Source organism: Heloderma suspectum, chromosome 2 (assembly GCF_057233095.1).
Source record: "Heloderma suspectum isolate Gila_16-S chromosome 2, 16-S_ref, whole genome shotgun sequence".
Taxonomy (NCBI): domain Eukaryota; kingdom Metazoa; phylum Chordata; class Lepidosauria; order Squamata; family Helodermatidae; genus Heloderma; species Heloderma suspectum.
In genome coordinates, this window is record NC_139459.1 from 85,918,794 (window position 1) to 86,034,511 (window position 115,718).

Consider the following 115,718-nt stretch of genomic DNA (forward strand, 5'->3'; position numbering starts at 1 on the left):
AGATCGCCCTCTCCCCCGCTATTTGCAGCGGGAGGGAAGCGCCCATTGGTGTTAATGGAGAAGCGAAAAAAAATTGGCTTCAGATAGTTCCTTGAAAGTTTAGAGTAAAAAAAAAAAAAAAGCGTTTGGACAGTATGGACTGCACACACTTTCTTGGGGGAAAGAAAGCCCCATCCAACACTATGGGGCTTGTTGTTGTTCAGTCGTGTCCGACTCTTCATGACCCCATGGACCATACCACGCCAGGCCTTCCTGTCCTGGGGCTTACTTCCGAGTAATACCCAGGTGCATAGGATGACGTTGTCAGGGGCCACCTAGGCAAAAGCCCCATTCACGTCCCAGGGCTTTGGGCTTCCCTCAGTCCCGCAAGGACTGCGGAGGACGGGGCACCAGAAAGGAGAGCCACGCCTTGCTTATCCCCGCCCCGTCCGCCCACGCGCCCGCTCGGGAGAGCCCCGGCGTGAAGCGGGCTCGGGCCCGTCTGCTGGGCTCTCGCGCTCGGAGCGGGGCGGCCGCCGGAGATCCGATCCGACTTCGCGCGCTGGGGAATCACGTGCCCTTCCTCCCGGGCGCGCTGCGGGCCGGACCCGTGCCGCCCGCCGCTCGCGAGGGGTCACGTGGCGCCTCGCTCGGAAAGGAGGGGGGGCGCTTGGCTTGGCGCGCGCCTGTAAACAGGCAGCATGGCGGCCGCGGCGGAGGTGGCTTTCGGCCTCCTTCAGCGTCGAGGGGGTTTGGCTGCGGCCGCCGCCACGGTCTCTAGCGGCTGCTCCCCCTCTTCTTCCTCCTCCTCCTCCTCCTCCCTGGGCCGCTTGGGCCTGAGGGGTTTAGCGCACGGGCGCAGCTCGGCCCTGCCCTCTTCCGCGAGAGGCTACAGTTCTGAGGCGAAAGGAGGCGAGGAAGAGCTGCGGGTCCGGTACTTGGACGACGAGCATAAAGGTAACGGCGACGGCCCCAGAGTGGGGAGGGCCTCATTCACCCCCCGGCGGGCACGTGCCCTGCTACGGAGCCCCCTCCCGAGGAGGGTTGTCCGCTCCCCTCCGCCCGGCCCGTCACGTCACGGGGAGACGCGTGGCCGCATCGCGCTGCTTCCCCGCGTTTGCCGGCTGCGGAGACTCCTCGGCGTGACGCGCCCGGTCTCTGTCAAATTAGCTGGCGATTTCCGAAGGAATGGTGACGTTGCGCAGCAGCCCTTTAAACCCCCGCGGGGCGGGTTCGTTGCCTTGTCTCCATTGCGCATGCGCAGCTCCCTCAATGTCAAGGAGTCCCAGTGCATGTTGAATGCTGATGGTCAGTTCCGCGGGGCTCTCCCTTACTCCCCCCTCGTCTAAGAGAGTGATGTTGGATATGTTCAGGATGTTGGATATATTTGAAAGTTGAAAGTACTGTCTCTCATTAGATAACATTAGAACCTCGTTTTGCTTTTTGCCTATTTCAGATCATCATTGTTCTAGACTATGAGAATACAATGGTAGACCCTATTTCAGACATTAAGGGTGCAATCCTTTTAAAAAGTTTTACAGCTCCCAGCATACCCCAGCCAACCATGCTGGCTAGGGAATGTGGGGAGTTGTAGGGCTTCTTTTCATTCTAAACATGCATAAGATTGAGCCCTAAGGCTGTAGACTTGTACACCCTTGACTGGGAGTAAGGCATTATGAACTCTGTGGAGTTTGGTTAGGCTTGTGTTTAAAAGCACGGCGGTATTGCTTATATTTAAAAACTTGATCTGGCATCCCCCAATACGAATATGTGTGTGAGAATCTTTGCCCTGACAACCTAGGAATTCTGATAGATTTCGTTTGGTTCACATTTTGAAGAAAACTGACTTCATCTGTGCTTCCCAGGCTAATGTGTGGATCGGAATGCAATTATCATTTGGATTCAGATCTCTGAATTTTGGAATGCAGTTTTTGGCTCAAAAATGTAGCAAAATATATACTAAATTAATAGTGCATATTTTAGGATAAAATACATTTAGAAATGTGTACTTTGGGAGAAAATACATTTAGAAATATGTATTGTGTGAGAAAATATGGTTTAAAATCCATACTTAAATACAAATTTACATGTGGGTTTTTTTTTAATTGGAGTTCAATGCGGAAATGAGATGGAATAGATTTATGAATGAACATGTGCAAAACTGACACAGACCAGTAATAAACTGATCTGTGCATTCCTATCCATAGCCAGTGTGGTAGATTGGGACCAGGGAGATCTGGGTTCAAATTCCTGACCAGTCATGAAACTCACTGTGAGACTTTAAGGGTGCAACCCTATGGGGATAGTCGGCCGCCTCCTAATTTGGAGGCTGCCAGCTATCCAACGCAGGGTGGGCAGAGCACGAGGGGGGATCTTCTCCTTTGAATTCCGGCTGCCCTGCATTTGTGGCTAGACAGCCGATTATGGCTGTCTAGCTGGGATGCATCAGAGCGGGGCAGCAGGCCGGATGGTGCATAGGAAGCATTGTAACGATGCCTCTGTGGACTCCTCCCCACCCCGCGGAATGCCCCCTTTTTATCTGCTCGATGCTGCGTTTATGAGCATCGAGATGGGGATGCACTGTGCTACCTTTGAGGGGGCGGGGAGGGAGGTTTCATGGAACCAAAAAATCCTATGGCCATCTAGACGCTGTCTAGCAACCATAGGATTGCTCCTTCCGACTATGACCTTTCTCACAGGGCATCAAAAGGATATTCAACTGTGAATGCTGCCTTGAACTCCTTGAAAGAAGAGGAGAATGTTTAATAATAATTTAAGGCTGTGAGGTTCACGATTCTTTAGTGATATTACTCCAGCTCACCACAACATGATTTTCGTTTCCTCCATATGGCATAATGTACTCTCTTGCTTCATTTACTTTTGCTACTGTTATTGTTCTAGACATCAGATTGAGGAAGTCCAGGGTTCTGGGCTTATACCATAGTTAAAAGTCCTGTGACTTAGCTTCCTTCTTTTCCTTAAGGACCAGACTACACCTTATGTGAGAGGTCTGTTCTGTGATTGGATTGTTGAGGGGAATTGGATTGGAGTGCCAGCAAATTATTCCTTTCCCCGCTGCTTTTAGCTACAGGGAGGAACTCATATATTACATTTCATTTCATTTATTACATTTCTATACCGCCCAATAACCAAAACAATCTGGGTAGTTTAGAAATATTAAAACCTTAAAAATACAGTATTGTACATAATATAAAAACTGTTTACATACAAACATATAAACAGACAGAACACCCCCCCCCCCAACAATTTTAACAACAATAAGAAATCCAGGACCTGAATTAAAAATCTGATCACAGGCCACCAAACACCTGATAGTAGAGGAAGGTCTTAACCTGGCTGAAAAGATAACAATGTTGGCATCAGGTGAGTCTCACTGGGGAGATCATTCCATAATGGGGGGGGGGGGCACCACTGGGAAGACACTGTTCCTTGTTTGTTCCTTGTTGCCACCTTCCGAGCCTCCCTTGGAGGAGGCACCCAGAGAAAGGCCTTGGATGATGAGCATAGTATGCAGGTAGGTTTGTGCTGGGAGAGGTGCTTTGTTACGTACTATGGTCCAAAGTTGTGTAAGGCTTTATAGGTCAAAAGTAGTACCTTGAATTGGGCTCGGAAACATACAGGCAGACAGTGCAGTTGGGCCAGAATCAGTATGTTCGAACCTGCTTGTCCCTGTTAACAATCTGGCCACCTCATTTTGCACAAGCTGCAGCTTCTGAACTGTCTTCAAAGGCAATCCCACATAAATTGCTTTGCAGTAATCTAATTTGGAGGTTACCAGAGCATAGACTGAAATGAGATTATCCTTGTCCAGATAGGTATGTAACTGGGCCACCAACTGAAGTTGGTAGAAGCCACTTCATGCCACTGAGGCCAGCTGAGCCTCAAGTGACAAAGATGGCTCTAGGAGAACCCCCATGTTACAAACCTGCTCCTTCAGGGGGTGTGCAACCCCATCCAGAACAAGTTGAGCACCCCAACAGGCACACTCCTGGTTGAATTGTTGGTTGCTTCAGATTAAAACTGGAACTTTGATTTCTCTTCTGTGAGACATTTATTCTGTACTAAAAAAAAAAAAGTGACATAAAAGGGAAAATGGCAGTATGCATATATAAGTAACCCCACCCCATCAAAGTGACAACACACAAAGTAGTGAAGTTTAATTTTTTTCCTTAGGAAACCACACTAGAGTTGGTGGGAAGATTTCAGTGAATTTTTATATTGCTGAATAGATTTATTATGCATTTTTAGATTCATAGCACCCTCTCTGTAGTATGCTTGTGTGTGTATCAAAGGCTTTTAATTCAAAAAAGCCACAGAAATGGGTGGGGAAGAGGAGAGAAAGGTTTACTCACCTATCCAGTTCACCCAAGGAGTTCTCTCACAAGCTAAACTAAGTTTCCATCTCTCCTGTCAAGTATGTCAGGGGTCTTTTATTAGACAAGTTGTTTGACATTAAAATACTTCTATATTTAAAAATAATGTGGACAAATGTTTTACATAGGGCCAGTATGTAGCAGTTTAATGTTGGTTTGACATTACTAACTCTAAAATTATATACCAAGTGACTTTGTCATAGAGTTTTCCAAATCATCAAAAAGAGTCATTGGTGTATAAGAGATATATATTTTAAATATTTTTATGAACTAATTTGCAGTTATTGCATATTCTAACTTCATTTAGTCTGGTAACAATGTGTTTACTTACTAGCTCACCCATCTTGAGAGGGTGCACTGGTAGGGGCTGGCCAGGACTGGAGAGGCCATAGGATTTCTCATATCCTGGCCTCTCCCCTCCCCCCAGAACTCCCCCTTTTTTTTCCCTCCAAGGGAGTGCATTTGCAATTTTGGGAAGCAGCCAGCACGGTTCTTCCTGTGGCAGCTGCGAAGGGGCAGAGGATGGGGATCCGAACTCAGGAGTCCCCCTCCCAAGATCATAGCAGTTACAGCCTCAGGAGGGGAACTCTGAACATTCCTATGTGCGCTGGGACACTCTCCCAGGGAACATACAATTGCTCTCTCTACCTTCTTCCATAGAGGACTGATTTCTTGTTATTTTTCCCTCCTGTTTATAGGAATTGTTGTACTTGGAATAAACAGAGCACATGCAAAAAATGCACTTAATAAAAATCTTGTAAAAATGGTAAGTGGATGAATCTTTAACCTTCTATTAATGTGAAATACTGAAAATAAGTGTTGATAATTTGCAAACTTTTCTCTATAGATATCAAAGGTTACGGAAGCATTGAAAACTGACAAAAAAGTACGGACTGTTATATTCCGAAGTGAAGTTCCTGGGGTATTTTGTGCTGGTATGCAACTTTAACTTTTACTATGCATTTGGAAATCCATACTTTATCAAACTCAATAGAAATTGCTAAGAATCCAAAACTTATTTCAGCAAATATAGGTAACTTCTATAGTTAAGAAACTTCTGCTGGTACCCTTAGAAAAAATAAACTGCTATACTATGCAGACACATAGTACAGAGCAACATACCTGAACAACAAATACACGTATGTGTATTGTGTGTGTGTTTAATTTCTAAAATTTGTCACATAGCCAAGAGTAAGTTTGGCAGCATGTTCCGAGAGGATTTATGACTTGGTCTGCAATGCTTCTAATCTAAGCTAATAACTCTCTTTATTGGCAATATCAAATATTCTACATCTTCTTTTCTGCTGTCAAGTTAAGATGAGTAGGAGATGGAAGGCCTGAAAATTTAGTAGTCATCTGTCTGCTGTGATGTTGCTGAACAAGTCTGGAAGCTGTCGTTTGCACAGTGTTTAGCACAGACTACCCTTGTGGCCCTCATTGCTTGAGTGCACAAAGAATATAAAAGAGTTATACTCTGCCATTTATGTGGCAGAGGAATTATAAATAGCCACTTGCAGGATTACTCTGAAGTAGATCCCTTTGTGGGGAGCATCCAATAATGTTTGTGTGTGAGTGGTTGCTTATCAGTTTCATGGGATCTTTTATCTGGGATCATGCAGCATCCATTCTGTTCCTTTCTCAGTAGGGCTGTTGAGCAAGATCGTGTAGCGTTTTTTGGCGAAGAGGGGTGGATATATCAAGTATTAGGATACAGTTCTTTCACTTTACAGCCAATGAAAATCCTCCAATCACAGGACAAGCTCAGTTTTAGACCATAGTAGAGGACTAAATTTGAGCTAGTTAATTGAAGGCTAATCTAGCCCAAACTGAAGTAATGATGACTGACAATATAAGAAGCAGACTGTTTCTCACTGCTTGGGTTAAGGGGGCATATGGAGTAGATTTGCTATGGTATGAGCGGGTAGTTTATTCTATTTTAGTTTTAATTTGTTTTTTAAAATATTAGCCATCCCAAGCTCCTGATGTGGGTATGATGCATTATTGAAAATCTATAAAAGCCACTTTTTATTCAAGCTCTGACACATGGCTTCAGTTTTATTACAGGTTTTTTCACTTGTTAAACATTCTTTTTATGTTCTCTTGGCAAAAGAAAAGCATACTTAGTACATCACTACATTTTTGTCATCTTTGGTTTTTAATATACGTCTTAGCTATTTCTGTAATATGAGTGGGATGATTATATGAAATGTTTGAGTCACATTTAATTATGCATACACGTGCATTTGGTCTACAAAGCACAACACTTTCCCCCCTTTATGTAGACAAGTGGTTTGTTTTTAGACTAGGTAAAAGACTTAAGTTGCTGGCTTTAAATTTTAGTGGGTTTTTTTCCTCTTCACATTCATTGTAGATACAGAAGTCTGTAACAGCTGTTATGGAGTCCTCTTCCTGAGGGAAAGCTTAAACATGAAATCTGAAACAAAAACTGTTTCTGCAGCTTTGACACACACAATCTCATAAATTCTTTAGGAAGTCCTTGCTATTTCTCATTTATATTTAAAACAAATTATTTTGTTCACAAGTGTACTCTTTCACACTAACCCTCTACTGGGAATATATGGCCATGTTTATGCCATAGAGATTCAGTGGTTGTTTTTACAAATATCTCAAATTAACATATCTTTTCTAGGTGAACAGCTGCACCCACTTGGTAACCAGCTTGGCTTATTTACTGATGACACTTTCCCCCTCCCCCTGACTTGCCCTTCTAAAAACACAAATGTGAACTGCTCTGTCTGGATGTTATTTTTAAATCTTCCTCTTCCTCCTTAGGTAGTATGTTAGTTTTGAGTTCTTGGCATAGGCCAACCAAAACATTGGTGTCAATGGCAAGGAGTAAAATAGGGAAGAGGAAAGAGTTTGACTTCTGATTACTGTACTTGCTGAGTGGCACTTTGTAAAACAGTATCAGTTCCACAATGTAAGCTTTCATCCCATATAATGATCATTGTGTTGAGGAAGCACTGAAAAGCTTGTTATTTGCTTAGGCCTTCCCCATATGATTTACCCTCTACCCCTTTTTCTTGGTCCAGTGCCGACAACATTCCTGATCTCCTTGGTTGCAAACTCTGGTTTGAAGCTAATCATGGTTAGTGTTAACATCAGTGCAGGTGTAACGCTGCACTATGATTACCTACAAAAAGGGAAGGGTGGAGTGAATTTGTGAGGGTGAAGTGGGAGGAGGAAGGAATGCATGAAACAGGATGCTCTCAATATCCTAACCATGTTTAGGGGATTTGGGTTATTATGTATGCACTAGGCCTTTTGTATTTTAGGTCTCTTAGATTGTCCCATTAATCTCTCTGTAAGGTGTCTAGTATGTTTTAACTGCTTGGCAGATTATTTGTATCAATATTTATTTACATAATATGCATGATTTTGAAAAAGAAGTTAGTTAGGAACTTCTTGCCAGGGGCTAATCACACACTAACATTTTTGGTGCTAACACTTAGGTTGCTTTTCCTGAAAGTATGAATGATACCATTATGGTTTATCTGAGCAGATACTACTATAAAATTTGTATATGAATATAACCAGAAAATGTCATTTGCAGGTGCTGACCTTAAAGAAAGAGCCAAAATGCACTCAAGTGAAGTAAGCTCTTTTGTCTCAAAAGCAAGAACAACAATTAATGAAATGGGTAAGTGAAAATCCCATTGATCATAAGCAAAACGGTATTATTAATAGTTGACCTCAAACCTTGGACCAAGCAAAAATATCAGCAGACATATTTAACATTTATAGATATTTGGTTTTCAAAAGGGAAATAACAATTAGGACATTTGTAAAGAACAAGTAATTTAATTCAGTAATATGCCCAATTCTTTGAGAGCGTGTGTTTATAGAATAACTGATTATACATATGCATTAGGGAATGTGAGTGGGTTTTTTGTTCTGTTTTCTTCTCCCATTGTAGGACTGATCCAGGGTTCAGTGCTCTTTTGCTAGTTCTCTCTTCCAAAAGCAGGAACTTTAAAAGACGGTTTGGTGGAATCTGTGGGACCTGGGAGAATGTAGCATTGGATGCTTGCTTCAAAATAGGATAGCGCTGGGCCCAGTGCTCTTCAACATTTATATTAATGACTTGGAGGAGGTGCAGGGAATGCTGATCAGATTTGCAGATGACACAAAATTGGGCGGGATAGCTAATACTTTGGAAGACAGAAACAAAATTCAAAGTGATCTTGGTAGACTGGAATGCTGGGCAGAAAACAGAATGACATTTAGTAGGGATAAATGCCAAGTTCTGCACCTAGGAAAAAGAAACCAAATGCACAGTCACAAGGTGGGGGATGCGTGGCTCAACAGCACCACAAGCGAAAAGGATCTTGGAATTGTTGTTGATCACAAGCTGAATATGAGCCAACAATGTGATGTGGCTGCAAAAAAGGCAAATGCTGTTTTGCGCTGCATTAATAGAAGCATAGCTTCCAAATCCCGGGAAGTACTAGTTCCCCTCTACTCAGCACTCGTTAAGTCTCATCTGGAGTACTGTGTCCAGTTCTGGGCACCACACTTTAAGAAGGATGCAGACAAACTGGAGAGGGTTCAGAGGAGGGCAACAAAGATGATCAGGGGACTGGAAACAAAGCCTTATGAGGAGAGACTGAAAGAACTGGGCATGTTTAGCCTTGAGAAGAGAAGACTGAGGGGAGGTATGATAGTGCTCTTCAAGTACTTGAAAGTTGTCACAGAGAGGAAGGCCAGGATCTCTTCTCGATCATCCCAGAGTGCAGGACACGGAATCATGGGCTCAAGTGACAGGAAGCCAGATTCCGGCTGAACATCAGGAAAAACTTCCTGACTATTAGAGCCATACGACAACGGAACCAATGACCTAGGGAGGTGGTGGGCTCTCCCACACTGGAGGCATTAAGATGAGGTTGGACAGCCATCTGTCAGGGATGCTCTGACTTGGATTCCTGTATTGAGCAGGGGGTTGGACTCGATGGCCTTGTAGGCCCCTTCCAACCCTACTATTCTATTATTCTATAGGATGTTGAAGTCCTTCTACCTCTGTCACTGTATGCTCCACATCTATCATCCACCACTGTCCTTTGCACTTTCTGTGACTTTGGTGCCAAGTGAGCAGAAAACAAAAAAAGTCTTAAACTGTTTTTCATTCATCATAAGTCTCTTGCCCCTGCACCTATCCTTCTGAAATTTTGTGGTTTAGCTGGCTCAGGTTGACTCAGCCTTCCATCCTTCCGAGGTCGGTAAAATGAGTATCCAGCTTGCTGGGGGAAAGGTAGTCACGACTGGGGAAGGCAATGGGAAACACCCCACTATAGTCTGCCATGAAAATGCCAACGTAAGCAGGCGTCCCTCTAGGGGTCAGTAATGACCCGGTGCTTGCACAGGAGAAACCTTTCCTTTCTTTACCAGGGCTGCCCTTTGCTGTATGTAATTTTTATTTTATTATGTAACAATTCCGCACAGAATTGTAGGAAGATAAACGGATCTTTTTTGGAATGACCTAAACTGTAAGGGCTGCTCCTCTACAAACCTCCCTATACCTATGGATCAGAAACTTGGCAGGCTTGATCCCCTCAGAAAGGGGCAACTGTCCCTGCAACTTCTTTCCAGTTCTACCAAGAAATAAAAAAATTGTCGACAGTTCTCTTAAAAAAAAAAAAAAAATCAAAGTACAACAGCCCCTGTACTTATTTTTCTGAAATTTGGCAGGTGTAATCCCCTTAGAAGGGATTACTATGCTTTCAGTTTTCATCCAGTTAAGGTGTTGTCCAGGTTTGGACAATCACGGGGGTAAACGAAGCCATCATCATTCCCCACTGCCCGCCCCTGCGTGTATCCTTTGTTTGTATAATTACCTGCGCTTGTTTGTATAATTACCTGTGGTTGGGATGTTGTCCAAATGCGGCATGGTGGGGATAGCTTCATACCCACCCTACAACCCACAACTTGTAGTAGGGGTTGTAGGGTGGGTATGAAGCCACCCCTGCTGCGCCACACCCTGGGTTCAGACAACATGCCAACCTGCGTTGCAGCGTGGGTAATCATGCAAATGAGGTGTGTGTGGCAGGGAAAGAAGTCACAATGGTCTCTTTTATGTCCGTCATTATCCGAACACTCCTAAAGAGAAAAATGGTTTAACCATTTGTTTATTTCCAATATAAATCAGTGGCAGATATGAAGATTTGGATTTCTTAATTGAGATTTGGACCCGAGTTGAAGTGTGTGGACTCCAATTTGGTCTGAGCCAAATCGGGCTGTTTTCCAAATCTTGTGGCTGGTGCATACCCCTTTGTCTGAGTACACATGTATAGGATTAACTAGCCACAATGGGTTGTTATGTCATCCTGACAGTTCTAGAAAAAAACCTGAGAAGGTGGCTGAATGGGGCGGATTGAATGGGGTCCCATGGGGGTGGGGGTGTAAATACTGCTGGTACCAGCACCCCACTTGCTCTGTCCCATTCTTCCATGGGAACATTTAAAAAAAAAAAAACACTATCGGGAATATTTGGCAATTTTTTAGATTGAACATATACACAAATTTAATGGTTGGGAAGTAAATGGAGGGGAAGTTGGTACACCTGCAATAACAAAGCAGTTAATGCAGGTGTGCAAATTTCTGTTCCATTTTCTTCCCAGCCATTAGATTTATGCAACATTCCCTTCCATTTACTTCCCAGCCTTAAATGTGTGCACATTTCTGCATTTTTTTCACTGCTGTCAATGGAATCACAGTGACTGCAGCAGTAAGTGCTCCGAAAAGGAGCTGCAAAAAGTGGGGTGAGCCAATATCTCCCCTTTCTGGAGTAGCTAGAGACTTGGGGAAATGTTGAAAAAGTGGAGGGTACTAATAAGTGTCAGTTCAACACTTAAAAGTGACAGGATCACATTGCCAAGGGGAAGATGCTGTCGTCCCCACCCCCCCTTCTTGGTGCACCTACTTTTGCCACTTTTCCCCCCTTTTTGGTGTTTTTCAATTGACAACTGGGCATTTGGTCCCTGGTAATTCTGTGCAAATTAGCTTATATGCAGTCTCATGGTGTCAATTTCCTTGTATGTTGCCTACTCCTCCAGGCCACCTTTGACAGCTGAAATGCAAGGAAATTGACCAGGCAAGACTACTTTCTCCTTAAAAAATAGCCACATGAACACACTTAAGACTGATAAAAAAAAAAGTTACGAACACAATTGCACCATTTTCTGGGACCGAAAAAAGAAAAAAAGGCAACCCGAATTCTGCATTTTTGAGGCTCCGGAGAAAACAAAACCTGGCCGTGAACAAAAAGGGGTAGCAATCGGAGCGAGGTGGGTTCTACTGCAAAGGACACTGGGATACCAGCTCGAGGACTGAGGGGGAAGGAGTGGGAGAATGAGTGACGGTGAGCCCGATTGTCTGTCAGATGCACCATGTGTTTTGTGAACAATCCACACTGCGTAGCTTATTCACAGCGTGGCTTAGCGTGATGTGCGAATACAGCCACTGAGTTTAGAAATCAGTGTTAGTTTTAGTAGTTTATTTGTATTTTATTTATTAAATTTCTTAATCGCCCGTCTGGCCGGTCGGTCACCTGGCCACTCTGGGCAATGTACAACAGTACAATTTAAAACAGTAAAATTACACATTAAAACATCATTTAAAAATACCCTAACCCACCCCAAATGCCTGCCTGAACAACCAAGTTTTCAGTGCGTGGCAGAAGCTCATTAAAGAGGGGGCATGGTGGAGTTCCCTAAGGAGGGAGTTCCACAGAGTGGGGACCAACTACCACAGAGAAGGCCCTCTCCCGCATCCTCACCAGCCTAGCTGTCCTGGCTGATGGGACAGAGAAAAGGCCATCTGAGGCTGGTTTTGTTGAGCGGCCTGTCTGGTGTTGCTGGAGGCGCTCCTTGAGATAGGCTGGGCTGGAACTGTATAGGGTTTTAAAGGTCAAAACCAACACCTTGAATTTGGCCTAGAAAACAACTGGCAGCCAGTGCAACTCCTTCAGCACCAGAGTGGTATAATCATGCCAGCAGCTGCTTTTAATCAGGCAAGCTGCCACATTCTGCACCAGCTGCAGTTCTGAACTGTCTTCAAGGGTACTCCCATGTAGAGCACATTACAGTAGTCTAGACAAGAGGAGACCAGGGCATGTACTACCGATGGGAGCAGATGGTTGGGAAGGTAGGGGCACAGCTACCGCCTCAGATGGAGTTGGTACAGCACTGTCCGGCTCACAGCTGACGCCTGAGCCCCCATGGACAGCTGGGAGTCCAAAATGACCCCCAGGCTACAGACCTGGTCTTTCAAGGGTAGCCGTACCCCATTCAACACCAGGTCATCATCCCCCAATCTCCTCTTGTCTCACACCAAAAGTACCTCGGTCTTGTCAGGGTTCAGCTTATTCCTCCCCATCAGCCACTCACCGTCTCCAGACATTTGGACAGGGATTCTACAGCCAACCCTGGTGAAGATTTGAACGAGAGGTAGAGCTGTGTGTCATCCACATATTGATGACACCGCACCCCAAACCTCCTGATGATAGCCCCCAGCGGCTTCACATAGATGTTAAATAGCATCAGGGAGAGGATGGAACCCTGTGGCACCCCAAAAGTGAGTGGCCACGGGTCTGAACCCACCTCTTCTGGTGCTACCCTCTGGTACCTGCCGGAGAGGAAGGACCGGAACCACCATAATACAATATCTCCAATGCCCAACCTCTCCAGGCGGTCCAGGAGGATACCGTGGTCAACAGTATCAAAAGCCTCTGAGACGTCAAGGAGAACAAGGAAGAAGCATTCACTCCTATCCAAAGCCCTCCTGGTATCATCCACCAAGGCCGTTTCTGTCCCATGCCCAAGCCTGAAGCCCAATTGAAATGGGTCTAGATAATTGGCTTCTTCCAAGTGTGCCTTCAACTGCATCGCCACCACCCACTCAATGATCTTGCCCCAAAATGGCAGATTTGAGACTGGGCAAAAGTTGTTCGAAACTTGGGGATCCAAGGAGGGCTTCTTTAAGAGCGGTCTTACCACTGCCTCCTTGAGGGCTGATGACATCACTCTCTCCACAAGGAAGGCATTCACTACTGCCCTGGTCCCCTCACCCAGTCTCTCTCTGCAGCTCATATTGAGACAAGATGGGCAAGGATCAAATAAGCGGGTGGTTGGTGTTACAGATGAAAGCACCTTGTCCACTTCATCAGAAGAAAGAGGCTGGAACTGATCCCACAAAACTGGTTTACCACAGGCTGCCTCTCGCTTGTTAACTGCATCCACTGCACATGGAATAACACTCCTGATCCAATCAGTTTTATCCACAAAGTGCCTTGCCAAGCCCTCACAGGAGGGCTTAGAATGCTGCAGTGGTTCTGAAGCAACTGGACCAACCAGGCTTCGAACCACTTGGAACAGCCTCCTGGGACAGCACTCTGCGGATGCGATAAGAGGCACCATAGTATTCCTTTTTTGCTGCCTTCATCGCCATGTGATAGGCTGAAGATATAGCTCTAGCCCATGTCCAGTCGTCTTTGGAGCGAGACTTCTGCCACCGGTGCTTTAGCTGTCTCACCTCCTATTTCAGAGCTGGTAACCGCGGATTAAACCATGGCGCAGTTTGAACCCTGTTCAGGGGGAGAGGGCATTTCAGAGCCACCTGATCTAATGCTCCAGTGATTGTGGCATTCCAGCCATCCACCAGGGTCTTGACCGAGTGGCTATCTGCATGCCCCAGAGAATCCCCAAGCACATTCAGGAATCCATTCGGATCCATAAGATGCCTGGGGCGGACCATTTTAATAGGTCCTCCACTCCTGTGGAGGGGTTGTGGAACCGAGAAATCCAACATCACGAGATAGTGATCTGACCATGACAAGGGGGTGGTGGATATACCCCCAACTTCCAGATCACTCACCGCTTTTCCAGAAACAAACACAAGGTCTAGTGCATGACCAGGTACATGGGTGGGCCCAGTTGCAATAGGGTACAGCTCCCAGGAAGCCATGGTCTCCATGAAGTCCCGAGGTGCCCCTGTGAGGATGGCCTCTGAATGTACATTGAAGTGCCCCAACACCAATAAGTTAGGTAACTGCACACGCACATCAGAGACCACCTCAAGCACCTCAGCCAGGGAGTCAGTCATGCAGAGGGGTGGGCAGGACATGAGCAGAATCCCCAGACTGCCCTTTGGACCCAACCTCCAGTACATGCACTCAGCAACCTTGGTCTCCCAGCGAGGGGGTCTGGTGAAAACCAAGGTCTCCTGGTAGATAACAGCCACTCCCCTTCCCCGATCCCCAGCCCTCAGCTGCTATGCATATGGAAATCTGGCTGGGCACATGGCCGCAAGAGTTGGAACAGCGGCCTCAGCCAGCCAGGTCTCTGTAAAGATGCCAGGTCTGCACCCTCATCCCGGATCATGTCAAGGATGACATGTTTTCTAGGTAACAGACCTGGCATTGCAGAGCAGCAGACGAAGGCCAGAAGGTGGAGTCACGCCTCCCTCAGCCATCCTTTGACTCTGGACAGGCCCAGAACAGGGGACAGATATTACACATCTCTCCCTTGTTCCCCTTACCTGGCATGGCCTGCGTCTAGGGCCCCGCCAGCACCTGCCACCCAGCCTCTATATTCTGGCCCCCAACACTTCCCCCACTGCCTCCGTCAGGGGCACAAATGCCCCCTTGCTTCCACCTAGCAGGCAGGCTACCTACCCCTAAAAACACAACAACCCACCACCACCAGTTAAACAAAAATCAACAAAACACATCCCCTTTACCGATACTGGCTCTCCCAAGCCACCTCAGCCAGCCAGCTTATATAGTCCTTCCAGGAAGGAACAGGGAGAGGTAGTCAGCAGCAGCTGGCTCAGTATCTGGGGGCCTGGTCCTGCAGGGAATGGCAGTCTGCCAGGCAGAAGTCCACAGGGAGGGTGGTGGTGGTGGCAGCTGCAAGCAACAGCAGCAGCAGGCACTCCCTTTACCCTGGATACTGGCTCTCCCAGGCTACCTCAGCCAGCCCAAATAGTCCTTCCAAGAAGTGACAGGTGGAGGTAGCCTGCAGCAGCTGGCTCAGTACCTGGGGGCCTGGTCCTGCAGGGAATGGCAGTCTGCCAGGCAGAAGCCACAGGGAGAGTGGTGGCGGCAGCAGCAGGCACTCTTCCCTGGATGGTGGCTCTCCTATAGTTACTGGCTCCTACAGATACTGGCTCAAACTAGTGTTTGATCCAGATAGCATGTTTTTAAAATCCAGGTTGGTAGCCATGTTAGGTTGTTGAGCAAAAGCCACAGAGTCCTGGAATAGCTTAAAGACCAGTAAATGCTTCCATGGGCTAGAGAACTTTGTCAGATGCTTAGAGAAATAAGAAGAGATATTTCATGGATAGGGTATCTTTATAGGAATGGAATTGCATTTTTTCTGTTCTTTAAATGGAACATACTTTTAGATCAGTTTTAAAATGTATAATTCTATGGTCTCCCTCTTTTTTCAAAGAATAAAGCAGCCTCTGAATGTATTAGCTTGGTACTGTGATCAAATTACCTTGCAAGATGATTATTCTTGATGTAGATTAGAGTCTTTGTTTCATGCCTTAGTTTAATGCTTTTTGCCACCTGGTAAAGATTAGAACACTATATATCGCAAAACAGAAGAGGATTTAATCTCAGGGTTTAAAGGTTTTATGTTATATTAAATAATCTATCCAAAAATTACAAAGTCATAATATGGAAATTTAATGGTTTATGTACAAGCCTTTGATGTTTCTTGTCTTATGAATAAACCAGACCCTAAAACCTATTTCAAAAGGTACACTTAATAAAACAATCATAAATGAATTATTAAACGCTAGCTTTTTATTTTTAAAGCCTATGTTAAGACTGTACAGTTATCAGTTAAATTTTAAACATGTTTTAGAACTCCCTTCAGTACTTCCTAACCTGAAATAAAGCAATTGCTTTAGTGTACTCTAAAATTAATATTCACAGTGTACCCTAATATTCATCAATGTTAGAGTACACTAATATTGGGACAACTATTGCCCCGAATCTCTTGCACTTCTGTGATAAAGCTTTTTTTGGGTTGAGTCAGTTTTGATCTTTGTATTGGGGCAACAAAATTAAATAAAATAGAAACTCCATATTCACAGGTGGTATTTATCTGAATACCCGATGTTAGTGTCAAAGAACAGAGGAGATCTGTTACCTTCATATCCTGTTTGTGAGCTTCCCAGAGTTGCCTAGTTGGTTGCAGTTGCCAACAGGATGCCGGACTAGATGGGCCCTGTTCTGATACTTAGAACTCCTATTGGATTATTTTATTTTATTTATATGTTTTTTTTGCACCTTTCTACATAATGTACTCAAGGTGGCCCACAGTAAAACAGCTACTACAACATAATAACAAAGGAACAATAAAATAGAAAAAAGCAGTTAAAATTAAAGATGTACAGATTCCCCACCATCCCTTCCGGTGGGGAATCCGCCTGGGTAGGGGGATGTGATCCGTTCCTCCCCCCGCTGGAATCCTCCAGGGTGGCTCTGCTCTGAGAGGATTATGCTGAGCTGCCCGACTTGAGGGCCGCTTACCTGACCTGTTCGCCTCCACGCCGATCGCCATGTAGCTTTAAAAAATGGTGATCGGCAGGATGTGCCCATAGACTTATATGCAAAATGGAGCCATGAATCTTGCGTATAAGTCTATGGACACATTTTTTAAAAATGGCAGACGGCTCCGGTTAAGCAAGCAGCCGAGAGCCATTCCACATGGAATCCTCCTGGACCGGAGGTAAGTGGGGCCGTCCCGCTGCAGATTCTGGAGGCTGGATTCCAAAGAATCTGGCCTCATTTGAATCTGCGGCGGATTTCTCTAACATCCCTAGTTAAAACATCAGTGAGACCCATTAGTAGAACGCTGTCTGGAATAAAATGGTTTACACTGCCTGTCAAGAGGCAGACATTGAGGATGCCAAGTATCTCCCTGTCTCCCTAGACAAGCTGTTCCACAGTCTGGGTGCCACAACGGAGAAGTCTGTATCCCATGTGCCCACTCACTATACTTCAGACAAGACAGGAACATTTGAGGAGGACCTCTGTAGTGGAATGAGCATGTTCATATGGAAGATGGTGATTCCAAAGTTTCTCTGGGTTCTGGCCATTTAGAATTCTAAAGGGCAAAGCTAGCACTTTGACATGAGCTTGGAAACAAATTGATAACTGGTGCAGTTGGTGAAGGATTGGAGTGATATACTTCAATCTCCTGGCCCTTGGCAGAACTCTGGAGGCCACATTCTGGACCAATCGAAATTTCCAGCCTGTCTTCAGTGGCAGCCCAATGTAGAACACATAACAGTAATCTAACCTGGAGGACATGAATGACAAACGACACATTTTGAAGATAAGGGCAAAGCCGGTGTACCAGATGGAGTTGGTAAATGTGCATTCTTAATGGCTACATAGATATGCAGATTAACTGCAACAAAAGTGAGCAGCTAGTGTTACTGTCCAAACTTAAATTAAGTATTTTAAAATTATGTGATAGTTATCAAATAAAAATGTTTGATCCTAAGGAAGTGGAGGTTGTTGGATTACAAAACAAAGCAGAAAACTGTGTTGTACAAACATGTTCAGTTTGAACGACTGAACAACAAAATGTCTAAAACAATCACATCTAGATCTTGCATGAAACAGGGCCAGGTGTTCAGAGTCTGATTTAATAAAACATTTTAGTGGAAATAAACTATGGAAGCTTAATCGAGTCCATCATGGGCACAGTGGCCATGCATGGAGGGATCACCATAGGACATAACAGATTCCTGTCTCAGCCAGCTGTGCAAGCATCATACCAGGCCATTATTGGAAATGGAAGGCTTGTGCGTATGTCTCCCATATTTCCATCCAAGTAGGGATGGCGGAGAATTTCTCCCCGAAACTTCGGGGGGCCGAGCGCCAACGTGTTCGGCCCCCCGAACAAGTTTCGGGGAGAAATCCTCCGCACCCCCCCCGCACCCCGCACCCCCCCCCCGGGACGGGACTTACCTTCGCCGAATGTCCCTACGTGATGAATGTAAATCATCACGTAGCCTATCACGGGTGACTTAAAAAAAAAAAAAGCGCGTACGGATAATGGCGGCCCCCATAGGGAGCCGCCATTCCCGTTCCTTATTTGGTCGCTGTAGTCTACGTAAAGATTTACATAGACTACGGCGAAAATAAGGGCAACACTATTTGCGTTGCCCTTATTTTCGCCGTAGTCTACGTAAACATTTACGTAGACTACAGCGACTAAATAAGGAACGCGAATGGCGGCTCCCTATGGGGGCCGCCATTAGCGTACGCGCTTTTTTTTTTTTAAGTCACCCGTGATAGGCTACGTGACGATTAACGTAGCCTATCACGGCTGACTTTGCAGATCTAGCCGTGATAGGCTACGTTAATCGTCACGTAGCCTATCACGGGGGCGTTAAAAAAAAAAAATGGAGTTCGCGGCCGGGCGAGGCGGGAAGCCTCCTCCCCGGCCTGAATTTCGGCCGGGCGAGGCGGGAAGCCTCCCCCCCGGCCTGAACTTCGCGGGGGGAGCAGCGAAGCGCCTCCCCCCCACCGCGAACAAGCTTCGACGAAAGGTAAGTGCCTTTCGTCCACCCCTACATCCAAGTGACTCCTTCTGCTTAGTCAAGGAACCAGAGCTTGGAGTTTGCATTCTTTGAACAGAGGGCTGAATGGGAATATAGTAGATGCACATAGGCCTCCTGCTGCCCATAATAACTAGGCATGCTTAGTATCCATGAATGCATACCAAGTGGGAGGAGGGTTTCCATTATTCCTTATTATGAGAATCCATGTGTGTGTGGACATACTGTGATCATCGTGAACTGGATCAAGTCACAGATATTCTGTAAGTGTCATCTAGTTTGTGACTCCTGCAAGCAAATTCCACTATTGGTTTTGAAACACTTCAGTGTGGATTAGCTCAACAGCCTGAAAGTACTGACTTTTCCAGGCAGTGTACAGTGAAGTTTACAAATTGTATCCACAAGCTGTAATGAACTAACTGTTTAATTTGGATTTCAGAATTGATTTTAGCGTGTGAAGAATTGATTTTCAAGTCATATGTACTGTAACCAGTACCACTTTTTCCAGGAAGATGTTTCAAATGTTGCTATATGATAACATTGTTTATCATGTCAAAATCCATTGAGAAATCCAATAAAGTCAACTAGTTATATTTCCCTTGTTTATCAAGATTTGATGCTCAATCCTAATAATGTTTGTTTAGGACTGAATTCAATAGGACTTTCTAGTAAGAGTGCTTAGGATTTTGTTTTTAGAATATCTGATAAAAACGATATAATATGTTTGTGTCAACCAGAGCACCCTGGAGCTGAGCTGTAGCTACATTTTGTTTACCTTTCTCATATTTTTGTTTATTTATTACATTTTTATGTGTAATAAATATATAATAGTCCAAGAGCCCATGTCAAAAATACAAAAGGTTTGACTATCTGGACATCTACAAATGTTATAGCATCTCCAAAACTGTCAGTCCTACGAGCAACTGCTGGGATGTTTCCCTATCCACATTCTCCACACCATGCATACTTTTGAAGACCTGTATCATGTCTCCCCTTACCCTCTTTTTCTCCAAGCTAAACAATCCCACCTGTTGTAATCTCTCATAGGGGAGGTGCTCCAGCCCCTCATCATTTTAGTTGCCCTTTTCTGCACTTTTTCCAGCTTTATAATATTTTTTTTTAGGTGTGATGACCAGAACTGTAGAACTATTCTAAGTGTGGTCGCACCACAGATTTGCATAAGGGCAGTATGATATCGGCAGTTTTATTCTCAATTCCTTTTCTAATTATGCCTATCATGGAGTTTGCCTTTTTTACAACAGCCGCACACTGGGTTGACATTTTCATCGAGCAGTCCACCAGAACCCCAAGATGTTTTTCTTGCTCAGTCACCGCTAGCTCAGATCCCATCAGGTTATACTTGAAATTGGGATTTTTTGCCCCAATGTGCATCACTTTACACTTGCTTACATTGAACTGCATTTGCCATTTAGATGCCCATTCTCCCAGTTTGGAGAGGTCCTTTTGGAGCTCTTCACAGTGCCTTTTTGTTTCAACCACCCTAAATAATTTGGTGTCATCTGCAAACTTGGCCACTTCACTGCTCACTGCTAATTCCAGATCATTTATGAACAGGTTGAAATGCATTTTTCTTAATACAGGTCCCTGTGGGACCCCACTATTTACTTCCCCCTATTGGGAGAATAAGAGGACCTGTCCTCTTATTCCATGACTGTTAAGTTTGCTCAGGAGTCTTTGGTGAGGGACTTTGTCAAAAGCCTTTTGGAAGTCCAAGTAAACAATGTCTACTGGATCACCCCTATCTACATGTTTATTGACACTCTCCAATAACTCTTAAAGGTTAGTGAGACAGGACTTATCTTTGTGGAAGCCATGTTGATTCTTTTTCAGCAGAGCTTGTCCTTCTATACGCTGACTAATTTTATCTTTAATAATGCTTTCAACCGATTTACCCAGAACAGATGTTAAGCTAACTTGCCTGTAATTTCCCAGATCCCCCCGGATCCCTTTTTGAAAAATGGTGTTACACTGGCCATCTTCCAGTCCTCTGGTATAGAGGCTGATCTTAGGGACATGTTGCATATCTTGGTCAGAAGATCAGCAGTTTCATATTTGAGTTATTTGAGAACTCTATGATGGATACCATCTGGGCCTGGTGATTTATTTGCTTTCAATTTATCAATAAGGTTGAGAACTTCATCTTTTGCCTCAGTTCCTCAGACTCCCTTCCTGAAAACATCAGTTCAGGCACAGGTATCTGTCCTATATCTTCTGCAGTGAAGACAGATGAAAATAATTCATTCAGCTTCTCTGCAATCTCCTTGTCATCCTTCATACTCCTTTAACTCCATTGTCATCCAGTGGCCCAGCTGCTTCCCTAGTTAGTTTTCTGCTTCTGGTATATTTAAAGAATTCTTTATTGTTGGCCTTGATGTTGTTAGTAATATGCTCTTCGAAATGCTTTTTTGCATCTCTTATTGTCTGCTTGCATCGCGTTTGTGCAAGCTTGTGCTGCCTTTTGTTTTCCTCACTTGGGCAAGACTTCCTTTTCTGAAGGAAGCTCTCTTTTCTCTAATAGCTCCCTTAACACTTCCTGTTAATCATGCCAGCGACCTCTTGGACTTAGTGCTCCCTTTCCTAACCTGTGGTATACATTTTAGCTGGGCTTCTATTATTGTGGTTTGGAGGAATCTCCAAGCATTTTGAAGGGATTTAATCTGCTTGACTCTCCCTTTTAGCTTCCTTTTCACCAGTTCCCTCATTTTAGAGAAGTTTCCTCTTTTGAAGTCAAATGTGACTGTGTTGGACTTCCTGGGCAATTTTCCACTGAAATATATATTAAATTTGATAGCGCTGTGGTCATTGTTTCCAATTGGTTCAACAACATTTACATCTCATACTAGGTCCTGGGTGACACCACTTAGGATTAAATCTAAAGTTGCCTCCCCTCTGGCCAGTTTCATAACCAACTGGTCTATGGCACAATCATTTAGGACATCGAGAAATGTAACCTCTTTGTCGTGACTGGAACATGCATTTATCCAGTCAATGTGGGGGTAATTGAAGTTGCCCATTATTATAACACTTCCTTGTTTGGAGGCCTCCCTGATTTTGTTTTCCATCACAAAGTCACTCTGAGTATTATTATTTCCCAAGTGTCATTTTTGTATCAGTGGGGGGACGGACAGCACTGAGAAAGGAGGTAGCAGTAGCAGGAGGAGTGGCCGTGTTTTTCCCCGCTCTTTCCAGGCAACTCTGTAGGCATTTGGGACAAGTCATTCACAAGCCATCATGCCAAGTTCACACATCACCACAAGCCATGCTGATCAACCCAACAACAAGTCATGGGTTCTTAGGGTGGCTTCTGTATGATTAACAAGCCAAACTGAAGAAACCACACCAGGTTCAGATGTCACAACGAACCATTCCGAAGCAAACAAGGCTGATAACCCACCGTGGCATACTGTTTTGTACCAAACCTTGGTCTGATACAGCACGGCTCTTAATATTATGTTCTTAAAAGCCCTCAATAGCAAAAAGGAAAATAGACCTCTCTCAGCATCTGGTTTGGAACTGCAACTATACAGGAATAGACCAAGTCTATTGGTCTCTGATGTGCATGTACAGTCCCCTAACTTATTGGTGTTGGGGCACTTCAACGTACATTCGGAGGCCATCCTCACAGGAGCATCTTGGGACTTCATGGAGACCATGGCCTCCTGGGAGCTGCACCATATTCTAACTGGGCCCACCCATGTAGCCGGTCATGCACTAGACCTTGTGTTTGTTTCTGGAGAAGCGGTGAGTGATCTGGAAGTTGGGGGTATATCCACCACCCCCTTGTCATGGTCAGATCACTATCTGGTGACGTTGGACTTCTCAGTTCCACAACCCCTCCGCAGGGGTGGAGGACCCATTAAAATGGTCCGCCCCAGGTGTCTTATGGATCCAAATGGATTCCTGAACACGCTTGGGGATTCTCTGGGGCATGCCAACGGCCACTCGGTCGAGACCCTGGTGGGTGGCTGGAATGCCGCAATCATTGGGGCATTAGATCAGGTGGCTCCGAAACGCCCTCTCCCCCTGAACAGGGCTCGGGCTGCACCATGGTTCAATCCACAGTTACGAGCTCTGAAACAGGAGATGAGACAGCTAGAGCACCGGTGGCGGAAGTCTCGCTCCAAAGACGACCATACACGGGCTAGAGCTGTATCTTCAGCCTATCACGTGGCGGTGAAGGCAGCAAAAAAGGAATATTATGCTGCCTCTATCGCGTCTGCAGAGTGCTGTCCCAGGAGGCTGTTCCAAGTGGTCCGGAGCCTGGTCGGTCCTGTGGCTCCGGAACCACTGGAGCATTCTAAGGCCTCCTGTGAGGCCTTGGCAAGGCACTTTGCAGATAAAATTGATCAGATTAGGTGTGTTACTGTGCACGCTGTGGATACAGTTAGTGAGCAAGAGGCAACCTGTGGCAAACCGGTTTTGTGGGATCAGTTCCAGCTTCTTCCTCCTGATGAAGTGGACAAGGTGCTTTCATCTGTACGGCCGACCACCTGCTTACTTGATCCTTGCCCATCTTGGCTTATTGTGGGCTGCAGAGAGAGACTGGGTGAGGGGATCAGGGCGGTGGTGAACGCCTCCCTTGAGGAGGGAGTGATACCATCAGCCCTCAAGGAAGCAGTGATAAGACCGCTCTTAAAGAAGCCCTCCTTGGATCCTCAAGTTCTGAACAACTTTCGCCCAGTCTCAAATCTGCCATTTTTGGGCAAGGTGATTGAGCGGGTGGTGGTGGTGCAGTTGAAGGCACACTTGGAAGAAACTGATTATCTAGACCCATTTCAGTCGGGCTTCAGGCTTGGGCATGGGACAGAAACGGCCTTGGTCGCCTTGGTAGATGATATGAGGAGGGCTCTGGATAGGGCTGAATGCTCCTTCCTTGTTCTTCTCGACCTCTCAGCGGCTTTTGATACCGTTGACCACGGTATCCTCCTGGACCACCTGGAGGGGTTGGGCATTGGAGACACCATATTGCGGTGGTTCCGGTCCTTCCTCTCCGGCAGGTACCAGAGGGTAGCACTGGGAGAGGAGGTTTCGGACCCGTGGCCACTTACTTGTGGGGTGCCACAGGGTTCCATCCTCTCCCCGATGCTATTTAACATCTATGTGAAGCGGCTGGGGGCTATCATCAGGAGGTTTGGGGTGCAGTGTCATCAATATGCGGATGACACGCAGCTCTACCTCTCATTCAAATCTTCACCAAGGTTGGCCGTAGAATCCCTATCCAAACGTCTGGAGACGGTGAGTGGCTGGATGGGGAGGAATAAGCTGAAGCTGAACCCTGACGAGACCGAGGTACTTTTGGTGGGAGACAAGAGGAGGCTGGGGGATGTTGACCTGGTGTTGAATGGGGTGCGGCTATCCTTGAAAGACCAGGTCCGCAGCCTGTGGGTCATTTTGGACTCCCAGCTGTCCATGGAGGCTCAGGTGTCAGCTGTGAGCCAGACAGCGCTGTATCAACTCCATCTGATACGGCGGCTGCGCCCCTTCCTTCCCGACCATCTGCTCCCATCGGTAGTACATGCCCTGGTCTCCTCTCATTTAGACTACTGTAATGCGCTCTACGTGGGGTTACCCTTGAAGACGGTTCGGAAACTGCAGCTTGTACAGAACGCGGCGGCTCACCTGATTAAAGGCAGCCGCCGGCGAGATCACATCACTCCAGTGCTGAAGGAGTTGCACTGGTTAACAGTTGTTTTCCGGGCCAAATTCAAGGTTTTGGTTTTGACCTTTAAAACCCTATATGGTTCCAGCCCAGCTTATCTCAAGGAGTGCCTCCAGCAGCACCAGACAGGGCACTTAACAAGATCAGCCTCGGATGGCCTTCTCTCTGTCCCATCAGCCAGGACAGCTATACTGGTGGGGATGAGGGAGAGGGCCTTTTCTGTGGTGGCCCCCACTCTGTTGAACTCCCTCCCTAGGGAACGCCGTCATGCCCCCTCTTTAATGAGCTTCCGTTGTGCATTAAAAACGTGGTTGTTCAGGCAGGCATTTGGGGTGGGTTAGCGTATTTTAGAAAATGTTTTTATTGTAGAATTTTATTGTTTTAAACTGTTTTATTGTATATTGTACATCGCCCAGAGTGGCTGGGTGACCAGCCAGATGGGCGATTAATAAATTTAATAATAAACAAATAAATAAATAAATAAGTCACTTCCAGGTGGCGTGCGCCTAGCACTACTAATCAAAAGACATTGTGCAGCTATTCTGTCTTTTGTCTTTAATGGATTTATTGTGGAAAGAAAAGGTGGAAGAAGTGGTGGGAAAACACTGGATAGTTACAAATGGAAGATGACAACATCTGGAACTCCCTGTAAAACTCCATGAATGATGCAGGGTGATTTACAATAAAAGCCTTGTCTGGAAGCACTCCAAAACTATCAAGGAGTAGATTTGTACCACTTGATGATGGGAAAAGATATGTAATACTGGATAATTATGAAGATTTCATTGTGCTTGACACTATGTGGATGATGTCACTGACACTGAAGAAAGAGGGAGGTCCAATGTGGACAAGGGTTGAATACCAACGTTTTGGTAGATAAGGCTCCCCAACAGAAAATGAGATTTTTCTCACAAATTAACAAGTACCCAACATCGCTACAGCTTGTGGCAGAAACAATTAAAAGACCCCACAAAATAGCTAAGGAGTGCCAGCAGAGGCACATTATTGTGACATATGATTTGGCTATTGTGAAATTGTATGTATAATAAATGCAGACAAAAGTCCTAAGTTTGACAAGTTAAACTTTTATATTCTATTTTATCATGGCATATTTTGGGGGGTTTAATTGCTGTGAACCACCCAGAGAGCTTCGGCTGTTGGGTAGTACAGAAATGCAATAAATAAGTAAATAAAGTTCCTAATGCTTGATGGATTTCACATCTGCCTGGCATATATTAAAACTGGATAGGACAGTTAGTCCATCAATAAAAGTCCCTGAATAAGACAGAAGAGCCAACATTAGCTGCTGTGACCAGCAGTATGTAATTCCTGCAGTGGAAATTAGATGACCTTATGATTTCATTGTAGCACTAAAGAATTGTAACTTCAAAGAGGCTCTGGTGTTGTTTCTAGCAAAAGCATGGAAGTCTGATAATTACATAATTCTATGTTCTAAGATATTGCATGGAACCTTAAAAGAAAAGAGTTATGTTTTCCATATTGCAGATTGTAGTATGCAATGCAACAAAGAGCTGCTTCGAATGTACCCATGAACAGGCAGATTCCCAGCTGATTTACTGCTTTGCAAAGTCATGTACCTCACCAAGTAACATTGTCCTACACCACAGTGACATAGATGGGTTTATCATTCTTTTCAGAAACATTTCACACTTAAATGTTGAAGTACATGTTTAGATGGAAATAGGCCTGCAGCAAAAGGAGAATTTGAGGTACACAGGTTTTAGAATGCTAGCAGACTCATTGGAATCATCAGTGTGCAAATCCTTATCTGGATTTCATTGCTTCACTGGATGTGACTACACAGCAGCCTTTTCAAGGAAGGGTATGATTCTAGGAAGAAATGAGAAGTTCATAAACTGCCTTTTCTTCTTTTTGGGCTGGACTATGAAGGGGGAATAGAGAGTTTATACTGGGCTTTTCTGGGGGTTGCACATTAATTTTTTCAGTATTTTTGTAACTTAAATAAATAAATGCAAAGTATTCTTGTAGGAAAACTAATACTTTGCTTTGACTTTATTGCTAAAATATTCATGTTTCAGAACTGATGTACATAGTTGCAGTTAAGTATATTGGAAATTGTTATGACCCTGTATGTATTTAATAGTCTGATTTGGGGTTGGTCCCACATAAAGCTGTCAGATTGGATATTTTAAGATACAGGAAGGTGGTCCCCTTTTGGAGGAGTCAGAAAGGGGGTATGTCCCAACAAAGTCATTCAGAGTGGATAATCTGGGATTTTTGTTGGCTATTCCCCAACAGATACTGCTTGTTTCATCCATGTACCTTATGTCATAATCATTGGCCCCAAAAAGGGATTTTGAGGGGCTACCACCCCCGAAACACCCCAGCAGTTGTGCATAAGACTGGCAATTTTGGAGGGGCCACAACTTTTGTAAGATATCCAAAAAGTCAAACCTTTTGTATCTTGCAAGGTAAGTATTTCAACACAGGCTCTTGGACTACAATGGGAAGGTGAGAGACAGGATGAAAGTTAGAGGGATCACCTACATTCAGTGTGGATTTCTTCAGGAGAAGTTTTCTAATGATCGTTTTCTTGACAGAAGATGGCAATTTTCTTTCTTTCAAGGATCCATTTTCTTCAGCAATGCTGGTTTTCATCCATACATCACATCTCTGGATTGTAGCTTTAGTGTTGAATAGATGTTGAAAGTGAGCTGTTAGATTTGGTATGCCTTTCAAGAATTTTAATTTGTATGAATATGTCATTCATCTACTATTCTTCTGCCATTCATAAGTGATAGAAATTCTTGAGTACTTCAAATCCAAATACTTTCTAGCAATCATAATTGTTTGGTGCTTTCTGCTTTTTGTGTATGGATATTTTACTTCATACCTAATCTTTGTTGATGTACTGGCTAAACACCACTTTAATATAAAAATAAGCATTTGTATTGAGCTGGAAGCTATGGATTGTAGGCACTGTGACTGAGGAAAAACATCAAAGCCTTCTATTTTTAGTATTACTGTTTTAATTCTAAAATTAAAATTGCATTTTTTGCAGTACAGGTAAACCAAGTCTAATTTCCTGCTTTTGTATTCTAACTTGAGGTTTTTAATACTTATGCAGGCCCATGTGTATGTTAAAAGTACTTGGCTAAAACAGAACATTAATATTTTGTTCTGTTTATAAAATCCAGTAGGAACATATTGCTTATCTGAAACTGGAAAAATAATTATTTAGATCAGGCCCTCAGTTAATATAAACAAGTCAAAGGACTATTCAACTCAGATGCAGTATGTATTATTGCATGAATATAGAGCTTTCTACTCCGGTTGGGTCCAACTGTTTGTGCCATAGATAATTTTTAAAAGACTAGTGATATGTGGGTTTTCTGAAAAATTCTGGGATCCGATTTAACATGTTTGATTTACATTTAGTAAACAAAATGAAGAAAGTACACCAGGTCTATATAAATATCTCAGTTCTTTTCAGTAACCAATAATAGATGAACTGAAAAACCTGATTAAGAAAAAAAGTTCACACTTTTGGGTGCAGTCCAGTGGGTTGCGCCCTCATTAAATGGAAGCCTCTGAACACAGAAGCTTCTGTGTATCCAATGCCCTGCCAGGCCAACAGGACAGGAAGAACAATGTAGGCAATTTATGCCACTCCATGTTCCTGCTCTTTTTTGTCTTTTTCTTTTCTCTAGATAGGCCTCTCTGTCCATCTAAAGGAGGCAATCTGATGGGGCTGGGACTGGGACTGGGACTGGAGAGGCCATAGGAAACATAATACCCTGGTCTCTCCTCTTCCTGCCCACCGGAACACTGCCCTTTCTGACCTTTCCGAGGTCCTCCAAGACTGCTTTTACGACTCTGGAAAGCAGCTGGCGTGGTTCTTTCTGTAGAAGCTGCAAGGATTGGATTCTGGAGTCCCCCTTCTGAGGTCTTAGCAGTGTCTACAGTTTTGGAGGGGGGACTCTGAAGAATCATATGATCCCTGGGATGCTTTCCTCGGACTATAGAATTGCTCTCCCCATTATAATCCTATGCACAGTTACCTGGGAGTTAAGTCTATTAAACTATTTGGGATGGAATTCAAATAGGTATACATAGGATTGGGCTACTAATGTGTTTTAAATGTTATATTCAAAGCTTTACTTGGAATACTTGAAAATATTCCAATTCGACTGCAAATACTTCTCTTACGTTTCTTAAATTTTAAGGAATGAAATTAAGGCACTGAAAACTGTAACATACTAACTTTAGCGTGCCTACAGAGCTGTACATGCGATATATGCTACCAAGGCATAGTCAACTGAAAAAAGTTAATTACAGCTTTAAAACTTCCATAGAGAGAATCTGCATCCATTCACTATATTGCATCCATTCACTATATTGCTAATTCTGTTTATAAAATAATGTGTTTTTTGAAGTGGAAAATTTTCTGTCCCTCATTACTGAAAGACTATTCTGTGGGAGTTGAAACTGCAAATAAATCCTTCTAAGCTCCTAAACTGACCTGGTTCGCATGTCACAATAAGCCACAGTGGGTTATTACTCTTGTTCGTTTCAGAGTGACTTACTGTGACATCTGAACCTGGCACGGTTTCAGCAGAAGCCACCCTGAGAACCCATGGGTGGTTGTTGGGTTGCTCAGGGTAGCTTGTTTTCAGGATGGCTTGTCATGATGTGCAAACCTGGCATGATGGCTTGTGAGTGACTTGTCCAAAGTGGCTACAGAGTCACCTGGCAAGAGTGGAAAAACATGGCCACTCCTTGCCATGTCAGTATTGCCTCTTCCTCCTCCCTCGTCAGGGCTGTCACCCCTCCACTGAAACGCATTTGCAACCTCTTTTCCCCAGTGCTTTGGAATTATGCAGATGGGATCAATTTGTTTTTCCCCCCTGTCATTCTCAAGAGTGCACGATCTCCTGTCTCCTAGTTTCTTTTGTCTTATCAGCAGGACATACCCGTATCCCCTTGTAACTGTTGAAATCCCACTCATCAGTTTCATCCTTTCACTGTATTATGTCTTGAACTGACACTTATTAGTTTCCTCTCCCCACTTCAGTGCTTCCCTTGACCCTGAACTCTGATGAGATGGAGCTATTGGGGTGGGCAGGTGTAATTACTGCTAGAGTATGGGTGTATTTGCTGTGGGAGTATGGGTGTATTTACTGAACAAATAAGTTCACTTTTAAAAAATACTTTTCTGTTTGCAATTGCGAACGTGCTTTTGCAAGCCTAATTTTCATGGAGTCATTTGCATAGGGAATTTTTTGGTAAAAAATCACATTCAGAATTTTCTGGAGAACCTACATCAGTGCCTCTCCATTTAAGAAGCAAGACCAAGTTCTTGTGTAGCTAAATAGTAAAGGAAACTACTCGTTTCAGTTCAAAGTTACGGCTTTTTCTGTAAGTATACAATCAATAGTAGATGACTTTACCAACTTTGATTTTTAAAGATTACTGTTAGTAAACTGTACCTCTTTCCATACCTCCAGGTCTCTTGGTCATGTAGTCACTCCCACTTGGCAGGTCTAAAAGAATTACTTGCTCACCATCATATACATAGACCCAGAAACTGCTCCCTAGTCACAGCTGCTTTCACTTTTATGGTGAAAAGTAAACAGTTAAATGAAAACTGCTAGGTCTGAATTTCAAAATCATCGTGCCATTTAGTTTTTCATTGCCATTAGTATCCCAAATATCTTTTTGGTCAGAGTTTAGATTGCATTGAGAAAAAAAGCAGGCAGTGTAATTTGCCTACAGAAAACAGTAATTTCAGGGAATCAGCTTTGTGTTAGAAAAAAATGCCTTGAGGGCTAAATGAAATATACTATACAAATGATTCCAGTATCTTTGTGGTGCTAATTGTTGTTTTCCTTTTCAGCTAATCTTCCAGTACCAACTATCGCGGCAATCGATGGCATTGCATTAGGTGGTGGCCTAGAATTGGCTTTAGCCTGTGACATAAGAGTGGCAGGTAATGTGTAGTCTTGTTTTTACAGTTATAGCACAAGAAAACTTGTCCAATTCTTGCTTAGGAAAGTGATTTTATTTTTGAATAGTGGATTTTAATGTAATTTTTAATGTAGATTTCTGTGTAGTTTTTAACATACATCTGAGGTAATGACAATGTGCAACCTTTGCAGTTTTTTTATTGACATGATACTTTTTGGTGAGCATCTGGAACAGATAAATATAATTCAAACTAAGCAGTTTATAACTTTTGTCATTGTATGTTCAGGTACTGACATTTAAGTCAGTGCATAAGGGGAGTGCCTAAGTTACTGACTAAAAGCCTAGGCAGTTGCCCACCAGACTTGCCAGAAGTTAAGTGGTTGAAAAGCCACTGGCTGGGTTCACACATGACAACCCACACTCAAGGTTGAGCGTGGGTTGAGTGTGGGCTGTTGTTGAAACATGGGTTGTGTTGTGTGAGCCCTGCCATGCTAACAAACTATGGTTTGTTAACTACAAACTACTCATAAAGAGAACCCATGGCTTGTTCTTGGGTTGTGAACTGTGGGTTGTTTGTGGTTAACAAACCATGGTTTGTTAGAGTGGCTGGGCTCACACAACACAACAACCCACTTTTCAACATCCAACAGTTCAGTGACAGTCCACACTCAACCTTGAGTGTGGGTTGTCGTGTTGTGTGAACCCAGTCACTGAGTGTTCTTGGTAATGCCCACAGATTCCTGAGAGGAGAAAAAATGAGGCAAATAGTCAGCACCAACCTTGCCATCTGTTCCTGTTTCAACAGCTGAGACTGGTCCCTTTCCCTAACAGAGAACCACTCCACCTCCATGTTTTGCAACTACTGATATCTTCTGCTCCTTCATCCCCTTGTAGCAGTATATTTAGATACCATATATACTATTTTAATCAAATTTTATTGGAAGGAAGGGGAATAATACTTTTAAATAAAAATACATTCAGTGTTCTGGGGTGAAGAGAATTTAAGAAAAATGTGTGTATTTTGAGAGAGATGCATTTGAAAAGGAGAATTATAGGGGAAAAGAAACTTTAGTGGGAAAGAAATGTATATATATTACTTTTTAAAGTTTTTTGCCCTTGTTATGTTTTCTCAAATCTTTTATAAGTACTTGGACTGTAAGGCCTTGGGTAAAAGTTAGTGATACATGGATCTTGTATGAAATTGAAATTTCTAAGCCTGCAGAATAGGGCAGACTATAAATTAAGGCTAACAGTGTTCTTGTCAATGCAGTTTTTTTGCTCTCTGCCTCTGTAAGGAGTTATCTGCTTGAAGAGATTGTTTTATAACAAGAGTGGGCAACTTGTAGCTCTCCAAATGTTTTCGCCTACAACTCCCATCAGCCCAATCCAGCCTAGCAAATGGTGAGGGATCGTGAGAGCTGTAGGCCAAAACATCTAGAGGGCATCAAGTTGCCCATTCCTGTTTTATAACCTCTGACCCTGATTGTTTGAGACTATTCAAGAATAATATAGTTACTAGAATTGCAGCTTTACTTCACTCTTCCCCCAAGTAGGACAGAGTATGTGCATCTATCCCATTATATTTTTTACAATATTTTAATATTTATTTTAGGGGTCTTGAAAAACCTGCGCTGGTTTCCAGTTGCTTTCTGGGTTCAATTCAAGATGCTGTTTTTAACCTTTAAAGCTATAAACAGCTTAAGACCTGGCTGTCTGAGGGACTGCCTGTATTGTTATGCACCTGCCCAGGTATTAAGATCTGCAAGACAGGCCCTTTTGAGGGCGTCTACAGAGAACCATTTAGCAGGCGTGGATTAAAAGGCTTTTTCCTGTATCACTCTCTGGAACAGGCCAGGGTTTCTTTATTTTGCACTGCAGAATGGATAAGGAAAAAAGCAGGAGTTTGCTGTTTTTTATCTTCCTGAAACTGCTGCAGGAGTGAAAGGACCCCATCTCTTTCCCCAGAGAGCTTTGGCTATTGGCTGTATAGAAATGTAATAAATGAATAAAGTCCTCTAGCACTAACACAGGACTTGGAAGAGAGGTGAAATCTTGTCTTCATGTATTTTCTTATGCAAATAAATCTCAGTATAAGAAAAAAAAAAAAACCCATCTCTCTTCCAAGTCCTCTGATTGCTAGAGGGAGCAGAAAATACTTTTCTAACTTTGGAGAAGGACAAAATAAGCAGGATAAATTCTTGCTGTTTCTATCCCAAGCTTTCTACAAATTGGAAAAATATTTTCCTCTTCCTTGAGCCCTGTAGCAAGCATGGAGGGCTAGAGAAAGGTGGGGTCTTGCAGAAAGCTTTGGAGGGGGAGCAAAGCAGCAGGCATTTCTCCAAACCTTTGTACAAGATCCCACCTCATCCTCAAGTTTTCCAGTAAGCACAGAGGGCTGGAGGGAGAGGCACATCTTGCCTCACTTTCTCATAGGCTTGTATAAGAAACAGAAACAGTGGGAGAAATCATTGCTGTTTCTTTTTTTTTTTTTTAATCTAAATGGCTGCTCTAAGGATACCTTGTCATAGACTGCCATGAGTCTTTCTCATCAGGGGCCAAGGGCTGCTTGCCCCTGTCAAGAAGCCAAGTGGCATTGTTGATGCCTGTTTTTGGTTCACCTATCATGCATCTCTACCTAGTAGGTGGCCATATTGTATAGGCTGATGTCCACACATACCATTTTCTCTTAGATGTATCACAAGAGTATTGAAGGCTCTGAAATGTCATGTCTTGTCCTTTGAGCAAGGGAGAAGCTGCTGCCTACTGCATGCTACATAGGCTGTACCATTCTACACTAGCTTGTTCTGACAAACTGACTTAATTAAGTCATCCGGACATAACTTCTCTTTGCTTTCTTTAACCAGTGGTTTATGCTGTACCCCCTAGATCAAAAGTGAAGTTGCTCTCCATCCTGAAGAAATGAGGGCGCAATAAAATATTTAGGATTAATTTTCCTGGCCTCTTTCACCCTGTATGTCTAGGGCTCCAACTAGACAACACCATGTGATGGTCTAGCTTTATTTTTCAGTTTAGAAATAGAAGTTGTGAGGGACTGACCCTTCTCTTTCATGCCATTTTGTCACTGAAAGTGGCAAACAGCAGTTTCTGGAGTGGGGATTTTGGCATGAAAATGTCACAGAGGGAATGACCAACCCTCTTCCCCATTGGCTGCTCTTTCTAAAACACCAAGCCCAGGTGAGACGATCATATGGCAAATGTTATTGTCCTGATCTAAAGGAAAGAGTTCACAGGAGGAGTGGATGAAGAGCTTCTCTGCTGAAGAGCATCAACATCTTGAACACTTCATTGTTTGTTTATGTAAGAAGCACTGGTTGGACTGCTCCAATGTGATATAACTATTTCTTTTCAGCTGGGAAGTACTACATTGACAAATGGACAAATAGTGAAGAGTCAGTAGAAAGTAAGGAGTTCAAGATCTGGTAGCCTTGTAGGTACATAGAAGCCAACATTCCAGGGTTCAAGTCTTAGAGTGTAACTCTGTACACACTTACTGGTTCGGTAGTACTTAGGCTTCAATCCTATATACACTTACCTGGGAGTGAGCCCCACTGAAGTTAATAGGACTTGCATCTTCAGTAGACATATATACTACTGTGTTGTTAGTAATGGAATTATAAAAGAAAAAGTAGGTCCCTTTAATGAAATTGAGAAGTTCTACTGCCTGACTCCTCCAATTTAAGCCAAATCATGTTCCTCCAAAGGCTTCTAAAAGTAGTGGGTTAAGGGGCTCTTTGGTCTTCCTCCGGTAATTTGGGCAACTGGGACTTACTTCTGAGTAGACATGCTTAGGATTGCACTCTTTCTGTGTTAAGCTATTCAAGAAGCCCAGATGAATGAGCAGAGTGAATGACCTACTGTGGAGAATTCCTTGAATTTTTCAAAATATTTTGAATGCTAACAAAGGTTGAGGGAGCCCGAAGAAAAGATCTTTCTGTTGTAGGATGTTGCTAGCCTAAGATCCTCTGGCATCAAATTTGAGATTAAACAAAAGAAGGCAATTCATCAAGGCGAAAAATCTGGCAAAACAAATGAACTTAAAATATCACTTAAAATATCCTGCCACATTTTGCATTGTTTCTGAAGGTGAGATGAAGAAGTTCCTAAATCATGAAAGGGTGGAGGCGTGGCTAAATGCAAAAACACGTGAGATTTCTCTTCCAGCCCCATGAACTGGAATCTACAAACATGTTTGGTTAATTGGCTATGTTTAGTCTGAATGATTCAGGCTAGGCCACAGATAATTGTTTATACATATATCTGTCTGCATTTTTCTCTTTCTTTTTTTTAAAAAAATCCTTTCTCTTTAAAATGGATATGACATACTGTACTTAAAAATACTGTTTGAGGGTGTATAGAAATGTGCACACTCATACTACTAATTGTTGTAAGGTTGTTTTAGGCTTTATTATTATATAACATAAAATTTATTAGTGATTTGTTACTATTATTATTTATCCTTTTTAATCTTCCTTTTTTAAATTATTATTATCATTATTATAAGACTGGTTAGTAAGATTTTTGGCTGGTTAAATTGTTAAGCTTTACTATTATATGTTAATTGAAGGGCAATATATGATTACTGGAAATGAATTGTAGGCCTGCTTCCTTGCTATAAGACTGATGACATGATATGATTATCTATGCTGTATTGAACTGTAATATTGCCAATGTTATAGGTATAATTTTTAAGTAGAATGGGATTTGAAGCCCATGTGTATTGGACTTTAAATTCAATCCTTAATAATTTTTTTATTTTCTTCTTTTTGTTATTGCTGTGTCCTCCTAAGAATATTGTATTGTTGGGAAACTGTAGCTACCGATTAGGTTGTTGGTACTGGTTATTTCATTTATAAAGACAAAAATAAAATAAAAAGTATTTTAAAAAAATTGAGATTAAACATAAATATCAGCTTTGTATCTGGAAATGTATGTATTGGATTGTCAGAAGCTTGCAGTCGGCAGCTAAACCACCTCTCTTTCAAACCAGCACATCTAAAGAATATGCTTCCTAATCTCCCCCCACCCTCCAAAATCAGTTTTCCCCCATGGTAACAAACTCCCTTTCTGAAAATGTATATTTGTTTTTAATCTCAAGTGACTATAGTGACTGTTTTATACACAGATGCCCATTTTGTATGGGACAACTGCATGCACACGTTCACGTAACATGAGCATGTGCATATGTATTCTGCATTTCATGCCAATTTTAGCTTCTCACTTTGTACAGGAATGGACCCATAAATATGTTAAATTTGACAATATACACATTTTTTTACATCCATGGTAGTCCTGTGTAAAAACTGGAGGGCAATGTTACCTGTTGATAGGATGTATTTGTATTTTGCTTTTGGACTTGCCTCCATAAATAAATGCCTTTTTAAATTTCTTTTGTTTTTATCTTAAAACAGGTTCAGTGTGTTGGCAGATTATTTTACATGTTCCTGTTTATTTTGTTAAAGCAACACAGAACTAACATCTTTTTTTATTTTCTTTTTTTAGCCACTTCTGCAAAAATGGGTCTAGTTGAAACAAAGTTAGCAATCATTCCTGGTGCAGGTATGACATTTTCTCATAGTAATATAGTAGCTCCCATTAGTACTTCTGATTTTGATTGTTGACATATTAAATCCCTCTGCTCAGGTACGTTTGACCATCAGTCAGACAGTTTTGAGTGTCTGCACCAGGTGTTGGGTACCCGAGACATGACTGAGATTCTGTTGTTGTACTGTTGTCCCTGCTGCTAAACAATCTCCCTGATAGAAGTAGTCTCTGAGGTGGTGTTGAGGATCCCAAGGCTTTTGTCTTTGGGGAGACTTTAACATTCACGCCAGGGCTGCCTTTTCTGGTGCAGTTGGAAGTTCATGGCAACCATGGGCCTGTCTCAAATTATTTCTGGCCCAATGCATTTGGAGGGCATACTTTGCATCTGATCTTATGTTTGGAGGTAAGGGTAAATTATCTGTGGGTACAGGAGCCAGTGATGACTGTGTTGTCATGGACATGATAACCTGATTCTGTTTGATCTTATGACCACTTGAAGCCCCAACCTATTGGGATGGTCTGCCCCAGAGACTGATGGAACTACATGTTCTGGGGTCTGCAGGAGAATTTCTTGTAGCAGTCCTGCTGTAGCTTTGAACTGTCTTTGGGATAGGCAGATGACCCAGGCTATCAGTATGATTGCTCCTGAATGCCTTGATCCAGCCATAAAGCCATATCAGGTTCCTGGTACTCTAGAGAGCTGTGGACAATTAAATGTCTGGACCAATGACTAGAGCACAGTTGGTGAAAGACGCTTGAGTAGTACAACTAAACATGATGAGAAGCCATTATAGGGTTTACTCTTTGACAGAGATGGCAGCAAAGAAATCTTACTTCTCTGTCTCCACTGCATCTGCAGAGTGCTAGCCAGCAGAGCTTTTTTGAGTGGTGTGGAATCTTTTGCATACAGGCTCTGGGAGCTAACTGACAGAATCTTTGAAGGGACACTGGGACTAGTTTGTGTTGCATTTTGCAGATAAAATCGCTTGCAGATAAAATCTGTACTGGCTTGGAAGCTGTAGTTTTGACAGAGTTGAAGAGAAATGCAGTCAGTATACTGCTTGGTCAAGTTGTTTTGGATGTGTTGGGAGCCAAGGAGCATCCATTACGGTTCTGCAGGGCAGAGGGAGATACGGAGTGGGGAGACAGTCACGCTCTAAGGGCAGAGTGTATAACAATAGAGTGCTGACTCTCCCTAAATTGTCCCACAACTCAAATAACATGGATGGCCCTGGCAATAGACCCCTGGATTGAAACTGCTGCCAGATCAGTGAATGGTAAAACAACTGCTATCCAGAACTTGATCCTGGATGAGCACACCGACCTGGCCTGTATTACAGAGACCTGGTTGGATGAAGTTGGGGGGTTAATCTCTCTCAGCTCTGCCCTCCGGGGTTTTCTGTCCATCAGCAGGCAAGACCTGGGGGGTGGGGAGGTGGAGTGGCAGTGGTCTATCGGGATTCGATCCCCCTAACCAGGTGCCCTATCCCACAGTTTGCTGGGTTTGAGTGTATGTATTTGAAAGTAGGTGCTAGTTTGGACCGAATAGGGATTCTGTTGGTATACCACCTACCCCACTGCTCAACGGTCTCCCTTCCTGAGCTACCCTGGTAGTCTCAGGGTTGGTGTTGGAGACTCCTCGGCTTGTTGTGCTGGGGGATTTCAACATCCATTGCCCTGTTGGGTGTGGCTCAGGACTTCATGTCCGCCATGACAACCATGTGTCTGTCCCAAGAGGTATCTGGCCCCACCCATGTTGCTGGGCACACTCTGGACCTCATTTTCCATGCTGGATGGGGTGATAGTGATCTGAGAGTGGAGATACTCTCTATAATTCCGTTGCCATGGACAGATCACTAGCTGGTGGGATTTAGACTTGCTGGCACTTGGAACCTCTGCAGGGGTAGAGGGCCGATTAAGATGGTCCACCCCAGGAGGCTGATGGATCCGAATGGTTTTCTGACAGCTCTGGGGGATTTTCCTGTTGCTTTGGCAGGTGATTCTGTCAAAGCCCTGGCCGATCTCTGGAATGGAGAAATGACCAGGGCCGTGGCACAATCGCTCCTGAGTGTCCTCTCTCACGAAGTGTAGCCACACCAGTGCCCTGGTTTTCTAGGTTGCTGGTGGCAATTAAACAAGTGAGAGGACGACTAGAGCGACATTGGCAGAAAACTTGGAGTGAATCTGATCGAACACGGGCTAGAGCCTATTTGACGGCCTACTCTTTTGCAATACAGGCAGCAATTTTTTTTTTCTGCCACTGTTGCATCTGCAAAGAGCCGTCCAGCGAAGCTGTTTCGAGTGGTCAGGGGTCTTTTATTCACTAGCCCACAAGAGGAGAATTTAAACCTCTCGACAGCCCGCTGTGAACAATTTGCTCAGCACTTTGCAAAGAAAATCGCTCGGATCCACTCTGACTTGGATGCTATAGTTGATACAGACCCAGTGGATGTAACTTTGGCCCCTGCTTGTCCAGTGTTGTTGGATACTTTTCAATTTGTACAGTCTGAGGATGTGGACAGGATCCTGGGAGAGGTGAGAGCCACCACGAGATCCTTGCCCTTCCTGGCTCATAAAAGCAGCCAGAGGTGGACTGGCTAAGTGGATAAGTAGAGTGGTTAATGCCTCCCTTAGGAGGCAGTGGTGAGACCTCTGTTAAAAAAAGCTCTCCCTGAACCCTACCATGTTGGATAATTATTGGCCAGTCTCCAATATTCAATTTTTGGGCAAGATATTGGAGTGCGTGGTGGCCTCCTAACTCCAGGGATTCCTGGATGAGACAGATTATCTAGACCCATTTCAATGTGGCTTCAGACCCGGTTATGGGACAGAAACAGCTTTGGTCGCCTACGCCAGGAACTAGACAGGGGAGTGTGTCCCTGTTGGTTCTCCTGGACCTCTCAGCAGCTTTCGATACCATTGACCATGGTATCCTTCTGGGCCACCTCGCTGGAATGGGACTTGGAGGCACTGTTTTACAGTGGCTCCATTCCTTCTTGGAGGGGCAGACCCAGAAGGTGGTGCTGGGGGACTTCTGTTCGACACCCTGGCCATTGGCCAGTGGAGTTCCTCAGGGTTCTGTTTTGTCCCCCATACTATTTAACATATACATGAAACCACTGGGAGAGGTTGTGCGGAGTTTTGGGGTTTGGTGTCACCAGTATGCTGATGACACCCAACTCTACTTTTCCTTTCCATCTAATTCCAAGGAAGTTGTTGTGGTGCTAAACCAGTGTCTGTCGGCAGTAATGGGCTGGATGAGGGCAAACAAATTGAAGCTTAATCCAGACAAGACAGAGGTGCTCCTGGTCAGTCGGAAGGTAGATCAGGGAGTAGGGATTCAGCTTGTGCTGGATGGGGTTACACTCCCCCTGAAGACACAGGTTAGCAGCTTGGGTGTACTTCTGGATTCAGCCCTGAGCCTAGATGCCCAGATTTCAGTGGTGGCCAGGAGTGCATTTGCACAGTTAAAGCTAGTGTGCCAGCTGCACCCATTCCTTGAGATGTCTGACTTGGCCGCAGTAACACATGCCTTAGTTACATCCTGTTTGGATTACTATAATGCACTCTATGTGGGGCTGCCTGTTTGGAAACTTCAGCTGGTTCAAAGAGCTGCTGCCAGACTGTTGACTGTGGCTGGCTACAGGGAACATACAACTCCCTTATTAAAACAGCTTCACTGGTTCCCAGTCTGTGTCCAGGCACAATTCAAAGTGCTGGTCATGACCTATAAAGACCTATAAAGCCCAGCTCAAGTCCAGGTTATCTGAAAGAGGATATTCTCCCCTATGAGCCTGCTCATGCCCCAAGATCTTCAGGGGAGGCCCTTCTCGTGATCCTGCCAACATCACAGGCTTTCCTGGTGGGAACTGAGGAGAGGGCCTTCTTGGTGGCTGCCCTAAGGCTCTGGAACAAACTTCCCAGGGAGACGAGAGTGGCACCCTCCTTGGTTTTTTTCCACAGGCAGGCAAAAACTTTTTTGTTCCAGCAGGCCTTTGGGGATAGATAGTCTGGACCTGTGAGAATATGATGGATTTATACTATTGTTTATATTGTTGTGGTCTTTTAAAATTCAGATATTTTATACAATTTTAATATTACTGATGATTTAATTATATTTTTAACTTTTGTATATTTCTATTTATATGTTTTAACTGTAAAATAATGTTGTAAAACAGCCTTGAGTCCCAGTATTGGCAAAAAGGCAGGATATAATAATAATAATAAGTAGTAGTAGTAGTTTCAGTTGGTGCAAACTGAGGATGAGGACAACCTGCCTGGATGTTTCAGAGCTATCAGCTGTACTCTGGACCCTTGTCCTTCCTGGCTGTTAAAAGCTGCTAGAGTCAGGCTTACTGCCTGGGACTCTGAAGTAATTAACGCTTATTTGAGGGAGGGAGTTGTACCTACTGCTCTTAAAAGGGCAGTGGGGAGACCCCTGCTGAAAAATTCAAATTTGAGCCTTATTGTCCTCAACAGCTATCGCCCTATGTCAAATGTTCCATTCCTAAGCAAGGGCATGGAGAGGGCGGTGTTTCAAATCCAGGCAGTCCTGGATGATTCTGATTATTTGGACTGATTCTAATCTATCTTTTGGTCTGGTTATGGGGCAACAACAGACTTGGTAACCCTGGTAGATTACTTGTGGTGGGGAGTTGATGGGAGGACCCTGTTCTCCTAGATCTCTTAGAGGCTTTGGATACCTTTTGACCATGATATCCTTCTGGGTTGCATGGCTGGATTGGGAGGCATGATGATATGGAGGCTCTGGTCCTTTTGGGTGGGATGTACTGAGGGACTTCTATTCCACCTCATGGACTTTGGGTGTCACCTGGTTCTATCTTTTCCCCTATGCTGTTTAATACGTACATGAATCCATTGTGGGAAGTAATACCAAAGTTTGGGCTAAAGCAGGGATGGGCAACTGGGTGTGTGTGTGTCTGGGGGCCATTTTCGCATCTCATGGGCTGCACTCTGTGGGGTGCCTGCAAAAAAAAAAAATCATTGGCTTGCCACCAAAATATGGCAACAAACTGCTATGGAGAGCTACAAGGATCAAATATTCTGTTTTGAAGCTAAATTTGACCCCTTTAGTGCTCCGTAGCACTAACATTGGTAATTCTACCCCTGGGTGCAGCAAGGGGTCACATGTTGCCCACCCCTGGACTAAGGTGTCATTAGTGTGTGGATGACACACAGCTCTACCTTTCATTTCCATCTACTGATCTAAGTGAGGATGTGTAACTTCTGATCAGGCTATTTGGAGACAGTTTTCAGATGGATAAGGGTGAATAAGCTGTAGTTTAAACTGGACAAGATGGAGATGTATGGGTTGGGGGAACCAACAAACCTGTATAGAGGTGCTCAACTGGTTCTGGATGGGTTTGCATTCCCTCTGAAGAACAAAGTTCACACCTTGAGGATGCTCCTGGACTCATTCTGTGTGGAAGTGCAGGTGGTAGTGGTTGCTAGGAGTGCCTTTTATCAACTTAGGCTGATACACCAACTGGAACCCCATTTTGTGTTGACAAACTTTCCCTCAGTTACCCATGCCCTCATCACATCCTGGTTGGACTACTGAATAAGGGTCAGAAGTTTCAGCTAGTTCAAAATGTAGCTGCAGTGATGGACCTGACGGACTCCCGATGGCATCTTATTCCAGAGGTGGGGGGCCACTGTGGAAAAGGCCCTCTCATGTGTGGACACCCACCTAACTGCTCTCATAGGTGGCCAGATGAGAAAGGCCTTTGTTGCTGATCTTAAAGTATGGGCAGGCTGATATGGGTGAAGTCAGTTCTTCAAGTAATTTGGTCCCAAATCATTTAAAGCTTTAAAGGTCAAAACCTGGACTTTAAATTGGGCTTGGAAACACACCAGTAACCGGTGCAGCTGGCGCAGTATAGGCATCATGTGATTGCATCACCTTGCCTCACGCTATGCACCTGGTCTTTTTGAGGGTGGGGGATGCAACCCCATCTAAGACCAGTCATAAACCTCCATGCAGAGTACTTGGTTTCCAAACCCACGGTACCGCCATCTTGTCTGGATTACATTTCAGCTTGTTTACCCTCATCCAGCCCAAAATGGCCTCTAGAAACTGGTTCACAAGTTCAACAGCCCTCTTGGGATGGGTAGATGGAAACAAGAGGTAGAGCTGAGTATCATCCACATACTGATGACACTCTGATCCGAACCTCCTGATGACTTCTCCTAGCGGTTTCATGTAGATGTTAAAAAGCATGGGGGGGGCAGAACAAAAGTCCCCCAGAACCACCTTCTGAGACCGCTCTACCAGGAAGGACCAGAACCACTTTAAAGCTGTGCCTCCCTAGTCCAGTCCAGATAAACAAACTGGGAGAATACCATAGTTGATGGTATCAAAAGCCATTGAGAGGTTGTATTCCCCCGATTCATTCCCCAGCATATGTCATCTACCAGGGCGACCAAGGCTACTTCTGTCCCATAAACAGGTCAAAATGCTACTGGGAAGGAACAGAGGATAAGTTCAACTAGCCTCAGATGTGATGACGCAGCTAGCTCAAAGCCGAAAGGACGGCTAGCAGTCGATGGTGCTGGTGGTGAACGACGAATCCGATGTTCTAAAGATCAACACACCATCGGAACCTGGAATGTAAGATCTATGAGCCAGGGCAAATTGGATGTGGTTACTGGGGAGATGTCAAGATTAAGTATAGACATTTTGGGTGTCAGTGAACTGAAATGGACTGGAATGGGCCACTTCACATCAAATGACCACCAGATCTACCACTGTGGACAAGAGGACCACAGAAGAAATGGAGTAGCCTTCATAATTAATTAAATGGAGTAGCCTTCATAATTTATAATTAATAATAAAGTGGCTAAAGCAGTGCTTGGATACAATCCAAAAAATGACAGAATTATCTCAATTCAAATTCAGGGCAAGCCATTTAACATCACAGTGATCCAAATATACGCCCCAACCACAGATGCTGAAGAAGCAGAAATAGATCAGTTCTATGAGGATCTGCAGCACCTACTGGACAATACGCCAAAAAGAGATGTTATTTTCATTACAGGAGACTGGAATGCTAAGGTGGGTAGTCAAACGACACCTGGAATTACAGGCAAGCATGGTCTGGGAGAACAAAATGAAGCAGGACATAGGCTGATAGAATTTTGCCAAGACAACTCACTGTGCATAACAAACACTCTCTTCCAACAACCTAAGAGACGACTTTATACATGGACTTCACCAGACGGTCGACACCGAAATCAGATTGACTACATCCTTTGTAGCTAAAGGTGGCGGACATCTATGCAGTTGGTAAAAACAAGACCTGGAGCTGATTGTAGTTCAGATCACGAACTTCTTATTGCACAATTTAGAATCAGACTAAAGAGAATAGGGAAGACCCACAGATCAGTTAGATATGAGCTCACTAATATTCCTAATGAATATGCAGTGGAGGTGAAGAATGGATTTAAGGGACTAGATTTAGTAGATAGGGTCCCGGAAGAACTATGGACAGAAGTTCGCAACATTGTTCAGGAGGCGGCAACAAAAAACGTCCCAAAGAAAAAGAAAATGAAGAAGGCAAGATGGCTGTCTGCTGAGACACTGGAAGCAGCCCAAGACAGAAGGAAAGCAAAAGGCAACAGTGCTAGGGGGAGATATGCCCACTTAAATGCAAAATTCCAGAGGTTTGCCAGAAGAGATAAGGAATTATTTTTAAACAAGCAATGCGCGGAAGCGGAAGAAGATAATAGAATAGGAAGGACAAGAGACCTCTTCCAGAAAATTAGAAACATGGGAGGTAAATTCCAGGCAAAAATGGGTGTGATCAAAAACAAAGATGGCAAGGACCTAACAGAAGCAGAAGAGATCAAGAAAAGGTGGCGAGAATATACGGAAGATCTGTATAGGAAGGATAATAATATCAGGGATAGATTTGATGGTGTGGTCAGTGAGCTAGAGCTAGACATCCTGAAGAGTGAGGTTGAATGGGCCTTAAGAAGCATTGCTAATAACAAGGCAGCAGGAGATGATGGTATCCCAGCTGAACTGTTTAAAATCTTGCAAGAGGATGCTGTCAAGGTGATGCATGCCATATGCCAGCAAATTTGGAAAACACAAGAATGGCCAACAGATTGGAAAAAATCAACCTATATCCCCATACCAAAAAAGGGAAGCACCAAAGAATGTTCAAACTATCGAACAGTGGCACTTATTTCACATGCCAGTAAGGTAATGCTCAAGATCTTGTAAGGTAGACTCCAGCAATTCATGGAACGAGAATTGCCAGATGTACGAGCTGGGTTTCGAAAAGGCAGAGGAACTGGAGACCAAATTGCCAATATCCGCTGGATAATGGAGAAAGCCAGGGAGTTTCAGAAAAACATCTATTTTTGTTTTATTGACTATTCTAAAGCCTTTGATTGTGTGGATCATAACAAACTGTGGCAAGTTCTTGGTGGTATGGGGATACCAAGTCATCTTTTCTGCCTCCTGAGGAATCTGTATAACGACCAAGTAGCAACAGTAAGAACAGACCACGGAAGAACGGACTGGTTTAAGATTGGGAAAGGAGTACGGCAGGGTTGTATACTCTCACCCTACCTATTCAACCTGTACGCAGAACACATCATGCGACATGCTGGGCTTGATGAATCCAAGGCTGGAGTTAAAATCGCTGGAAGAAACATTAACAATCTCAGATATGCAGATGATACCATTTTGATGGCTGAAAGCGAGGAGAAGCTGAGGAACCTTCTGACGAAGGTGAAAGAAGAAAGTGCAAAAGCTGGGTTGCAGTTAAACCTCAAAAAAACCAAGGTTATGGCAACCAGCTTGATTGAGAACTGGCAAATAGAGGGAGAAAACGTGGAGGCAGTGACAGACTTTGTCTTTCTAGGCGCAAAGATTACTGCAGATGCTGACTGCAGCCACGAAATCAGAAGACGTTTACTTCTTGGGAGGACAGCAATGACAAATCTTGATAAAATAGTGAAGAGCAGAGACATCACACTGACAACAAAGGTCCGCATAGTTCAAGCAATGATCTTCCCCGTAGTAACCTATGGCTGCGGGAGCTGGACCATAAGGAAGGCTGAGTGAAGGAAGATAGATGCTTCTGAACTGTGGTGCTGGAGGAAAATTCTGAGAGTGCCTTAGACTGCAAGAAGATCAAACCAGTCCATACTCCAGGAAATAAAGCCAGACTGCTCATTTGAGGGAATGATCTTAAAGGCAAAACTGAAGTACTTTGGCCACATAATGAGAAGACAGGATACCCTGGAGAAGATGCTGACGCTAGGGAAAGTGGAAGGCCAAAGGAAGAGGGGCCGACCAAGGGCAAGATGGATGGATGATATTCTGGAGGTGACGGACTCGACCTTGGGGGAGCTGGGGGTGGCGACGGCCGACAGGAAGCTCTGGCGTGGGCTGGTCCATGAAGTCACGAAGAGTCGGAAGCGACTGACCAAATAAATAACAACAACAACAAACAGCATCAGAAACACAGGACTCTATAGAACAAAACCCAAAACTATCAAGAATGCACATTTACTGTCAAGAATGCTCAATGGTAACTCTATTCATGTGTTAGGAAACCGAGCATAAATACCTATCAGTAAAATATACTTTAGATCAATAATTTTAATAAGGAATGAAATAAATAACTATGTTGAGAATCTTACAGAGAGGATTAAAGAACATTTTTCACCATGGGTTTATTATTTCTAGACATTTAACATCTCTAGAGTTTCTATAAAAGTGTTGTTATCACATAGTTTTTAGAAATATTTTGGGGGTAGTAAAGGTTGGTTAACAATATATAAATACTTTGTCTTAAATTCTAAAAGAAAATATTTCATAATCCAGTTCAATTTTTCAGAAAAAAAAATTCTGAAAGATCCTTAGAAACAAAACATTTTTTTCCGATTTTTACGGTATTTTTCTGAGCCTTCACAGGTCTAGACAATGATCGAAAGAACCAGTAGTAGGCCTCAGTCCTCCAAGCAGTTTGTTCACATCCTCAGGTTGCACAAGTCAAAAGGTTTTGATAACATGACTAGATGGTGCACTAGCCGCATCCATCTCAGACTCTGTCAAAACGATGGCATCCAAGTTGGCACTAATACAAGTGACTTTATCTGCAAAATGTCTAGCAAATTGTTTACAGTGGGCCTTTGAGGGTTCGAGTTGTTGTGTTCTAGAGTCTACACCCAAGAGGCTTTTAACCACCCAAAAGAGTTTTGCTAGACGACACTGAGCAGATGCAATGGTGGTGGAGATGCAATGGTGCTGCCATCATGCCACGGAATAAGATCTCAAAGGGATTCTTACCCATGTTCATCGTATTCGTTACAAGTCTTCCACCATTTATTTATTTATTACATTTCTATACCACCCAATCTGGGCAGATCACAAAAACTAAAACCACAAAATACAGCATAAAACACAATATAAAATATAAGAGCTTAAAACGACAGTATAAAAGTACAGCCAGAATAATACCTAGTAGCAATGCAGAGATTTAAATACAATAGTAGCTTTAAAACAACAGAGCTAAAAGACTAAAATGCTAAAATGCCTGGGAAAATAAAAAGGTCTTCATTTACATATTAATTGTTGATGCAGTCATTTCTTTGTCCTCAGCTCCTTGGAATACCAAGGAGATGACATGATTCTATAACTAGATCGAGGACTTTTGAGAGTGATCATATTGATAGGCCAGAGCATCTCCTCATTCAATGCACTGACGAGGACCTCAGCAGGACTGCTGGCTAAGCCTGTAGGGAATCCCCAAGACACCTTAGAAATCTATCCATACTCATTCATCTCCCTTGAGACCACAAGCCTTGGGGTTAGCTCAAAACTGACTGACTGTTGGATGGGGTATCTGACCAGGGCGATGGAATCCCTATACACCAAGGCTACCTGCCTCGCCAATCGAGCTTGGTACTGCACATGAAACCCTGGTGGACACATTTGGAAGAGTGTATCCACTCCCCCTTCATCCACGCTGATCGCAACATGGCAGGAAGGTGCGATGGGCAAATGGTCATCATGCCCCGCTGGGCAAGAGCATCAGGGATTTCTGCCGCTCTTGCCAAGTAGTTCTCTAGCCAATGCGCTCTACCCATGGTGGAGTGCCAGATGACATGATAACCCACAGTGGGTTAAATAACCTTTACTGCAGACCGTGGGTTAAAGAGTTGTTTATTTCAGCAAAATGAGCCATCATGGATTTAAAAGTGCTTGACAGACAGCACAATAATGGGCTTATTTAACCGATCATGGGTTATCTTGTTGTTCGAACCTAGTCTGTCTCTTGCATATCTCTCATTTCGGTGCCAAGTTAAAACATGGCTTTTCACCCTTCGAGGGCTAATTGAATTCTGTAAAGTTGCATGCTGTTTTAACTGTTTTATTGTTTTAGATTTTCTAATTCATATTAGCTTGTTTAATGGTTTAATATGCTTTTAGCTGTTTACATTATGTATTGTTTTATACAGTTTAAATTGGTTTTATCTGCACTCCGCCCTGGGATCTTAATGATATAGGACGGGATACAAATGTTATAAATAAATAACCAACCAACCAACCAACCAACCAACGGTCTCCATGTTTGCATGACTCGGCCCCTGAGCGAGGGTCTCCTATGCAATCTGGTGCCTGCGGGTTACATAACCATTGCTGAAAAGTAAATGTGTTAGGCTAATTGACTTACTTGGAAATTTCATGTGTTTGTCAGTATTGTCTATCCATTTGTGACTTCTGGTCTGAGCATGTAGATATGGAGAGTGGGAAATTGGGACTAATGGAAGTGTCTACCCATGGCAGAGATTCCCCACTCTTAGCTGAAAATTAGCAAAGATCTGAACAGTGTCCCACTGCTGTACAAGACCCTTCCCCTGTGGCAAGGGTGGGTGTGTACGTTGGCTGTTGCTGCCAGGGTAGAGTCCTAGCAGTAGAGAGCAATTTGCAAATGCAGCCCTTGGTTGCTAAGATTTGAAGTTTGGATAGTCTGCTACTGGTTTCCCTTCAGTCCAGCAAAACCCCTGCCATTGGTTCAAGGATGAAGGGGAAAATTAGCTTGTTCACCTCCCTTGCCCTTTAGTACCAAGACAGTTGCAGTAACTACAGCACCTTGGACTTTGGGGAGAATACTCGAATTGCCCTAGCCCCTGTAATAGTTTGGGGGTTGAAAGAAAGGGATGACCAAGTTTATTCTATAACTTTTTTACTGTTTGTTTCATGTGAGCCAGGTCATCATTTCCTTGGGGTCCCCACACCCACTGACTGAGGAACTTGCAGGGGTAGGTAGAAGGTGTGGGGAAGGAACTATTGGGTAGGTAGGAGGAGGGAAAAGACGTTGTCTTCTCTGTCTGCTCCATCTTGCCCTCCCTGCAGGTTTCTTGTAGGCCCCACTTTTAAAATTCTTATATGGAATGGAATAGTTTTCCTATATCATTTAGTCACTCCTGGTGCTGATGAATATGGTGATGTATATTTTTTATATTACCATTATTATTTTTAGATTGTAAGCCTATGGACATGCACCACCTTTTTTGCTGCTGATAAGCTGCTCCGGGAGCCTTTTTTGGCTGAGGATCAAGATAAAAATACTTCAAGTAAATCAATAAATCAGCCTTCTTCATTTATTGAAATTAATATTTTGAAGCTTGGTTAACATGGATAGTGGCAAACATGGCTAGTGTTGTTGCAGATGTAGTGCCAAGTCATACTTAAGGCAAACAAGGGAATGGAGGGGGCTGTTTGTGCCAGGAACAAAGGGAAGGAGCATGTGCTCCTGTGGTTGGCTTCTGAATTGCAAATCACAGTTTGCAGGGAGCAGGCATTATATCTTCTCTGGACCTCAGTAATGAGCACACTGTAGTTGCCTGTGTATTTCAGAAATCCTTCAAAGTCTTTTGTTTGTTGGATATCTTGTACAAACAATGGGAACTGTTGAAAAGTACAGAAACATTTTCTTCACTCCTCACCCCACTACTACCAAAGTTTGTGGTGCTCACCTTCATTAATAAGGTTGATGAAGTGTTTGAACTCTTAATTTTGCATTTTCAAATAACAACAAAAATCTATATTATCAATTCAGTGTTTACATTTTTAATATGCAACATTACAATAACTATAGTCGACATGGTCCAGAATCAGTTGCCCTCTTAAGATTAATATGAAGGCTTCATTTTGCAACCAAAATATTTCTCAGCATTGCCAGTATGTCGAAAACATGGTTTTATTTGCTTTTATAATTTTTGATAATGTTTGTTTTCTGTTTCCTTTTTAAATAAATAGCCTCAGGATAAATTGTTAATCGTGTACAAACCAGATGTTTGAACAGCCGCTCTTGTTTCCAAGTAATTAAACCAAGTATGTAGAGTGTTAATGGAAATAGGTGGATTAGTTCTGCTTCTGTAAATTAGGGTAAGTTGTGGTTTATACATGATTCCTGCTTTTTCTTCTTAAGCAAAAATAAGACAATTCAAATGAATTTCTCTGTAAGTGACTTGATAAATTTTTCTACCAGCAGAGGTAGAGTACAGAAATATTATACTACAAGCCTGTTCAAATTACTGTTGTATATTACGCATCTAAGCTAATGCGTAATGCTGGACTCTTCATGGACTAGGGTAACTTTATGCTGAAGTTGTAAACGCTTTGGATATTTTAATAGAAAAATGGTATATAATTATTTTAAATAAATAGATGATCTAGAAAAGCTATTAGATTTAGTTTGCACTTTAAAAGGCAGCTGCAAATCTGTTCATCGGGGCAAGTGGTCCTGGCCCTCTGGCAGAAGGAAACCTAGCAGCATACATCTCCTTCCCCAGACTCAGTTGCTTCTGGTTTACTTCACTGCTCACCTTAAGCACTTTTCTAAGCACTCCTTTCAGTGGGGCTTTCTTCTGGTATTGGGGTCTCAGTTGGGATAAAAGAACCTGGGGAAAAGGGCTGTGGGGAAGTATGTCACAGCGAGGGTTCTTGCTTTCTATATGATTGTGGCAGATTTGATTTTAAAAATGTATCTGCTGCCCTTGCTTTAGTTTGGCCTTAATTTTTTGGTTAAATTGCTTAATTTTTCTCCCTACCCCTTCCTCCAATATGACTACAATGCATATGGAATTTTTCCAAAATATCTGCATCTCCTACAGGATTTCCCTCATTTCTATTGCATGGTTTTGATTCTTGCTGATTGAAGTGCATTGGCTTTCTATAGTCTGTTCCTCCCCTAACATATCCTGAGCATAACATATAAAACCTCTAAATCAAGGGTGGACAACTTTGGGAGGTCCAGGGGCCATTCTCCCCTGCTCCCCTGGGTGGCTAGCTGTCCACGGGGTGACCTTAAAAATGTAAGGGTTTTTTTTAATTAAGAAAAAACATGGTGTCCATAGCTGCTGTGAAATGCCAAAAAGATCAAATTTAGCTTACTTGAAAACAAGCTAAATTTGACTCTTTTGGCACTCTGTATTAGCTATGGATGCCATTTCCTCCCCCCACAATAATTTTAAAATTGCCCCAAATTCAGCAGAATGGTGGGGGGCTGCATATTGGCCACCCCTGCTCTAACAGGAGACGTGAAGCCTCAAACTGCTATTCAGAAGTAACTGATATGTTTAAGTTGTTGTTGTTGTTCAGTCGTTCAGTCGTGTCCGACTCTTCGTGACCCCATGGACCATAGCACGCCAGGCCTTCCTGTCCTGCGCTCTCTCCCGGAGCGTGCTCAAGTTCATATTCATTGCATCCGTGATGCTATCTAGCCATCTCATCCTCTGCCGTCCCCTTCTCCTTTTGCCTTCAGTCTTTCCCAGCATCAGGGTCTTTTCCAGGGAGTTTTCTCTTCGCATTAGGTGGCCAAAATATTGGAGCTTCAGCTTCATTATCTGTCCTTCCAATGAGCACTCAGGGTTGATTTCCTTTAGGATGGACTGATTTGACCTCCTTGCAGTCCAGGGGACTCGTAAGAGTCTTCTCCATCACCACAGTTCGAAAGCATCGATTCTTCGGCGCTCAGCCTTCCTTATAGTCCAGCTCTCACAGCCATACATTACTACTGGGAAAACCATAGCTTTGATTAGACGGACCTTTGTCGGCAAGGTGATGTCTCTGCTTCTTACTATGCTGTCTAGGTTTGCCATAGCTTTCCTCCCAAGGAGCAAGCGTCTTTTAATTTCATGGCTACAGTCACCGTCTGCGGTGATCTTGGAGCCCAAGAAAGTAAAATCTGTCACTGCTTCCATTTCTTCCTCTTCTATATGCCAGGAAGTGATGGGGCCAGATGCCATGATCTTCGTTTTTTTAATGTTGAGTTTCAAACCAGCTTTTGCACTCTCCTCTTTCACCCTCAACAAGAGGCTCTTTAGATCCTCTTCGCTTTCTGCCATTAGAGTGGTATCGTCTGCATATCGGAGGTTGTTGATAATTCTCCCAGCAATCTTAATTCCGACCTGTGATTCATCCAACCCGGCATTTCTCATGATGTACTCTGCATATAAGTTAAATAAGCAGGGTGACAATATGCAGCCTTGTCGTACTCCTTTCCCAATTTTGAACCAATCGGTTGTTCCATGTCTGGTTCTGACTGTTGCTTCTTGACCCTCGTACAGGTTTCTCAGGAGACAGGTAAGGTGGTCTGGTACTCCCATCACTTTCAGAATTTGCCACAGTTTGTTGTGATCCACACAATCAAAGGCTTTAGCGTAGTCAATGAAGCAGAAATAGACGTTTTTCTGGAATTCTCTTGCTTTCTCCATGATGCAGCGAATGTTGGCGATTTGATCTCTAGTTCCTCTGCCTCTTCGAAACCCAGCTTGTACTTCCGATAGTTCTCGGTTCGCATACTGCTGAAGCCTAGGATTTTGAGCATCACCTTGCTGGCATGTGAAATGAGCGCAATGGTGCGGTAGTTTGAACACTCTTTGGCGTTGCCCTTCTTTGGAATTGGAATGTAAACTGACCTTTTCCAGTCTTGTGGCCACTGTTGAGTGTTCCAGATTTGTTGGCATATTGAATGCAGCACTTTAACAGCATCATCTTTTAGGATTTTAAATAGCTCGGCTGGAATACTGTCATCTCCGCTAGCTTTGTTGTTACTAATGCTTCCTAAGGCCCACTTGACTTCACTCTCTAGGATGTCCGGCTCAAGTTCAGTGAGCGCACTATCATGGCTATCAGGGACATTCAGATCTTTCCTGTATAGTTCTTCTGTGTATTCTTGCCACCTCTTCTTAATCTCATCTGCTTCTGTTAGGTCCCTGCCTTCTTTGTCCTTTATCATGCCCGTCTTTGCACAAAACGTTCCCTTGAGATCTCCAATTTTCTTGAAGAGATCTCTAGTCTTTCCCATTCTGTTGTTTTCCTCGATTTCTTTGCATTGTTCATTTAAGAAGGCCTTCTTGTCTCTCCTTGATATTCTCTGGAACTCTGCATTCAGTTGGGTATATCTTCCCCTTTCTCCCTTGCTTTTCGCCTCCCTTCTTTCGTGAGCTACTTGTAAAGCCTCATCAGACAGCCACTTGGCTTTCTTGCATTTCTTTTTCTTTGGGATGGATTTCGTTGCTGCCTCCTGAACAATGTTACAGACCTCCGTCCATAGTTCCTCAGGCACTCTGTCTATCATGTCTAATCCCTGAAATCTATTCCTCACCTCCACTGTGTATTCATCAGGGATATGATTTAGGTCATACCTGAACGGTTTAGTGGTTTTCCCGACGTTCTTCAATTTAAGCCGAAATTTTGCAAGAAGCAGCTCATGATCTGAGCCACAGTCAGCTCCAGGTCTTGTTTTTACTGACTGTATGGAGCTTCTCCATCTTTGGCTGCAAAGGACATAATCAATCTGATTTCGATATTGACCATCTGGTGACGTCCATGTGTAGAGTCGCCTCTTGTGCTGTTGGAAAAGAGTGTTTGCTATGATCAGCATGTTCTCTTGGCAAAACTCTATTAGCTTTTGTCCTGCTTCATTTTGTACACCAAGGCCATGCCTGCCTGTTATCCCGGTGATTTCTTGACTTCCTACTTTAGCATTCCAATCCCCTATGATGAAGAGGACATCTTTTTTTGGTGTTAGTTCTAGAAGGTGTTGTAGGTCTTCATAGAACCGATCAACCTCAGCTTCTTCGGCCTCAGTGGTTGGGGCATAGACTTGAATTACTGTGATGTTGAATGGTTTGCCTTGGATTCGTACTGAGATCATTCTATCATTTTTAAGATTGTACCCCAGTACTGCTTTTCCCACCCTTTTGTTGACTATGAGTGCTACTCCATTTCTTCTAAGGGATTCTTGCCCACAATAGTAGATATGATGGTCACCTGAATTAAATTCGCCCATGCCTGTCCATTTTAGTTCGCTGATTCCCAAGATGTCGATGTTCAATCTTGCCATGTCATGTTTGACCACCTCCAGCTTACCTTGATTCATTGATCTGACATTCCAGGTTCCTAAACAATATTGTTCTTTACAGCATTGGATTTTCTTTTCACCACCAGACACATCCACAGCTGAGTGTCCTTTCGGGTTTGGCCCAGCCGCTTCACTCTTTCTGGCGCTACTTGGAAATACCCTCTGCTCTTCCCCAGTAGCATATTGGACACCTTCCGACCTGAGGGGCTCATCTTCCGGCGTCATCTCTTTTAGCCTTGTGATACGTTCCATGGGGTTTTCTTGGCAAGAATACTGGAGTGGGTTGCCATTTCCTTCTCCAGTTGACCACATTTTGTCAGAACTCTCTGCCATGACCTGTCCGTCTTGGGTGGCCCTGCACAGCATAGCTTATGGCTTCACTGAGTTACGCAAGCCCCTTCGCCACAACAAGGCAGTAATCCATGAAGGGGGTGTTTAAGTAGTCCAATCCATTTGATGACAGCCTTCCTGAGTTGGAAAAAATCTTCATATATCTTATGCTAGTATATCAGTTAAAACAACTTACTCAAAATGTTTTTTATAGAATATCGAGACAGTGGCTTGGATCCTAAGATAAACTAACCTATGGAAGTTCATAGAAGGAAAGTTTCCACATCCCCCCCCCTCCGCAGCCACTCGTGTCCCTTGAAAAGCCTCTCTGGAGAGTTTGGTGTACTTTTGAACAATGTGGGATTCACTTTGCCGGGGGGGAGGGGGGCTGCTGGGGGATGGGAAAACCATCCAGAATTATGATAAGGTAAGGCTTGGATCCTGGGATAAGTTAACTTATGTTCATGAAAGGAAAGTGTCATGGTGGACACTGAGCCCATAGAATCCCAGAGTAGTTCTGATTCAGAGGAAGAGCAGTCGCTCCTGGGAGAGGAGCGCGCCCCTTTTTCCCAGGGCCCGCAGCTGACAGAGATTCCTCCCACCAACATTCCTAGATTAGAAAGCAGTCCAGGGAGTGACCCAGCACCGATAGCAGACTGGTTAGATGCACAGCGCAGATGCAGAGAGCGGCGCCAAATGGAGAGCGCGGAAAGGAGGCGTAGCGCCCGGTTGGCGCTCAAAGAACGGTTGCGCCCAGAGGATCCAAGGGAAAAGGGGAGGGATTCTCCCTAGTCCGTATATTCAGGGGTCTGCCAGTAATTGCCTTTCAAACGGGGACCAACTGTTCCAACTTAGGGCATAGGGATGCTGCTGCTCAGATCTACTTGCTACCTGTAGAGTTGTAATTTGTAAAAGAAGAATAAAGCTTTGAAAAGAATCCCTGTGTCTGCATCTGGACTTGGCTACTGGATTAGACTGAGAGAGCCCTCCAAGGAGCCCTTGACAGCTTGGTCCCCTTTCCTCTTTTTTTTTCTCTCCTCTCTCCCTCTTTTCTCCTACTGCCTTATGGAGGGTGCCGGGAACCCAACGGTGCAAGCTCTGGCGCAAGAGAACCAGATGCTCCGTGATCAGATGGCTCAACTGACGGCTGCTGTGCAGAATCTACAGGCAACGTTTCAACCCCCCACACCTCCGATTCCCCCACGCCGCAAGTGGCCGGTGGCGTTGCCAGAGAAGTTTTCTGGTGAGAGAGGACTTTTTCAGATTTTCAGGGCCCAGTCAGAGCTGTACATGCATCTTAGACCTGAGGATTTCCAGACGGAACAGGTTCGTGTGGGTTTTGTTATTAACCTGCTGTCGGGCATGGCCGCTAAATGGACTTCGGGAATTCTTCTCGCTAATGACCCCCTGCTCGGGGACTATCAAGGTTTCATGACAGCCATGGCATGTTTTTTCGATGACCCCCTGCGCATGCAGACGGCTTCTCGGGAGATTCGCCGCCTCCGGCAGGGCAAGGACTCAGTTTCCAGTTACGCTACAACCTTTCGCTTGTTGATGCAGGATTTACAGTGGAATGATGCCACGCTAGTGGCTCAGTTTTTGGATGGTTTGAACGACAAGATCTTAGATGAGTTGGCGTGCACGCCCAGCCCGCCTACTTTGGAGGACCTCATCCAGACCTGCCTTCAGATAGATAGTTGGCTGGAGGGGTGCCGGCAGACCCGGCGGGGCGCCAGGGGCCGGGATTTCCCTCCTCCCATTCCCTCTCATTTCCTGCCCCCTCCCCCCCCACTCCGGCGCTGGAGGTGGAGGAGACCCCGATGCAGCTGGGAGCTACCCGAGCCTCACTGCCGCCAGAGGAGCTTGAGCGCCAGCAAGCTGAGCACCGATGTTTTCGTTGTGGAAAGCTGGGACATTTCGCCAAAACCTGCCGAGTTAAATCCACAGCTCTGCTGCCTCCTCCTCCTCTCCTTCCCCTTCCTCCTCCTCCTCCTCGTCCCCAGGCCTGACTAGACTGCCCCCCAAACTTGTTGGGGGCCTCCAGTGTGAGGGTCAGTTCCCCACCGGCTGGGTGCCTTCCCCAACCCCCCCACCCTCCCATCTGCTGTTGCATGTTCACCTCCGCTCCTCCCAGTGGGGTGGGGTGGAGGCCCTAGCTTTAGTGGACTCGGGGGCTATGACCAGTTTCATGGATGAAACGTTTGCACACTTCCACAAGATTCCTACCCTGCCCCTTCCTGCCCCCTTGGCAGTGGAGACCATTGATGGGCGTCCTCTCTCTTTGGGCGCGGTGACCCGTATTACAGTTCCGCTCACTCTGCGCGCCCAGTCCCATGTTGAGCAGATTCAGTTTCACTTAGCCAAGGTTCCCTTATACCCAATCGTGCTGGGTGTTTCCTGGCTCTCTAAGCACAACCCTCAGATTTCTTGGGGGCTTCAGCAAGTGGAGTTTGTGTCTCCCTACTGCCGGGAGCATTGCCTCCCGGAGGAGGTGCCAGTCCCAGCCCAGGCCTTAACCCTTTCCTCCCCCTCCTTGTCTGCTTCTGGCAGTCCTTCAGCTACCGTGATCCTCCCAGAGAAGTATGCAACTTTTCGGGATGTGTTTGACAAGAAGGAGGCTGACCAGCTTCCCCCCCACCGCCCTTTTGACTGTGCCATTAACCTCATTCCGGGGGCGACCGTCCCCGCTGGCTGGCTGTATTCGATGTCGGAGCCGGAACTTCGAGCTCTGTGGGAGTTTTTGGACAAGAATCTCAAACGCGGCTTCATTCGCCCTGCTTCCTCCCCTGCCTGCGCTCCTACCTTCTTTGTGGCCAAACAGTCTCCATCCCTGACAAGTACCCCCTCCCCCTCATACCTGAGATGCTGGTGCACCTGGGGCGAGCCAAGACTTTCACAAAGTTGGACCTGCGTAGCGCATACAATCTCATTCGCATCCGGGAGGGGGATGAGTGGAAGACCTCTTTTGGGACCCGGTACGGAGCGTATGAATACCTAGTAATGCCTTTTGGGCTCGCCTGCGGCCCCCCCCCACACACTTTTTCACGTTTTATGAATGCCATCTTCCGGGACTATTTGGACACTTTCCTCATTGTATATCTCGATAATTTACTTATATTTTCTGAGGGCCCCCATGCCCACCAGTGTCATGGCTCCGCCATCCTCCAGTGCCTCCGTGAGAACCATCTTTATGCCAAGCTGGAGAAATGTGCGTTTGACCTAACCTCTTTGGACTTTCTTGGCTACATTATTTCGCCTGATGGTATCAGGATGGATCCTGCAAAGGTCCAGGCTGTCCTCTCCTGGCAGGCTCCATCCACCAAGAAGGACTTGCAATGTTTTCTGGGTTTTGCTAATTTTTACAGAATGTTCCTGTCCAGTTTTGCTTGGCTGACTTCTCCTCTCACGGACCTCCTTAAGGGCAAGAAATCTCCTTTTCATTAGATGGCATCTGCCCAACAGGCTTTTGAGGAACTTAAGAAGCTTTTCAGTTCTGAGCCGATCCTGTTACATCCCAACCCGAGGAAGCCTTTTGTAGTGCAGACTGATGCCTCTGACTTTGCGGTGGGGGCGGTGCTCTTTCAGCCAGATTGGGAGGGCGGCGGGCTGCAACCCTGTGCCTACCACTCCAGGAAGCTGACCATGTCTGAGAGGAATTATACCATTTGGGAGAAGGAACTGTTGGCCATCAAGTCCACTTTGGAGACCTGGCGTCATCTCCTGGAGGGGGTGCTGCACCCAGTCGAAGTTAGAACTGACCATCGCAACCTCGAACATCTTCAGACAGCCCGTGCTGTCTGAAACCAGCGGCAGATTAGGTGGTCGCTTTTTTTTTCTCGGTTCCACCTTAAGATTTGCCATGCGAAAGCCTCCAACAACCTACAAGCAGATGCTCTTTCTCATAAGCCTGGCCTCCAGCCAGGGAGTGAGGAAAATCCCCCCCCCTCTGATTCTTCCCCCCCAAGGCCTGGCAGCAGCTGCGGTGCCTCGTTCTTGGGAGGAGCTCCTTCTCTCTGCACAGGCTCAGGATGCTTTTGTTCGCACAAAGGTGGAAGAATTGGGGCTAGCCTCTGCCCCCCCCACTCTGCCCCTTCTCTTTGCGAGGTGGCCTGCTTTACCATTCTGGCCAGGTCTATGTGCCTTCTAGACCCCTCTGCGAGAAGGTCCTCCATCAGTGCCACGACTCTCCCCCACAGCTGGGCATTTTGGCGTCGCCAAGACCCTGCATGGAGTGACAAGGGATTTTTGGTGGCCTTGTGTGTGTCGGGACGTCAAGTCCTATGTTGCCTCCTGCCCAACCTGCCAGTGGGCGAAGGCTCTCTCAGGCAAGCCCACAGGCTTGCTTCACCCCCTGCCTACCCCCTCAGGACCTTGGAAACTGCTCTCCCTTGAGTTCATCACTGACTTGCCTCGCTCACACGGTAAGACCACCATTCTGGTGGTGGTGGATTTATTTTCTAAGATGGCCCATTTCATCCCCTGCTCTTGCCCACAGCCAGGGAGACGGCAGAGCTGTTCTTGGCGCATGTTTTCCGCCTCCACGGATGGCCCGAGGGTCTCATTTCGGATAGGGGGGCCCAATTCACTGCCCATTTCTGGAGAAAGCTACTTGCGTTGCTCCATGTGACACTCCGTCTTTCCTCCGCCCACCGTTCGCAGATGGACGGTCAGACCGAGCGCACCAATGCGACTCTGGAGCAATATTTGCGCTGTTATGTCAATTACCAGCAGGATGACTGGTTTTCCTTGCTGCCTCTCGCAGAATTTGCTTATAACAATGCCTGCCATGCTTCCACCCGCCAAACTCAATTTTTTGCCAATTTTGGTTACCATCCCAAGGCTCTCCCATCCACCCTAGCTCCCTCTTCGGTGCCAGCGGCCCATGACTTTTTAGAGGAGTTGCGAGCGGTACACCACCTCTTACGGGACTCCTTCGAGCAAGCCAAGACAGCCTACAAGGCCTCTGCGGACCGGCGGTGCCAGCCGGGTCCGTCTCCGCAACCAGGGGACTGGGTTTGGTTGTCCACCCAATACCTCCCCTTTCACTCGCCCGCAAGGAAGCTTGCGCCTTGCCGCACAGGGCCTTTCCAGATTACGACCCAGATTAACCCTGTTGCGTTTCGCCTGGCTCTCCCCCCCTCCATGAAGATCCATCCTGTTTTTCAGTGCTGGTGGAGGGGGAGGAGGAGTTTGAGGTCGTGGAGATTCTGGACTCCCGCCTTTCTCGTGGCTGCTTGCAATATCTGGTGAACTGGAAGGGGTACGGGCCTGATAAGCGATCCTGGGAACCCGCGGAAAATGTGCATGCTCCGTTGCTGCTGCGGCGCTTCCACCAGCTGTACCCCCACAAACCCAGGGCCCCAGGGGAGGAGCACGAGGGGGGGGCCTCATGGGAGCGGGGATGATGTCAGGGTGGACACTGAGCCCATAGAATCCCAGAGTAGTTCTGATTCTGAGGAAGAGGGGTCGCTCCTGGGAGAGGAGTGCGCTCATCTTTCCCAGGGCCAACAGCTGACCGAGATTCCTCCCACCGGCATTCCTAGCTTAGATAGCAGTCCTGGGAGTGACAGAGTGTGGGAAGCAGACTTATTGGATGCGCGACGCCGACGCAGAGAGTGGCGCCAAATGGAGGGCATGGAAAGGAGGCGCAGTGCCCGGTTGGCACGCAAACAACGGTTGTGCCCAGAGGATCCAAGGGAAAAGGGGAGGGACTCTCCCTAGCCCTTAAGTTCAGGGTCTGCCAATGATTCCCTTTCAAACGGGGACCAACTGTTCCAACTTAGGGCATAGGTACTCTGCTGCTCATATCTAGTTGCTAACAGTAGAGTTGTGAAGTTGTAAAAGAGGAATAAAGCTTTGAAAAGAATCCCTTTGTCTGTGTCTGGACTTGGCTACTGGATTAGACTGAGAGAGCCCTTGACAGAATGGGAGGAAGACACTGACGACTGTCAGTTCAACACTTAAAAGTGAGAGGATTACATTGCCAAATGGGAGATATCCCCCCCCCCCCGCTGCCTTGGTGCACTTACTGTTCTTGCATTCCCCCCACCTTTTTTGGGTACTTCTTGAGTGTGCAAATAGGTTCCTCCTCTCTTGTAGTATTTTTCTGCTGGTCCTTGTCAACCATGCGCAAATTAGCCTATCTGCAGTCTTGCTTTGTCAATTTCCTCGTAGGTTACCTACTCTACTTTGGCACTCCCATTGACAGCTGCAACATACAAGGAAATTGACAAGGCAAGACTACACATAGTGGCCAGGGAAACATGTGCTCTTGTGCACTTGTGAAAGAACAGGGTGGGGGGGAGGGGAGAGAATAAAAAATTACGAATACATTTGCATACTCCTGAAGCACTTTTTTTTTTTAAGGTGGCAAACAAAAAAGGGTAGTGATTGGAGCAGGGAGGAGGCCAGGGCAAGGAGACAAGATGGGTTCTGCCGCAAAGGCATTTGGGATACATGCCAGCGTCAGCTGGAAGGCTGAGGGGGAAGGAGGAGGAAAGCAAACCACGGCAAGCCCCAATCACTTGTTAGTCATACTATGGGTTGTTTGTCTGCTAAACAACAGACCATGGCTTATTCACAGGGTGGCTTAGTGTGACATGTTAAATTGGTGTTTTACTGTGGTAATGGACAGATGATGGCTATCAAACTCTGTCTTAATCCAGACAAGACAGAGGTCCTGTTGCTTGATGATTTCTTGGTCCAGATTAGTGAGATTCAACCTGTTTCGGAGAGGGGTGCTCTTGGATACATTACTGTCATTAGAGGCTACCTCTGTGGCATGGAAAGCCTTTTATCTGCTATCCCAGCTACGACCCTATCTAGAAAAGAATAACTTGGCTGCAGTGATCTATTCTGTTGTAACCTCCCGTTTGGACTGTGGCAGTGCATTGTATGTGGGCCTGACTTTGAAGATGGTCTGGAAACTACAACTAGTGCAAAACATGGCAGTGAGAGTTTTAACCAGGACTATTTATTTATTTAATAAATAAATAAATTTATTTAATAAATACTCGATGGTCTTATAGGCCCCTCCCAACCCTGCTATTCTATTCTATGATTTATTTTACAATGTTTATATACTGCTCCACATCTAAACAGACTACGGAGCAGTAAACAATAAAAGATAAAAGGAGTAAAATACAATATTAAAAGTTTTTTGGAAAAACAGAATATCAATAAAAACGGTGGCTGGTCAGTCAGGGAAGGCTTGTTGAAATAAAAATGTCTTCAGCAGGCACCAGAAACAAAACAGTGTTGGTGCCTGCCTGATATTCAGAGGGAAGGAGTTCCACAGAGAGTGAGCTACCACATACTCCAGGTAGGTTCCAACCGGCCTGTAGGTTCATGCCAAACCACCAGGAGTGCCTAATCTCAGAGACAGGGTAGGTTGGTAAGGGAGAAGGCACTCTTTTAAGTATCCCAATTCCAAATTGTTTAGATGGCTTAAACATACTACACCAGTCTTACCTCACTTGTAGTTTCTCACAGTTAGTTTTCGAGCCTGGTTCAAAGTGCCAGGTTTTATGTTTTACCTATAATGCTCTTCATAGCTTGGGACCTTGGTATCTGATGGAATGGCACCTCCCATATGTGCCTACCGATGTCCTAAGGTCATTTACAGAGACCCTTCTCCAAGTACACCCTCATTCTGAAGCACAGAGGGTGGTTACTAGAGAGGGGCCTTCTTAGTGGTGGCCTCCCAATTAAGGACACTCTCCGCAGGAAAATTTCTTGGCACCAACGTTGTTTTCTTTCCATTACCAGGTTTTTCTTTATTCTTCCAGGACTTTTAAATCTTTGCTATTTTAATCCCTCTTAAATGTTGCTGGTATTAATGTTTAATTTCTTGGCTGATTTTAGCTTTTAATTTTTTTGTAGTCTCAGGTTGGCCTTGTATTTTTATCATGTTTGGCTTTTGTATTTGCTTGTGTATTTTGATCATGTTGATTGTTGTTGTGTTTTTATATCTTTTTATTGTCTTGTTATTTTTAATTGTACAATGTCTAGAGAACTTGCTTTATAGGCATCTTCTAAATATGGATAATAAATAAATAATAAACAGCACTCAAAATCTCAGTTTTGCTCAGCTGTTGAAACCTGAGTGTTTCCCATTGGACTTAGGACTCCAAAGACTGCCTTGCCATTTCCCTAGTGCAAACCATAACTCCCTGCCTCCATCTTCTCTTGCTCTGCTGCTTCCCCCTGCTAGAGGGTAGTATACCCTCCAATTTTTATTTCTGTAAATTTCTATATAACTTCTCTGTTTTAAGCTAAAGCCTTGTCAGTATTATTGAGCTAATTTCCCCCACTGTATCTAGCATCGTACACAGGTCACCATGTGTACACTACACCTCAAGTCAGATTCGATGGGTTATGCACCAGTCGAAGATCTGGAGCATAAGGTTGAGCAATGGGAGAGATCTGGTACCATCCTGCTTGTTCAAATACACAATGACAGTTGTACTGTCTGACGTGATCCAGACCAGTCTGCCTACCAGTTCCAGTTCAAAGGCACAAAGTGTGTTCAGTGCTCTTAACTCCAGAAGGTTGATGTGCTGTGTGGCTTCATTAACAACCCATCGTCCATGGACCATGAGGGACCATGAGGCCTATACAGTGAGCTCTCTATCCCAAGAGCGATGCATCCATAGTCCCAACTCTGGATGGAGAATGCTGAAGGAATGGCATGTTCTGGGTTAGACTGCTTGGCACTGACCACCATCGGAGAGAGTCTTTGACGTCTGGAGGCAGACAGCGTCTGGTTCGCCCAGCACCTGATCGGTATTGAGGTTGCATATGAACCAGTTTTGGAGTAGTCTCATATGCAAACGTGCATAGCAAAGACAACCATAGTCACAGCCATGAAGCCCAGGAGAAGTTGGACTTTGAGCAGCATGGTAAATTTACTCATTTGCAGTTCTGATGCTAGAGGAGTCAGTGCCTTTACCCTGGTTGGGAGTTAAATAACACCCCGATGAATTGGATCTGCTGTGTCGGTACAAGATGTGATTTCTCTGCATTGATGTAGAGTCCAAGCTACTGGAGGAGATTGCAGGTCGCCTCTATCAACCAAAGAAGTTGATCTTTTGTTGACGTTACCGACACCGTCTATGTACGGATAGACCTCTATGCCTTGCAGTTGCAGGTCGGAGCAGACCACTGTCATGCACTTGGTGAATACCCACAGGACAGTAGCAAGACTGAAGGATAGCACCTGGAAATGATAGGCATTGTTACCAATGGCAAAGTGGAAGTAGCTTTGGTGCGATTCCTCTATGGTGATGAGAAAGTAGGTGTCCTTGAGGTTGATAGAGATTAACCAATCTCAGAGAGATTTGAGAAGCAGGATAGACACCAGAGAAACCATGTGGAACTTCCTAGGTGAGATTGAACAGGTTCACCCGTCGAATGTCCATGATTGACCAAAGCCCTCCATCCTACTTGGGTACTGTGAAGTACCTTGAGTAAAACCTGCCCTAAAGTTGAGTTCGAGGGACAGGCTCGATCACCTCTTTCTCGAGAAGGGTCTGAGCTTCATAATGGAGGACCGGGGACAGCATAGTCACCAACACAGTACTGAGAGGAGGGAGGGTATTGAACTCCAGTAGCCCCTCTGGACTATTGCAAGGACCCAGGAGTGGGATGTGATGTTGCGCCACACTAGATGATAAGCAGACGAGCACGCTCCAAAAATGGGCATTTGGGCCACAAGGTGAGGAAGGATGGCAGGAAGTGAGTCAAAGGTGCTGCTTACTTTTGCTGTCGGGTTTCCTACAATAATTGCAGAATCTTGAAGTTGGGAATGGCTTCCCTGACTGACCTTCCTGAGACCGTTGTTGTTGATGCTGTTGTGCTGTAGCTTGCTGATGGGGTTGGTACCGAGTGGCAGACGACTGAAACCAGCACCATTGCCTGGGAAGTTGCTGTGACATAAAACCCATACAACGCGCCATGGAACCAGCCTTCTGTACGGAGTTGAGCACATCATCGGTTTTTGTACTGCACAAGCCTTGCTCATCAAAGAGTAAGTCTTTGATATGGATTCTGGTTTCCTGTGGAAGACCGGATGACCTCAACCAGGCATGGTGATGCAGGACAATGGATCCAACTAGCACCTTTAAGTCACAATCAGCTTGGTGGCACAATGTATTTATTTGCTGTCTGGACAGCTTCAGAGTCTCCGATTGGAAGAGGAGACCTAGCTCCTTCTTGTCATCCAGAAAATGCTCAAGAAGATGGCCCACTTTGTCACATAGCAGTAGCTGGTACCTCAACATTGCTGCCTGGTAATTTGATATGTTTTGAGGCCCATCACTGTGAAGGAATGTAGTCTTCTCTCAAGTAAATCAAGGTGTCTGCCCTCATCAGTTGGAGTAGCAGAGAAAGTTGAGATGCCTCTGCCAACCCTTGCCTGGTGTGAGCTGGAAGAGTATGGTGGAGGAATGAGACTTGTCTCTGTGCCTACCAGGTAGTTAAACTCCAACCACTGGCAGAGAGAGAAAGATGGCAGAGGTGCTTCCTTTTGTCCCTGACTTCATGCTGGGTTTCAGAGATGCAGACCCTACTCCTTTGGGCAGGGGCATGTCATGACCACAAATGTTTGCCTGGCCACCCAGGCCACACAAAATTTGTCAAACTCTTAAGAGAGAGGATAAAACTGACATTCACTTAATGTTGCCTTGTGTGGACAACTAAGTTATTTTGCACAATTAAAAGCATTGCACCTATTACTTTAGTCTCTTATGCTTGCAACCTGTGCTGAAAAAGAAGCCAGTTTAAGCCATCTTGAATGCATTGCCACATGTCCTTGATCACACGTACATGTAAACACGCATCTGTACATATGTATCGACAGACATGGAAATACCAGGATCTTGGGCAGAGGTGTAGTGTACACACGGTGAACTGTGTACGATGCTAGATACAGTGGGGGAAATTAGCTCAATAATACATGTGGCTGGTGTCAACAGTGTCCTGGTCAATCAGCTCAGCCAAACCATGCTGACCTCCTATCAAGTGGGAGTTAGACAGAATGGTTCTGGACAGCCTCTTCCAGCTTTGGGGAATGCCAGAAATCGATCTCTTTGCCACACAGGAGAATGCAGTTTGCACAACATTCTACAGCAGAGTGGGCCAAAGCCCAGGATCTATGGTCCTTTGTTTTTCAGTGGACAAGGGTGTTATTCTACCTGTTCTCCCCCTTTCCACTGATAACGATGGTCCTAGCGAAGATTGCTGTGGATGGCACTGAGTGCATCATCATGACACTGTGATGGCCATGTCAGCCTTGGTTTGCCCCACTACTCAAAATGGCGAAGGGTCGGTACCAATGGCTCCCTTCGTATCCGTCTCTCCTCACAAGAGAGAAAGGCCAAATCTGACACTCAGACCTAACAACTCTCTGCATTAAAGCATGGAATTGATGTTATATAAATGTTTGTTAAAATTGTCAACATTGTGTATGTTTACAAATCACTTAAAATGTTTAAATTAAATACAGTATTCCTATTCTATTAAATAATGTGGAAGTCACAAAACATTTAACAGTTCTCTTCCACTATATCTTGATGGACTGTGTATTCTAAGTAGTTATTTTAAAGATTGGGTGTTACTTCCTTTCTCTGATTATGGTTGACAGGAAGTACACACTTCTTGTATATTATCATTGAAGAACATCCATCAGCATTGTACACTATCAGTTTGTGCTTGATTGAAGCTGATGCCTAGTTGATATGGCTTACTGGTCTATTGGTTCATAATAACTTGAATTGGTTATCTGTTAGGCCAAGTACCAGCTTCTATGTTTCTCTTTGATTTTTGATGAGAGAGCTACTTCATAAAAAGATGAATATATGAATTCATCCAGAGAGGCTTGTTCTGACATAGCAAGTTATATTTTAGTATCTCTTGTAGTGGGCGTGTGTGTGTGTGTGTGTGTGTGTGTGCATGCACATGCACATCATCCAATTCTGTGCTGGGATGTTGTTGTTGGGTAGAGGTGACCTCTTAGAGCTGGATATGTGTGTCTGCACACTGCTGTCTTATACATATGGGGTAGAGGGAAGTACAAAAATGTGGTGAGCACATTCAATTTTAGAGGACAGAGACACAATAAGGGCTGTGTCTCTCCAGTCCATCCCCTGAATAACAAAATACTGGAGCAACCTTCTTGACTTTCATGTGCTACTGCTGAACACCATGTGGATTGAATGAAAAGACCTCCACCATCCAGGATCATCCTGAATGAGTTTCTGATCTAGAATGTATTATCAAGACCTTACTGAATGGGGCTGGGGGGTTAGTCTGTCCCATCTATGCCTGCTGGGTTTTCTTGGTAATACAGCAGCTTAGACCAGGGTGGGCAAGAGGGTAGCAGTAGTCTATAAGAACGCTATCTTCATAGCCAGGTGCCTTGCCCAGTGGCCCTGATTTTTAAAATGTATGTGGTGGGTGTTTGAAACAGAATAGGGACTGTACTGATGTACTGCCCACCCACTGCCTCCCTACCTGAGGTGGCAAAGGTAGTCTCATGTGATTATTTCATCATCATTGTTATCATCATCATCATATTTCTGTTTCTGTAGTTTGTGCATTTCATTCGCCTGTGACCTTGCTGTTTACAATTCTCTCCCTTCCTCAACCATATGTAACCTGTAACATCAAGTTAAGTGGACTCCAGTCCACAAAGCCGTGTGCCATAATAAATTTGGCAGTCTTTTAAGGTGCCACCGGGTTTGCGGGGGGGGGGGGCATGCAGGAGGCTAAAGAGGGGAGAAGAGCAAGGGGATGTCTGGTTGCATGAGTGAAAGGTCGCTCACATGACATTGGATTTAACCCCATGTTTCTATGCCAAATTAAAATGATGGTTCTTACTTCTTAAAACCCTAAATGGTTTGGGACCTGGATATCTGAAGGATTGCCTCCTTCTGCATGTACCTATCCACACACAAAGGTAATCGGAAGAGACCCTTTTGCATATCCCTTTTGCCTTGTGAAGTGTGGAAGGCTAGGATGCATGACTGGGTCTTTTCATCTGCAATGCTCAGACTATGGAATTCTTTACCCCGGGAAATTTGGCTCTCCTCTTTTCTCAGTGTATTGTTTGAACATATTTTTTGTAACCTTGTTTGAGAGTTTACATCTCCTGCTGTTTCTGTTCTTTGGGGGTTGGGGGGGGGGCGGATGTTGCTGCAATCATTTCAGTTTTGCTGTGTTACGTATTTTATATTATTGTAAACCACTTGGAGGACCCTTGTAGTAGAAGATGTGGGTCACAAATAATATTTCACTGGTTTATGGGACAACTTGGTCAAGCTAAACTAATGCAGAATCAGCATTTGCCATTTCTTTCTCCCCCTCCTCCCCCAACTACAGGAGGAACTCAAAGGCTACCTCGTACAATTGGAGTATCTCTAGCAAAAGAACTAATATTTTCTGCACGTGTACTTGATGGTGAAGAAGCAAAATCAATAGGATTGATCAGTCATGTGGTAGAACAAAATGAAGCGGGGGATGCTGCCTATAGAAGAGCTTTAGCCCTGGCAAGAGAATTTTTACCTCAGGTACAATCCAAATGGAGGGTGTTCTTTAACCTTTCTGTTTATTTGTGTTGAATAATGAATGAGTAACTAAGAAAATAATTGGGAAAGCTAAAAAAAAAAAAAAATGATGATCACAAACATTCTGATTAAACAAATGGAAACCAAACCCCATATTACTTACTAGTGGTGCTACTTGGGCACAATCTTATTAATTATTTTTTTCCCGTGTGCTGTCATAGTATCTATGTTTTGAGTCTATATTTTTGTTATAGCTTTTGTAATGTTGAATTAAAGCTAACCCTTTGAGATTCTATCATTATTTAAGCTTAACCCTTCCAAATATGACATTCATGCTTAACACCATTCATTTTTATGTGGCTATCATTAGAGCAGGGTGTGCCTTTTACTGAATCCTCACTATTATTTCTTTGTCTCTAGACTTCCCAATTCAGTTTTCCAAACTAAAATCTACAGATTCTCTGCATGAACAAAAAGTATTGAAAAGTATTGTAGTTGGAGGCCCACATTCTAAACACAAGCAAATTCCATTAACTGATGGGATTTGTGTGCATGTAAATGTGTTTAGGTATGTAGGTTTATATATTCTTAAAATTTTCTTCTATAAATGTTTAATTGTTTATTTGGTTGCTCTCTGATCTAGGTGTGTTGATATATCATTGTGATCTCACACTCATTTGGATAATGTTACAAAAATCACATTACGTATAAACTGAAAAGCATAAGGCTAAGAAAATTTGAATGCCAAAAAGCAAAGATAGGGCAATTCCAATTCTCTCTCTGTGTAGAACATAATAGCAATAATGTTGTGCTGTCAGAGTTCAGATCTGTCAGACCTTTCATGTGGCTTCAGTGAGCACATGTTTATATTCTTTTCAGTGATCATTTTTGTGGATGATAGAAATCCATTTTGTTACCTTCTACTGATGGCTTTGCACCAGACACATCTGATTCATGTATCAAATTATGGTAGTCACTGTTTCACCTCAGTAATACTTTCCCCATGCTGGATACAAAGAAAAGTTCACATTTAATTGATATCTACATTTCCCATTTCCTTATGTTCTTCTTCCTTATATGTTAGAATTATTAGTCTGCCAATGTATTTTGTGGAGGCTGTTAAGAATGACAAACTTGCCCATGCACCCTCCCCGTGTTCTCCTTCAGGCGTGGGGAACCTCAGGCCTGGGGGCCATATCTGGCCAGCCCCCCAGAGTTCTCCAGATGGCAATGCCCCCTTCCCCTGGCCTCACCCCCTTTTCCCCAACCACTGTTAGTGGTTTTCTGGCTTTGGGACAGTTTTTTCTCTGTTCTAAAAGGTTTAAATGCCTCTCCTAAGGCTTAGTTACTGGCAATAAAAGCTTTATGCTGCAATATGCTGGTAGTTTTTGTATCTTGGCCCCACCCCTTTTGCCTTGCCACCTTGCCTTTGGCTCAGCCCGCCACTGGAATGCAGGCCCCGAGAGTTTCTCTTAAATTGAATTCAGCCTTCTGGCTGAAAGAGGTTCCCTACCCCTGCTCTGCTTCAACTGACTACTATCTGTGTATATGTAAATGTGGGTTCAGTGCTATTTTAGGAGTGCGATGGGCCAGGGGGAATGTTGTTTTGTTTGGTGCAGTTGGACTAATACCGCAATCAACTGGTACACTCAGTAAGATTGTGGAATAACCTGGACTTGAACCTGGATCTATCATTAGTTCCTCTAGCTTTTGGCCAGGTGAAGCAAACGGTTACAGCTAACACTCGAATCCAACTAATGCTGCTTCCAAGAAGTAATTTGCAAACATACCTGTGACTTATTTTATGCTCCTTCTTGTCGGATAGCATTTAATGAAACTTTGCTCTGGTTCTATTATACAATATAAAAAGATACGCATTACGAACACAGGAATGAATTGAAAGTGGTAGGAAACTATGAAACATACTCACTTTATTGAAAACTGATCACTCATATGGGGAAAAAGTGGACATATTTTTCCTCATATGGGGAAAATTGTGGTCCACCACTCCCTTAGAGTTCAAGACTTTGATAAATACCAAATTAAAACTAACCTCCTTTATCACTTCAGTACAGCTGTATTGAAAGGAAAGGGGAAATGGTCACATCTGAACAATAGTATTTTCAGTGTCAATTATTGGCAATACTTTACTACAGCGGTTTCAGAGCAAAGATGAAATTGAGTTTAACACTGAAAAATTTAGTCTTTGAAGCAAATATGTGGCAGTTGCAATCATAAGAAAAGATGATGGTGAAAACTGAAACAAACAAACCAAAATAGTGGTACACTTTCTGAATAATAAATAGTTGTAGTTGGGTTACCTGAAAGATTACTTTCTCCCATGGATGCCTACATGGGTGTATAGCAGGTGGCTACTAGACAGAAGGCTTTCCTGGTGATATCATCCCAACTATGGAACTTGCCTCCCCAGAGAGATTTGCCTGGCACTATCTTTATTGTCTTGCTGTTGCTAGGTAAAGACCTTTTATTCACTCAAGCTTTTAAAGCAAGGCCTGTTTTTAAAATGTTGGTGTCTTAATTTATTATTCATGTTTTTATTATTATCTACATTATTAAATGTTTTATTTCTTCCTCTGCCACAAAGATCAACTTTTATGCTGTTTTTTTACTGTTTTGATATTGTATTTTAATATTATATTTTAATATTTTAATATTATACTTTATTCTTTTTAAATTCTGTGAGCCACTTAGGGAACATACGTTATTGGGTGGCCACACAAATATAATAAAACAAAACAAAATGATGCTGTAGCTTAAAAATTGCTGCTCTATGGATAGACAGGAATTTCTGAAAAAATGGTGTTCAGAAGCATTTTGGGCAATAAAAAGTTGGAGCCCATCTTTAACATAATTTGGGCATGCCTGATGTCTAAATATCTTCTATAGCAGTTGTTATTTTCCACTTGTGGAAGAGCTTACATAAGGTTTCTTACAAGCAGAAAATCATTTTTGGATTTAATGTCACTTTTCTCATGTAGAGCTCTAGCGTGAGATATTTTAAAAAGTCCTTCCCACAGCAGAAAACACATTCAGCATGCAGAACTGTTGAATCCAACCCCACATTTTTGAAATCAGCGTGCTAACATTATTTTAAAAATTGAGGCCCCAGCTCTTACCCCCAAATGTGGTATTTTCTCAGACATCTAACTGACTAGTCTGGCTCCTGTCACCTTAATAAATACTATCAGATTTTCAAAGTTATAAAATGAGATGTTAATATTTGAACTTTTAAAATCATAAATCCTGCTTTGTGTGTGGAAACATATCTGTTTTTAATTCTAGGGTCCAGTAGCAATGAGAGTTGCAAAATTGGCCATCAATCAAGGAATGGAAGTAAGAAAACATGTTTGTGCCTGCTATCTGAACTTACCATTTAAGGGGCAAAGTAGATATGAGAACCCCTGATGTGGGTTATGTCTAATTTCTATAAGCAGGGGCTGAGGAAATTATTTAAAGCATAGTAGAGTAAGGCATGTGTGCTGAATCTCTCCTCTGAAATTGCTTCTCCCTAGCCCTTTTCCTCTGGCAGGGTCTAGTCTCAGAGCCCCACTGAAAGTAAACTGGCTGGAAAAGTGTTTTTTGCAGGGTATGGAAAGTTCTGGTATTACTCTGCTGTTCATCTGTGCAGCAATTTAAATCCTGACCTGCACATACTTCATAGGAATTAGGACTCAGTTCTAATATGCAAGTACGTTATCACATCTAGTTTAGTCCTCAGTTTAAAAGAATTAACTTTTTTGCCTATAGCTTCACCTTTCTCACAAAGCAGCATTTATTAAACAAAGTAGGACCTGCTGAGTTTGATGCCCTCGAGTATGATTTCTTTGTACATTCAAGTATCACTGTTTTGTTCATAATATGTTCTTATCAAAGACTTACAGTCACTGGGCAGCATCCTACGCTGCTGCTGTGCCTCCACTAATTGTGTTGCACCAGCAGGACTCACTGCAAGTGCAACAGGAACTAACAGTCCCTGAAACAACCCCCGAAATGAGCGGAAAGGCTTGTGTCCAGATCGGGACAGGTCAGCAGAGCTCTCTTCTGTGAGCTCTGCTGACCTGTCACATTCCAGAAATGAGCATTTCCGGTTGTTTCAGGAACTGCTAGCGGTAAGTCCCACTGATTTAGGATACTGCCCTTTGGTTTGACTAAAGAAACTTAATTATTTATTTTTCCCGGTTGTGCTGAGGAGACTTTTTATATTCTATACATAATTGGAGTGTAGATATGGTGTATTTAGGCTTAGGAATTGAATACTGTCAGGCATATCTCAAATGTTCATTGAGCAATATCCTTTAACCTGCTTCTGGAAGGCAATTAGTCAAAAGCCAGCTTGCTTTGTTTTCTTTGACCCAACATTCTGAAAGTTTGGTACTGATCTGTATTGCCTCATATGAATACATGGGATCTATTTAAAATAAAGAACTTATGAGTACTTCTGTATTCCAGAGTACTTAAGAGATATTGATCAGAAACACATAAATACTCAGCATAATTATTGGTTAGATTTCCTTGAAATGGCTTCCCAAACTGAACTCCCAAACTGTGTTTTTTAAATTCCCCTAGGTTTAAATGGAGACTCTATCCTGATATATGCACCTATTTGTTTTAGAATTTGGCAGAAGGCTTGAACTGCTTTTTAAACTCAGAGAAACATAAGGGTGCACTTTAAATTCCAGCACTCTTTTGCATTTCACTTCACTGTCTCACTTTTATTGCTGTGGTCCCTGTACATAAACACCTAGTACTAGAATAATAGGCTCAGAGTTCCTTTTCAATTCAGTTTATTTTTTATTAAATAGTACCTTATTTGTCACTGCACACAGACATTTATATTTCAATAAATTGGATGCAGCATGTAAAAAAAGAGAGAGAAAGAGATCCTTGAAATTACATAGAATCATAAAGTAGCCAGAATACAGGATGATAAAGTAATCTATGTTTAGGTTCTGCTAAATGTAATTTGAAGACATTAACAAGGTCTTTGTATTGGTGCAATTTCAGCATAATAAATAATGAAGGAATGTTTTTGGTAATGTAATTCTGCAATAATAAAGAAAATCAGATCAGTGCCAAAACTTAGTATGTCCAAAAGCTTAGGATATAAATATGAAATTTGGGCCTGAAATTTTTTGGAAGTACTTCTCAAGTTTGCTTATTATTTTTGCTAAGAATTCATTTTTTATTTGAGCAGTATTTATGATGTTAACATTTTTTTTCACTACATTCCATGTTTTTGTTTCACAGGTGGATCTGCTAACAGGTTTAGCCATTGAAGAAGCATGTTATGCTCAGGTATGTAACTCAAATTATGACAAACAAACCGCCCTCTCGGATCCAAGATGGTTAGTATTCTTCCATCTCTGAACACTTAATCTGTGAGTTGCTATTTCATTGGTATACGCTTAATATCAAACTAGCTTATGCTGTTGATAGTGCACAGTTTGCTAGTGGAGTTCTACAAATATCTCCTTTGAGCATTCTCTATTTTTGTGAGGATGAAGCAGACCTTGTTCATGCACTATGATTCAGTTGTTAGATGATGTATTTTCAATTTAGTGTCTTCATTTTAAAGTGAGCGGGATATATTTTCATGATTTACTAAAGTATTTTATGAATGCTGCTGTGCCTTCATTAGGATCAGCAGCATTGTGGGTGCCCAAAACAATTATGGGTTCCTAATAATGTCTCAGAATTTCTGGGGAACTACAATTCCCAAAGATCTTAGCACCCAGGATGCTGTTGCCATAGTGCCCAATTTCATCACTATCTCCATATATATTTTGGAGGGTAGGGGGAAGGAAAGAGACGTGGGTAGGTGGGAAGGCAGATCTCCAGCCATCTTTTTGTATTGTTGATGGCATCATCGACTTGGAATGGGCCTGTGCTTCAAACATGCCAACTTGTCCCTGTGCCAGTTCCAGCCCAAATTAGCTTACTTTGGACAAGCCCATTTCAAATCAAGGCTGGGAAAGCTCACCCATTAGTAGTCAAGGTGCTGTATGAATGTTTAACTTTGCTGTGAGTGCTAGGTTTAGGAAGCCACAAGTATTTTCCTTCATTGTTCTTCTCAGCACAGAAAGAACATCACAACTGGGTTCGGCGACATGATAACCCACGATGAGTTGAATAAGCCACAATAGCTTATGTAAGCCATCGTGGGTTATTATGTCATCTGTCAGGAATTTTTTAACCCATGACAGCTTATTTAGCCAAAATAACACACTCTAATAACCCACAGTCTGCATTAGGCATTATTTAACCCATTGTGGGTTACCATGTCATCTGGCTCTGGGTTATTTTGGTGGCCTACAAATTTGTGTGGCAAGAGCGGTTCAGATCGCTTCCGCTCTGCTCCTCCCAGGCTTTAGCACTATTGGGAACATGTTAAAGCGACTAAGCCAACAGTGTCCATGGGGGGAAATGCGCAGTTGGGAACAGAGGCGTCAATGCCAGCAACGGCTGTTGGGGGGGGGAATGCACAATTCCACTTTAGCGTTAAAGCGCTATAGCAGTTTAGCGAGAATTGGAACATAAGCGACTCTGCCAGCAATGTCTATGGGGGGGGGGGGAATGCGTAATTGTGTTTTAGAGCTAAAGCACTATAGTATTTTCATGAGATTGGGAACACTTAAAGGTGTCTGTGCCAGCAGTGGCTATGGGGGGAGAGGGGGAATGTGAAATTTTGCTTTAGCACTAAAGCACTATAGCATTTCAGCGAGATTGAGAACACTTAAAGATGTCTGCAAGCAATGGCTATGGGGGGAAATGTGCAATTGAGGGTTTTGCACATGTATCAGGTGCCTCCTAACTAAGGGAGGCTGCCTATGAACTTCTGTCCTAATCCTGCAAACTTCCAAGGGTTTATCTGTGCCACCCCCTTTTTGTTGCACCCCAGATTTTCCTTCCTCTGAATGTAATTGTGCAGGGTTTTGATGGTGCATCGGGTGCCTCACAACTAGGAGAGGCTGTATGTGAAGTTTAGTCCCTATCCTGCAAACCTCCAAGGTGTTATAGCTGACACCCCCTTTTTTGCTGCACTTGGGATTTTCCCTCCTCTGGGGTAATTGTGCAGGGTTTTTGATGGTGCATTGGGTGCCCCCTGACTAGGAGAGGCTGTGTCAAGTTTGGTCCTGATCCTGTAAACCTCCAAGGTGTTATAGCTGCCACCCCCTTTTTGGTGCACCTGGGATTTTCCCTCCTCTGGGGTAATTGCACAGGGTTTTGATGGAGCATGGGGTGCCTCCTGATTAGGAGAGGCTGTGTGTCAAGTTTGGTCCCAATCCTGCAAACTTCCAAGGGTTTATTTGTGCCACCCCCTTTTTGGGGCGCACCGGGATTTTGCGCCTTGTAGCCCCTGCTGTGAGGTAATGAATGTATGAAACAGCACCACTGCTCAGGCGGGAGGACTGCAGTGGGACAGGGGGCGGAGGGATAGGTCAGATTAGGCACAGTAGTTATGCACAGTAGCTTATCAGCCTGGTCATGCGGTAGGGCATTGTGGACTATTTCAAAAATAAGCTACTGTGAGTAGCCTATCAAGCCACCATGGCTTAAAGTGATGTCCAAACGTGCCCCATATCTGAAACTGCCCTCAGTGTGCTAGCCCTTCCGCTGGTTATCAGCAAAACATTGACTACAAGTGATGGATTTACAACAGCTGCAGAGTATTTAATTATCATAGCTCAACTTACAGTTTTCTTAGATTTCTCTATGTATATTATGAATGGAATTTAACAGCTCTAAAGGTTGAAGGTCTCTATGGAGATGTCACTTACTTGTAATGTAGACACTGAAAATGATTTTCTTCATTGTAGACTATTCCAACAAAAGACAGAATTGAAGGCCTTCTTGCTTTTAAAGAAAAAAGACCCCCATGCTACAAGGGAGAATAGAAAAAAATGGATGCCCTTTAAAATACAAATGAAATAAACACACTGCTAGAAGGACTTTTCAGCTGTACTTTTGCCTCAGCACATGGAATATTGCAACCATGAAAGTAAAGTAAATGTAACCACTCATACTTTGATATCTATAATGCACTCAAATGTGTATACAGGCATATGCTTTATGAGAGCTTCTCAGTGTATTTGCAAGGTCACTGAGTTGCATAGCACCTTATTCCATATGTTTGAATTACATACCGTATCAGCTAAAAATATAAATTCCAAATGTAGACGAACTTAAGGTAATCGTTACATGTATAAGTCATGCTGTTGGAAGAAGATACTTTAATTCTGCACAACAAAAACTGTGAAATGTACCTCATCAGGTTGCTAAATTGCTAAATTAATCTGTAAATTGAAAAGATCATGTATATTCTAACTGAATGTATAAATTTACTAATAAAGTTAGCTGAACTGATGAGAGTGAGAGTAATTAAGAGATCATTTGTTCATATGTTCTAAATTCCATAATCAACCTGAAAAGTTTATTACGTTGTGGTATTGCATAATTGTAAAGGGTTCCTTACTATATTGATTGCACTGAAGTTCAACCTCCACCATTAATAAGATTTTAACAATAAAAGGGACACTGGGCAGTATCCTGTGGTGTCATTCCGCTAACATAGTTTACGTTGCACTAGTTTAAGGGACCTCTAGCATAACGCCAGTAGCTTTAGCTTGTATGACAGGATTCCCCTAGAAAATCCATCATGCAAGCTAATGCTATTGCCATTGCTCACAAATCGATTCTTTGTCTTTAAAGTCCACAGAAACTGGCACCATATACATTCTCTCATATGACATGGAAAAGTTTAAAGATGAAAAAAAAACCCACTGCCATTTTTATGTGGCCACCACCATATTGGAAACTGTGCATTTTCCAAAGTAGCTCCACATCTGAAAATAACTGATTGTAAAACTGATATCTACAATACTGCTAAAGGGACCTTCTCATAGTAATTTACCATCTAGCACCCTAACTGTATTTCACTTTGTTTAACCCTTTAAAATTATTGGCCCTTCTGTGATTCTTTTATAAGTTTGAATGTATTTAGAACTTAAGGTTTAACCTTAACTGTTTGTATTGCACTCTACAAAACCTGATGTGGCTTCCAATAATGTCAACAATAAAACAGTAATAATAAGTCACAGCTAATAAACACTTTTATAGTTATAGTACTACAGTAGAGAAATGCCCCCCCTTCATGGATCACTGCCTTGTTGTGGCGAAGGGGCTTGCGTAACTCAGTGAAGCCATAAGCTATGCTGTGCAGGGCCACCCAAGACGGACAGGTCATGGCAGAGAGTTCTGACAAAATGTGGTCCACTGGAGAAGGAAATGGCAACCCACTCCAGTATTCTTGCCAAGAAAACCCCATGGAACATATCACAAGGCTAAAAGATATGATGCCAGAAGATGAGCCCCTCAGGTCGGAAGGTGTCCAATATACTACTGGGGAAGAGCAGAGGGTATTTCCAAGTAGCGCCAGAAAGAGTGAAGCGGCTGGGCCAAAGCTGAAAGGACACTCAGCTGTGGATGTGTCTGGTGGTGAAAAGAAAATCCGATGCTGTAAAGAACAATATTGTTTAGGAACCTGGAATGTCAGATCAATGAATCAAGGTAAGCTGGAGGTGGTCAAACATGAGATGGCAAGATTGAACATCGACATCTTGGGAATCAGTGAACTCAAATGGACAGGCATGGGCGAATTTAATTCAGGTGACCATCAAATCTACTATTGTGGGCAAGAATCCCTTAGAAGAAATGGAGTAGCACTCATCATCAACAAAAGGGTGGGAAAAGCAGTACTGGGGTACAATCTTAAAAATGATAGAATGATCTCAGTACGAATCCAAGGCAAACCATTCAACATCACAGTTATACAAGTCTATGCCCCAACCACTGATGCCGAAGAAGCTGAGGTTGATCAGTTCTATGAAGACCTACAACACCTTCTAGAACTAACACCAAAAAAAGATGTCCTCTTCATCATAGGGGATTGGAATGCTAAAGTAGGAAGTCAAGAAATAACTGGGATAACAGGCAGGCATGGCCTTAGTGTACAAAATGAAGCAGGACAAAAGCTAATAGAGTTTTGACAAGAGAACACGCTGATCATAGCAAACACTCTTTTCCAACAGCACAAGAGATGACTCTACACATGGACATCACCAGATGGTCAATATCGAAATCAGATTGATTATGTCCTTTGCAGCCAAAGATGGAGAAGCTCTATACAGTCAGTAAAAACAAGACCTGGAGCTGACTGTGGCTCAGATCATGAGCTTCTTGTTGCAAAATTTCGGCTTAAATTGAAGAACGTAGGGAAAACCACTAAGCCATTCAGGTATGACCTCAATCATATCCCTTATGAATATACAGTGGAGGTGAGGAATAGATTTCAGGGATTAGACCTGATAGACAGAGTGCCTGAGGAACTATGGACGGAGGTCCGTAACATTGTTCAGGAGGCAGCAATGAAATCCATCCCAAAGAAAAAGAAATGCAAGAAAGCCAAGTGGCTGTCTGATGAGGCTTTACAAGTAGCTGAGGAAAGAAGGGAAGCGAAAAGCAAGGGAGAAAGGGGAAGATATATCCAACTGAATGCAAAGTTCCAGAGAATAGCAAGGAGAGACAAGAAGGCCTTCTTAAATGAACAATGCAAAGAAATCGAGGAAAACAATAGAATGGGAAAGACTAGAGATCTCTTCAAGAAAATTGGAGATCTCAAGGGAACGTTTTGTGCAAAGACAGGCATGATAAAGGACAAAGAAGGCAGGGACCTAACAGATGCAGATGAGATTAAGAAGAGGTGGAAAGAATACACAGAAGAACTCTACAGGAAAGATCTGAATGTCCCTGATAGCCATGAGAGTGCGGTCACTGAACTTGAGCCGGACATCCTAGAGAGTGAAGTCAAGTGGGCCTTAGGAAGCATTACTAACAACAAAGCTAGTGGAGATGACAGTATTCCAGCTGAGCTATTTAAAATCCTAAAAGATGATGCTGTTAAAGTGCTGCATTCAATATGCCAACAAATTTGGAACACTCAACAGTGGCCACAAGACTGGAAAAGGTCAATTTACATTCCAATTCCAAAGAAGGGTAACGCCAAAGAGTGTTCAAACTACCGCACAATTGCGCTCATTTCACATGCCAGCAAGGTTATGCTCAAAATCCTACAAGCTAGGCTTCAGCAGTATGCGAACCGAGAACTACCGGAAGTACAAGCTGGGTTTCGAAGAGGCAGAGGAACTAGAGATCAAATCGCCAACATTCGCTGCATCATGGAGAAAGCAAGAGAATTCCAGAAAAACGTCTATTTCTGCTTCATGGACTACGCTAAAGCCTTAGATTGTGTGGATCACAACAAACTGTGGCAAATTCTTAAAGTGATAGGACTACCAGACCACCTTACCTGTCTCCTGAGAAACCTGTACGAGGGTCAAGAAGCAACAGTCAGAACCAGACATGGAACAACCGAGTGGTTCAAAATTGGGAAAGGAGTACGACAAGGCTGCATATTGTCACCCTGCTTATTTAACTTATATGCAGAGTACATCATGAGAAATGCCGGGTTGGATGAATCACAGGTCGGAATTAAGATTGCTGGGAGAATTATCAACAACCTCCGATATGCAGACGATACCACCCTAATGGCAGAAAGCGAAGAGGATCTAAAGAGCCTCTTGTTGAGGGTGAAAGAGGAGAGTGCAAAAGCTGGTTTGAAACTCAACATTACAAAAACTAAGATCATGGCATCTGGCCCCATCACTTCCTGGCATATAGAAGGGAAAGAAATGGAAGCAGTGACAGATTTTACTTTCTTGGGCTCCAAGATCACCACAGACGGTGACTGTAGCCATGAAATTAAAAGACGCTTGCTCCTTGGGAGGAAAGCTATGGCCAACCTAGACAGCATAGTAAGAAGCAGAGACATCACCTTACCGACAAAGGTCCGTCTAATCAAAGCTATGGTTTTCCCAGTAGTAAAGTATGACTGTGAGAGCTGGACTATAAGGAAGGCTGAGCGCCGAAGAATTGATGCTTTCGAACTGTGGTGCTGGAGAAGACTCTTACGAGTCCCCTGGACTGCAAGGAGGTCAGATCAGTCCATCCTAAAGGAAATCAACCCTGAGTGCTCATTGGAAGGACAGATACTGAAGCTGAAGCTCAAATATTTTGGCCACCTAATGCAAAGAGAAAACTCTCTGGAAAAGACCCTGATGCTGGGAAAGACTGAAGGCAAAAGGAGAAGGGGACGGCAGAGGATGAGATGGCTAGATAGCATCACCGATGCAATGAATATGAACTTGAGCACACTCCGGGAGAGAGCACAGGACAGAAAGGCCTGGCGTGCTATGGTCCATGGGGACACGAAGAGTCTGGCATGACTGAACGACTGAACAACAACAGAGAAATGCTCGCTCAACTGCTACAGGCCTTTTGAAAGAAGCAGGTTTCACATCCTCTCTCAAAGGCTGCAAGAACTGTATCACTTCAGATTTCATTAGGGAAGTTCTTTGTCCATCTTGGATCATGGGGGAACATTGAGCAGGGCCTGCCCACCGTGTTTATGTTATATAACAGCTGAGTTAATATGGGGAGAACTGGTATCTGAGATATATCTATCCCTGGTCAGGGAGGGATTAGAGATTAAGAACTGGCATTGTGAACTGGGTCCAGAAGCTTATTAGCAGCCAGTGCAATGGCTACAATATAGGATGAATATGTTCCTATATTCCTGCATCTGACAGGAGGCAGTCAGTGGCATTATGGATTAACTGAAGTTTCCAATATCATCAAAGACAGCCCAACATAAAGTACATTACTGTAAACAGTTCTGGAGATTACAAAAGTATAAAACATAGCAAAATCTCTCTTCCTCAGCAAGGGGTGTAGCCTCCTTAGGCAGATAAAGGTGATAAAAGGTGTGCCTGACCATCACTAACACTGGCCTATCATGGAAAAAATGGGCACTCATATGCCCCCAACCTGATTAGACAGCAACGTTACCACTCCATCTTCCTGTCTAAACCACTCCCTCCAGAGCATTGGGATTACTTACCAGCTTCTTATCTAGATTCAGGTTTAGCCTTGTTATCCTTGTCTTCTCATCCACAACCTCCAAGCATAGGTTTAAAACTGAGACAGATACTCCTGGTTGCTTAGTTTAAAAAATTGTATTCTGGGTGTAAAAGTATCAATGAAGCCCAACTCTAAAGTCAGATGGTGTCTCATTTTGGGTTTTTTTAAAAGCCCTTTGACTGTTAACTAAAGTTGGATGCTAAGCCTTTGAAGTGAGGCTAATACTCACTGCATGACTCTGCAGACTGTCATTTATTAATACGATGTATTTTAGATTTTTCAAACAACCTTGTTATGTCACATTGTCTGCTGTCACAGCAACATTACATATGGTTACACTCCAGCTGTATGGTAATAAAAGAGCTGATCAATATGAAATCGCAAGAGCTCATTAAAATTAACTTTCATATATTTATATGAAAATTGATTATATATACTGCAGTAGGTTTATCACTTTGTTGGCTAACAAACCTGCTAGCATGATCATTTCATGCATTATAATTATTGAAGGAAAAATGAGAGCAGTTTTGTCTCTAAAAATGTTAAAATGCTATTTTTATCCTGCAAGATGGAAATTTTACTGCACTCCTGCATTCAGTTATGCATGCTCAGGTGCATTGACTTCAGTGGGGCTGAGCATATCTAAGCAATAATATTAATTCTACGTTGAATGCCATGGATTACTTCGTCATAATTGTCAGTTGTAGAATGCAGAAATGCTGACTAAAAACTGAAATCTGCAGGCACTTTCTGAAGTTTTGTGTTATAATGATGACTAATTCTGATATAAGCAAAAATACCCATCTATATCATACTTTTTTCTTGGGAAAAATATCTTATTCTGGTACTGCAAGACCCTTACCTTGGAACTGTTGATTTTATTACAGAATATAAAATATTGCGGTACTTAAACTTAAACTGCTTTCAGCAGAAAGATAATTCAGAAAACTAATATTCTTAAGCTTCCACCTTTTAATCTTTTTGCTTGTCCACATGGGACAGTAGTATCTCATATCTCTTCCTCATTTTTCCTTGATTTTGTGTTGGTTTCACATTCCCTGTAAAAAATGGAAATGATTAGTGATTGCCATAAAAGTCATGTTTATAAACTGTAGCCTGGATAAAGTGATCCTGTTGTGTGAGTGGAAAGCACTTTACTCAGGCAGGGGAATGTTGTGGATTCTCCACTGCTGCCATTTGCAACTACCGCTTCCCCCTCAAACCAATCTGATGGGTTGTCCAGTCCTCTTGGGGAGGGGTCAGACAGTAGGGAAAAACGTTGACCTCCCCGGATGGCTTTCTTCCCTCTTGCTTCATTGCCCTTGGCTCAGGTGTATACCAAGGAGCTGTCTGAGTTCCTCTCAGAGGGAGAAGGTGCTTGGTCATAATTGTATCAATTGTTCTAGTCATCTTTGCATTCTACAAGTTAATATCTCCTGCATTTAAGTGAACGTTCCCTTGATACATAATTTATAATGCATTAAATTATTTCTCTCTAGATCATCTCAAAATACATCAGTGCATGGATTATTAGACACTATAGGTTGCTATATTTCTACAGTGAAACACCTTACTATGGAGGGGAGTGGTGGTCATCCCATTCCTCCACCATGCGAAGCTCAGTGCTGGTCCATGAACCAGACCAAAAGCAGGGCACAGACTGTAAAGTAAATGAAGAGTAGAGAAGCAATCTTGTAATGTCTCCTTTCTCCAGAACCACAATTGTCAAACCATTTACATGAAAACAGGCTTATTACAGTCTAAAATTGCAATCCTATCCCTATTTACTCAGAAGTAAGTCCATTGAGCTCAGTGGGACTTTTGAGTAAGCATGCATAGTGCCAAGATGCAGGTCATAAGCTTTCCCCAAACGTGTGACCTCCAGATGGTTTTGGACTACACTCCCATCAGTTCCAGCCCACATGGCCAATGGTCAGGTATGTTTGGGGTTGTAGTCAAACATATCTGGAGGGCATCAGTTTGGAAAAGGTTGCTATAGGATGGGCATCTGTGACAATGGTAAGTAATACATTTGCAACTTCCACAGTTTTCTTTTAGAAAAAAAATTACTGAAATTACTTCTAACATCTACAAAGAAAATTGCAGTTCCACATTAATTTGTCTTAATGTGTAGTGTAACAAGCAGTGCTACAGATAGTTCAAGACCATAGTCATCGTTCAGTCGTGTCCGACTCTTCGTGACCCCCTGGACCATAGCACGCCAGGCCTTCCTGTCCTCCGCTCTCTCCCGGAGCGTGCTCAAGTTCATATTCATTGCATCGGTGATGCTGTCTAGCCATCTCATCCTCTGCCGTCCCCTTCTCCTTTTGCCTTCAGTCTTTCCCAGCATCAGGGTCTTTTCCAGTGAGTTTTCTCTTCGCATTAGGTGGCCAAAATATTTGAGCTTCAGCTTCAGTATCTGTCCTTCCAATGAGCACTCAGGGTTGATTTCCTTTAGGATTGACTGATTTGACCTCCTTGCAGTCCAGGGGACTCATAAGAGTCTTCTCCAGCACCACAGTTCGAAAGCATCAATTCTTCGGCGCTCAGCCTTCCTTATAGTCCAGCTCTCACAGCCATACATTACTACTGGGAAAACCATAGCTTTGATTAGACGGACCTTTGTCGGCAAGGTGATGTCTCTGCTTTTTACTATGCTGTCTAGGTTTGCCATAGCTTTCCTCCCAAGGAGCAAGCGTCTTTTAATTTCATGGCTACAGTCACCGTCTGTGGTGATCTTGGAGCCCAAGAAAGTAAAATCTGTCACTGCTTCCATTTCTTCCCCTTCTATATGCCAGGAAGTGATGGGGCCAGATGCCATGATCTTAGTTTTTGTAATGTTGAGTTTCAAACCAGCTTTTGCACTCTCCACTTTCATCCTCAACAAGAGGCTCTTGAGATCCTCTTCGCTTTCTGCCATTAGGGTGGTATCGTCTGCATATCGGAGGTTGTTGATAATTCTCCCAGCAATCTTAATTCCGACCTGTGATTCATCCAACCCGGCATTTCTCATGATGTACTCTGCATATAAGTTAAATAAGCAGGGTGACAATATGCAGCCTTGTCGTACTCCTTTCCCAATTTTGAACCACTCGGTTGTTCCATGTCTGGTTCTTACTGTGGCTTCTTGACCCTCGTACAGATTTTTCAGGAGACAGGTAAGGTGGTCTGGTAGTCCCATCAGTTTAAGAATTTGCCACAGTTTGTTGTGATCCACACAATCAAAGGCTTTAGTGTAGTCAATGAAGCAGAAATAGACGTTTTTCTGGAATTCTCTTGCTTTCTCCATGATCCAGCGAATGTTGGCGATTTGATCTCTAGTTCCTCTGCCTCTTCGAAACCCAGCTTGTACTTCCGGTAGTTCTCGGTTCGCATACTGCTGAAGCCTAGCTTGTAGGATTTTGAGCATCACCTTAGTATCAAACGTCAATTTCAGTCCAAGTGTGTCTATGGTCCACTATAGAGTATAACGTTTGGACCTGATGGTCATGCTTGAGATGTATTAAGAAAGGCTTACAGTATAAACAGATTACAGCTGATTTTAAATGAATGCTCACTATAAAAATAGATTGGTCTTGACCTCATTAATCACAATTTCACCACAGCTACTTGAAGCAGGCAGCAAATGCTAACTCCTACTGACTTAAAAAAATGATTTATTTTAAAAGGCTAGGCACTGTTCTTATAGGAAAGACTAGTTTCATCAGTCTGATATATGTGGGGGGGGGAGGGCAACCTGGTACATTTCTGATCTGAAGCTCACTACACTTCAGACATACTTTCCACTGCCATGTTTTTTCAGTATCTACCACACAAGGTTAACTTCGTCCCCACATGCACACATACTAGATGTATATCTGTTCCCTATTTTCAAAACTCAAACTTAATTGTTTCTGCTGTTGGTTCACATTTTGCCCCTTCTTAAATCAATTAACTATCCCTTACTGCAGCCTTCCGCAACCTGATGCCTTTCAGATGTTTTGGACTCCAACTTCTATCAGCCATAGTTAGCATGGCAAATGGTCAGGAATGCTGGGAGTTGTAGTCCAAAATATCTGAAGGGCCCCAGGTTGGAAAAGGCCGTTTTACTGTGTTGCATAGAAACTCCCGAGACAATTGGACTAGTGCACATGGCAAGAGGCTTGCAAACATTACAGTTCTATGTGAAGCATTGCCCCATGAAAGTGGTTTTCACCAGCCTCCACATAGGGACTGTAATATATGAAGGAGTCCTGAAAAAGCTCTTAAGAATTGTCATGATGGATTTGACCAAACTTCCATAGAATCCAAAATTCTATTTGTTGGAGGGGAAAAGTCCTAAGGAGAAGGAGAAACAGACATTGAGGGTGCAATCCTATGCCTGTTTAGACAGAAAAAAGTCCTACAACTCCCAAAATGCCTCAGCCAACATGGCTGGCTGGGGGATTCTGGGAGTTGTAGGACATATTTTTGTCTAAACAGGCATAGGATTGCACTCTTAGACAATGCATGACCTGGCTGTGGGCTGCTAAGGTTTGGAGGTGCCGAGATAATGATAAGCCAGACCCAGGTTTGCTTAAAGGAGCCTTTATTGAGTACTTGCAGCACACAGGCGTACCCAATGGTTGGATCAGACAGCTTCTCTGAACCTAGAGCTATGGAGTAAAATGGGTTTTATACCATACATGTCAGCAGTGAGGCAGCATGACAGCAGCAAGCGTTAATTAGCGTTCATCTGCAACTTTCCCAGCATAGATTAACAGTACTTGTTCAGAAGGAAAACAATCAGAACTTTCCCAGCACAGACACCTGTAACTCCACATAAACATAGCCTCACTTCTCAGGCACATCCTAGGCCCTGATAAGATACTAGCCTTCGTTAGCATGGAATATGCTGAGGCCTCGCTATCGACCTTTGACTCATCTCACATACTCAGAGGCCCACTAGCAAGGAAATTGCACCAATAATGAACCTAACCAAAGCATTATGGATCTCTAGGCCCCTCTAAAACTACAGGTGACTTGGTTACACTTCTGGGGCCATTACAGACCACCACATGTTGATTCAGCCAAATCAATTATGGGGAAAGCACCATGGCTTGGAGAGATTCCCAGTACCCCCCAACAGTTACACAATGGGAGTAATGTGGCTGGTAAAGTATAACTTAAAGGAGTATACCTTACATACCCAACCAATGGTAAGCCAACGTAAAGGCCCCCCAAAAAGAAAAAAGGGGGATATAGAAGGACAAATGGTTCTTAATGTGGGTCACTATCAAGAGAAACATACAATCTGCACTGTAATCATAAGTATATGTCTTACCCATTTCAGCAGGCACTTTTTAGGTAACTCTGCTCAGGTTTTGAAAGAAAAGATTTGATGCCATTTGTGCTACTAGTAAAGAGATGGGAGTACCAGACCACCTTACCTGTCACCTGAGAAACCTGTATGAAGGTCAAGAAGCAACAGTAAGAACCGGACATGGAACAACCAATTGGTTCCAAATTGGGAAAGGAGTACGTCAAGGCTGCATATTGTCGCCCTGCTTATTTAACTTATATGCAGAGTACATCATGAGAAATGCCGGGTTGGATGAATCACAGGTCGGAATTAAGATTGATGGGAGAATTATCAACAACCTCAGATACGCAGACAATACCACCCTAACGGCAGAAAGCGAAGAGGATCTAAAGAGCCTCTTGTTGAGGGTGAAAGAGGAGAGTGCAAAAGCTGGTTTGAAACTCAACATTAAAAAAACGAAGATCATGGCATCTGGCCCCATCACTTCCTGGCATATAGAAGGGGAAGAAATGGAAGCAGTGACAGATTTTATTTTCTTGGGCTCCAAGATCACCGCAGACGGTGACTGTAGCCATGAAATTAAAAGACGCTTGCTCCTTGGGAGGAAAGCTATGGCAAACCTAGACAGCATAGTAAGAAGCAGAGACATCACCTTGCCGACAAAGGTTTGTACAATCAAAGCTATGGTTTTCCCAGTAGCAACGTATGGCTGTGAGAGCTGGACTAGAAGGAAGGCTGAGCACCGAAGAATCGATGCTTTCGAACTGTGGTGCTGGAGAAGACTCTTACGAGTCCCCTGGACTGCAAGGAGGTCAAATCAGTCAATCCTAAAGGAAATCAACCCGGAGTGCTCATTGGAAGGACAGATACTGAAACTGAAGCTGAAATATTTTGGCCACCTAATGTGAAGAGAAAACTCCCTGGAAAAGACCCTGATGCTGGGAAAGATTGAAGGCAAAAGGAGAAGGGGACGGCAGAGGATGAGATGGCTAGATAGCATCACCGATGCAATAAATATGAACTTGAGCACACTTGGGGAGAGAGCGGAGGACAGGAAGGCCTGGCATGCTATGGTCCATGGGGTCACAGAGAGTCGGACACGACTTAATGACTGAACAACAACAACAACGTGCTACTAGTAAATGGTCCTTAAGGGATATCTATTGAAGGTTAAAATATGTGCATATACACACTACTGCACTATTGGTTTTAAGATTGCTTTCGGACGCTTAAAAGACATTGCTTTCTTTGTTCTTGCTAATTAAGCCACGTCTCTATAGATATTTGTACAAAGGTCTGTAGACGTCTTGTGCAGCAAACCCCTTTTTTATTTCTTATAATTATAGCATGCTTGTCTGAAAAATTTCACAAACGTTCTCGGTAATACTGGTAGGAGATTAGGTAAGCATTTCTCACTAACGTTATTGCTCAAGAACTTCAAACGCCATTGTTATGTGCTGAGATTTGATGTGCAATGCATTCCTTTGGCTGTCTTTGTTCCCCTGACCTTTATACTCGTTTGGCTCATCAAGTGATCTTGTAAAAAATACATGTGTTTTCTCTCACACAAATGCCAGGAACCACTTGAACTGCACATTTGATTCCCGCTTTCACAAAAGGCGTTCCTAATGGACAACAGTAACATATCCAAGCCAACTTGGCCACAGTTATGTTTACTATGGCAGAAAGTAAAACTTCAAAGCTCCTTCTTAAGTCTTGAAAAGAAGACAAGTTTGTCTTCCTTCATATCATCAAGCTTAATTATCAGCAATAAGCTACAGTTGGCAAGAAGAGTCTATCACATGGTTCCATTTCTGTCTTGGGAAAGGTCAGCATATGGCACAAACACTTTTTCTGTATTATGTAGCCTTGTACTCTGATCACGAAACACATGTTTTAGAAAGCATTATGCAATGTTATACTCCTGATTAATGACTGCTTGCACAAGAAGTTTTTCATTAGCCTGAATGCTCGTATCCTGGGAATGATTAACTTTGTGACATAACTCTCATCACATAAATATGGAAGATTCAGACTTAACTCTAAACTCATGTTTCAGGAATAACAACACTTTCTACTTGATAGCATACATGATTAACAACTGGTTTCAGCTTCAGAGCTGAAAACAGAGCGACATATTTGCGGAAAAATAAAAGATTATTTTTAGGGGTTAAAATGTCACCCATGATTAATTTTTGGAAATGGTGACAAAAGCATCTCACTCAGGATCTGCCCCCCACCCCCCCTGGAATGATCATACAGTGTTATCAATTTCTTCGAAAAAGTCAGCTTCTCTTTTTCCAGTAACCACATTTGACAGTTGTTTTCTGGTGCTCACTATTTGGTTCATTTTACACCAATCCTGTTTCATCTGCACTGGTTTTCTTTTTGTTTCCAGGCCCAGTTCAAGGTGCTGGTTATAGTATCTATAAACCCCTGGATGGCTTGGGGCTGGGATATTTAAAGGCCCACTTCTATCCATACAAATCTGCCCATCAGTTTGAGTCATCATCAGAAGCCCTGCTCTGTGTTCTGCCGCCAATGGAGGCATGCTTGGCAGTGACACACGACACTGCTTTTTCAGTGGCAGCAACCCTGTTGATGGGTTTTAGGTGGGCTGCCAAGGTAGTTTTATTCCACCTAACTTTTAACGGTTTTTCAATGTCTTGTTAATCATTTTCTTTTCAAGTTGTTTTTAAGTGATTGGGGGTTTTAAAGGACGTTTATTGCTTTTAGAGTTTACTCTATTAAAATACATTCTTATAATTGTAAACTGCCTTGGGGGCCCTTTTGAGAGCTGAAGGGTGATTTATAAATAACAAAATTTAAATTTAAATGGTTCAGATCTATTCACTGTTAATAATGATGTTTTACACTGGGTAAATTAAGGATGGATTTTAGTCAAAACCGAGTAAAAGCTGTGGGTACTTCTGGATAGCGGGTTCCTAGCACTACCAATCAAAAGGCATTGTGCACCGGTTCCTATATTTTCCTCCTCAATGGATTCTTCCTGATAAGAAAAAAGATGGAAGAAGCAGTAGAGAAACACAAGAGGGTTCCACATGGTCCACACAATGTTGTTTTCCATTTGTAACATTCTGTGAACGAGGCAGTGTGATTTGACAATGAAAGCTTTGTCTGGAAGCACCCTGTGTATTAGTGATACACATTACACTAGTTTGGGCTCTTGATAATGCAAGACCCGAGTAAAGTCTTCTGGATACACGGAAGACCAGTCCACATGCACACGGGTATCTGGTTTTAAAATAGAGCCACCTGCTTGTTCTCAATCATAGCCTGAGCAAACTCCCCCCCCCCAACCCTAATCAGAAATAGTAAGTTGACAGAAGTTGTGCTAGAAATCTACTGACACTTGCTGAGGTGTTATATTGGAATCAGTGATATAATTATTTTTCCTTGTAAGCCATGGTACAAAATCAATCAGGTTTCAGAGAAGTTGCTATAATTCCAACTTCCTCTTTATCTTACTGAATAGCTCCTGGCATGATAGCTCCAAGTAGAAATATTGCTGTAACACTATAGTATATTGCTCTTGAAGTTTCATGTGAAGTGTTTCATATTTATACTGTATAGAGAGGATTCTCACATTTCATGTGATACTTTATTCTTAAATAGGGAGATGCCCGTTTGTGTTCACATAAATCTTTGAAAAATACCTTACCTTGTATAGGTTGTAGTGGTTAACACAGTCAACTATTCTATTTAACAGAGGAGGAAGTTGTATGCTGATCAGCTAAGCACTCAGTTGGAAAGGGCATCCTTCCTTCACATTTCTTCAGAATACAGTACTACTTTTGACCTGAAAGCTATCCCAAGTACCAACTAAATATTGTTTGGTCTGAAAAATGGTCTGCTCCAGCAACTCCTGCTAGAGTGAGTAATACTTACTCATGTGAGTTGTCCATGAGACTTCAGTGCAGCTATATGTAAAAATGACAAAGGGCTCGAATAAGAGCTGCAGGATCTGGTATCCCTATTCTGTCAGCAGAGGCAGTTTAGGAATGCAACAGTGTTACCTCACGAGGTCCATTCCAAAGAATAAGCTCAGCCAAAAGCAAATAGAAAGTTAAACATTGACTTTAAGTGTGTTCTTAGAAACTTGGGCAATGCCTCTTCCTACATTCCGGTTCCAGCAAGTAGTAGGAACAGCAAGTGAAAAGGAAAGAGATTTGGTTACCATCATCATCTATCAGTACGCTCCCTTTATAGCTGAGGGTCCTTTTCTTGCCCTGAGCCTACGTGCAGAGCCAGCTAGTATTTCAGCTACGATGACGAAATGTCATGCCTTTCTTCCTGGAATAGTACACAGATAAGAGGCCACTTGTTGTGCTGAGGTTTCAGATGAACTCCACAAAGAGTTTCAAAACACTTGTGTCACAATTCAATCAGGTTTCTTTAGCAACCAATTCATTACAGAAGACTTCCAGATAAAAGAGGGAAGAGATGTGTGTGTGTGTGTGTGTGTGTGTGTGTCTGTCTGTCTGTCTGTCTGCATGCGTGTATTCATTCCCTTTGTGGTTTGGCTGTTTTCAACTCACAGGATATGATTATGGAGCCTTTAACTTTTACATAATCTCACATCACTGTTGTTGCAATGATATGGCAATGCTGTGCCTGCCCATCAAATCCATATTAAAAACAACTGCTCATGTGGTGAAGAAAATGTTATGATTGCCAAACATTGTTGTAAGAAGGTGGATTTTATGATCTGAAGTCCTTCTGACAGAATCTGGAGTGAGCTCATAGAATATCTTGAGGATGGTGCAGGATTTGGTATTGATGTCTTGTTTGTGTAGCTTAAACCTTTTAGATATGTTTCAGCTCTTAGAAAGCTGACCCAAGAAACCAGACTTCTTGATCCATGCCACTCACATTGCATCTTTCTGGAACATCTGCCAGGGGTTGATAGAGCCATAATCACACACTTTAATGAAAGAGCAACTGCTTGAAAGATCCGATAGCAGTACAGGACGGCTTCCTGTTTGGCAAGGAGGTCAAGGTAGGGGAGAGTCTTTACCAACAGTAGGGACCCCTACTCTTGCAGAAAAATATTGATATCAAAATGACACCCTGTTTCCTATGTATGTTTCAAAATGACACCCTCTACACACACACGCGCACACACGGAAAATGTGATACATGCCTGCTGCTCCAATTCTTCTTCCAGGTGGGAGGTGGAGAAGATGAATGGAAGCAAACAGCATCTTGAACTCTCCCAATTCACAAAAAATATTTTTTTTTTTCCAGCAGTGGTAATGGGCCTGTGAAGAAGCGTACCTTCTGAGCCCAGTCCCCCGCTCCAGGGTTTCTTTTAGTGGAGAAGGGAACTTTCCCTTCACTGCTGAAAGGATTTTGGGGGGGGGGGGTTAATTGGCCTTGAGGGATGGGCACATATGTCTTTAGGGTGGCTACTTACTCATTGCCATGGGGATAAAAGAGGACACAAATTTGCATATGCTAATTCATATATAGAGATAGTTTTGAATATAATTAGCATAATTAAAATTGGGGTGGGTCACATGTGCTCCCCTGGCCTTTTTTGAGGCCCACATTTGCCCTGCTGCCATGCGGCAGGGAAATGAAAGCACCTTTTAAAAAGGAAATCTGCAGTTTACCACCAAATTTTGGTGATGCAACAGTGGCAGCAGCAGCAGCAAAAGGGTGCTATTTTAAAGCAAAATAGACCCATTTTGCAGCCACATTGCACCACCAACAGTTTCCTTTTAAAAGGGGCTTGTTTCCCTGCCACCAAATTTTGGCAGTATAGCAGCAGAGAAAGTGGAGACAGGGGTGTGGCCCCCACTAGGGTCTGGGGGAGCCAATGCAGCACCCCAGCCCCTGGGAATGCCCAACGCCTGATTTAAATATTTATTTATTTAGGACTGTATTTCTATACTGCCTTTTTGAGACCAACCAAGGCGGTTTACAAAATGCTGAGACAATAAAAACCATAATCGAAAATACAGGAAAACATTAAATACAACCTTAAAAACCATAACAATGATGTCAAAATCCAAGTTAAAAAGATGTGTCCCTTCCTGCAAATTGAAAGGGAGAGTAGGGACCAGGCACAACTCCAAAGCAAGTGCGTTCCAAAGTTTGGGAGAAAATATAAATACAATGCATCTCACTATAGTGGGGAAAACTGTGACCAGGTGACCAGTGTGACTTGCTCAGTCTGCTGTCCAGGTGCCGTAGATGGGCAAGGTCAAAACCCAGCTCTTCCTTCTGATGGTTCTTTAAACCACACTTGGACCACACAGCCCTTCAAATAGACTCTATTTAATAGATGATGCCTTCAACTTGAGGACTGTTCTGTGACAGCTATTCTGTGACAGCAAATAGCGAACTACCCTTTGCAAAGTAGGACACATGGCTACCCTACATGGCAACCAAGCCCACATCTTCTGTCTCTTGCCCTGTGAACTATTCAAAGGTATTTGTTGGTAATTATAATACTTAGCTCACTAGAACACAATTGGAAGTGGTCCACATACATAATCATGTGTTTCAAAACCCATAAGGATATGTCCATGCCTCTTGAGGGCCTGCCACAGAGCAGCTTCCTTGCAAGGTGGCCAGAAAAATCCATTCTACCAATCACTACTGCACATGCTGTTATGCAGAGGTAATTTGCACTGGCTCTCAGGGACAATATAAGAATGGTGACTTCTAGGGGTTGCCACCTCTTATCTGGCAAGAGTCCTTATGCTTTTAACAACAATGTTATTGTTGTTAACAACGCAGATATTCAGCAGCTGAAGTGTATCCTGTAAGTTCATCTGCATGCCAGCAAAACGTCTCATTGAATTGTTGCTTGTTACATAGCCGTGAAAGGCACAGAAGCCTTGCCGGGGGGTGGGGTGGGATGGCAATCCTCATGACTCGGGTCCTTGTGACTAGGACACGAGCAACTTACTTGTGGAAGTAAGGGCAGGTTTCCATAAAGGTGTTGGCAATTTGGTCCAAAATGTCAGAACCCAGTGTATCAACATTTGCTGATTTGGCTGACTGTCAGTTTTAGAGTGGCCATGTGTCCTCTTTTATGGGAGACAGTCTTCTATTAGAAGGGATGTCCAGCCCAAGTATGGTAAAAAGGTGAGGAACCCTTCAGAAGAAAGAGCTGGACCTTGAAGTTGCCCACCAACAGCGTCTGGACAGCAGACTGAGCAAGGTGCATACGTCACCTGGTCACAGTCTTCTACACTACGTATGGTATTTCTATTTACATTATAATAATTTCTAAATTTGTATCTATACCTATCAATTAGCACATGCACATTTTGCAATTTGTCCATTTTGCCCCATTTTGTCTTCCTTTTGGGGCGAGTCACAAGTGGCCACCACAGTCAGTTCTGTTGCTGCTTTTTAATGTGTGGCTGCAGAATCCAGCTAAGTCAGGATTTGGTCACATACCATGGTGAAGCCTCCTGTTGTCCTATATTCTCTCATAATTTCGGCAAGAAGGCAGTATGGTGATGGGGTCTGCTTCTGGGTGGTTTTTGCTATCCAGTGTTTGCACCATCTATACGTAGTCTTGTAGGACTTCTGGCATAACCTTTTATGGACCGGAGGTGCTTAACTGCGGTCCTAGAGAGAGAGAGCTGTCACTGCTGTTCCATTGTATTTTAAGTATTATGATTTTAAGGATGTTTATATTTTTTTATGTTATGGTTGTTCGGTATTTTGTGTTCCAGAATTGGAAGAAGGGTGGGATATTGAATTAAAATAATGTTTGTCTTTAAGGTGACACAAGACTCTTGTTTGGTTTGTCTGCAATAGACAAGCATGGCTACCTCTCTGGGGATTGTCGCTGTCTCTAACAATGATTTAATAGATCTAGTGTGAAAAATCTAGCCCTGTCTACACAGTCCACATAACTAAGTTGGGACCTAAATACATTTGGCACAAGCCTGCAATATTACATGCATTTAACTCAAACAGCATCATTAGCATCAAGCGACATACCTAGATGTTGTCATTTAAAGGCAGGGAAGAAATAAGATGTACATTCTCTGTGTTATGTCCTTTTGTGTCAAAGAGAAACAGCTATTAATGCACATGAGATGTTTGAACACAGAGTTTTTGTCATCTGATTCTGGACTAGCAAGAAAGACAAGCACATGTTATTTTCAGGGTTTTGTGGCATTTTGTAGACATTGTCTGTCTCTCTCTTAACAGGGGATGTGCCATGGTTTCCAGCTGTTCTTTAATGGTGCAATTCAGCAACATTAAAGCATTCCAGCTGATGTCTGCAGTTGTTTTATTAACACGGTAATTCCCAAGTGGGGAGTTGAAAGTCATGGCCTGCAACAGCTCTGTCAGGGAAAAGATGGAAGGCATCACTCATCAGAATCCTGGCAGGACAGTGTGCAACAGAGAAATAACTTCAAGTATGTCTATTGGAACAAAGAGCGGGGGAATAGGTGGCCTTAAAGGAAAAACAGGATTCAATTGGCAGCACTCTATCCACATTTTGGGAATCCCTGCCTCCTGTGCCTTAACTAAGTGCTGTCTTGTACATATTGTTCAGATTTTAGAGTACTTAATTAAATGTAATACAAAGGAAGATCAAACAAATCTATGCTCTTTGATTTCAACAGAGTGATCATAGAATATTTAAAACAAAAGGCTCAGATTTTTTTTAAAAAAACAAGGCCTTTTTTTTAGTTGTCACAATGGTATACCATTATGGAATAAAATATATTGTGGTGTCTGTACTAGAATTGATCCCATGACTTTGATTCAATTGACAGTCTTGTCAAAGATGCGATACAATGCAATCCTAGACATGTTCACTCAGAAGTAAGTTCCACTGTGTGCAATGGGGATTTTTCCTTGGTATTCCCTAGTAAGGATTGCAGCCTAAACATTTAGAAGCTTGCTGCAGTACTTTTATGCTTAGACACCTGCATCATATCTTTCCTCTTGTCTGTTTGCATGTTCCTGATTCTCTTGCTGTTCTGACAACATGAGCAAAAGCTACATCCTTCCCCCACCCTCAGTCATTTGTGTTGAATGACTCCAATCAACATTGCCACTGTGTTGCTTGCTCCATGTTCCATCAGCCAGAAAAGAGCTTCAGACAAGTGTTGCTATGCTGCAAGTGTGCTATGGCATACATACTGGTATCATCCACCAAAGGCATACAACAGTTCCTAGGATCAGGTCACAGCAGCACAAAGCCCTAGATAGTGCTTTAACACCAACCTGGTGCCAACTCTGACTCTAGTGCATGGATGTTCATGAACTGATGAACTTGCTTTTGACATGGTCCCTCCGGATCTTTTTGGGCACAGCACAACAGCTGGAGAGAGAATGTACCTTTCTGGGCTGGCTTCCCATCCCCTCCTTGCTAGGTATAGGATGCTATGTGCCTCAGTAGTGCAATCCAATGTTTTCACCACTGGATCAACAGCACCAAGATGTCAACCTTCCTGCCTGTCCTCAGCAAAGACCATGTCAGGCTAGGCACACCAAGTCAGAAGGGTTGGTGCCTGACCCCAGAGAAAGGAGAAAGAGACAGTAGAGGTCATGCTGCTAGCAACTGAGGCAGGCAGATGGCTGCAAAGTGGAATGACACTGGTGGCCAAGGCAGAGCATAGTTCATGTCACTCACTGTTTTGGGATATTTGATCATGTTGAAGAGTCTAACAGTGCAATCCTGTACACATCTACTCACAAGTAAGTCCTGGCAAGTTCAGTGGGACTTAGTGTCAGGTAAGCGAGTATAGGATAGCAGCCTAAAGGTCAATGGAAATCTTAAGTACTCCCCCAGAATTAATTTATAATGTAATCCATTCATTCTAAAAGAGAATTGAGTCTTGGATTTCATGGCCAAAGTACCTACATATGATGTAGCTATTTTGAAGATCATTATCACTTGCCTTGACTGAACTTTCAACTTTGCCAGTGGGTAACCAATTCAGCATAATTATAATATGTGTAGTGATTTTGAAAGGATGGGCTATTTGAAGCAAGAAACACATTTTTGAAGAATCACCCATCTTTCTGGAATGCATTATAATAATTCAACAGCATACATTGCTGGCTTTCTAAGAGGGTAAATGAACATCAGAATTGATGCTACTTCCTCCAAATGTCGACCTTTTGCTTTGGGTTGTTTTTTGTTGTTGTTTTGTATGCAAATCGGAATTATTATGTTAACTGTTGATCAGAAGAATGTACAAACTGAACATTAATGAAAAATAAGTGACTACTAAACAAAGTATTACTTCAATATTAATTGATGGTTATCTCATTAAACAGGCACAGTCAGTGGATTCTGTCTACTGGGAGTTGTGCATAACCCCAATTCATTTCCTTAGGGCTTGCATTGCTCATTTCCTACCCTGGAAATCAACAGTAAAGGTTGTGGTGGCAAGAGCTCCTTTTGGGGCCTCTGGCATGGAAGTGTAGGACTGAACATAGGGATGTTGGAGATATCTGCAACAGAACCAAATTAATTCAGATTTTTATGACTCAGGCCCATGGATTCCACAGTGGACTAGCTTTTTCCTTTGGGGGCAGATTCCGCTGACTTGCAGACTGTTTTTCTAACCTGTGGAAATTCTGTGCAAATTTCATCTTAGAAAAATATATAGAAATGTTTTTAAAACCTGGCCAAAATGCCCATTTCCCCCATAGGCTAAAGCATGAAAATATGCATTTGGGGGGAATTTGAGCATTTTGGGGAAATTTGCGCATTTTTACACATGCACATTTGCACCAATTCGGAAACTAAAAAAATCCGATTCCATCAATGGGTGGATGATGGGGCGAAAGGTGCCTGACAATCGGTGAGACACAGACAGAATGGATTTTACACAATCTGTATATCCCTGTCTGAACAGATGGACAACCCTCAGCCCTTAATGATGGTCAGTGCCAAAACTGTTAGGCAGCAGTTCCATTTTCATTAAATCTCAAATCTCTCCATAATGGGCCCCAAACTTTACAGGTTTTTGAACATTAATGTCCTTGCCTTTGATATTTGTATATAATATTTAATATTTAATAATATTTAATATATTAAATATTCAATAGTTAAATAATAGTTAACATCTAAATATTAAATATTTAATAACATTTACTATTTGTATATTTGATATAAGGTCCTGTAAAACATTACAGGTTTTTGAATGTTGATGTCCTTGCCTTTGATATTTTTGGATGACCTCATGTAGGAGAGCAAAGTTAAGTATGTTGCGACTTACTGGAGAGGGAAGATGGAGATCAGCTCATTATTGTTCTCCTATGCATGCAATCCATTCTTCTGAGCATAGTTTTATTAGTAGAAGCAGATGGTAATTTTAAAAAGAAAAAGAAAAAAAGGCCTCATTACTATTTCTGTCTCATTATTTAAAGGAATAAAAATAGTTTGAATTTACCGTGCTCTGCAAAAATACACTGTCAGCACATTTCTTTCTTGAGTTGAAAACAAATCTGTCAGCAATTTCTTTACGTTATAAAAGGCATACATGTGCTTTCTTTCTTTAAATAAAGTTTATAATGAAGTCCGTTTAAAGTGTTAAGTGTCAACAAATTGCCATCTGTCTTGTAAAGGCTCTCTGTCATCCTGATGAGGTCAGCACTCTGGTTAATGTTGAGAAGCAGTGATATGAATTAGACTTCAAAGTTTGAATGGCCTGAAACTGACACTTTGAAGAGAGATGCAACTGACTTCAAGGCCTTTGTATGCAGCTATGCAAACATAAGCGAAATTAATTGTGATTGTATGAAAATCTTTTCAGCCCTGTTTTGGTAAAAGTCTTCAAATATTTTCACACAGGCATGGGCAGTGTTGTAAGAGGCCCACCTTGGCTCGGGCCCCAGATCTTTTTTGAGCTTTGCCGAAGATCTTTAGAGCTGCCCCAATTGCCACCATCTGCCTTAACACAAGCCAGCTTCTTCCCTCTAAACTCAGTAGCCTTATAGTACTAGGAGACCTTAGGAGTCACTCAGTTAGCAGACTAAGAGGGAGTGGTGCCATGAAGGCACCAGCATTTTAAATTAGAGGGGAGACTGCCACATTTCCTTCCACTGTCTGTTCATTATTTTCATTAAGTCAAGAGTCCAAAATTTCTAAAAGCACCACTGTCATCTGGCTTTCTCAGAGTGTGCAATTGCCCAGCCAATTCCTACTGGGCAATTGCAATTGTAGGCAGCGAGACCCTGACAAGAGGAAGTGCAGGTGCATTGGCTGCTTACATATCAAATGGCGTGCCAGAGGCCTTCCCCATCTGTTGTTTCCTCCAAGCTGGTCCAAGCCCATTACCTTGGGGAAGACAGAAGTGGGCTTGTTTGCGAAAAGGGTTTGAATGAGCAGCAATGTCTGAAATTGGGGCAAGGTAATGTGTGAGTGAATGGCTTGCCATGGCTTGCTTGTGCATGTCTCAAGCTCCTTGGCTCTGCAATCATCTTTCTGGAGTGCACCTGCTTTTTGCATGATCCATGTGGCCAGATTCTGGTGGGTATGTGGTCTTCCTGGGCATCAAAGATTTGCACTAGGCTAGAGAAAAGTGAATAGATGTGGGAGGAGGATAGGGGCTATCATTGTGGCAAAATAAGCTTTCATGGACAGGAATCCACTGTACCGAAAGTTATTTTGAAAGATGTTGCTTTTCCTATAACTGGATTAAAATGGTACTTGCTGAAATAAAGGTACAGGACCCCTGATGATCTCTGTTGCATCTGAGCCTTCTGGATCAGCTGGGTTTTTGCCCACATGTGCTTCCCACCCTGCTGCCTCCCTTGAATCTTTCTGCCTGAGTTTTTTTCTGAAATCAAATGTCCTCCTCTGCCCTATCCATACATCACTTTTTACAAATAAGGGTGTCCTTAGGAGACAGGGTCCTTTAAACACACACACACACACACACACACACACACACACACACACTAGGGCCTGAGGCAGTTGCCTCAGACAGATGATTTAGGACATCATGAAAAAGCAGCAAATTATTCATTATTTAATGTATTAATTATTATTGTATTTTCACTGCCAGGGAAAGGGAGAGGTGCGTGTAGGATTTTCTGCCCCAGGGGCCAAAGCAACTTGACTGGCTCTGAGTGCTACTATGCACCTTCACCGGGGGTTGGTGGCTCAGGCAGCAAAATGTCTTGAGGCCAGCCCTGGACATGGCTAGAGAGACCTGTGGGGTGGGGAAAAGTAGCTTAGATGGTACAGGAAATGTTGCAGGGTAGGGAAACAACTGGGGATATAGAAAGACTGTGGATGGGAAAACATGTTCAGGATTACAGCAAACTTGCTGTGTAATCCTAAACATGTTTACTCAGAAATCAGCCATGCTGAGTTCAATGGGATTGACTCCCAGGTAACTGTATGTAGGATTGTAGTCTTACTCCTTAGTGAATGTGCTCAGAGCTGCAACCTGCCTTATCCACCCTGAAGATAGTTCGAATATCTGGATCTAGAGAGAAACCTGAGGATTAATAACTGTGGTAATTTAAAAAACAACCAGCCAAAAACAAAGGTAGCCATGCTGCTCCATAAGAAATAAAAACCCCAAATCTACAGTTCAGCAATACTGTTAATTAGGAATTTTGGTTGGTCCTAATAAAGGTATCCACCTATGCATTTTGGTACTTTAAGAGTCCTGTGATGATGAGGTTGCTAGAAATTTAATATTTAATATTGCAATGTTTGCCTCCTCACCTGTTCCGAGGAACAGGAGCAGCAAAGCAACATCCTCCAGTCGTGAGGTCTCTGTCTGGTGCTGTTGTGCTTGTTGCCAGTGGGGTGGGTGCATGAAGGGTAAATTTTAAGCAAGCACAATTTGGGACATTGCACAGTTCTGTCCTGAAAGCAAGGAAGAGGTTAAGTAGCTTGCCTTCTATACAATTTAAATTAGAGTAATTATGTCTAATTATGCACATATATTTGCATATGTAAATTAATATATGCAAATTTGTGCAATGTTTTTGTCCTGTGGGTCTGAGCTCCGGATCTTTTATGTACCTAGCACCATCCCTGTTTAGCAGTATTTGTTCAATTACTTTAATTTAGCAGATTATCTGTTAGCAGGTTACCTTTTATCTTCACCAACCTGGTGCCCTCCAGATCTTTTGGACTACAATTCCAGAAGAGGGGTGGCAGGAAAAGTGAAAATCCAGAGACAGGGGCAATCCCAGCATTTTACCTCCCATGGCAATTTGGGGTGGTCATATGAAAATCCTTTATGGCCTGTCTTGGTAAAAGTCTTCAAATGTTTTCACAGTATTTGCTCAACGACTTTAATTTAGCAGATTATCTGTTAGCAGAATATCTATTATCTTCCCTAGTAGATACTGGGTACTAGTTCCCCTCTACTGAAGTACTAGTTCCCCTCTACTCAGCACTCGTTAGGCCTCATCTTGAGTACTGTTTCCAGTTCTGGGCACCACACTTTAAGAAAGTTGCAGACAAACTGGAGAGGGTTCAGAGGAGGGCAACAACGATGATCAGGGGACTGGAAACAAAGCCCTATGAGGAGAGACTGAAAGAACTGGGCATGTTTAGCCTCGAGAAGAGAAGACTGAGGGGAGATAGGATAGCGCTCTTCAACTACTTGAAAGGTGTCACAGAGAGGAAGGCCAGGATCTCTTCTCGATCATCCCAGAGTGCAGGACACGGAATCATGGGCTCAAGTTACAGGAAGCTAGATTCCAGCTGAACATCAGGAAAAACATCCTGACTGTTAAAGCAATACGACAATGGAACCAATTACCGGGGGTGGGGGCTCTCCCACACTGGAGGCAATCAAGACGAGGCTGGACACCCATCTGTCGGGGATGCTCTGACTTGGATTCTTGCATTGAGCAGGGGTTGGACTCAATGGTCTTATAGGCCCTTTCCAACCCTACTATTCTATGATTCTATGACACTATGATCCCCAACCTGGTGCCATGTTTTGGACTACAGTTCCCATCAGCTCCAGCAAGCATGGCCAATTATGGGAGTCCAAAACATCTGGAGGGCACCAGGCTGGGGAAGGCTGTATTAGGTGCTTAGAAGGATTTGTTATGTGGAAATGTAAGAATTAGTACTGCAGAACTGCATTGCTGGGCTGCTACAAGGTCTAATCATTTTTCAAAATTTCAAATGTGCCTGCTGCCCCCAAAAGATTGCCTACCCCTTGGTTTAATGCTACAAAGAGCAAAGGGAAGGTCAGACTATTGAGCCATCTGAATCTACATCTGAATCCTGGGGCTGAATATAAGGAAAGGGTAGGTCACAGCCCATTGAGATCGAGGGTCAGGCTTGTCTGAAAGACAGGAATGCAAATGGGTGAGCCATGGAATATCTGGCTGGGACAGATGTAGAAAGAGAGGTGGGGAGGAGAAATTCCAGGGCTTCAACAAGCTACAAAGTCAGGAGAATGAGATAACTCTTGTAATATTTTGCTTCAGGTTCCATAGCCCTAGGGCTGGCATCCTTCTTCCTGCTGCTCTAGATTTTGAACATTCAAACATGTAATCGATACCCTGCATGCCATTTCAGCTGGTAGAGTCTCTCACAAAGACTGCATGCAACCCATAAACTTTGCAATAATTTGAATTGGTTCTGATTTGGACATTCTTAAAGTCCACACTGTTCTCTATTGCGTGTTTGATTGTAATAACCTCGGAGACAAAGTCTGCCATCAAAATAACAGAGGAACATAAATCCTGGGCCCCATCTACATGGAGATGCTTTCAGAGGTGATTCCGTTTAAATCTGGATTTTCATGAATTCAGGTCTGCTCCTCCTGGGGCAAACAGTAGCCAGTAAAACAGTGTATACATTTTTTTTTAAAAGCCCACTTTCATGGGGCAAACAGCACCTGAAACCACATTAGTTTGGACTCTTTGGAGTTGGGAGAGCTGAGTCCCATGAGCAGAACTGAACGTCATTAGTTGCGGGGCAGCAAATGAGCAGAGTCACGCTCCCCGCCCCTCTCCCTGCTCCCGTGAAGTGCAATGGAAGACAGTGAGTTACTTCCAAGTAGACATGCTTAGCCAACGCCTCTCTTTGTGTCCACCCTTTCATGACGCAACTTTCCCTTCCACCTATCAGTGCTGCTCCCCCCAGCCTGCACCAAAGCCAATTGGGGTCACGTAGACTCCCAAACTGCACTGAAGCCACCGTGATGGGAAAATCTGGTGCAAAATGACTTTGTGAAAAAGTGACTTTGGGGGCAGAAAAATCCACCATTGATGTGGCGTGGGGGTAATGTCATCGCCCATGATCACCTGTGAGGTGTAGTAGAACAGGAGTAAATTCTCCATGTGGATGGGGCCCTGCAGTCAAAGGGCCTTATGCCAGACCAAACTGTATACATCGTCCACAGCTATCCATCTAGTACTCAGAAGAGATTAGAGAAGTAAATTGCAGTTCCGATACTTTAAACATCTGCCCTTCATGTCCTAGGGCATCTGCATTGGTGCCTTACACTCGTTAATAATATCTGTTTAATGAGTATTGCATCTGTACAATGCTCAGCCTGGAACTGATGTGCCACTGATTTATCATGCTGAAAATTAGAAGGGCTAATTTTCAATGCTAGAGTTTAGAATGCTTGGAGACACAGAGAGAAAGATTTGCTTTAGTACCAGGAAATCAACCACCTTGACCCTTACGCTGAGCAAGTTCAGCCCTTGAACCTTCCCTTTGCTATTCAAAGAGCAGAGCCTTATTTGGTACAGGACTTACAATGAAAACACAGACACAGGCCTTCACCCAAGATACCTACTCTTGTTAACTGTTTGAAAGTCTTGCTTTCGAAAGCAGCAAATAAATCCTGGAATACTCAGCATCTCTCAGAGAATTAAACATCTAAACAGCTAGCAGTCTGGTTTATGACTTATTTATACCGATTCATTGCTTAAATTGAAACAGGCCCTGTACAGATGGCAGAATGTAGTAATGTTGTAGTACTGTCTCAGCAACTTCATTGCTAGTACTAAAATAAAGGAACAAAAATGTGAAAGAAATGTGCTCTACGCTAGAGTCTTGCTGTTCGCAGATTTATTCTTCTAGTTATTTGGGTCCATCATGGGGAGCAGAGAAGTGAAGTCAAGAGCAACTCACACAGCTGGGTGAAAAAATGGCAACTTTACTAAATACATTGGAGGCAAAAAGAAGGCAGGGACCCAAGCATTGCAGCACCCAGGCCATCTTAACATTGGCCATGGTGCCCTTAGCCATTGTGCCCCATTAAGTGGCAACCAACCTTGTTCCATTGCAAGTCTTAATGGCAGAATCAACCACATTGTCCTGGGTGAGATGTCATGCTACAACTGAAGTCCTGTGTAGAGGCTTTTGTGACATGGCACAGTGGGGTGTCCTCGGAGGAAGGCACAGAAACACACACACACACACACTGCTTTATAGGGATTGATCGTACCCAGTGTGTAAAAGAATGTTTTCTTTCTCTCTTTTTTTCTAACAGCGTTTCTGCATACTCATACAGGGCTTTCTGCCTTCTTGTGTATTATGAGAGCCATCAGGCACATTACATTGCATAACCCTGTTGTGTTGCAAAAGCATTCCCCTGCCAAGATAGTTTGCATTATTTCATAATAAGGAAAAGTGATATTGCAAAACACACTTGTCCTGAAAGGAAAATGCCTTTATGAGTAAGTATAAAGTACTAACAGATACCAGTTTCTAAGAACCAGTTGAGGTTATGATGATCCTCCATAATCTTCCAAGTATATCTTAACTTTTTGTGTCGGTGTTACAAATATAGTGGCAGGTGACATCCATGAATGGATTCTTTAGGTCCAGGCAGCAGGTCCCCTGGTCAGCAATATTCGAAGAGGTGTTTGTCAAAGGAGCTGAATAATATGTAGCTCCATTATAAGTAGATGAATTGCTGTGGAGCAGAATAGTATAGGCAGGAAGGTAACATGAGACTGATGATATAAGAAGCCAGCTTATATGAAACTGAGCCACTGTTTTATCTAGTCTTCTGCTATAAACTCGGAATGGTGTTGGCTCTCCCAGATATTTATTTTATTTTATTTTATTTGTTCCCCACCTTTCCACCAAGATAATGGAGGTCAAGGCAGGTAACCATCATAGGAACTAAAGCATTTAAAATAAAACTTGGTTAAAACAATAATAAAACAAATATATTACAAGCACAGTTAAAGAGCACAACAATAACAGAATAGAAACAGTACCCAACCCAACAGTCCCACTTACACGCCAAAGGCTTGCTTGAATAAAAAGGGCTTTGCCTGCTGGCGGAAGGACAGCAGAGGAGGAACCAACCTAGGTTCCCTCAGTAGGGAGTTCCACAGCCTGGGAGCAGCCACTGAGAAGGCCCTCTCTCATATCACCACCAAACATGCCTCTGAAGGCAGTGGTACTGGGAAAAGGGACTCCCCTGAAGATCTTAAAACCTGGGAAGGCTTCTATGGCAGAAGATAGTCTTTTAGGTCTATCTTGGATAGGAGTCTTTCTCAGTCTTGCTATTAACTTTCCTTTGGCTAGAGATGCCAGGGAAGGTTAGGCATGTAAAGTATATATTCCATCATTGAGCTGTGCCTCTTCTCTGGAGTAAAAAAACAAACAAGCACCATCTCCCAGTCCTTCAGGCACAGATTTCAGGCTGCCTCCAATTGGTAACCACAGTGACATATCACAATAGGATTCTTCTAAGAGGCCACCAAGCAGAATTATGACATTTGATTAGCAACAAGCATTCTGAAAATGAAGGTTACTCTAATTCTGTTTATGTTGCTGACAGGGAGCCAGAATTGGGGCTTGCAATTTATAACTTCAACCTTGTGGCTTGTAAATCAGCATTTCTATTTCAATAAGAAAATGTTGATTTACCGCAAAGAAGTGAACACTCCTTCCCTAAAAATATATTTTATGGATTGTGGCCTGTGGCCTGGGTGTCTAGGCTTTTATTTGTTCTAAATATACGCTATACGGTTTTCTCCTTGTGGTTGTCAATTGAATAAATAACAGACAAGAAGGCACAGGACCAGGATTTATGCCTATGAATTATAGAGAGCAAAGCTGACATCCTCTGAATTATAGGAGAAGAATCCTCTTGAAGAGTTATTCTGATGTGAAGCAAAACAAAACAGGATAGTGAGCCTTACACATTGCATGCACAGATAAAAGAAACTCCTGTGAAACTGGAGCTGTTAATTTGCTGTATAGTTTTTGTTTTCTATATATCTGTTGGCATTTTGAACATATGTCAAACATATCTGTTGACACATGCCAATCCTGCCCCCAATGGCCCTTTGTATGCTGTCTCCATCCCAACTTTCCTGTGTTGAGTGGGAAGATCTGCAAGGGGATCATGAAGGGTTTCCAATAGCAGGAAGGATTCTAAGCTTACTTAGATGAATGCACTTAGAATCTCGTTTCAGTCTTTCTTGCTCAGTGGGAAGGTTGGAGGTGGCGCTGGTACACAGGGGGCAGCATTGGGGCAGGGCAAGCATGCATGCCCTCACTGCCACTCCATGGATCCAGTAAGAACACTTGAATAGGGCTAAGGCAGTTCTCAGAGATGTAACTTTGGTGAGATTCAGCTGTCAAATAAAAGTAGGTGGGCCATTTTGGGACTGAAAAGCACAGCTCAAAAACAAATGGTCTGGACAGTCAGTGGACATGGTGTCATTTTTTCCCCAAACCCACTCTAGCTAGACTCTAGTTGAGTTTAACAGGTACAGGGGCTCCATTACCACATGCCTCCCATTCCCTGACTACAAGAACTTCCCCATTCGCACCAATGGAGGGGACAGCTCCACATGCATTTTCCTTTATACATGACTAGCTGCTGCCCCAGTACTGGTACTCCATTTGCAGCAGCAGGGCCAGCTGACTCTGCCATTGGGCAGAGTGAAGCAGCCACCTTTGGTGGCAGATGTTGAGGGGCAGAGAATAGCAGTGAAGATTGGAGGACAGAGCTGTGTGTGCCATCACGTGGCCTGCCCTGAGCCCTCTGAGCTAGCCTGCTGCCTTCAGGTGCAGTGGAGGATGCTGTCCCATTGCCAGTGTTGAAATAAGATTCAACTGCCAGTCCAGTCCAGTTTGCTTCTGTACATGGATTTGGGGTGGCAGGGTAGGGGACATCTTGTGCTTCACCTCAGGCAGCAAAATGTCTGAGGCTGGCCCTGTTCAGCAGACACAAATTATCCCATCACTGCAACAATATTACGGCAAAAGCCAGGCCTGTTGAGCACTCTGCTGTGTTCACCTGAACGGCTACTTAAGTTTAACAACCACTTAGCAGAGTTTAATGACTATTGTTGTTGTCAAGAGAAGTTTCAATCATTGCCAAAAAAAAAAGAGGAAAGGAAAGGAAAAGAAAAGCAATCATGCAAATGACTTGACTGCTACTGTTTGCATAATAGTGGCAGTTTGAAAAAGGATTGTGTGGGAGATGAAATGGGCCAGAGTGCAGGGCAATAATCTTGTACAGACCTCCTGTAGGGAAAATGCTAGAAGACATTTTTGTACATAGAGAGCATATGAAGAGTATAGAAGTAAGGCAGGCAATCTTGAATAACCCCTAGAGAAGTACTTAATGCTGGTTGAATTTATTGATGTGAACGCAACCATTGTTCTTAAGCATACAGAGCCCCATTCAAACCAGATACTGTCCCCTTTTGAAAGCTATTCTGAGCAGGTTTGCAGACTGTCTCGCCACCGCAATTCCAGTGCAGGTAAGTCCTACTCCTAGAATGATCAAGAAAGTGATGTAAGGATGGGCAGATCGGGGCCATATGTAAGGGGGTGAGGGCTTCTATTAGCCTGCATTAATATTCCACAAACACAGAGAGCCAGTTCTTCTTCTCATCTGTCATAAGGTAGGTTAATGTCCCCCTTCATGGATCACTGCCTTGTTGTGGCGAAGGGGCTTGTGTAACTCAGTGAAGCCATAAGCTATGCCGTGCAGGGCCACCCAAGACGGACAGGTCATGGTGGAGAGTTCTGACAAAATGTGGTCCACTGGAGAAGGAAATGGCAACCCACTCCAGTATTCTTGCCAAGAAAACCCCATGGAACGTATCACAAGGCTAAAAGAGATGACGCCGGAAGATGAGCCCCTCAGGTCGGAAGGTGTCCAATATACTCCTGGGGAAGAACAGAGGGAATTTCCAAGGAGTGCCAGAAAGAGTGAAGCGGCTGGGCCAAAGCCAAAAGGACACTCAGCGGAGGATGTGTCTGGTGGTGAAATGAAAGTCCGATGCTGTCAAGAACAATATTGTTTAGGAACCTGGAATGTCAGATCAATGAATCAACGTAAGCTGGAGGTGGTCAAACATGAGATGGCAAAATTGAACATCGACATCTTGGGAATCAGCTAACTCAAATGGACAGGCATGAGCAAATTTAATTCAGCTGACCATTATATCTACTACTGTGGGCAAGAATCCCTTAGAAGAAATGGAGTAGCACTCATAGTCAACAAAAGGGTGGGAAAAGCAGTACTGGGGTACAATCTCAAAAACGATAGAATGATCTCAGTACGAATCCAAGGCAAACCATTCAACATCACAGTAAGTGAAGTCTATGCCCCAACCACTGAGGCCGAAGAAGCTGAGGTTGATCAGTTCTATGAAGACCTACAACACCTTCTAGAACTAACACCCAAAAAAGATGTCCTTTTCATCATAAGGGATTGGAATGCTAAAGTAGGAAGTCAAGAAATCACCGGGATAACAGGCAAGCATGGCCTTGGTGTACAAAATGAAGCAGGACAAAGGCTAATAGAGTTTTGACAAGAGAGCACACTGATCATAGCAAACACTCTTTTCCAACAGCACAAGAGGCGACTCTACACATGGACATCACCAGATGGTCAGTATCGAAATCAGATTGATTATGTCCTTTGCAGCCAAAGATGGAGAAGCTCTATACAGTCAGTCAAAACAAGACCTGGAGCTGACTGTGGCTCAGATCATGAGCTGCTTCTTGCAAAATTTCAGCTTAAATTGAAGAAGGTAGGGAAAACCACTAAACCATTCAGCTATGACCTAAATCATATCCCTGATGAATATACAGTGGAGGTGAGGAATAGATTTAAGGGATTAGACCTGATAGACAGAGTGCCTAAGGAACTATGGACGGAGGTCCATAACATTGTTCAGGAGGCAGCAACTCAATCCATCCCAAAGAAAAAGAAATGCAAGAAAGCAAAGTGGCTGTCTGATGAGGCTTTACAAGTAGTTGAGGAAAGATGGGAAGCGAAAAGCAAGGGAGAAAGGGGAAGATGTACCCAACTGAATGCAGAGTTCCAGAGAATAGCAAGGAGAGACAAGAAGGCCTTCTTAAATGAACAATGCAAAGAAATCGAAGAAAACAATAGAATGGGAAAGACTAGAGATCTCTTCAAGAAAATCGGAGATCTCAAGGGAACGTTTTGTGCAAAGACGGGCATGATAAAGGATAAAGAAGGCAGGGACCTAACAGAAGCAGATGAGATTAAGAAGTGGTGGAAAGAATACACAGAAGAACTATACAGGAAAGATCTGAATGGCCATGATAGTGCGGTCACTGAACTTGAGCCGGACATCCTAGAGAGTGAAGTCAAGTGGGCCTTAGGAAGCATTACTAACAACAAAGCTAGTGGAGATGACAGTATTCCAGCTGAGCTATTTAAGATCCTAAAAGATGATGCTGTTAAAGTGCTGCACTCAATATGCCAACAAATTTGGAACACTCAGCAATGGCCACAAGACTGGAAAAGGTCAGTTTACATTCCAATTCCAAAGAAGGGCAACGCCAAAGAGTGTTCAAACTACCGTGCAATTGCGTTCATGTCACATGCCAGCAAGGTTATGCTCAAAATCCTACAAGCTAGGCTTCAGCAGTATGTGAACCAAGAACTGCCAGAAGTACAAGCTGGGTTTTGAAGAGGCAGAGGAACTAGAGATCAAATCGCCAACATTCGCTGGATCATGGAGAAAGCAAGAGAATTCCAGATAAACGTTTATTTTTTAGGGTTGTCAGAGAATTTCTCCACGAATCTAGGGGAGGCCGAATGCCAGCGCATTCCGCCCCCCCGAAATTGGTGGCGAAACGGTCTGCCCCCCTACCCCACCCCGGGATGGGACTTACCTACAGAGAGCTTCGGCTATTGGGCGGTATAGAAATGAAATGAATGAATGAATAAATAAATAAATAACCTTGTGTGAATGTCCCTGGCGGCGGCGGCTCCGGCGGCGGTTCGGCGGTGGTTCGGCGGCGGTTCAGCGGCGGTTCGGCAGTGGTTCAGCGGCGGCAGCCGGTCTGCCATTTCGAGTTAAAAACAAAACAAAACAAAAAAACGTGATAGGCTACGTAAACATTTACGTAGCCTATCACGGCTAGATTTTTTAAAAATACCATGATAGGTTACATAAATGTTTACGTAGCCTATCACGGCTGAGTGAAAGAAAAAAAAAACACCGCGCGTATGCAAATGGCGGCGCCCATGGGCGCCGCCATTTGCATTCCTTATTTTGGCACCTGTAGTCTACGTAAACATTTACATAGAGTACGGCGAAAATAAGGGAAACGCAAATAGCGTTCCCCTTATTTTCGCAGTAGTCTACGTAAATGTTTACATAGACTACACATCCCAAAATAAGGAACACAAATGGCGGCGCCCATGGGCGCCGCCATTTGCATACGCGCGGTGTTTTTTTTTTCTTTCACTCAGCCGTGATAGGCTACGTAAACATTTATGTAGCCTATCACGGTTGACTGCAGGGACGCAAACGGCAGTGGCTACGGCCGCCGCCATTTGCAGTCCCGGCAGAACAGGATTCGCAGCGGGAGGGACGGGGCGCCTCCCCCCCAGCCAGAATTTTGGGGGGGGAGGGACGGGGCGCCTCCCCCCCGGCCAGAAATTTGCGGGGAGGGACGGAGCGCCTCCCCCCCACCACGAATCAACTTTCGTCAAAGGTAAGGGACTTTCGTACATCCCTATTTCTTCTTCATTGACTATGCTAAAGCCTTTGATTGTGTGGATCACAACAAACTCTGGCAAATTCTGAAAGTGATGGGAGTACCAGACCACCTTACCTGTCTCCTGAGAAACCTGTACGAGGGACAAGAAGCAACAGTAAGAACCAGACATGGAACAACTGAGTGGTTCAAAATTGGGAAAGGAGTACGACAAGGCTGTATATTGTTGCCCTGCTTATTTAATTTATATGCAGAGTACATCATGAGAAACGCCGGGCTGGATGAATCACAGGTTGGAATTAAGATTGCCAGGAGAATTATCAACAACCTCCGATATGCAGACGATACCATCCTAACGGCAGAAAGCGAAGAGGATCTGAAGAGCCTCTTGTTGAGGGTGAAAGTGGAGAGTGCAAAAGCTGGTTTGAAACTCAACATTCAAAAAACTAAGATCATGGCATCTGGCCCCATCACTTCCTGGCATATAGAAGGGGATGAAATGGAAGCAGTGACAGATTTTATTTTCTTGGGATCCAAGATCACCGCAGACGGTGACTGTAGCCATGAAATTAAAAGACGCTTGCTCCTTGGGAGGAAAGCTATGGCAAACCTAGACAGCATAGTAAGAAGCAGAGACATCACCTTGCCGACAAAGGTCCGTCTAATCAAAGCTATGGTTTTCCCAGTAGTAATGTATGGCTGTGAGAGCTGGACTATAAGGAAGGCTGAGCACCGAAGAATCGATGCTTTCGAACTGTGGTGCTGGAGAAGACTCTTACGAGTCCCCTGGACTGCAAGGAGGTCAAATCAGTCCATCCTAAAGGAAATCAACCCTGAGTGCTCATTGGAAGGACAGATCCTGAAGCTGAAGCTCAAATATTTTGGCCACCTAATGCGAAGAGAAAACTCCCTGGAAAAGACCCTGATGCTGGGAAAGATGGAAGGCAAAAGGAGAAGGGGACGGCAGAGGATGAGATGGCTAGATAGCATCACGGATGCAATGAATATGGACTTGAGAGGACACTCCGGGAGAGAGCGCAGGACAGGAAGGCCTGGCGTGCTATGGTCCAGGGGGTCACGAAGAGTCGGACACGACTGAACGACTGAACAACAATAAGGTTAATGTCACTTACGTGAAGTAGGTCATTCAGGCTGATAAGTGCTGCAGTTTCAAAAGTCACATTAATCGTAACCTTTGTTGCTTAATTGCTGTCTCTCAAGCTTTTAGGCAACTTGCTGCAAATCCCCAATGTTTACTGGGCTTTGTTTTATTAACTAGGACAGGCTGGCACTTTCATAATGTACATAAAAGGCATGTGGTTAATTACAACAATAATCATGCACCAAAGCTCTTCAGTATTATTATATAAACTATGTTACATCAGCTTGTTGATAGCTTGGTTTAGATGGTATTTTATTGGGTGAATAGAAACAATGATCAGAAGTGGTCTCATTACTGTGAGCCACAAGTATAAAAATAGCAAGAGCTGACCAAGTCATTAACATACAATAGAAATGTTATCACTCTGTAAAATCCCAATCCACAGGCCATTTGCACTGGAACAGAGCCAGCCCCATCTGACTGACTTCAAAAAGACTTGGATTCAAGTTGGCTCCCATTCAAGCACTTCTGCTTAGCTGGTTTGTGGATCAGACTTTGTTTGCAAGCCTGAACCCTAGCCATGCACAGGATTGCTATCTTTAAAAAACAAAAAATCAGATCTCACATTTGCTGTGCTAGATCAGCCTTCCCCAACTTGGCACCCTCCAGGTGTGTGGGACTTCAACTCCCATCATTCCCAGGAATTACAGTCCACAAATCTGGAGGGCACCAGGTCGGAGAAGTCAGCGCTAGATTTTTGGCTGAAGTTGTCAAAAGCCACGGTATCGATGCGGATTATGTTATGAGTTTCTATTTTTGGATGGTTGGTAAATATTTTGCCAGATGTAGGCGGGGCGAACTCTCAGAGAAGCCGTGAGAGTTCTGCTTTTATTAAAGAGCTGTAGTTTTCGTAACACAGAAACTTGAACTTGTTTTTATAGGTCTTTTTCTTTGCTTTGTTTTTTTATTGCTTCGAGGATTATGCAACTCAGTTTGCAAAAGACGGCATGAATCATTATCACCATCTCATTTTTGTTCTTTCACTTACATAACTTCTTCAGTTGAAATCAAAAGAAAGTTAACATTTTGAGCATTAAGGGGAAAAATTACAAATGATGCTGTAGGCATACATATACATACATATACATATACATATATTCCTGGTATCGTTCGTGTGTGTGTGTGTGTGTGTGTATCAGATAAAGCAAATGCGAAGGAGATGTGCTTTGAATTTCTATGTATTTTCCTTCGTGGAGCTGCATTTTGCTGACTCATTCTGGGTTGAAGTTATGGAGGCTTCATGCAGGCAGGAGTGCTAAACTTAGGCAGCAAAACCATTAGCTGTAGATTTCACTCATTATGTATGCAGCAGTTACAGCTATAGGTAGCAACGGATATAATGGCTCTTTCATCCTGGTGCAGTCTTAAATGTATGGTATTACAGTGCCGAAGTGCTTGTTGTATAAGCCAGGTGACAAGTTCTCCTCCTTGAAATGTATAATAACAGGAGATTCCGCACCATCATGATTATTTTGAGTATCATGACTGGAATGGCTCCACATGGCTGCACATTTGTAGGCCACCATATTTTCAAGGCATAGGGTAGGTAAGACCATTTTGGCATTTTTATTTTTATTTTACTATTAGCTACATTGGATTTTTCTTTAAATTGAAAATCCGGCTGTAGGTATTTTTTTTTAATGAAATAAAAATATTGTGTTGGATCCAGACTTAGTAATAAAGGAGACCAATTGAAATCACTTGGGTAACTTAAGTCCAGCTGATTTCAATGGGTCTACTCTAAGTACAACTAAGTCTGGATCTAACCCACAGTATATTCTATGTCTTCAGTGTTCTCTTAGGCTCTTCAGGAAACCTCAATCCTTTTCCTGTTTGCACTTTGAGTACCTATCTCCCCCTTTGCATGGTTACCTTTCAGGTTGCCATTTACATTAATTGTTATTATTGTCAAGATATCCAGTCTAGTATAACATAGCTGCCTGCCCCAAATTACCCCAGCACCATAAGTCACTGTGATTACTTTCCCTGTATACTGCGTGGAATTATTCAAAACATGTTGTTATCAGCATAGACCCTTGGTAGTCCCTGAGGCTGTGAGTCAACCCTGCCAAACCCTTGTCTGGCTGCCAGCGTTTTCAAAATGATATGGACAGTCACAAAGACGGTTGGTGAACAGGAGGTCACCTCTATTTGCATCATTTATCAGAATCCTGTCTAGTTTGCTTTAATATAGTTCAGATGACGACAGATAAGCTGTAGCTGGAATACCGGTTTCTGTGTTTTATTCATTAAGTATTACATAAGTGTAATGGAGCTGTGTGCAGAGTAACCGCACCTTTTCCTGGACACGTAGGCAGGAACATTCCTGGCCTCTCCATCCCAGCCCTCTTGAACCGGAATTAAGCTGGTTTATCCCCTCACTTATAAGAAATGTTTTGCTCAAGGTCTGCATTTAACTCTCAGATGAGGTTGATACACACCTTTCCCTTGTGCACAGCAATGAGTGAGTGTCTCTGGAAAGCTTTGTTCTGCCTTCATGCATTCTCATAACAATATGAAGCTGTCTTATCATGAATCACACCGTGCATCCTTCTCGCTCAACATAGTCCACACTAGGGCAGTGGAATATCAGGCCCAGTGGCCAAATACTGCCTTGAAGTATTTGGTCCTAGTCTACCCTTCCTGGATTCCCCAGATGGCCACACCCCCTTCCCCTGGCCTCATGCCACTGATCATTTGGTGGTTTCCACTTGTTTTCCCCATTTTAAAAGGTTGGAACGCCTCTCCTAAGGCTTAATGACTGGCAGTAAGAGCTTTAAGCTGGACCTGTTTACCCTTGAGAAGAGAAGACTGAGGGGAGATATGATAGCACTCTTCAAGTACTTGAAAGGTTGTCACAGAGAAGGAGGCCAGGATCTCTTCTTGATCATCCCAGAGTGCAGGACACGGAATAATGGGCTCAAGTTACAGGAAGCCAGATTCCGGCTGAACATCAGGAAAAACGTCCTGACTGTAAGAGCAATACGACAATGGAACCAATTACCTGGGGAGGTGGTGGGCTCTCCCACACTGGAGGCCTTCAAGACGAGGCTGGACAGCCATTTGTCAGGGATGCTCTGACTTGGATTCCTGCATTGAGCAGGGGGTTGGACTCGATGGCCTTGTAGGCCCCTTCCAACCCTACTATTCTATGATTCTATGATAAGCAACAATGTGTTGGCTTTTTTGGCCTTGCCCCCTTTGTCTTTGGCTCTGCCAAACACTGGAACACAGCTCCCAAGAACTTCTCCAAAATGGAATTTGACCCTCAGGCTGAAAGAGGTTTAGCACCCATGGTCCACACAGACTGGCAGTGGGTCTCCATGGTTTTCAAACAGGAATCTTTTCCAGACATACTTGGAGATACCAGGGATAGAACCGGAGTCCTTTTGCACTCAAAATATGTGCTCTACCACTGAGTTACAACCTTTCTCCATGAACCCATGGCAAATGAACCCTGAATATCTGTCTGCCTGGAATTTGTCTGAAATGTACTGTAAGACTCTTCAGGCAGATGGTGCACAGTGGTTGTGTATTTGTGCAAAGTAGAAGATGTTGTCATTACCTTTTACATTGTCCTCTGTTTAAGGAGCCCAGGGCTTGCTTTCTGGAGGATCATTTGAAAATAGATCTGGCTGATATTATCTGTGAGTTGTTGGCTGATTACAGTAAATCTAACCCAAACAAGGTTGCTACTTTTGCAGTAGCAACACAGAACATTTGTTGTAAATTTTGAAAGATGTTTGCGGCAGTCTGTAAGAGAGATGATCTGTTATAGACCTTTTGTAAATGTGTGCCGCTTATTGGTTCACTTTTATTTGTATACTGGTATTTTATCTGGTATTCTGCATTGCTATATTTTATATACTGTTATATTTGAAATGTTTTTTGTGCCACAGACAAATTAATTAATTCATACTAATGCAGACAGATGTGAGAAGGGGTTCAAGGCAACTAACCTGTGTAGGCACAAAGTCAGAGTGTGGCCTACATTAATTGCTGCCTGACCAGGTCCCACCTGTGTAGAGACTGAACCTTTGGTAAAACCTAGCTTGGTTGGAAGCGCTCTACATTCCAGTATACTAGAACCAATACAAAACATGGAGTGAGTTTCTAAAACATTATACCCACTTTTAGGCATAACTTAACCATGGAGTTCAAATGCCAGAATTCTTCCTTATCTCTTTGTTCCAGCTGTTTTATCTCCTTGTTATAAGAAATGAAAAGATGTATATTACCTCCTAGGGATCTGTGATGAGTTTGCAATTGGGAGAAGCTAGTGAAGTGTATAAAAATCTTGATGGTGCAGCCAAAATGTCTTATTGTTCCACTTGGAGGTAATGTGCACCCAATTTTCTCTGTTCTCTATTATGTTTCTTAACAAATGTTCACAGTTCCCTCTCTCCTATATTAGTTGTTTTATAGCAATGCTTTCAGACTGGTACTCGTACCACTTGACATACTGAAGGACTGAGAATCTTGCATAGGGTTTCGGTATCCTAAAATTCTAGCATCCATTTAAAAGTAACATCCACACTGCATTTCTAGTCCTTCAAGGAATTTCTTTCCAGTGGGCTACGAAGTGCCCTAAGAGTCCCCAGCCTCAGCTATATAATTCTCCTATTCTTTGCCCTCAGCCATTCCAAGTCTTGCCAAACGGTTCCAGATTTTGTTGAAGCCCAAACATTATACAAATCAATTGTGTATTTATTTATTTTATATTTATTTCTTCATTAAACACCTCATAAAATAAATTTCTCTAGGCATTTTGCAATAATGACAAAAATAAAAAAATATAATCACAACAAAACCAACAATATAAAAC

At 43.4% G+C, this 115,718-nt stretch overlaps 1 protein-coding gene across 4 annotated transcripts; it reads left to right on the forward strand.

Moving 5' to 3' along the window:
* Positions 1 to 651: 651 nt before the first annotated feature.
* Positions 652 to 75,853, forward strand: AUH (AU RNA binding methylglutaconyl-CoA hydratase). 4 transcript variants are annotated; one of them, XR_014787727.1, is made up of 11 exons: positions 652 to 936; positions 5,072 to 5,139; positions 5,221 to 5,308; positions 7,948 to 8,034; positions 30,530 to 30,622; positions 36,121 to 36,177; positions 67,284 to 67,471; positions 67,889 to 68,036; positions 70,772 to 70,822; positions 72,737 to 72,784; positions 75,307 to 75,853. XR_014787727.1 is itself a non-coding variant. In XM_084834035.1 (10 exons), the coding sequence occupies exons 1-10, from the start codon at positions 681 to 683 to the stop codon at positions 75,382 to 75,384; spliced, it is 1,014 nt and encodes a 337-aa protein (XP_084690161.1). In that variant the 5' UTR covers positions 652 to 680; the 3' UTR covers positions 75,385 to 75,853. The 4 variants fall into 4 exon arrangements, 3 of the variants coding, with proteins under 3 accessions (XP_084690161.1, XP_084690163.1, XP_084690162.1); XM_084834035.1 differs by lacking the exon at positions 67,889 to 68,036; XM_084834037.1 differs by lacking the exons at positions 67,889 to 68,036; positions 70,772 to 70,822.
* The last annotated feature ends 39,865 nt before the right edge of the window (positions 75,854 to 115,718 follow it).

Coding starts and splice junctions, on each gene's coding strand:
- AUH (XM_084834035.1), top strand. CDS start 681: ATGGCGGCCGCGGCGGAGGTGGCTTTCGGCCTCCTTCAGCGTCGAGGG. Junction 5,309..7,947: donor TCCTGGGGTATTTTGTGCTG/GTATGCAACTTT, acceptor TGTCATTTGCAG/GTGCTGACCTTAAAGAAAGA. Junction 67,472..70,771: donor CAAGAGAATTTTTACCTCAG/GTACAATCCAAA, acceptor TTTTAATTCTAG/GGTCCAGTAGCAATGAGAGT.